At 51.5% G+C, this 109,117-nt stretch overlaps 5 protein-coding genes across 20 annotated transcripts; 2 read left to right on the plus strand and 3 right to left on the minus strand.

The window, feature by feature from the left end:
- Nucleotides 1–371: 371 nt before the first annotated feature.
- MXRA7 (matrix remodeling associated 7) lies at nt 372–28,582 on the minus strand. Of its 3 annotated transcripts, XM_045489740.1 has the most exons (5): nt 28,252–28,579; nt 11,671–11,734; nt 8,270–8,366; nt 7,198–7,278; nt 2,946–4,287 (listed from the first exon to the last, which is right to left on the minus strand). In XM_045489740.1, the coding sequence occupies exons 1-4, from the start codon at nt 28,534–28,536 to the stop codon at nt 7,245–7,247; spliced, it is 480 nt and encodes a 159-aa protein (XP_045345696.1). In that variant the 5' UTR covers nt 28,537–28,579; the 3' UTR covers nt 2,946–4,287; nt 7,198–7,244. The 3 variants fall into 3 exon arrangements, with proteins under 3 accessions (XP_045345695.1, XP_045345696.1, XP_045345697.1); XM_045489739.1 differs by lacking the exons at nt 2,946–4,287; nt 7,198–7,278 and adding an exon at nt 372–1,406 and having other exon boundaries at nt 28,252–28,578; XM_045489741.1 differs by lacking the exon at nt 7,198–7,278 and having other exon boundaries at nt 28,252–28,582.
- A 1,487-nt stretch (nt 28,583–30,069) lies between these two features.
- On the minus strand, nt 30,070–41,036 carry JMJD6 (jumonji domain containing 6, arginine demethylase and lysine hydroxylase). Of its 3 annotated transcripts, none has more exons than XM_045489731.1 (7): nt 40,702–41,032; nt 39,778–40,166; nt 38,790–39,076; nt 37,279–37,414; nt 35,780–35,918; nt 34,817–34,944; nt 30,070–33,534 (listed from the first exon to the last, which is right to left on the minus strand). In XM_045489731.1, exons 1-7 carry the CDS (start codon nt 40,828–40,830, stop codon nt 33,498–33,500), a joined length of 1,245 nt encoding a protein of 414 aa, XP_045345687.1. In that variant the 5' UTR covers nt 40,831–41,032; the 3' UTR covers nt 30,070–33,497. The 3 variants fall into 3 exon arrangements, 2 of the variants coding, with proteins under 2 accessions (XP_045345687.1, XP_045345688.1); XR_006715192.1 differs by lacking the exon at nt 30,070–33,534 and adding an exon at nt 36,688–36,781 and having other exon boundaries at nt 34,875–34,944; nt 40,702–41,036; XM_045489732.1 differs by lacking the exons at nt 30,070–33,534; nt 34,817–34,944 and adding an exon at nt 36,688–36,776 and having other exon boundaries at nt 35,812–35,918; nt 40,702–41,035.
- A 160-nt stretch (nt 41,037–41,196) lies between these two features.
- METTL23 (methyltransferase like 23) lies at nt 41,197–47,694 on the plus strand. Of its 2 annotated transcripts, XM_045489733.1 has the most exons (5): nt 41,197–41,610; nt 43,635–43,739; nt 45,001–45,238; nt 45,320–45,404; nt 45,665–47,694. In XM_045489733.1, the coding sequence occupies exons 2-5, from the start codon at nt 43,656–43,658 to the stop codon at nt 45,831–45,833; spliced, it is 576 nt and encodes a 191-aa protein (XP_045345689.1). In that variant the 5' UTR covers nt 41,197–41,610; nt 43,635–43,655; the 3' UTR covers nt 45,834–47,694. The 2 variants fall into 2 exon arrangements, with proteins under 2 accessions (XP_045345689.1, XP_045345690.1); XM_045489734.1 differs by lacking the exon at nt 41,197–41,610 and having other exon boundaries at nt 43,635–43,722.
- On the minus strand, nt 46,339–49,657 carry SRSF2 (serine and arginine rich splicing factor 2). Of its 9 annotated transcripts, XR_006715199.1 has the most exons (5): nt 49,012–49,638; nt 48,479–48,789; nt 48,091–48,194; nt 47,283–47,384; nt 46,339–46,777 (listed from the first exon to the last, which is right to left on the minus strand). XR_006715199.1 is itself a non-coding variant. In XM_045489736.1 (3 exons), exons 1-2 carry the CDS (start codon nt 49,371–49,373, stop codon nt 48,486–48,488), a joined length of 666 nt encoding a protein of 221 aa, XP_045345692.1. In that variant the 5' UTR covers nt 49,374–49,657; the 3' UTR covers nt 46,339–47,384; nt 48,479–48,485. The 9 variants fall into 9 exon arrangements, 3 of the variants coding, with proteins under 3 accessions (XP_045345692.1, XP_045345694.1, XP_045345691.1); XR_006715196.1 differs by having other exon boundaries at nt 46,339–47,384; XR_006715197.1 differs by having other exon boundaries at nt 48,091–48,789; nt 49,012–49,637.
- Nucleotides 49,658–49,826: 169 nt separating this feature from the next.
- MFSD11 (major facilitator superfamily domain containing 11) lies at nt 49,827–77,290 on the plus strand. 3 transcript variants are annotated; one of them, XM_045489729.1, is made up of 14 exons: nt 49,827–50,245; nt 50,529–50,699; nt 51,255–51,310; nt 52,835–52,942; nt 53,866–53,945; nt 54,064–54,160; nt 55,384–55,442; nt 55,930–56,074; nt 61,393–61,433; nt 69,128–69,193; nt 71,280–71,405; nt 74,491–74,665; nt 75,588–75,723; nt 76,662–77,290. In XM_045489729.1, the coding sequence occupies exons 2-14, from the start codon at nt 50,604–50,606 to the stop codon at nt 76,824–76,826; spliced, it is 1,350 nt and encodes a 449-aa protein (XP_045345685.1). In that variant the 5' UTR covers nt 49,827–50,245; nt 50,529–50,603; the 3' UTR covers nt 76,827–77,290. The 3 variants fall into 3 exon arrangements, with proteins under 3 accessions (XP_045345685.1, XP_045345684.1, XP_045345686.1); XM_045489728.1 differs by having other exon boundaries at nt 50,226–50,699; XM_045489730.1 differs by lacking the exons at nt 49,827–50,245; nt 51,255–51,310; nt 52,835–52,942 and having other exon boundaries at nt 50,252–50,699.
- Nucleotides 77,291–109,117: the final 31,827 nt, after the last annotated feature.

Below are 109,117 nucleotides of genomic sequence, written 5' to 3' on the forward strand. Positions count from 1 at the left end.
GGCAATGCGCATGGCAGGGCGGCCCTGGGAGAGGTGGCCCTGCCCGCCACACGATGGAAGGGGTCCCTGGGAGGTGACGAAGGGAACAAGGAAGTCTAACATCATAATTTTTTTTTTTAAAGCAGTGTCAAGATATATATACCTTTTTTTTGGTTTGTTTTTAAAGCACTGACATTTGGGTAGGACAGCAGAGAATAGACCCTTCTCCTGTGCAGATGGTCCACAAGGAAGCAAAAGGAATGGCAGGAGCAGACAGGGGAGGTGCCCGAGGAGAATTCCAGGAGCAAGAGGAGAGGACGGAGGGAGAGGAACTTACCCCCACCCCCGTAATCTCTAACGTGAGGTATGCAAAATGCCACCGCTGTTTTGAGTTCACTGTGTTGACGTAGCTTTATTTCAGCAAATACAAAATATTTCTAAGAACGTCATGGGCTCTCTCTGGGGCAGACCCTCTCCAGCTCGGTTGGCTAGGAATTTTCCGGCCTGTGGGGCGAACAGAAACAGGGCCCGTGCAGCAGGCAGGAGCCCCGCCGTGATCTGCGTCCTCGCAAGTTCGCGGACTCCCAGAGATTTACTGACCTCCTGACGTGTCCCGGACGCTGTCCCGTGAGGTCATTCTGGTGTTTTGCTGAAGGCTGTCTGGGGACCTGCTCTCTCCCTGCACACGTGCCTCGCTTCTCTGAAGGACTTTCGTCTCCTTAAAGGGAGGCCCGGTGTTGCATATGTGATTTCTTCTACCTCTAGTAGCTAGCGTGGCCCTGGGTGCATTATAAGCACTCAGATGAGCCTATATGTAAAGTAAGTCTCATGCGTCCGCGGGGGAAGCTCTCCGAGGGTCCCAACTCTGATAACACCGATCTGCTCCAGTGTGGAAGGTGAGGGTCGAGTTCGAGTTTTTGCTAAAAGGACACTCAGAGCCCCCCAACACGGCCCCCTGGGCACATGGGTGTGGGAAGGATTCAGGGGTGCTGTGGGAAGACGGGTAACAGGTCCTGCTGCCCGAGTGTCCAGTCTAACAACCCTGCGCTCTCATTCTGCCTCAGAAGGCTTTCTGGAAGCTTCTGTGACTGCACGGACGCAAGCCGTAGGGGAGCATTCTCTTAGCAAAAAAAAAAAAAAAAAAAAATGTCTGACTCCGAAGACAATAATCCCGATTGCTGGAAAACCATGCCTAAGTTTTGGGAACCGCATGGCCCGTGTGTAGCGCCTCTAGAGCTACAGACGCGAGAGCGAGCGAGCGAGCCTGCCGCAGCCGGCAAGTCGGGGACGGGGCCTCGCGGGCGGAGGCGGCCTACATGTCGTAGAGCCGGAGCTGCTCCTGCACATCGCCGTCTGTCATCTCCCCAAACGTCTCCTTGTTGTCCTTCATGAGCTTGAAGATGGCCTCCAGCTGCTCCTTCTGCACTCTGTGGGGAAGAGAGGGGACAGAGGAAGAAGGTGCTCGGGGGCCCAGCGCAGGGGGCCGCCCAGCGCGTCCGGGGCTGGGGCGCTCCCCTCTCGGCTGGTGCCGCGTCTGCTTTCCGGGACAGCAAGAAAGTTAAACCGAAGCCAGATCCACTCAAGGCACACGAGCTGGTTGGGCCGAACGGCCTCAGCCCAAAGGTTCTAAAAGCGGGTTCTAAGTCTGGGGTTTTCCCTGCAGGTCTGGGGACCCACGTGACCCTGAGCGTTCCTGCGCCCCTGTTTCCCCGTGGGTGCCTTCTGAGCTTAGATCTCGCGTGACCCGGGACGTAACGGGGAGAGGGCTGTTTCCGTTCCGTGGCCGGAGAACCCACGAGAAACCATGTTAGTGACAGCCTTTTAGGAGGATGAGGACGGAAACCGTTACCAGCTGGGAAGCAGGGAGCAAACGGAGGTGCGCATGGAGGCTTGACCAGGGGCAGGGTTGGTACGGGGTCTCGCTGCCCGGAGGAAGGGGCACCTCTTCCTACTTTTCACATATACCTTATGGCCAGCGGGCGCCCTGAACTGGCCTGCACACAGGCCTGTGAGTGAAGGGCTCTTATCTTTTTCTTTTTTTAAGTTCTTATTTATTTTGAGAGAGAGAGAGAGAGAATGAGCAGGGGAGGAGCAACGGGAGAGGGAGACAGAGAATCCCAAGCAGGCTCTGCACGGTCAGCATGGAGTCCGACGCCGGGCTCGAACTCGCGAAGCAGGAGATCATGACCTGAACTGAAATCAAGAGTCGGAAGCCCAGCCGACTGAGCCACCCGGGTGCCTCTCAAGGGCTGCTGTCTTGAAGAGGCTCAGCCACCCCATCTGACCAGCACAGGACAGCTCCCAGGGGCGCGAGTGTTGTGAAAGGCTGGGGTGAAATGGCAGCAGGAAACAGGGCTCGGGGCCAGTCTGGGGCCTGTTCCCGCTCCAGGCGCTGGCAGCGAGGCTGGTCCTGAGGTTTCCCTGCGGCCGGCTCCGCTTTAGACGCCGCACGGCAGGGCTTCGGCACGGCCTCCGGCCACCCAGCACCCATAGCGCTGCCCGGGGCGGGGTCCCACCGTCTGGTCTCGTCCCACCAGACTCCTTCGGCGGTGACCCCTTATCTCCCATCCAGCAGGAGGTTTCCTGGCTAGCGCAGCATCTAGAAGCTGAAATACTCAAGTCCCAACTCCCAGCCTCTCGTCGTCGCCCTGGGAACTGTGATTTCTACGGTCCGTTTTCCTGTCCTGCCATAGGTGTTCTGTACCCTACAGTCCGACAAAAGCACTGGGAATGGAAAGGGTGTGTGTTGGGCTCTCTGGACGGCATCACAATCCCCCCGCCCCGAGTGAACGCAAATTCTCAGGTATTTTCGCCGGCCGCGGCGCTCGGGCAGTTTTCGCAGACATAGGACTTGTGCTCTGCTAGAGGGTAACGGGCATCAGAATGAGAGCTCAAATTCTAATGGGTTCAAAGGACATGATTTCTTAAAAGCAAAGCGAAACTGAAAAAACACACGGTCACCGAGATCATCTACTCAAAGTTTATTGGGCTGAACAAAGGCTGAATACACAGATCCAAGCCATCAGGAGGACGTGAGGCTTGGGGCCCACGAGCCATGTTCAGAAAGATTCCAGACAACTAACTAGCTAGGTAGCTGACCCGGAGGGAGGCAGTCACCCGCTCACGGCGTCATTAAGATCCCAGTCTGGACAAGGCCGTCGTATTGCGTGTGTGGGGACCTGGGTGCTAACAAGACAGCATCTACCTGTCAGGTCTCGGGGTGTGGCTGGTGTTCTGTCCCGCGCTCCGTCCCTAAACCTAAGGTTCGAGGCCCAGACGAGAGGGTCACTGGGAATGCGACACGGCCTAGGGGTTGACATCCCGGCCTTCCGTCAGATGGCGATCGTTTTTCTAAAAAACTTACTGCTTAAAAAAATGTTGTAACCAACACATCTAAAAACTGCACATTAGTCTGGTATAGTATAAACGTCGTCCAATAGAAAATTCCAAGAAACGGATCTGGGACTGCTCTCATTCTCTCGCGAAATTCTAACTTATCTATGAAACCTTCTAGGAAAAAGGCATAGTCGAGAGATCTATTTCAAGCAAACTATTATTATTGCTTCTGCCAAAGCGAAGGTGGAGATTCGGCCGAGCTTGATAAGAGCGTCAGTGAAAAGGCTTCTTTTAGCAACAACAGGGCTGGATTCAAGCCTCCTCGAAATGAAGAGTCAGGGCAACCGCGAATCTCTAGCCGACGCTGGTTCCCTGCCACCCCGCCGTCGATATAGCGTCTCTCACCGCCCCCCCAACAACCGCGCCCGGAAGGGGGACGTGGGTCCCCAGGGAGAGGAAGACAAGACCACCCCTAAGCCAGCCACTGAGCGCCGGCGTCTCTCCCTCATTTGCCTGGCACGCCTCCAAGTCTTTCCCGGGTTAGGCGTCAGTGGAGGAAAAGGCAGGGGCTGGGGGGCTGGAATGCAGCCACATGGTTTTAAAATGACAAGGTGGCTGCCACTGGCCATATCACAGGTGTGAAGGGTGTGTGGAGAGCTGGGTTCAGTAATACGAAAAATCAAAGTCTACGAAACCCTTGCTTAACGGAGCCATCCGCGCCAACAGGGGGGAACGCATCTCCCCCGGGGGTGGGGGGCCAGGGCGCCCCCTGGCATCCTCCCTGCCGAGGGACGGGTCCTGACGGGTCCTGACGGAGGCTCTAGGTCCCAGCGGGTTTATGTAGGCAAGAGGCACCCGGGAGCCCGCGTGGCTCCGCTCTGGGGATTTCCATTCTAGCGCTCAAGCTTTTAAGATGTCAAAGGGAAAAAGCCTTTAGCAGGAGGCTAAGGATAACTTCATTATTCTTCGGTTCTGTAAAGAGAAATAGGGAGAAAAGATCATTTATTTTACTCCTTCCATCTTGCAAGTATCACGGGGCGGGGGTGGGGGCAGGGAGGAAAGGGGGGCATCGGGGACGACGGGGGAGGACGCTTGGAGTTGCAGAAGCCGGGCTGGACACTGGTTTCTCAGACACGGGGTAAGTTTGCTTCTCATCACCTGCAGCAAGACAGTCTGTCCCCCAGAGCGTGGCACCGTGGCAGCCCGCCGACCCCCATTCTGCGTCCGCGAGGCACTTAGGCAGAGGCGGCCCCCGCATCTAGGCAGTTGGGCAGGGCAGACGTCTGGACAGATACTGGGTGCTCCGGATCTTTGGCTATGTGCTTCCCTGGGGCCCTCCCGTCCCGCTCTTCCTATTCCCACTGGCTGGGTTTTGTCCCCGCCGGGGACACTGGCACCCTAGGATGTGTGCCCACCCCGTCTAAACAACACCCAGAAGCCCACAGACTTGATGAGGGAAGAGGGGACGATTTTGTCCCTCTGGCGCCCTCTTCTGGAGGTCAGCGTCGCTCATGTTTCTAGACCTTCACACGGGCAAATAAATCCTTCACGGACACACCAGGTTGCGGACGCGGGAATATCCCACAGCCTGGGTTCCTCCACCCGCTCTCGCCCTTCCCTGTTATGCTGAACAAAACACCTCCCACTAGAGTCGTGTCCACACCCAGAAAGGTCAGGACATTGCTGAGGACCTTCAGAATGGAGTGGGTGCTGGGGTCCCAGGTTCCCATCCATCAGAGCCACTTTCCTCTGGACCGGAAGGTGGGACGAACGGATGGCATACAAGGACAGGTGTGGCCAGGGGTGCTTTTTTTTTCTTTTTCCTGCCAAGCCTCCAGCTTCACTGGCTCTGGGAGCGGGGAGGAGCGGTCCGCAGCCTGCAAACCCGCCAGCCCAGCTACACCCTGAGGCTGGATGGGGCGCCTCCCAGAGGAGCTTCGGTGCTAACGCACAGTCCCCCAGCCCGGCATGGCAGTGCCGAGGATACCTGTGAGTAGGCCCCAGGGGACACCTCGGAGGAGGGGGTGCAGCCAGTGAGAAGCGGGCTCATTCTTAGGCAGCAGCTGTCTCTGGATTTGCAAACCTTACCATTTCCGACCCCTTGGGCAGAAGGAACCTGACCTGCGGGCGATTCTAAGGATGGGAAAGTCCGTTTAAAACACGCGGAAGAACAATCTGGGGTCTTGACTTTAGTCCTGCTTCCTAAAGGCCGTGTTCTGAAAACGTATAAAGTGAGGCTTTGGGGGATGCTCTTTAGTGGGACCACTAAAGATTTGGGCTCTGGATACGGCTCTGTTGGCTGAGGTGATAAATTTAACGTCGGGGACTTAACAGCATTTATTTGTTAACTAGCTTGCAACTCGACTGGGACCCGGAGTGCCAGGAAAGGAATTAGAAACAGGCAGAGTTTGGCCAGAAAGAATCTTGACAGGCAGAGAAGGGAGCAGACTTTTCGCTGGCCTGTGGTTTCAGTGGTTTGACAATAATATGCCTGTTCTTTTCCATACTGGGATTCCAGGGCCGTCTCCTAGACTCAGCTGGGACCAGAGCTACCTCGCACCCGTCGGCTCTCTCCCGGGCCACACGGAAACCACCGTGCTGTAGATGAAAAGACAAAGCCAAACCTGCCAGCCTCTGCAACCCCAAGCGTGGCCATGCAAGGAACAGAAGCAGCCGTTAAGAGGGGTGGCGCGTCAAGGGGCCCCATGCAGTGCCGCGCGCGCAGGGGCAGGAGGGAGCAGGCACAGGCAGGCTCGTCCAACAGCCGCGGGGAGCATGCTGGGGAAGAGCGGTAATGAAAATGAACATGAACTCCAGCTCCACCCTTCGAGGACGGTGTTTAGCCCCTCAAGTTGGGGCGCAGCGGTGATAACCACAGCCTACAGATGAGGAGAGATCGCCCCCTTCACCCCAAGAGCGACACCCGGGGCGCGGTCTCCACCGCACGGAATAGCCAGGTGTGAACTGGTATACGACAAGTCCCCAAAGACTCCGTGGCGAAAGACCCTCCTGTCTCAACATAACAGAGAAGGGACTTTCCCTCCCCATCGCCAAGGTCCCAGGTCGGAGCCCAGCGACAATGGCCGCCTGACCCCTGGCCCGAGGCCTGGCATCCATCCCCTAACTGGTCCTTCCTGTTCCAGCGGCTCCTCACGTCCTCTGAGCACTGGGAACCAGGACCTCCGCTCCATCCACGGGGACCTTCGAGAGCCCACAGGTGCATCCAGCCCTGCCTATCCTTAATCCCGGGGCTGCGAAATGTTTCTGTAAAGGGCCCGATACGGACTCTTTTGGGTTTTGTGGGCTTTCTCACTCCGGCCACAGCAGCGCAGAAGCCACCACAGGCCACAGGAAAACCAGAGTGGCCGTGTTCTGGTCACACTGAGCATAGTGACCAGGGCTGAAGTCGGCCACCCCTTCCTCTGAGCCGAAAAACCTGCCTGTCCCACAACGTGGGAGCCTGGGGTTTTTGCCACACGAGGTTTTATCAGCTGCATCACCTTCTTAGGGCAGGACCAAAGTGGCAGGGGGACAGCCAGCGGGTTTCCCCCGCAGCCTCCCTGGTCCCCAGGGGAATGACAGTTCTGCCCAGCCTCACAAGGGGGCGCTAGCTCCCCACCAGCTGGTCCATGAGGCCCACGGGGGACGCGTGTTCACTGGGCTCCCAGGACCCTGCAGCCCTGGGAGAGGGGCCTGGTCACCCAGCGACCCCCGTGCTGGCGAAGAACGAGGCGGCTGGGTGCTCGGTGCGCAGAATGAATTAATTGGTTATGAAGGCGGCGGGGGGGATGGGGGAGGTTTAGACCACGCCAGTCATGTTGGGGACACATTAACAGACAGGAAGGGGGAAGCACCAGTGGTCTAAGAAGTCCGTCTCCTTACCAAAAGGATTTGCAAGATTATGTGTGGCTCAGGACCTAAGGAACGTGCTACAGGGAAGTGAGGTCAGAAGTCAGCTCAATCCTGAAATATAAAGGCAGCAAACCGGGTCACACCCACAGGCAGTGTCAACAGCACGGAGGAGTGGGGGGGGGGGCTCCCCTGGAGGCCAGGTCCCCCTGTTCCGGGTCCTCCTCGCTCTGGGCCGACACCGCCACCCCTCCGCCCCCCGGGGAAGAGCCTTCCAGGCCGGCTTTGGAAGAAGCAGGGAACAGCCGCAGGAAGGGAAATGCGGGTTCTCGTGGACAGAGCGGCTTCTGACTTTTGAGGGACCCTGAGTGGTGTGGCCAGTGGCAATGAAAGGGTGGCTGAGTTATGCATTCTGGAAAAATAAACCCTCCTGTCCCCCGTGACCCGAGAACCGCAGCTTGTGCTAATGAGCGGGCGGGGCTCGGGGTCAGACCCCCGGTTCTCCCTTCCCCAGCTGTCCTGCTGTTTCCAGAGCGCTCCTTGGCACGCTGGCGGGACGGAGCGCAGAGGATGCGCGGAGGTTAGCCCACGGGTGTGCGGGGGGTGTGCGGCGGGGGTGGGGGGCGCCTGACTCTAAACCTGGGGCGCTACACGGCTGCCTCGGCCTCCGAGCTCCATGGAGCAGAACAGATACAGAAGGAAGGCGGCCGCTGGGCGAGGAGGGGCCGGAGGGGAGCGGCCAGAGAGATGAGCAGGAAGAATCGAGCTCTGTCCTGAAGTGACAGATTGGTTCTGTCATGAACTCTATCTGGTCCAGGCTCTTCCCCCTGCTTTTTCCCTCTGCAGCATGGCGGGGTGGGGCAGGGGAGGGGCTCAGCGGGTCCTCCCAAGCGCCCTGAGGGGACCGTCTCCAGGGGAGACGAGCCTGGCTGAGTGGAGGCAGGACAGACAGATAGGAAAGAAGCCCTGAAACGGAAACAAAACGGAGAATGGCAGGGGGTGGGGACAGGCAGCTGGCCCGAGGCTCGGCTCGCCTCCTTTCCTGGCCCCCGAGGGCAGGGGCCAGACAGCCCTGGCTGGTCGGAGGGGAAGGTGTGCGGCCTACCTCTGTTCTTCCTCCAGCTCCTCTTTGGTCATCATCTTCTTGTACTGGTTTCCCCGCAGCTTCCCGGGGCTGTATTTAAAGGAGAAGACCTCTCCCCCTGCAGGGAGGAGACGGGGAAGGGGGTAAGAGCTGGCGCGTGGGACTGGGGGGGGGGGGGCTGGGCGCCTCCCACAGACTCCGAGTCCCTCCCCCCCCCCCCGCGTCCACCCCGGTGACCACGCATGTGCTGCCCAGGCCTCCGAGAGGGCACCTGCGACTTTTCTGCTCGACTGGCAGGGCTCCCTCCCACACTCTTTCCATGAAATCCCACAGTGACTTAGGGACTCGAGAGGGGGATACAGAGACAAAAATGAGATAGTTGGAGAGAAATCAGTCCCCCTCCCCAAACGGTATGGCTCCATCCACCAAATGCTGGACCCCTCCCCCAAGGCAGGGTTGAGCCATCCACAGAGCTGTCTGGCAAAGGCTCCCGCCAAGCCGCTGCCTTCGAGGACACTCTACCGTCGTCATTGAAGCCGCTCCCCCCCGCCCCCCCATTACTGCTGTGTGAATTACATCAGACCCAGCAGGCTGGGCCAAGGTGCTGGGCTCCCTGCCTCTCCTCGGGTCCCAGGCCCGGAGGGTGGCACAGGAACCCCTGATCCTTCTGCCGAGGTCCTCCAGGCTCTGGGGCTTGGGGGAGGCCCGCCAGCTATCGGAAATCTGAAACAACGCATCCAGCTCACAGGAGTGATGTGGGATCTTTCACACCGTGTTGAATTTGGGCATCCAAACCGGTGCCTAGTCCTGAATAGGTGTACCGGGATTTGCCAGTCCCCGAGAGCAGACTCCTTAGCTGCCTTAGAACAAACAATCTCGAGGCCCGATGAGAGGGCACGCCAGAGGTCTGGACAGAGAAAGGCAGGAATGTGCGACAGGGAGTCAGGGCAGGTGCTGAGCAGAGACTGCCAGGACGGAAGAGAAAAGAGCTTCAGAGCGGAGCCCTGGGCTGGGTATTGGAGGGAGAGAGCCCCCCCGCCCTGGGAATCGATGGCCGTAAGTGGTCCTTCAACCCAGCAGGTGTAGGGCAGACGGCCTGGGGCCTGGGGCGCCCCAGGGGCTGTGGCCTTGTCTTAGGGAGAAGTTCCTACATTAGTACCAGGATTCATGGGCTCCTTATTCTTTCTGCAGACATGAAGTGAGCTCTCTGCTAGGTGCTGGGGGCTTAGCCGTGAATCAAACGGGCAGCAAGCCAAGATAAGTAAAATACAGCGTTTGACGCTGGTCATGAGGGCTCTGCAGAAAGAACAGGGGTGTGGGAGGCAGGGAGGGGGCTGCTTGGAAGTTTCACTGGAGATGGGGTGGGGGTGGCATCGGGAAGGGTTTTGCAGATGATAGTCGAAGGGAGCAAACCCTGTGCTGTCTGGCAGACAGATCCAGTAAAGCAGGGAGGCCAGCGGCACTGGGTGGCAGAGAGAGGGGCCAGGCCGCGTGGTCGGGGAGGGGGGGCTTGTTTCTTCCTCCGGGTGAGACAGGGCTTGGGGCAGAGACAGGGGAATCCGTTCCCATCCCCCCATCCCAATCCCCCACTGGAGACCCTGGTCCCCGCTGGCCGGCTCTTCTGGAACACAGCTCAGGCTGACAAACCAAGGGCTGGGTCCTTGGGGACCGCAGGATCAGGGGCTCCCGACAGCACCAGGTATGGCCTGCCTGCATCTGAGGATCTGGGTGCTTTGCTGAGTAATTCCGAGCCCCTGTCTGAGGGGCCTGGGTTCCTGGTTGCCAGGAAAGCCCTGAGAAGCCTGCCTTCGGGGCGGAATCACACAGAGCTGCGGTCTCAGACTGAGCTCACCGACCAACGCACCAACTGCCAACGAGGACGCTTTGGACCTCCAAGAGAGGCAACAAAGAAACCCAATTACCCTCAACGTCAAGGTCATTGTGTTGCTATGTTTTAGAAAAATAGCGATTTTAATTCTGCCAGCTGGGTGCTGCTCAAGGTTTCAATTTACGGGGCAGGTCTGATGATTTTATGTTTTCCGAGCCAGGCAGAACGAACGAACGAACGGCCGTCTGGAAAAGCTTTTCCCTTAATCACATCACACGTGGCGTACCGAGTGATCCGCGGCCGCGTCCAATCCAGCCAGACCAGGGGGTTTCAATGTGAGAGCCTCCCGGGGAGGAGGACTTCTCGCAGCCTTGTGTGACTGACTCACCAATTTGCTTAGGAAGGGCATCTTAGCGACACTAATCAATTAGCCTGGGAGCTGAGCTGCTCACTGCCGAGGGCCTGGGGGCCCACTCTTCTTTCCTCTGACAGCTGGGGCCATAGCCCTCCCCTCCCCTCCCCTGCCTTGTCAGAGCTGGCAGGTGGCGGCTGGGGGCTGGGGGCCGTCCAGGGGCAGCAGTCAGATAAGGAGGGAGGGCCCAGTGATGAGGCACACGGCTGGGGGTGGGGCTAGTGAGCCTCCCCTTGTCCTGGCCGACGGGCCTCCAGCGGCCTCGGCTCCTGCCCCTTTCTGTGTCCCCAAGTCACCAACGGGATCCCCACCTCTGGCATCCCTGCAGCCACCTGGGGCCACGAGGCAGGGACAGACCCCAGGGCCACAGTTCCCGTGCGTCTCTAACCCCCAGATGATGGAGAAGCTAGGAGAGCAGGGTCCCCCCCACCGGGCTCCCCAGCTGCCTGCCCCAGGGGAAGTATTGACAGAAGCTGCAGCAGCGGCCTGTGGGGCCTCAGCGGGGTGCCGGGGGCCCCCCAGCGCAGCCGCACCGCCAGCCCACACGCCCACACCAGCCGTGGTCACTGCATTCCTGCAACGCGTTCTTTCCACTGCCCCTGCCAGCAGTCGGCCAAAAGTCACAGCAACAGTCTTGCCTTTTGACCAATTGAGAACTACTTCGGACATACACGAATGCACGTCCTCCGTGTACTTGCCGTGTAGATGAACAAATGTTGACATGTTGCTGTTTTTTGTTTTCTTGGCTTTTGTTTTTAAGTTTATTTATTTTGAGAGGGCAGGAGGAGAGAGGAGAGAGAGAGAGAGAGAGAGAGAGAATCCCAAGCAGGCTCCGCACCAGCAGCTCAGAGCCTGACTCGGGTCTCGAACTCACAGACTGTGAGATCATGACCTGAGCCAAGATCAAGAGTCGGACGCTTCACCGACCGAGGGAGCCACTCAGGCGCCCCTGATTTTTTGTGTTTGTTTTTAAGAAATAAAACACGACAGACCCAGCGGAAACCCACACGGTGCTTGGTTCTGCCTCTGTCCGTCCAGGGCACTGGCCCCCGGGGGTGCCCAGGACAAGCCCACCGCCTTCCACCCGCTCGGGTTCGAGCTGGCCAGTTTCCTTAACGCGCCCGGACACGCCTGCTCCCTTCTCCTGGCCGGCCAGAGTCTGATGGCAGGGATCCCACTCACCATCTTCCTCCTCAGGCTCTGCTCGGGGTGGGTCCTCCTGGCCATCATGCTGCTGCTCCTCTTCCTGCAAGACAAAGAGAGAGTCAGCGCCCGGGGCCCGGAGCTCGACACGGTTTACTCGGATACCGCCACCCAGGCGTCCCCGACCCCTTGGTGAAAGCGACCTGACCCTGGCCCCCGGGCAGGAGGGATGCGCCACCGCGGTGGGGGCACTGGAGGCCGGTGACCGCCTTGGGGAGGTGGGGCAGCGGTGGGCAGAGCGTCAGGAGAGGAAGGGGCCGCCGAGGGCCAGCCTGAGCCCACACGGCACCGGTGCCTGTCTGTTGGGCATGGTCGGGAGGACCCTGGTGGGGGCCACGGTTAACCGGCAGGTGGAATCCGTATGATCCCCGAGCTAACGCTGTTTGGCCAAGACGATAAGGGCCGAGGTGCTGTGCTTTTGACCTTTGGACCTCAGTCTCTTTACCCTTTCCGGGTGGGTGCTGGCCAAAGCCTGTGGATGCCATCTTGGTAAGGGGACTGGGGACTCCCATCCCACACTCTGGGTGCGACTAAAGGCACCAGAGGAAAACTGGCGGGCCATCCGGGGCCGGGCCATCACAGAGAAGGTGCGTTCGCAGGCTCTGCCTCCCGGAACCTCATTCCTCCCGTTTCAGTGTCCATTTCCCCCACCTCCTGGAGGCCCGGCTCTCCCACGAATGGACTCAATAAACAGACGGCTGGAAGGAGCGTCCCGAGATGGCCTTCTTGGGAGGAAGGAGTGACTCCAGCCTACAGGAATGCTGGGGGGCACTGGGGACACGCGGCCCAAGGAGCTGTGATGGACAGCGGGCCGGCGGATCCGGGGACACCCCCGGTTTACAAGGGGGAGGCACACACGGAGTGAGCTCCCCGGGCGGCGAAGGCAGCACGCCCAGGCCTCTGGGACTCGGCGCCCGGGGGGTGCAGCCAGGGTGGCGGCCTCGGCAGGGGCAGGGAGGAGCGGCCGCAGAGCGGAGGAGCTCTGTCCCTCACGGCAGAGCGAGCGAAGCTGGGCTGCAATTCTGCACGAGCCCAACCGCGGGTCGTAAGTGGCAAACCCTGAAGGGCCTTGACTTTCTGTCGCTCACAAAAGGCAGCCAGGGGGAGCCGGGCGGGAGCCGGGAGCAGGGCTCTCCGTTCAGTTTCCATCCAGCTCAGCGTCAGATGTGAGCGATGTTGCCCAGAGCGCAGGTCAGTACGTGGCGCCTGGGTGTCCAGATGCCCCGAGAAGTTTGCCCAGCAAAGCATCTTTGTGGCTGTGGGGAGGGGGCGGGGGCAGGCCCCTTCGGGGGAGGCAGGGTAAGGAGACACCCCTGTGACCCAGCACACCCACTGCTAGGGACCTGCTCTGGACTGGAAAACCATCTGTCCGGGTTTTTCTACAGTGACTCTGATTTTGTGCCGCAGAAACCAATCCAAACTGGAAACCACTGAAATGTTCATCCTTAGAGTTCCATATATTTGGTTAACATGTTCACCAAAATATTAACAGGTTGAATATATCACAGCACACACACACACCATGCATCAGAGTGCATTAAAAAGGAGGCAGCCGAGGGCGCCTGGGTGGCCCAGTCTGTTGGGTGACCGACTCTTGATTTCAGCTCAGGTCATGATCTCACGGTTCATGAGTTTGAGCCCCGCGTCGGGCTCTGTGCCGACAGCTCAGAGCCTGGAGCCTGCTTCGGATTCTGTGTCTCCCTCTCTCTCTGCCCCTCCCCGGCTCATGCTCTGTCTCTCTCTCTCAAAAATAAATAAACATTAAAAAATTTTAACGAGGAGGCAGCCATACACACTGATGTGAAAAATGCATCAGGACAAATTTCCAACGGGAAAAAGCAAGAAGCAGCATAGTGTGAGAGGGGCCGTCTTCTGGGTGCAAATATAAAAATGGAAATGCACATACATGCTCATAATCACCGAGAAAAAGTTTTCTGGAAGGACACACGAGACACTGTTAGTGGCTACCTTTGGGGAGAGGGGCTGGGGGAGGCAGCCTTTTGTTTTTATCTTACACATTTCAGTATAATTTGGATTTTCTAATATGCATGGAGATGCATGGATTTCTCTCAATATATTTTAAAAATGCTACATTTTTAAATGCTACAGTTCAGTGGGTCTTTGAACTGTGAAATTGGTGATTTTTTAAATGTTTATTTTTGAGAAATAGAGAGAGAGAGAGCACAAGTAGGGGAGGGGCAGAGAGAGAGGGAGACACAGAATCCAAAGCAGGCTCCAGGCGCTGAGCTGTCAGCACAGAGCCCAACGCGGGGCTCGAACCCGTGAACCGTGAGATCATGTTCTGAGTTGAAGTCGGACGCCCCACCGACGAGCCACCCGGGCCGCCCCTTGACAGCTTTAACATGATTTTAAGGGGGGGGGGTCGACCAGCTCACCAAGGTGCCCGTGGGAGAGGACTCCTCTCCCTGCCTATCCATGCAGACTCTGGCACACAAAGAGTTAAAATGAAAACCTTAGCCTTCAAATGTCAGGAAGCTAAGTATAAAAGGAATTTAAATAAGTAAATATTCAACTATGTGTATTGTAGCTCTGTAGCATTCGCATTTAAGTTACTAAAACTTAAAACTGCACTAAGACTTTGGAGGTACCTCTGTAACCCAGAATTAAATTAAAGATAAATAGTGTTATGTGTGTGGTAGAGATAGATAGATAGATAGATGCCATTATAAAATTTCCTGTGTGGGTCTGTGGCTTTTAAAATCGATTTTTTAGGGGCGCCTGGGTGGCTCCGTTGGTGGCACGTCTGACTCTCGATTTCAGCTCAGGTTGTGATCTCACGGTTTGTGAGTTTGAGCCCCGCCTCAGGCTCTGCCCTGACAGCGTGGAACCTGCTTGGGATTCTCTCTCGGCCCCTCCCCTGCTCTCTCTCTCTCTTTCACAAAATAAACTAATAGATAAATAAAATAAAATAGATTTTTTTATTGCAGTCTTCATGAAGTCTGGAAAATAGTGCTGAATTGGCCACATGTTGTTTTCTGCCTGTGCAGAAATGCCCTTCCTTCAGAAGACGCCCCTCGAAGCCTCTGGGCCCTTCTCTCCTTGGGGAGAAGGGACGTCTGGTCCCAGAGCTGTGAGCCTGGGAATGTGTGTGTTGGGGGGGCGATCGGGGGGGGCGCCTGGCTGTGGCCACTCCACCCTGGCCTTCCCCTGTCCGTGAGAGACTCAACTCCCAGTTCTGCACAGGCTGACCAGCCAAGTTGCTGTCACCGACAGCCAGAGTCCTGACCCCTGTCATTGCCTCCTCACCCGCCACTTAGCAAGCCCAGAACACATCGATTTCTCTCGGGAGAGTGCTGCCTGCATCAGATGCCGGCAGGACGGCAGCTGGGGGATGGGTAGGATGCTGGAGTTTTCTACCTGTGCTTTGGGGAAGCACCCCAGGCCCACATGTTTATTTGGGCTTACTTAGTGGGCTTTTATTTTTTTTTATTTTTTTTATTTTTTATTTTTTTCAACGTTTATTTATTTTTGGGACAGAGAGAGACAGAGCATGAACGGGGGAGGGTCAGAGAGAGAGGGAGACACAGAATCGGAAACAGGCTCCAGGCTCCGAGCCATCAGCCCAGAGCCTGACGCGGGGCTCGAACTCACGGACTGCGAGATCGTGACCTGGCTGAAGTCGGACGCTTAACCGACTGCGCCACCCAGGCGCCCCAGTTAGTGGGCTTTTAGGTAACATCATGATAATGGAAAGGATTCCATTATTAAACAGAACGCTGTGTATTGCATTTTGGCCTTATTTTATAAAAAAAAAAAACGTGTACACAACAGAAAAACCCAAGTGCTGACACCGGTTATAAGATGGACAGGTCTCGTAAACAGTGCGATTGGGCCACAGATGGCCATCCTTCTGGACGGCGGTGGCCCTCCAGCCTCCGTCCAAGACTCTCTGCCTCAAGATGGTGAACTGTGGGGGCGCCTGGGTGGCCCAGTGGGTTAAGTGTCCGACTCTTGATTTTAGCTCAGGTCACAATCTCACAGCTTGTGGGTTCGAGCCCTCCACTGGGCTCTGTGCTGCCAGTGTGGAGCCTGCTTGGGGTTCTTTCTCTCCGTCTCTCCCTCTGCCCTCTCCCCCTGCTTGCACTCTCTCTCAAAATAAAGAAGCATTAAAAAAAAAAAAAAAAAAAAAGGCAGTGAACTGTAAACTATGTGTATGACAGTGAAGGAAAGCAGTAAGGTGGGACCGTGTACCAAATGCTAGAACAGGGGCGCCTGGGTGGCTCCGTCGGTTGAGCATCCGACTTCGGCTCAGGTCATGATCTCGCAGTTCGTGAGCTCGAGTCCCGCATCGGGCGGGACTGAGGGGCGCAGCGAGGCCCCAGAGGGGACGCCAGGTGGGGAGCCTCACGGCTTTTGCAGTGACTGGCTGGAGTCTGGTGTGACCGCAGGGGATCACGGGGGTCAGGAGGCAGGGCTCGGACCAGGAAGATCTTATAGGGAACAAGGCATTGAGGAGCTCCCAGCAGCTTTTAAATGGGGAGGAAGAGGAGGAGACCGGCATTTTTGGAGCTGGAAGTAGGAAGGCATGGTGAGGGCAGGATAGGAGGCAGGATGAACTTCCAGAAGGGGGGGGTCCAAGTGCAGGTGAGGGATGTAAGGCCTGATCTGGGAGGGTAAGGGACTCGGCCCTCAGCTCAGTGTTTGTCGAATGAATCAGCGAAGGCCTACCTGCATCTGGTTCGAGGCAATGCCCTGGGGGTCTCGAAGTCAGAACCCCACCCGTGGGTTTGCTCCCTGACACAGCTCGGCTAGGACCACGCCTGGGGCAGCATGACCCCGGCAGCTGCCCAGAGTGGGGACTGCCAGCCCACAAGAGCCCATCGCTGTGGATTTCTTCTATTTTTTTTTTTTAAGTGTTTATTTAATTTTGAAGGAGAGAGAGAGAGAGACAGAGTGTGAACGGGGGAGGGGCAGAGAGAGAGAAAGGGAGACACAGAATCCCAAGCGGGCTCCAGGCTCTGAGCCGTCAGCACAGAACCCGACGCGGGGCTTGGACCCGCCAACTGTGAGATCATGACCCGAGCCGATGTTGGACGCTCAACCGACGGAGCCACCCAGGCGCCCCCACTGATGTGGATTTCTTGTCACTGCCCTTGATCCCGAGAGTGACACATGGCACCTGTGTGTTGTAGACTGAATTATGTCCCTCCCCAAAGTCATAGGCTGACGTCCCAACTGCCAGTACATCAGACTGTGAGTACGTTTGCAGAGGGGGCCTTTAAAGAAGGAATTAAGTTAAAACAAGGCCGTGAGGGTGGGTCCTGCTCCAAGCTGACTGGTGTCCTTCTAAGAGCAAATGTATAAGAGGACACACAGGGAGATGCCAGGCTCGCGTGTGCTCGTGGAAAGGCCCCGGGAGGGTGCAGTGAGAAGGTGGCCCCTGCAAGCCGGGGAGAGAGGCCTCGGGAGAGACGGACCGTGCCCCCCGCCTGGATCTCACAGCTCTGGACAAAGTAAATGTCTGTGTCTCAAGCCGCCCTAGCAAGCCAGTGTAAATCAATTTTGTGAAAGCTGTGAGTCGGTGACACCCTCTGAGACAGACAGCTGGCGTCACCCTGGCTGGTCCCCAAAGCAGTCCCAGGCGGGGAACCCAACCCCATCACCTCCCTGACCAAGAGTCCCAGCATTTCGCTACTGGATAGAACCCGAGGGTTTTAACGCCACGTGGCCCCGGCCACTTTTCCTCCAGTGGAGGGCTGGGTGGGGGGACAGGCAAAGCACAGGGGCCAGGGTCTCCCAGAGGCCGAGGGGGGAGGCTTCTCGGAGCCAGTGCGAGCCTGCAGACAGCATGTTGTTGCCTTTTATGGCTGCCCTGGCTGATCCAGGCCTGATGCGCAGCGCGAGGCAGAGGATGGGGAGACGGAGACAGAGACAGAGACAGGGGTAAGGAAGAGACAGAGAGAGAGAGAAACATCTCTCTGCCTGAGCAGAAGGCTCGGCCCTGGGGTCCCGCACACAGGCTCTGCTGGGACCCTGTGAGTTGCCACCAAAGCCAACTGGGCTGTGACTGTGGCAGGGCCCCTGATTAATCTGGGAGTGATTTTAGAGGACCACGGCTCCGCCAGGCAGGGGGAGAGGGAGGGCTCACTTCCCTGGGGATGCCTGACCCTCCCTCCCCGGCAGCAGCCAACAGAGAGAGGGGCCTGCATGATTCCCCTGCACCTCTCTTCAGCCTGGGCAGCCCCACCCACCGCAGCGGCTGCAGGCTTCCCACGTGGGCACCGAGAACAACGGGCATCATGTGGACGCTGCCTCCCTCCCCCCCTCCCCGCCCCCCGCCCCAGCTCCACTGCAGGCAGGGGGGGGTGTAACGGTGCTCTCTCCCCTCCCAGAAAGATGCCATTAGGCAATCAGGCTGCTCATCTTTTGCATTCAGAGGGGAGCAGCTGCGGGCGCAGACCTGGCGCCAGCTCCTGGAGCGCCTGTGCTGGGAGGGGAGGGTGGGGCCGGCAGAGGTCATGGTCAAGGCGGCTCTCTCTCTCTCTCCCCCCACCTGAACGTCCAAACAGCTCAGCCACCGCACGCCCAAGTGACAGCTCCAGGCAGGGGACCCTGTATTTGTGGCTGGATAAGGCGCACCCCTGAGCCAAGGAACTTGTGTCTTCTTATCTCAAACTGGCCCTTCTCAGCCTTTCTCTGTGATCACGGCATCTTTGACACTTGGTCATGGCCCGGGAACGCTGATTCAAGCCTGCCGCTTCCTTTCTGCTTCCGCTTCTCAACCGCTGTCCCTGTCTCCCCGCCACGCCCCGTCCCTCCCCAAAAGTCCCTAAGATTCACCCTCATTCTCACGCTCCTACCAGTCGCTCGGTGCCTGAAACGGCACCGTTGTCCTTGACCTCACTCTCCCCTGACTCATCTGCTCTGAGAACACCTTAAAATGCCAGCTCGATCATGCTTTTTTCCCCACTAGAACCCTAAAATGACGGCTGCCGGGTTCAATTCAAATATCCCCAGGCCTGTGAAGTTCTTCTGCTTCCTGATTCAGGGGCTCAGTCTCTAAGGCTTCCCGGGAAGTGCTCTCCTCTCCCGCCCCCCGGGGGCTGCCATGGGAGGGCAGGCTGGAACTTAGGGTCCCCCTTGGAACCAAGGCCTCGGGTATGTGATCTCGGGCATTCACCTCGGGGTGCTCCTCCTTCCTTTGCGCGGGGTCCTTTGAGGTCACAGAATCCAGGGAGGATGGTCTTGAGCTCAGTTTTTATTTTGCCCTCAGTGGGCAGACCCCTGGAGCTTTGTGGTGGGTACTGAGGGGACTGCTGTGAGGAGGGGCAGGCGAATAGAGGGGCTGAGACCTCCACCCAGGGCAGATCTGCTTTTGCCTTATGCACTGGGCTTCCATTTAAGATTGAAGAAGAAAAAAGGTATCTAGCGCCTTAAAAAAAATTGTTTTTCATGTTTTATTATTTATTTTTGACACAGAGAGAGACCGAGCGTGAGCGGGGGAGGGGAAGAGAGAGAGGGAGACCCAGAATCCGAAGCAGGCTCCGGGCTCCGAGCTGTCAGCACAGAGCCCGACGCGGGGCTCGAACCCACAATCGTGACCTGAGCTGAAGTCGGACGCTTAACCGACTGAGCCACCCAGGCACCCCCTTAATTTTGTTTTAATGTTTATTTATATTTGAGAGAAAGAGACAGAGTGCCAGCGGGGGAGGGGCAGAGAGACAGAGACAGAATCTGAAGCAGGCTCCGGGCTCTGAGCTGTCAGGACGGAGCCCAACGCGGGGCTCGAACTCACCAGCTGTGAGATCATGACCTGAGCTGAAGTCGGCCGCTTAACCGACTTGAGCCCCCCAGGTGCCCTGCTAGTGCTTTTAAAAATGTGAGGAAGCCACTGTGGCTTTGACCTAATCCAAAACCCTATAGCTGATAAAACCTTTGATGAAAGTTCTCCAGTGTGTTTGAACACTTGTAGCCTCGGGGAGCTCACTACCTTACAGAGCCGTCTGCCTCTTTGGGGCATCCGGGGGCATGAAGAGAAATGGCCTCTGCCTGCTGCCCAGGCCAGTCCTAGGAGGCGGTGGCATCGCCTCCTGGCAGGGGCTGCCCCGTTCCTTCTCTTTGTTGTTCCTGCGGTTTATAAATTCCACAAGCATGTGGTGGGTGCTACTGTGCGCTGAGCCTGCTGTAGGAGCTGGGGGTGTGGCCGTGACCATGGCAGGCAGGGACCCTGTTCTCCGGAGCCGACATTCCACTTTGGCAGACATAAGGGATGACCTCAGACCCTGTGGAGTGCTGTGAAGAAAGCCCGATAGAATGGCGTGCTGGAGCAGGGGTGGGGGACTTCTATCCGCTAAGGTGCTCAGGCACCACACCCTTGAAAGGCAAGGGGGCGGGAGCAGTCATGCGAAGGTCTAGGCCAGGGAGGGTCCCGCCGGGCAGAGCCGAGAGCAAATCCCAGGGTCCGGATGGGGGGCAGGCCTGGTGTGTCTGAGAGCTGGGAAGGCAGCCGTGGCTGCAGAGAGGAGGCAGGGCGGGCCGCAGGGCCGAGGCAGGAGTTTGGAATGTATTCTGTGCCACCGCAGGGCTTAGAGCAGGAGAGCGTGAGGGGCCCGTTTCCAGGTTATAAAGATCGCGCTGGTTGTTGGGTGGAATGTGGGGGGCCGCCTGGAAGCAGGGGGAGCCGCTGAGAGGTTCCTGCACAGTCCAGAGGAGCCACGGACTGCCGGAGCAGCCTGGAGTGGAGAGGAGGGCCTGACGTCAGGAGGAGGTATCCCACAGGCAGAGGCGACAGGACTTGCTGATGGAGTGACTTCGGGCCGGAGGGCAAATGAGAAAACAAGGATGTTGTGTGGGCTTTTGGCCTGAGCAGCTTTGGGAGCCATGGAGGAATTCTGAGCGGGTGGTGAAGGACGCTGGGGCCGGGGAGGGGCCGAGGGCACCCCTCGGGCAACAGAAGTCAAGAGCAGTAGGGGCGCCTGGGTGGCTCGGTTGGTTAAGCATTCCACTTGGGCTCAGGTCACGATCTCACGCTTTGTGGGTTCGAGCCCCGCGTCGGGCTCTGTGCTGACGGCTTGCTCAGAGCCTGGAGCCTGCTTTGGATTTTGTTTCCCTTTCTCTCTGCCCCTGCCCTGCTCACACTCTGTCTCTCTCAAAAATAAATAAACATTAAAAAAAAAAAAAAGAAGAAGAAGTCAAGAGCGCTTAATAGACAGGGCCGTGTCGGGTGCTCACTGGACAACCACAGGCCAATGTTGAGGAGGCAGGAGATGGGGCTCAGGAAGAGGCTGGCGGGGGGGCAGTGGTCAGTGTGTTCCAGAGGCAGCAGCGGCGATCTGGGTCCGGAGGTGAGCCCTCCACTTGATATGGGCATGAGCTTGACCAGCGTGGACCAAGAACAAAGGAAGAATACTGGGTAAGATGCTGACTCAGGAAGCGGGGATGGGGGGAGACGGGGAGAGGAGGGGAGAGACAGACCCAGCGTTCACGTTCCCAGCACACAATACCCGGGGGCGTGGAGGAGCCAGGCTGCAGGGCCAAGTTCAGCCATCCAGACTAACAGGGCCATCCTGGACTCCGACCTCATATCCCAAATGAGGGCACATTCACAAGCCCTAAACACACTCTCTTGCTCAGATGGCCAAGCACGCCAGATCCAATCCTCTCAGATGAACGGCTTTTGGCATCGTTCCTACAAAGAGGATTTGGAGGACATCAAAAGCTTCATTAAAAAAAAAAAAAAAAAAAAAAAACCACCCAGAGGCACCAGCCAGCATTCTCCCCTTATCAGCAAGGATTAGATGGAATTCTAGTGTCTACATTGTGGGATAAATAGAGACGGTTATGCACAGCGAGAACTCGGGGACAGAATCAGAGCTGGGGGCACAGGATGAAATGAAACCACTGTGCAGGGGGACCGACCAGGCTGAAGAATCCTGACCACGACCAGCTTTAAGGATAATAACACAAGACAGGTGGCCGGTGTTTAAAATGTCTAAGGAGGCCTCTGCACCACAGGCAGAGAAACTGGTTTCAGGCTTCATGAAGAATAAAGATACAAATGGTTGGACCCCTGGAGCAGGGTTTACTGATCTGGACTGGAGGTGTTTGCTTGTCTTGGGATTGCTCTCAGATTCTGAGTCCTCAGCAAATAAGCATCGGGCCAGGAGAAACACTATTAATACCGAGGTCACAGAATTAGGTCCTTGCTGAGAACGTGCCCAGGGGTGTCTCAACCAGAGGTCACGTTGGCCAGACCAGTGTTAACAACGTGGAACTGTGTTACTTGCAAATAGCGCTCTAAGAGATATCAGAGGTTGTTTTCGTTCAAGCCTTTCAGTTTGGGGAAACCGAGGCCTAGAGGCACAGAGGTTAAAGGACATCCCCCCCCCCCAAGTCCTACCTACGGCTATTCAGAGGCAAAAATATTAGGTAAACAAGTACCGTGCATTGTCACGCTGGGTTTCCTTGGGACCATTTAATCTCATTTGTTATTCTTTAGCCACTGTGGCCAGGAGACGCGACTGATACTTCTCTCTTCCGGGTGGGAGGGGAGTGGCATCCTGCTGCAGCATCCCAGGCTTCCTTTTAGGTTCTGACCAAGCGGCAAGCAGAAAGAGTGTCAGCAAGGCGCTCTGTCTGTGCACAGCACGACCCTCGTAGGGGTTTCTGAACCCCATCGAAGTCCTGATTCATTCACCTGTCCCTAATGGTGGCAGACCAGGTGTGGTCGGACTCCGGCTGTTCCAGAAAGGCAGCTTTGTCTCTTAAGACATGTTCTTGGGGCGCCTGGGCGGCTCCGTCGGTTGAGTGTCCGCCTCTTGGATGCTTGATTTCGGCTCAGGTCATGATCCCAGGGTTGTGGGATTGAGCCTGGTGTCAGGTTCCATGCGGAGTGTGGAGCCTGCTTAAGATTCTTTCTCGGGGTACCCGAGTGGCTCGGCTGGCTAAGGGTCTGACTCTTGGGATTCTTGATCTTGGCTCAGGTCATGCTCTCTCGGTTCATGGGATCGAGCCCCACCTTGGGCTCTACGCTGACATCACAGAGCCTGCTTGGGATTCTCTCTCTCCCCCTCTCTCTGCCCCTCCCCCACTCGTTCTCCCTCTCTCTCAAAATAAATAACTAAACTAAAAAAAAATTTAGGGGCGCCTGGGTGGCTCAGTCCGCTAAGCACCCGACTTTGGCTCAGGTCATGATCTCGCCGTTCCCGAGTTCGAGCCCCACATCGGGCTCTGTGCTGACAGCTCGGAGCCTGGAGCCTGCTTTAGATTCTGCGTCTCCCTCTCTCTCTGCCCCTTCCCCGCTTGTGCTCTGTCTCAAAAATAAAAATAAACATTAAAAGAAAATAATAATGAAGGATCTTTCTCAAAAAAAAATTTTTTTTTTCAACGTTTATTTATTTTTGGGACAGAGAGAGACAGAGCATGAACAGGGGAGGGGCAGAGAGAGAGGGAGACACAGAATCGGAAACAGGCTCCAGGCTCCGAGCCATCAGCCCAGAGCCCGACGCGGGGCTCGAACTCACGGACCTCGAGATCGTGACCTGGCTGAAGTCGGACGCTTAACCGACTGCGCCACCCAGGCGCCCCTCAAAAAATTTTTTTAAAAAAAGATCCTCTCTCCTTCTGCCCTTCTCCTTCACTTGCAAGTGCACTCTCTCTCTCTCTCTCTTAAAAAAAAATATATATATATAGAGAGAGAGATTCTTCAAAAATTTGCCACCTCCCACTACGTAGAAAATTCTGACAGCTGAATTTTCTGTGTGCAAATAAGACTACCTCCGAAAGCTGGGGCGCCTGGGTGGCTCAGGCGGTTGAGCGTCTGACTTCGGCTCAGGTCACGATCTCACGGTCTGTGAGTTCGAGCCCCGCGTCGGGCTCTGGGCTGATGGCTTGGAGCCTGGAGCCTGCTTCCGATTCTGTGTCTCCCTCTCTCTCTGCCCCTCCCCTGTTCATGCTCTGTCTCTCTCTGTCTCAAAAACAAATAAAACATTAAAAAAAAAAAATTATAAAAAAAAGACTATCTCCGAAAGCAAGAACAAAGTTGAGCCATCGGGAAAGGCCCTGGACTTTTTTCTCACACGGAAGAAGACTTCTGAGCTGAAATGACTTTACAGAAGACACTGCCTTGCACTACCGAACCCTGGACTCTTGTCTGCAGCTCGGCCCGACCCCCCAGTTTGATGGTGTTTGGAAGTGGGGCCTGTGGGGGTCACCGGTGTTGGATGAGGTCCTGAGAGTGGGGCCTCCGTGATGGGATCATTGTCCTTATAAGACGAGGAAGAGACCAGAGAGCTCTCTCTCCACCACGTGAGGACACAGCAAGGAGGTGGTTGTCCACAACCAGGAAGTGGGCTCTTACCAGGAACTGAATCGGCCGGCACCTTGATCTTGGGTTCGCCAATTTCCAGAAGTGGGAGGAATAGATTCCTAGTGTATAAGTCACCCAGCCTATGGCATTTTGTTTTAGCAGCTCGAGCTAAGACAAGATTCCAAAGTGAGCAATTGACATATCTGTCTCGCCCTCCACTGGCTGGGTTCTGTGCCTTTGCTGAGAGAACAGAAAGTGGGGCCATGTCGGCATCACGAAGGTCAGGACGGATGGTGGGGGAGGGGATTCACATGCTCCTAAATCATTCTGTGGCCTCTGGTGGGTGGGGGGGGGGGGCGTGCAGGACACAGCTGTGGTGACAAGGATGGTGAGGGTAGGGGACACAGCATGGAGCTAACAGCAGGATAACATCAGAGGTGAACCAGGGGGGTGCCTGGGGGGCTCAGTCAGTTAAGCAGTTGACTCTTGATTTCGGCTCAGGTCGTGATCTCACGGTTCACGGGTTCAAGCCCTGCATTGGGCTCTGCGCTGGGGGTGCGGGGCCTGCTTGGGATTCTCTCTCCCTCTCGGCCCCTCCCTCTCTCGTGCTGTCTCTGTCTCTCTCAGAATAAATAAAACTTTAAAAAAAAGAAAACAAAAAAAAAGGAGGTGAACCCGGGCCCCGCTGCACAGTGGGGACAGCCAGGTAAGGCTGTGCAGCCCAGTCAGACCCACACCACCCGAGGGTCTGAAAAACCAAGCCCCGTCCTGAGAAATTCCCCACTGGGTTTCTTTTTTTTCCAACACTGTATTTTTTTGTGATTCAAGTATAATTAATATGCAGTGTCATAAAAGTTTCAGGTGCCCAATATAACGATTCAACAATTCTATAAGTTTCCCGGTGCTCATCAAGTCTCCAACACTGTATTTTGAGAAATTCCAAACATACAGAAAAATTGGAAGAATAAAACGATGAACAAGGTACTCACGTACCCTTCACCTAGATTCACCGATTATTAACATTTTGCTGTCTTTCCATTTTCTCTCCACGTACACACCCACCTTGCGTGTGTGTGTGTGTGTGTGTGTGTGTATAACGATTAGCATCATGATACGTTGACCCCTGAACGACACGGGTTTGAACTGTGTAAGTCCACTTATAGGCGGATTTTTTCAATAAATACAGTAAATGCAAAAAAAAAAAAAAAAAAAAAAAGAAGAAGAAAAAAGAATCACTCTATGTTATTCCTAAATGTTTAGGCATGCGTTTTTCTAAGGACAACAACATATTTCCACATAATCGCAACGCCAGCATCACGCAAGAAACTGTGGTGGATACAACAAAATAATCTAATAAACCATTCATTTGAAACATATCCCAGTTATCTCCAAGATGTTCTTTATGGCTCCCCACCCCCACCCCCATCCAGAACCCAATCAAGGATCAGGCATTCCGTTTGTCTGTCTTGTCTCTTTAGTCTTCAGTCTAGAAGAGTGTCCTTGCCTGTTCTGTGTTTGGTGATACCGTCCCCACTCGGTTGCTGAGCAGAGCTAGGACCCAAGCGCCAAGAAGTCTGAGTTCTGGCCCACACCTCACTCTAGTACCATCTGAGTGACCCCTGACTTTCACCTTGACCACTGTTTGGGAACCCTACGACGTAGTCTTGCTGGAATCCACGCCTCTGTTGGGTAAGAAGCCTGGTAATCCTAAAATTGCAACTTATACATCAGCACCAAAGAGCACTGTTTCCTGGCCTTAAAAGGGACCGGCTCTGGTTCGTGACATTGTTGGCCACCATTCTCTGTGAGGGTGTGGCATGCCTGTCACGCTTCCTCAGCTGCCCACCCCTACACTCGCCCCAAGGAAAATAACAGAGCTCTGCCCAATGCCCAGCCTCCCTGCCCTGGCCGGTTGCTCACCCCCCATTTCTTCAGTGGCTGCCCGGTGTCTCGGGCCATCATGCTACTTTGCTCCCCGCAACCGTGGGGACGCTTCCCAGTGAACCACAGCCACAGTGAAAGGCCGCTTCCCTGGGCTCTGGATCCTTCTCAATAATCAGCTTTGTGAGTCAAAGGAAGCAGCTGCCCTGAGCCTCCCAGGCCTGGCAGGGCAGAAGGACGACTGGACCAGAAGAACTGCCGTTAGTTAGCAAGGTGGCTGTATGCCCCCAGCCCCCATTTCCCCAGGGTCCTTCCACCCGCTCTCCCGGCTCGGCAATATGATAATGAGAAGTCTGTTTCCAGCCAATTTCTTAACAGCTTCTTCCAGGGGTAATCCCACCACTAAGAAGGCAGAGTAGTGGGGGACAGTGATAGGCGTCCCCCCCCGCCCCCAGCACCTGATCCCGGGGCCTGAGGCACGGCAATGATTTAGTGTTTGCCAGCTGGAGTTGATGGGGGCTGGGCAACTCGGCAACGGTTGGGGATCTGAACCTACAAGGGAAGGCAGGAGCTCCGAGTGAGGAGACTGACTTCAACATAACCCTCGCGTCGGGATGATCTCGGGACAGGGTGTCGCAGTGGGAGGACGGCCTCTCAGGGTCATCTGGCAACTGCCCCGCATGTGAACCCCTGTGATGAGCTTTGTCCTTCAAAGCACCCACTCCCCCCCCCACAGGACGAGCATTTTCCAGACAGAGGCAAATTGTGCTCTGGCTGCTACTGACCATGGGCACCGGGCCCATCCCACTAGATCTCGAATTGCTGAGGGCCCCCAGGCCTTGCAGAAAGCTCTCTCCTGGGTGCTGTAACCCAGAGGGTCAAGACATGACTGGATGCCACAATCAGGCGCTGCAAACTTCAGTCTAGAACTTGCTGCTGAGTGATAAAGGGCCACTGTGGGAGCAGGGCTTGCTGAGGGTAAGCGGCTGAGAATAGCCCATACGCCTCTCCCGTTCCCAGGAAGCCGTGAGCGCAGGCAGAATCCCAAATACGGGAGCAAACCTAACAAATCAGCACAGGTCCAAACCCTACCTGCCATGCTCATGGATGAGGTCAGCAAGAACAGCAGGGCCTCCATTAGAGCGGAGTCCCTGTCTTCCTTGGGCCGGATACAACAGCCCTGGGCAGGCTGGTTAGAATCCGCTCCAATGACACAATGAGTCACCCACTTTGTCAAACAAAGCGCCTGCCTGCTCAGAGGGGTCCGGCACACTTACTCAGCAAAGAGAAACCCCTGGCCCCAGCCTCACTGCCTTCTCCCCTCGAGGGTTCGTTCTCTCCAGTATAAACCACCGTGTCCAGCAGAATTCAGAATGGGCAGTCGACACACTGACAAGGCACTAAAGCGGCCTGGTCACGCTTTCTACTGCTCTGGCCATCCTCCCTTCCAAGAAGAGGAGCTGGGAAGTTAATTCTGATGTGGGCCCCGGGTGGGAGCCCACAGGGGCCCAGGGAGGAGGAAATCCTGGGAATGTGGGTTTTGTGCCTCGCCAGTAGGTTTCCAATGTAGAGACAAGCACTGGGAAAAGTGTATTTCTTGGTGGGTGAGAGCAGATCTCTCTGGGTATCCTGAAGCAAGGCGGCACCGGCAGGACAGGGCTGAAGGACCACAGGGAGTGAGGCGTGGGGCAGTCGCAGGAGGCTCAGCACAGGGGTGCTCAGCTGTGCTGTAGGGGGGCCTTATCTTGCCCTTCCATTCCATAAAGGCCAGGCTTATCTGCAACCCCCGGGGGAGATGTGCCAAAGCACGTGTGCAGTTTGAAAACGACAATAAAAATGACCGCAATTGTGCGGTGCCTTTCCCATCGGCCCCACCCTATGCGCTTCACCAGAGACATCACTGACTCTGGAGTCTGGATTTCAAATTGGCTTAAAAAAAAAAAAAAAAAAGCCAGCTTTCCTTCCCCCCCCCTCCAAGTATGACTATTTTTTTCTTTATCGAGACAACTCTCATTACTGCAGATCTTGAAATGTGCCACAAGCACGTGGATGTGGGAACCCGTGGGCCGGGGTGGGGGGGGGGGGGGGGGAGGGGGGAGGGGTGAGGTGCGGGGTGAGGGGTGGGTGTGACCCGCGCGGGGTGGGGCGGGAGCCGCGGCCGGCCGGCCGGGAAGAGAGGATCGCCAGCGGAGCACACAACTCCGACAGCCTCGTCGCTCGGCGACACTTCTGCGGGAGGAGGGCGAGTTTGCCGGCGGGGCCCTTCCTCCCTGCCGGCCGCGGGCTCTGCGCTCCCGGGGACGGCCCGGCCCGAGGCTGGGGACCCGATCCCCCGCCCCGCCCGAGCCGGGAGACGGAGGGGGCGGGGCCCCGGGGTGGGGAGGGGGCGCCCGGGAGGGCCGGGTCCGTACCTGCCTGGCCTCGGCGGCCTGCTCCTCCGCCTCCGCCTCCGCCTTCGCCTCCGCCGGCGCCGCCGCGCGCTCCCCCGGGCCCTCGAGCTCCCCCGGGTCCTCCGGCGCGGCCGCCGGCTCCGGGGCGCAGGGGCCGGGCGGCGCGGGGGTCCCGGGGGCCTCGACCGGGGGCGCGGGCTCCGGGCTCGCGGCCGCCCCGCGCCTCACCAGCAGCCAGGCGAGCAGCAGCGCCAGCGCCGTGGCCAGCGCGGGCAGCGCGGCCAGCAGTTCGGCCGGCGCCTCCATCGCGCCGCGGCCGCCGGAGTGCCAGCCCGCGGGGACCCCGAGGGAGCCGGCCGCGCCCCGCCCGCGCCCCGCCCCGGGGCGGAGCCCCCGCCGCGCCCCGCCTCCCCCCTCCCCCCCCCCCCTCCCCCGGGGGTGACTCCGATGCTGGGGGACCTGGGGCCTGACCCCTGGGGGCGGCGCTCCTGAGGCCGGACGAGTCCCAGCCCCGCCCCGGGCCCCTAAGCTTTGCGCTTAGATTTTTGTTTTGAAAACCGGCTTGCAACACTCATTCCACGGGCGCCCTCAGATTACCGTCGTTTTCGGCAGCATTTCCGCCCGGTACAGAAGGCCATCTCACAGCACTTTGGAACCGCCAGCGGAATGCCGAGGCCCGGTGAGGCCGGAAGGCTCGCCTAAACCGTGGCCCTGGACTGCCGGCAAGACGGTGCAAAGCGAAGGTCAACCCCGCTTTACTCCCGGCCACTCCCCGGACACGTCCACAGCGTTTTCAGAGGACACTGCCCGAGCCTGGCCGCTGGATGCCCCTTCTGGGCTGAGACCCAGCAGCCTTCCACACGAGCGTCCTTGTAACGTGGCTGCCCCCCAAAGGCTGTTTCTGGAACTCAGCTCCAGGTGCCTTGTGTCCACTCTGGTCCCCTACTGGCTTTTCCCCTTGGAGTAATTCTGGAAGGTTAGCGAAGGTGGAATGAAGGGAAGTGTACTGGTTTTGTTCCTCCAGATCCTTCCAGGGCTCTGTTGCTGAACAGTGTGTGTTTGAGAGGACTACGCTGTAACCCGAAACAGGATTTCTCCCCCGCTCCCAATAAACACAGGGCGGACGAAGCATGTCAGGTACCAGCTGAAAAAACGGGCGCTGGTTTTTGCTTCGGATACATTTACTGCTGTTTTGGAAAAATTACAGTGCCTGAGCTGACATCTGGTGTGAGCCAAGCAGCTAGAATGGAGTGTTTAAATTTTTTTAATGTTTATTTATTTTTGAGAGAGAGACAGAGTGTGAGCAGGGGAGGGGCAAAGAGAGAGGGAGATACAAAATCGGAAGTAGGCTCCCGGCTCTGGGCTGTCAGCACAGGGCCCGACGCGGGGCTCGAACCCACGGCTTGTGACATCATGACTTGAGCCGGGGTCCCTAACCAACCGAGCCACCCAGGCGCCCCTAGATGGAGCGCTGTTTAAATGGAAGATGCTAGAGTGTGCTCAGGCTTCCTCCTGGTCCAGTTATGACCAATGGGCAAAAGGCAAGCTTAATCCTGCCGCATCACATAATATGAGGGTACAAGCAAAAGGAATTTCAGTGGTGACCGATGAAAAACAGCCCGTAACTGCAAAATGTGGAGTGGGGCTTAGGTCTTAGCTACTGGCTTCTGACCACAAGGGGACTTATGGGCTAAGTGGGTCTTCTTCCTTGTCCCCTGTCCTCACTGTTTCAAAGTTGCTATGTAAGAGGGCCCGTTGTGCAAACTCGGTCACGTTCTGTATCAACTATCAGATGAATAACGGAAAGAAACAAGAACAGAACAATGCAAAAAACCCAACTCCAAATCAAGTTGCTTTATTTAAAATGATGAACAAGTTTCATCCAAGTGAAAGTTAAAAATACCAGTCAAATGGCAGAGCCACAGGCATTTGGTGGCGGAGCCCACGGCGAGATGAAAGCAGGCGTAGGAGGCTGCTGGGTGCGTGTGACAGCTGCAGGAGGCATGAGGACTCAACTCAGCACATGGTCCCCGGCCTTCCGCACTGTCCAGTCACCCTGGAGACAGCCGGCCGGGCCAGTGCTCAGGGGACACGAGGAGTGTCCCGTTTTTGAACTACCGATGACAGCCACCACCTGAGGGGCCGGGGCACGAGGTTTGTCTAGTTTGGCTGTACAGAATGTGACATCATTGGAACATTGTGGCAGAAGGCGGGGAGGGGAGTGTGAGGAGGAACCAGGCTCCGCGGGGAACCATCGACAGTACCAGCACACATGACAAACGACTTACTTGTGGAAACGCTACACAGGATTCGAGGAACCTACAGCTGTGCACTTACACGCCTACGTCCTTAGAAAGCACTTTTTACGACATTTACCGCAAAACTCCCGCTCTGTCCCACACGCTCATCTGAGGTCCTAAATCACATCCAGGCGGAACCTCTAATAAGTTCGTGAAGCAACTTATACCGGCAACTTTCTTGCTTACCCCCTTAGATATCTTTAGCTAATTTAGAAAGAGAAACCAAATACTAAGAACACGGCTATGATGTTAATTACGTTCTTTTATGAAGATCTCATCAACTTGTATTTTGTAAAGTCTGAACTTGCTCTTCTGGCCGCGGAAATGGATATGCTGGACTCTACCTACCCCGACCAGCGACCCTTGGGAACCACAGCACACTCACTGTCCCTTGGCTCCACGAGAGGAGGGACCTGGACTCGTCATTGCTTCACCTCCAGCACCTAGAACAGTGGCTGGCACTCGAATGCAGGCTGGGTGCTCGAACGACTAATCAATGGGCATCTGCGAGCCTGAGCCAAATGTGAACAACGTCCCTGCGTTTGGTGGCTCTCCCCTCAAAGGTGTCACCCTGAATATCCCAGCACCACTGATGACCCCAGAGGCCCCTGTGTGCGGCCCTGGATACTCAGGCTGATGGTAGAACCCTCACTCCCGAAGCCCCAGAGGCTCCCCCACCCCCCCCAGTGTCTTCAGCCACCTGCTCCAATCAGTTACCGGTCCAAGAGCCCTCGTTCCAGGACCCAGCACATTGGGTCTAGGGAAGGATCCCTAGAAAATAGTTTCACGCGGGATCCTTCTCTCACTACTGCTGATGGCACGCGGAGCAGCTCAGGCCACGAGGGCAGAAGGGTTGACGTCAGAACAGATGGCCCTGGTCCCCACTTTCTACCTTGTCCTGAGCACCCGGCCATCACTCCACTCCTTTCTCAGTTTCCGCACCCCATCCCTGCTTTCTTTCCATACTGGTGTGCTCGGCTGGCCCACGGTGACAGTAAAAGGGGAGGCGTGGGAGGTGCTGAATCCCGGCCTGGCTAAAACAAAGACTGCCCCATGGTCATTCGTGGGCCAGCGAGAGCCCAATGGCAGCACGTAATCTGTGTGAGCCAGATGCTTTCAGGTGAAGGGACTGCGAGCCTGCCAGATGAGCTGGATCCCTTATTTCTGAGTATTGTTTGTCAAACAGGAATCACCCATCGCTGGAGCCTCTGGGGGGGGGCGGGTGGGGAGGCTAATCTCTCCAATTTAAACTACCCTGTCGTCGCAGCCACTGCACGCCCCCTGGCGGCAAATAGCCTTTTGCTTTTGTTGGTTTTCCTTTAAACCGAGGCTTAGAGAGAAGTTGGTACGAATTTGAGAGGAAGGTGCGATCGCCCCGTAGCAATACTGGGGAGATGAAAAAATTATTTTGAAGATGGCAAGAAAATTTTAAAAAGGAGGAGGAACACCATTCAGGTATTAATACAAACAGGTTACAAGTTCCGTGTGTGACTTTACTCACACGCACACACACCCTGGAGCCCGGGGCCGCCTGAGCCCCGTGGCCGGGCGGGGGGAAAAGAGGGCGGGTGACGGGCGCCAGCGCTGAGGAAGGTGGCAGATGTTCTCCATCCCATCCGCCGCTTCTTTGGATTGGCATTTGAGGATGCAGAAAACACAAAATAGGGGCCCAACCTCCTAGAGTAAAGCCACTCGACCGACCTAGTGTCGAGAAATGATAACCACTCTGTTAAAAATGTAACCTCTGCACAGAAGAGACCTGGGGTTCCCCAGATTAACTCCAAGTGTCGGGAGGATCTGGGGGAGGCGGCACCACACGATTCCAGGATGCGTGCACACACCTCGCGGCTCGCCCGGGAGACTACGGTGAGAGCTCCTCTGCCCTCCGGCTGCTCGTGCCCTGGCCTGCGTGCCCACCCAGAAGACGGCACGTCCCTGCCAAGCCCCCTTTTACTTTTAAGTTTAGTTGAATTCAGGGACGGATTAAGGCAAGCAGGTAAGAATGAAGAGGGCAAGACGTGGAACCTGCTGGTCAATCCCCAAGCGTTCACGGCGGAGTTGTCTGGAAGCCCAGACGAGATCCCAAAGGCGAGAAGCACCGTATATGACCTCACTCCAGACGTGCAGCCCGAGGCGCCCACCTCGTGTCTGCCGGTCAAACGAATGGGGACACTCATCGCGACGTCTCTCGCGAAGCAGATCACGCGGCAGGAAAGACCAGGACACGTCTGTCAGGAGGCAGCCCCGTTCCTCATTCGCGTTCCGTGATGAGAATGCACTGAACACCTTTCCTGCTCTGTCCCCAACCCAAACCCCGATGCGGCGTCCTTCCCCCCAGGACACTCGGCACACACACACCGCCGGGACGCACGAGGCCCTCTGACGGCGGAGAGAAGGGAACGCGTCACAAGACAGTGCTCGCGGTGGTGAGCGGGGCCGCACGCGCCGGCTGGGTCACCGCCACGCGGCTTCGGACAAAGGGTGACACGGGGAGGTGGCGCACACGCGGCACTCCGTACGCGTAACCGGCTCGCACGCAAATCCGAGTCCGCTCGCCCCTCAGGGCCCGCTGGTGGGCAGCCAGCCGGCTCTTGGACGGCAGAGGTTCCGCACGAACGGTCGGTGAGGGGTCAGATGCAGCCGGCCGCTCCCGGGATGGCGGCCTTCCAGCCTCGGGGCGGAGCAGCGTGGTTCAGAGACAGCACAGGCCTTGTCACCCAGGGGCCCACGGGCCTGCAGCGTTTCGGGGTTTCACTGAGGGTCGTGAGCTTTTAAACTTCTTGGCCATCTATTCTTAGGAAGCAGTGAAAACAGCATTTGACCGAAGACAGAAGCTTGGACCAGAGAAGGATGATCCAAATTCAAAGAAGACAGAGGAGAAGGAGGGAGCAGAAGACGTGAAAACTGAGTCAGGTGGCCGCCAACCACGTACGCAGGAACCACCTCAGGGACAGTCTCTCTCTTTGCTCAGGGGTGAGCCCGGCCTCCACAAGTGTCCCTAATCCTGCCAAGGAAAGTACAACTGCCTGTAATCAGCACGTAGACGGCACAGCGGGTGCAAAGCTGGAAGGAAACGTTAAAGCCGAACCCCAGGACCCCACGTGGCATTAAGGGCAGGGCTGTCCCTACGACCTTCCCTTCCAAGTTACAAAGTCACGCATTGCGGGCAGGTAGGAGTGAGTCCGCGACAACACAGACGCCTTAAAAAGGCAAGAAGTGAAATCTAAGAGCGGCCTGAAGAGGGCGACTGGGTTGAGGAATGCACGTTCTAGCCCCACAAATTCAGGTGAACAGGACACCTGAACTTCTCGTGGGATTCCAGTGTGACTGCAGAGGACGAGGGAAACAGACAGAAAGGAACATGGGTCCTAAACTTTCCTAACACACCGAAGACAACACTCTGCTCAGAGATACAAAGGACGCGACAGGGACGTCGTCCGCGGTACTGCCGGGGCCTCAGACACTTAAAAAGTCGTGGGAGCTTCAGTATCTGACTACCTTCCCGAAACGTCTCCCCGTCTCCCCGTTGCAGACGCACTGCAACTCGCTCCGTGGCAAGGGGCTCTGGGATCCGGGCCCCGGGGCGCACGGCAGCCACCAACCCCCCTCCCCGTAAGCCCGTCATGTGCCCAGCACAGGGCCACTGCTGGCAGAAATGACCTTAGTGACTTTAAGCGTTCGCTTGTTGAGATCCACTCTGGTTCGAACGAGCGTGGGAGACGGGACGGAGACCTCACAAAACACCCGAGTTCTGCGCCGCCATCTCCCTCGGTGTGAGCGCTCAAAGGGATGACGGCAGTGGGGGACAACGCCAGGAGGCCACACCCCAGGCCCTCAGGAGGCACGGGGAACTTCTCCCGCGCTGCCGCCTGTACAGCCGTAACCATCGCCTCCCCACCGAGCGCGCACGCCAGCGGAGTCCCTGCTGTCCCCCAAGGCCGCAAGAATAACAAGCGGGGGTTTCTGGTATTCTCGAGGGGAAAAAATGGCAAGGATAGAAAACGGATTTAATTTTTATTAAATAACATTAAGGGTGTCCTTGGCACCGTCCACACAGATTCTTGCCTTTCCGCGTAAAAGAAGCCACGTTAATCTGCACCCGTAGCGGTGAAAAAAGCCACTGCAGCAAAGGCAGAGTGAACGGACTCGTATTCCGAGAGCGCCCTCATTCTCTGCCTTTGTCCGGCCCTCCCCTTGACCGCGGATCCAAAAGGCTGACCTCCCCAGGGCCCCGCCCCTCGTGTGGCCACGTCCCTCCTACGCAGACGGCGGCCGTGCGTGGTCACCTGGAGGAGCTGCGCTCTTTGCTCACACAGTCGTCCTGGGAGGTGGTGTCCCCATTTCCCATCATGCTGCACGTCCTCCGCTTCTTCCTGCGGTGCGTCGTCCCGTCCCCTTCAGACCCGGACTCACACTGGACACGGAAGGAGAAAAGCAGGAATTCGACCGGATGCAACCCGGTCTGTCAACAAACCTCCGCCCTCCAGAAACGGCACAAATGTCCGGGTTCTCCCAGAAGCGAAGCAGCTGCTTCTGCCGGCTCCGCAACACGGCCCCGCTACCCAGCCCCGGAAACACCGCAGCTGCCCCCAGACACCGGGGGGCCCGCCAGCGTTCTCTGATGGGGGGCTTACGGGTTTAGAATCAAGATGTGGCTCTAAGGACGGTCTACAGCCGGCGTTCTGACGCCGCATTATGCGATCCCGCTGCGCGGACACAGACCCCGAGGCGGGCGAGAGGGGACATAGGGCCTTGCACAGTCTCGCTCCCCCGCCCCCTGGGGAACACCAAATTGACGGATTCTGTGAAGCGGTAGGACGGCAATTTCACCCGCTGAGGGCACAGGTCCCTCTTCCCTGGTATCCCGTTAGCTTTTAACAAGCCGCTGAGCTTGCGCGGATCCCAGGCTCACGGGTTACATCCGCAGGGAAAATTCTCAGCACGGGCTTTGAGCTCGCGAGGCTCTGCGTCCGAACGCCCACGCTGCCGTTTGCTAGCTGTGTGACCCTGGGCCGCTCACTCAGCGAGATCCCCCAACACTCCTTTTGCCTCCCAAAGTTCTTGCGATGACCCCCCACGCACGCGCGAGGCTACAAACTGGGCGGAATTCACCACACAGCAGGGAGGGTGGCAGCCGGAGCTTTTGGCGGAATCCGCTCTCTCCCTCCAGGCCAGGAGGAGGGAAGGCTGCCGCTGAGTCCCCGTGCCAGTGACCTCCCGGGAGGCCTGGGGAGGGAGCAGGGCCTCACCTCCGAGTCCGAGTCGGACGAGCTGGAGCTGGAGGAACTGGAGGAGTCACTGGAGCTGTCGGATGCGATCCCTGTGGACTCCTGAAGGTCAACCGAGTCGGCCAGGACCGCCAACTCGGGGTGCTCTTGCTTCAAGATCCTGAGAGACAAGAAACATCGTTCCCAGCGCTGGGACCGGCGAGCACACCGAGCACATTTAACCCCGAACCCGGAGCTGAGGCCTGCCTCTCTCGGGAGCGCCCGGGAGTGCCGGACGGGGACGTGGTGAGGACACACGCACCCGCAGGCCGGGAGCAGAAGCCCCCGCGTGCCTGCCGCCCAGGCTCTCCGGAAAGGCGAACTGGCTGCTCGCGGCTCACTCTGACCTTCGCAAAGGAGCCGGCTGTAGTGCCAACGTGTGAGGCACAGTTGCCCTGAGTCAGGCTGCGCTTTCGTCCACCTGGGAGAAAAAGTCTCTCTTCCTTGTGTTTTTTTTTCTGTTTGTTTCCTCCTGAACCTTTCCTAGTGGATTTTCTAAACCCTTCCTTTCCACAACACAGCGTTCAGTGACTGCAGTCGGGCTCGGTTAAGTTCCCTTCGTAAGCGGAGAAACAATCAGATTTGTAAGAAATAAGAAACGTCAAGTAACAGAGAGGGTTCCCCTCGCTCGAAGATACACCTGAACTGGACTTTCAGAGGCGGGAACCCTCCCCTCAGGGACCTCATCTGGCGTCCGCACTAACCAGGGACAAAGCACCTGCTGTGCGGCTAAGGCCTTTAGAACGACCGAGTCACGGCACACAGCGGCCGGTGGGACAAAGTAAGTGGGCCGCAGGTGCCCGAGGGTCCGGGGAGAACAAAGCCACCACCCTTGCTGGCCCTCTCAGCAGGGAAGCTGAGCACTGACCAAGCCAGGATCCCTCTCTTACCCCGAGAGCTGGTCCCTCCAGGTCAGGGTTGGGACACAGTGGCACGGGGTGGCTGGGGGTGGCTTGCACTGCCGCTGCCCGTGCTGTATCTGTTCTGTGGATAAACAGAGGAGCTAAGTCTCCAGGGCAGTCACCTCGCTCACAAGAACTGAAGGTAGTAAGTTCAAAGGGGCATAATGCTTCTGAGTAAGAAAAAGAAAGAACCAAAATACAACCCAAACAACATGGCTTCCTTTGCTAAGTGCTAGCCTTTGGGGTGTTGGGGGGGGGGGGGTGGGGGTGGGGGCGGGGAGGACAAAAATCGAAAACAAAACAAAACAGAAAACAAAAGAAACACCCCAATCGTGGCCATGTTTTGACGGACTGACTTTGATCAAACATGCAGAGTCTTACCCTGTCGCCTCGAGGCTGGCAAGCGTCCTGAGAACTAGCCCTGACCTTGGACCCCCTGGCCTCTGCCCATGAGGTTTTGCAGCCCCAGCTCTCCCAGGCCTCAGACCAGCACACGTTACTGCAGCGGTGGACTTTTTTTTACTTCACCTCTGGGGTTGGAGTTGGAACAAGGCAAAAGGAGAAGGAAACGTCTCTCACCTATACCATTTCCGCGATAACTTGGGTCTTCCTCTTACCGTCTTGTGCCACACAACAGGGAAGTTGGTGCTGCTGGCAAAATTCTGGGTGATGGCAATGGTGGTGTCAAGGTTAAGGACAACGTGCCACCAGCCTCCTGAAATCCAACAAATGAGCAGTTAAACAGGGCTGCGTTCCGTACAAAATCACGGATGACAAAAACCCTGCCAACAGCGGGTTCCAATCTACGGGGAGGGACTCAGGGACAGAAGACCCCGAGTGGTAAATGCTTCTCCTGATCCAGGAATCACAACTAACCCATGTAAACTTCTCCTGGAGCACAGCTGTGACTGCTCATTTCCAGACTGTCCGTGGCTGCTCTCCTGCTCCAAGGGCAGAATTAAGCAGTTGGAATAAACACTGTCTGCCCCCCAACCCCCATGCTTAAAATATTTACTCTCTGCCCTTTGCAGAAAAAGCGTGTGGACCCCTGCTGATCCAAAACTGTGATCAAAACTATAAAAGCAGTAAGTTCTTCAGTTTCCATCCCAATACCTATTCAGACCTGCCTTAAATTTATTTTTTAATGTTTTTTTTTTTTTTTTGGCAGAGAGAGACAGAGCATGAGCGGGGGAGGGGCAGAGAGAGAGGGAGACACAGAATCCAAAGCAGGCTCCAGGCTCTGAGCTGTCAGCACAGAGCCCGACGCGGGGCTCCAACCCACGAACTGTGAGGTCATGACCTGAGCTGAAGTCGGACAATCAACCGACTGAACAACCCAGGCACCCCATAAGACCTATCTTAAATATTAAACACCCTTGCCCCCTCGACACTTAACCTATCATAACAAAGTGTCGTTTTTTTGTTTTTTTTCCAAAGTGTAGTTTTCAGGTATGGGACTTCCTGCCTCTTGGCCCCAAGTTCCTATTTCCTGACTCAACCCAGCCAATGCTACACTGTATTAAAAACCCAATTTGCAGGGGCGCCTGGGTGGCGCAGTCGGTTAAGCGTCCGACTTCAGCCAGGTCACGATCTCGCGGTCCGTGAGTTCGAGCCCCGCGTCAGGCTCTGGGCTGATGGCTCAGAGCCTGGAGCCTGTTTCCGATTCTGTGTCTCCCTCTCTCTCTGCCCCTCCCCCGTTCATACTCTGTCTCTCTCTGTCCCAAAAATAAATAAACGTTGAAAAAAAAAATTAAAAAAAAATAAAAATAAAAACCCAATTTGCAGAAATACACACAAGTCACCGCACATCCACAAAGACACTAGGTAACTACCAGGGACAGAGATGGGCACACTCTTTACATACAGGAAATTTCCCGACAGCCACTATAGATTCAGGTTACAAGAAATGTGGACAGCAGCCCCCTAAGCGCTTGATGGCACAGCGACAGACCTCACTGTCCGAGGCGGGCACCAGTCAATTCATTTAGAGTCAGCATGCAGGGGAATCTCTTTGACTCCTTCTGCATTTACTTCTGCTCCGAAATGACAAAACAAATCAAACAATGTGCTTTCTCTCAGTTCCTCTATACCTGGTACGAAGACAGTCTCTCCTGGTTTTTGTAAGATCTCCAGAGGTTTGAATTCAGGCGGCCAGGTGGGAAGCTGCGTCCGGGGATGGATGATACTAAACCAGGTAATAGCCTCGTCTTGCTGGTTCCCTCCTTCTTCCCGGGTCACCTTGATGAGTTCCCTGGGCGTGCTGGTAGGAAACAGGCACCAGCGCTTGTGGCCCTGAACTAAGGCGTTCCAGGCACTGGTTCCCAGAGGGTCGATGTGAATTCCGGTTCCAGAGCGTGGCGGCCCCATCACAAACCACCTGAGGGACAGAAACGTCCAAGATGTGAAGGATAAACTGACTCTGCGCACACATACTACAAAACAGTGAGTTCGTGGTCTCATAAAACACGTTACGTGGCCTCTATTTCAGAGATCACGCAGACCCTGCCACAAGGGAACGCTGAACGAATCGTGCCTGGAGTGCTCCATAAAAGAAAAAATAAAAATCACCGATGTGGCCTACTACTGGGCTTTAACTATTAAAACTTTCCTTGGGGCGCCTGGGTGGCTCAGTCGGTTAAGCATCCGACTTCGGCTCGGGTCACGATCTCGCGGTTCGTGGATTTAAGTCCCTGAACTGACAGTTCAGAGCCTGGAGACTGCAAGGGATTCTGTCTCCCCAGCTCTCTGCCCCTCCCCTGCTCACTCTCTGTCTCAGAAATAAAGAAACGTTAAAAAAAAAAAAAATTAGAAGCCACCCTTAAAGATCAGTAGTTCAACTCTGCTTGAATGTTCGAGTCACCTGGGGAGCCTTCTGAAATCTTGATGCCTAGGTGGCAACCCAAACCAATGAAACCCGTCTGTGGCGGCAGGGCCTGGTCAGGCAGCAGTAACCCCCTACGTTCCATGTGCAGCCAAGGAGAACCACTCAGTGTTCTGGAAAAAGGTTGGCTGACCGCGCTCAGGTGACACATCCTGTCGTACAGAAGAGCCTAAGGGCTTCACCCCCAAGTACTTTACCTGTAAGGGGGCCTGCGTTTCTCCCCGGCATACTGGAAAAGGTCATCAGTGAAAAACTTGGGCACCTTGTAGTCTTCCAGAAGTTTCCTTCTTTTGGGGTGTTCGCCATAGCTGCTGTCAAAGATGTAAAGGGGGCTGTCATCTCGAGTGCTCTCCATGTACTCGATGTAGTATTTCATCTTCATCTTCACTGAGTAACCGTCATTATCCTCACCGCACTTGAACTTCTGGTTCCGGTATTTCCTTTTGAGGCGCTCCAGGGTCCATTTCTCCTGAGCAGACCAGCCCTCTTGGGCATTGAGCAGAACCACGGGTTTGTAAGGTCTTTCGTAGCGCTCGACAAATTCTTCCACGGACAGCTGTAACGCGTCTGCCCTTTCCACGTTATCCTGGGGGAATCCGAAAAGACCCGTCCAGTTAGAAAAAGGCAAAAGCAACAAAACAAAAAAAGTCCAGTGGTAGAAGACGGCGTCCCCCAGGTCCAGTTAGCTATGACACACCTAAGGAGCCAGATTCTTGTTCCGGCTTATCTTGCGGGGGGTGGGACGCGGGGGAAGGGATAAGGACCTGCGTGCGGACTGACACGTCGCACCCAGCGCCGCCCCACCAGGGGAAGGGGGCTACGCATCTCCCACTCGTGGGCCTTGACAGCCAGGTCCCAGAGGGCGCCGCCGCCCAAAGGGGTCTAGGAGCGACAGCTCTCGTTGAGGGCGCCAAAGGCGTCAGCCTCCAGTTGCCCCGGGACAGGCGGCGGCCACGGCGCGGGCGGAAGGAGGTCGGCCCTGGAATCCGGCCCCCGACGACCCCGACCTCCGCGGGGTGCAGGTGAGCCCATCGGAACTCGGGGGAGACGCGCCCGGAGAGGTCCCCGGCCGCCCGGAGACGCCCGTGCCCGGCCCGCGACCCCGACCCCGGCCCGCTCACCGCCACGGCCGCCGGGTTCAGCGAGAAGCTCTCGTAGTAGTTGTGACGGGTCCAGTCCAGCGAGTCCTTGAGCTCCGGCCGCGCACTCCGCTTGGCCTCGCGGATCCGCTTCTTGCTCTTGTGGTTCATCTTGCGCGGGTCACCAGCTGCTCCCGCGACCACCTCGGCGCAGCTCGCTTTCTGCTTCCAACGCGCCCCCTCCCCGGCCCGGGCGGCGGCGACGGCGGCGGCGGCACCGAAACGCCCTTCGCTCTGGCCCGGCGCCTTTAAAGTCGCCTTCCAGAAGATTCACTGCGCAACCACCTCCCGGGCCTCGGGTTGGGCACGCGGCTGCCGTCTTCCCCGCCCCCGGGCCTCTCGCGGTGAGCCATTGGCTTGGGCGCCTCCGGGGTCCGCCCTCACACTCCCCGGCTCGCCGCCATGTTGGGAAGGTCAGGCCGATGGAGGCTCCTCCTCACTGCGGTCCCGCCTCTCCCGCGCCCGCTTCCGCTGTGTACGTCACTTCCGGAAGCGAGCGCTTACTCCGCCGCCCGTTTCCGGCGTGCGAGCGGCCGAGGCCACCTGTCTTTCCTGTCTTCTCTGCCAGGTCTTTGGTCTCTTGCCGCACGGCCACATCGTCCCCCGAGGGGTGTGTTCCCCGCCCTTGCTGTCCCGTTGCGGCGACCCGACAGGGCCCGCGAAGGGCCACGTGGCGCCGGTGAGGCGGCTCCAGCCGGCCCCGGGGTTCCCCGCGTGCGCAGCCTGGCAACCTGGCGCCCTCCGCTGCTCGCGGCCCGCCGGGGGGCCACCGACTCCCCCACGGGCGAGCGTGGCCTTCGAGGGCATGTGGTTCGGGCCCAGCGCTTTCGGTTCTCAGAGGAGCCGGGCCTGGGGGCTGAGGGGACGGTGCTGGAGGTCAGCGTCCCGCAGGTGCGTGCAGCGGCACCCGCCGGGGGGCGTCTCCGGCCCCTTGCGGTGGCGCCCGGGGCAGGAGCTGTTCTCAGCGGCCTGGGGGTGGCGGGCAGGGGGGGTGTTGGGAGGGGGTGGGGGACGGGATCTGGCGGCTACCCTGCCTGAGGAAGGGCCTCCGAGCGGGAAGGATCGCGGTGGGAAGCCCTCTGACAGTCTTGAAGTAAGAAACTTGGGGGTCCTGCCAGGAAGAGAGCCCTCCGCATCAAATATTTCCTGCCCGAAAAGTGACATTTTGGACACCGAACACTTCCTTTGACCTAGTAGAAGGGCTTCTTAATTCAGCTTTATCTAGGATCGGGAATTCTACCCTCACTATCCGAATAAAGTTCCGTGGGTTGGCACCCGTTCCTTCCGGTTTACAGCTGCCCCAAACTCTCAGTAATAATAGTAATACTTTATGCGTCCGGTTTTTCGAAGCATTTTGACGTGGCCGTGTTTAGATCTGAACAGCAGTGTGTGAGGTAGGTAATTAGCAAAACAATTCGAAGGGGCGTCCGACTCTTGATTTGGGCTCGGGTCGTCGTCTCAGCTCAGAGCCTGCTTGGGGTTCTCTCTCCCGCTCTCTTCTCCTCCCCCACTCACACTTGCGGTCTCTCTGTTTCAAAATAAATAAATATTTTAAAGATGATAAATGGCTAAGAGGAGGTAAAGTCTCGAGTGAAACCGTTTCTAATAGTTTTTAAATGCCTTCCCGTTGAAGTACCCACTTGATTTCTTCCCGCATTTAGGAGGTGAAGATACTCCGTGTGAGAAGAAAGACCTCTTTCCACCCAAATCGGCAAACTCAACTGCTGTGATCAGAAACCCTTTAATGTCTCTTGGGTGAAATCTACCAGGGCAGGCATTTTATTCACCATGCACGCCCTACACTTAAGAACCAGAACCAGTGCCTAGCATATTTTAGGCACTAAAATTTTGGAGAGTGAATTGAATGATTTGAGTTCAAACTTCCAGTTCCTTCACCTTTGGTACTTTGAAAACTTGAGCGCCCTTTCCAACCACTAGCAGCACCCTTTGCTCTAGAAAACAGACTTGCGGTTTTGCAGTCTTTTAATAACCGCTCACTGTGTGTGCTCGTTTTGTGCCTGGTGCTGTACTAAGTTTGCGTCGAATCTTCCACCATCACCCTATGGGATAGTGTTTTGCGGTGGCGGAAACTGAAGCACGGACAGGTTGAATGGCAGGTGAGGTCGCACAGGTAGTCAGTTACATATCTGGAGTTTGAACTCAGGCAGGCTCGTTCCAAAGGCGTGAGCCGTTTAATTTGCCTCTCTCGCAATTCTGTGTCTTTGCAAAGGCTCTGTATGCTGCCTGCCTTCCTAACTCCAGAACCGAGCTGCACTCAAACCTCTTCTGGAATGTCTCCCTAGCCTGTTTCCCAGGACCATACCAAATTGTGCCTGTGATTATAATCCTCGGATACATTCTTACTGCACTTACAGTAAAAGCTAAACTTCCTGTGGCCCAGAAGACCACACAGGTCTGGTCCCTGCCTTCCCTCTGACCTCTGCTTGTACTACCCCAACCCTGCCTCCAGCCCCCATGCGCTTGCTGTGGGTGCTGTCTGAACCGTTCTCCCTATCTAGGACAGCCACCGTGTGATCACTGTCCCCCCATTGTTCCCTGCCCCCACCACTCCCATCACCCGGTTTTGTTGTGTTAGCATCCACACCAGCCAAAAACATATTTGCTTACTTGTGGCTTGTCTCTTCCTAGTAGGGTATGTACATGTGTATTCCATGAGCTTTACATCCATAGCCCACTAAATCACTCCCAGTCCCTGAAATAAATGCTCGTTGAGTGAAGAGTGGCTATCCTGTGGTATTGCAGTTTCATATGCCCCATGGGATGTGAACTTTACAGCAGGGAATCACCGTTTTTGTAATAGATGCCAGTGTCAGGCACTCAGTAATGGCTATAAAAATAAATATTCCAACTTCCAGCAGATGAGTTATTTTTGGCTTACAAAAAATTCTTTTCAGGTCCTGCACCTCCAGTACGGAATGTATGTTTGGCCCTGTGCGGTGGTCCTGGCTCAGTACCTGTGGTTTCACAGAAGATCTCTGCTAGGCAAGGCTGTCTTAGAGGTACAAGTGCCCCTGAGGTTTCCAAGAATCCTATGTTCAGATCTAAGTCTATGTGCTGGTTACTGGCTTTTGTTTAATATTTTAAAATCGGAGGACTTGGCCCGCTTGTAAGTTCTATGAGCTAAGAACGCTTTTTACGTTTTAAGTTGTGTAAAAAAAGAACGTATACCCAGAGACCACAGGAGACCCACCAAGACTAAAATATTTATCATCTGGCCCGTTACAGTTTGCCGACCCTTACTCTAAGTGAAGCCCATTGATTAATTTCAGTTCTAGAATCTTGGTATGGAAGCAATCCCTAAGGCCCTCTTTCCAGGGTGTCCCAACTGGGTCATTTGGGGTCTACTGTGACATGTGCGGTTTCTCAAAAAACAGCCCTTTCCATTTTTGGAAATCTTGAGTGTCCTCTACTTTTCCTTATCACTCCACTTGAGACCACTGAGGGCTTAGAGAAAAAAACTTTTGTCAAGTTTGCAGACGGTACAATGCTTAAACCCTAAGGCTGAAGACAAATCCAAAACTTGTAACCCCTCTGAACTTTTGCAGAACCACGTAAGTGAATGGTGTGAAGGCACTTGGCATGCTGTGTCTGGCAATTTGTAGACATTCAGATTGAGAATCTCCCCCCCCCCCCCCCCCCCGTCCTTAAAACTGGAAAATGGGAAACTTGTGCTTCAACCAAATAGACACTAAAGGCATTCCTCAGTTATTCCTTAGTATGCCTAAGACTTCAGCACTTTGAAGTCCCAACTGGAAAATCCCCTTTGGTATGAACCCTGTTGAAGATCTGTCAGGCTAGAGCCACATAAAAGAGGTTACGATTGGTAGTAACAGCCAGAATGGCTGTATGCATGGAAGTCACCCATCAAGCTTCTGGAGACCCAGTGTCCCATATAATTAGGAGCTCTTTTATGGACTGTGAGAGAACTAAATGCTGCTAGTGTCCAAACTGCCTGGGGCATATTCAGCAATAAACTGCCAGAGATGCCCATGGGAATTTGGAAGCAATATTGTCAGTTGCAGAATTTAGGGCCCTGTATGGGACTTAACCTTTCAATCCAATTAAGAGACACCACTTGATTTCTACAAACCCAAAAACCTAAGCTTCACATACAAAGGCAATGTCTAGTTATGGCACACTGTGCATACATGAGCTCAAGAATATGCTTAACTCCCTGACCCTGTACTCAGGGCAACTAAAACCCCAAATTCCCTGCGATGCTAAGGAAAACTTTGAAATGCGATCTTTTATATTCATCAGATTGGGGCCGGAGTGAGCCTTCCAGGAATCGTGGCTGCAAAATGTGGCGCCGAGGTAATACTGTCCGACAGTTCAGAACTGCCTCACTGCCTCGAAATGTGCCGTCAGAGCCGGGAAATGAACAACCTGCCACAGGTGCGTGTTGTAGGACTCACGTGGGGCCACGTATGTCCGGATCTCCTGGCTCTGCCACCACAAGACATCATTCTTGCATCTGATGTGTTCTTTGAACCAGAAGGTAAACGTTTTTTTTGCTCTTCAATCATAAATTTGGCTGAAGGTGATTTAAGTTCTTTTAAGGAAAGTCCTTTCTTCCCAGACTTTGAAGACATCTTAACTACAGTATACTTTTTGATGCAAAAGAACCCCAAGGTCCAACTGTGGTCTACTTACCAGGTAAGAAGGTAAGCCTGCGTAATCCTGGTTTTACTCTAAATTGTACTCTAGGTTAAAGATTGAATTGGATTCCCCGTGCGGGTCACGATCTCCCGGGGCCCATGAGATCGAGCCCCACGTTCAGGTCCTGCTTGGATTCGCTCTCCCTCTGCCCCTCCTCCCCTGCTCATACTCTGTCTCAAACAAACAAAAACCTTTAAAAAATATACATATCTAAAGCAAAACAGGAAAAGCAGAATTTCAAAAAAACAATTTATTTCTTTTTCAGTGCTGACTGGTCACTTGAAGCTTTGCTCTACAAGTGGGATATGAAATGTGTCCACATTCCTCTGGAGTCTTTTGGTGCAAACAAGGAAGATATAGCAGAATCTGCCCTCCCAGGAAGACATACTGTTGAAATGCTGGTCATCTCCTTTGCAAAAAAGGACTGTCTCTGAATCATACCTACATACAGGCTGTTCTGGGGCAATGTCAACACTGATTTACAACCTATCGTGCCAATTAGAACTCAGACCATTTTAGCTTCTTGGGAGTGAGTACAAGCACTGGATTTGAAGATGGTCAGATCTGTCGGCCTTAAAAGATTGTGGTGGGTCACCTGGACAACACTCGTGGGTTACAAAGCCATGAAAACAAAAAATAAACACACCTGTAAGAAAAAGGACTTGGACTGTTCTTTAAAAATCCATAAAAATACGACATAAATTAGACTATGACAGAAGGGGGGTAACCCGCAACCTCCACAAAGTGCTACCTTAGAGCATGGATTTTAGGGGTAGTGGGTGCTGAAACGGGGTTTCCACTTTTTAACTTAGGGAAAAAAAGGTCAAGTACTAAACATTTCGCTTTCATACTATAACAGTCAGTAACAATTCACAAGATAATTGCACAGGTCTTTCAAATAAGCGGGAAAAAAAGACCAAGACATATTCTGAGAAAAGCTAACACCAAGAAAACGTTTTAATTAAACTACAGAAACAACGGTTATAGTACAGAATATTCATGAGCAAAAAGATACACCATGTCATAAGTACTTACAAAGTTACAGACCATTTGCTTCCTTAACATTTTCCGCATTTTAAGTTCATACATGAAGATGATCCGATTTACCATTTTGGGGGGAAGGGGAGAAAAAAAAAAGGTGTATTTATCATCAGCTAGATGTGCTCACTGTATGCTCCGTTATTTATATGCAAGGCCCGGGTGACTGGAAGTGCAGTTGTCAGGCATTTTAATAAACTGGACAGCCATTTGTTTCTGCACGACAAGGCATCTTTACACAGGAGCAACCGGGAGAAAACAGGAAACAGCCAAGCACTCTGCACTGCAACACGCCACCTTAACAGCTAACCAGCATTACTCAACTGCTACACAACTGCGCCTAGTGCACAAAAATACACAAGAGAAGAGATTAGAATTGTGTTTGGTAAACAATCCTTTCAAAAAATCAAGTCTTTTCACCTGAAAAGTCTTTACACAAATTTGGGTTCAGATCACCACTTAGATCTGAAGGTAAATAACATATACAAACAAACTGACACCAACTTTTGTAGCTTTTTAATTTTAAGGAATGAAGGCAATGTTGAGTCAATCTCTTGACAGCTTTAGGCTGTGCGTAATGGCTGCACACGTTTCCTTAAAAGTCAGGAGGCCACAAATTAGGTTACCAATCTGTTTAATTTCAAACAAAAAAAGTCAGCACTATATAAACAAAAAGGAAAATTTACCTCAAATATCCAAGCCAATAATGAAATCTGAAGTCGTTCACCTCACTAAATTACAAGAAATTTGAATAACAGCAACAAAATGGCACATAAAATGAAGTTTGCCACCTGAGGCAAAGCTTTAAAACAAGTAAAAAGTTAGACAAAATGTTACAAAATAACCTTTTCAATAGCCAGTTGCTTGTTCCAAGGACTCTTCGATGGACTGAGTATGTGGTCCTTTTCCCCCAAGTCTTCCTTTAGTTATGTTGCTCGCCGACACATCTAGGTTTGAAAAGAAAAAAGTTCAGTTTACCTTCCATCGCTATGAAGTTACCCAAAGTGCACATGGTTTCAGTTTCAGGCATGTACTGACTAAGGCTCTGGTGAAACAAGTAGGTTACGGAAAGGTTCCACCCAGCCATTATCAGTTTTTTTTAAAGAAAGGCCCAATTGGGAAATTTTCACAAAGACTAACCATCCGCTTTTACAAATTTGTGTTTATGCAATCTTGGCCAAATAACCAAGGTGAAAAATAAGGGAGGGAAAAAGAAAAAGGAGGGGGAAGGGGGAAAAAAAAAGGAAGAGAGAGGGGGAGGGGAAAAAAAAAAAAAAAAAAAAAAAAAAAAAAAAAAAAAAAGGACCGTATCCAAACCAAAACTTGAAATCAGACAGTCTATTTTACGATAAACGTTTAGCTTTCAAATGAAACGTTTGGCAATTGAGAATAAAGGCTTTAAATATCGCGAGCTACTTAGGGCCCTTTCCTTTTAAAAAATAGGACCAAACAATTTAAGAGTTAAAGACACACTATCCTTTCCCCACCCAGTGCGATACCTGTAAACTTTTTTGGGGTTCCAAAAGTTCATTGCTCCGCTTTGCAATTCGTTTGCCACATCCGTTAGAATACGAAGTCCCAGTCAGTACAACAATAGTTGAACTGATTGTTTTCTCTAAGAGGATAGTGCATCTTTAACATTTAAAGACAAACCTGCTCCAATACACGCCCACAGAAACTGGTCCCTGGAGGATCAGCCAAATCAGTTAAAATCTGCAATACTGGCCAATATTCTTTTATCAAACAGGAGACCGCAGCTTTAAAGGGGGAAAATGCAGACGTTGGATAAAAACAGCAAGAAATAGTCATTTTCATTAATAGGTCTCAAACAGTTCACGAAACAGCCATTATTATCTAAGCTTCACGCACATCCTCTCTGCAGACCCCTCTCTTCAGAATTACTCCCAAAGCCGAGTTAGCTCACAGCCGCGCTCCCGACGTCGGGAGTCGCTTTGCTACCAACACGGATCATAAACGGCTACCGCAAACCCCATCTCTGCGCTCGGGTGGTGCGTGCGCCTCGGACGCCCACGGACATTACCATTTGCTTAAGAGGACACCGCTCCTTCCTCCTCGGGAGACTTGGGGGGGCTCTTGGAGCGCGACCTGGACTTGGACTCCCTCTTGGACACGGGCGGAGGACTCCGGGACCGGGACCGGGAGCGGGAGCGCGAACGGGACCTGGACACCGACGACGACTTGGACTTGGATCTTCGCGCCGACCTGGACTTGGAGGTGGACCGCGACCTCGAGCGGGTGCGGGACCGGGACTTGGAGCGGCTGTAGCGGGAGCGACTGCGGGACCGGGAGCGACTCCGACTCCGGGAGCGGCTGCGGCGGCGCCGCCGAGGGCTGCGGGCGGGCGGGCGGGCGGGCGGGGCGTCAGGGCGGCCGGCGGGGCCTCGGGCCGCGCGCCCCGCCCGCCCCGGCCGCCATTACCGCGCCGCCCGCCCGCCCGGACGCCATTTCCCCGCCGCGGCCGCCCGCGCGCCCGCCCGCCCGCCGCCACGTGTCCCGCGGACCTTTGTGACCCCGCCCGCCGCCGCCGCCCCCCCCCTCCCCCGGCCCGCTCACCTGCGGCTCCGGCGCCCGTAGCCGCCGCCCCCGTACCGGCGGGGCGGCGGGCCCCGGCGGCTGTGGTGCGAGTCCGGGGGGCGGCCGTAGCGCGCCATCTGCACCCGCAGCTCGCGGCCGTCCAGCACGGCCCCGTCCATGGCGTCCATGGCGTCCTCGGCGTCGCGCTTGTCGTGGAAGCGGACGAAGGCGAAGCCGCGGGACTCCTTGGTGTAGCGGTCCCGCGGGATGTACACGTCGCCCACGCGCCCGTACTTCTCGAACACGCGCCTCAGGGTGTCGGGCGACGTGCGGTAGGTCAGGTTGTCCACCTTGAGGGAGGTCATGCCCTCCACATCGGGAGGCGGGCGACCGTAACTCATGGCCCTGGAGAGTCGGCCGGGGGCCGCGACTGCGCGCCGACAAACGAACGGGCCCGCGCGCGCGGCGGAGACGGCGGTTTCCTCGGACTAGCCCGGCTCGACGCCGCGCCGCGCCTCTGGCAGTCGGCTCCCGCGTGGAGACGCTGGGAGAGGCCGGACGGGGCGACGCGAGCGAGACACCCACGGAGCCGACTCCACCAGAGAAACAACTGGGCGGGCAATCGGCCCCAGCGCCCGTTTATAGCCCTCCTCACAAAATGGCGCCCGCGCCACCCGGAAATGAATCCCCTGATTGGCTCGCCCCGCCCCGCCCCGCCGCGCCGCGGCCACGCGCCCCGCCCCTGTCCGGCGCGCCTGCGCAGAGCCCGGCGGGCGGGCCGAAAAGCGCGGAGTCACTGTTGCTGGGAGGGGGGAGCGGAATTGGCGAGCGGTTGGAAAGCCCGCGAAACGCTCTTTCCGGCAGCGAGGCCGGACGGGCGCTCTCCCGCAGCTGGGGCAGGAAGCGCTCCCGTTCTAGGCTCCGCCTCCTTTTCATGCCCGTATCCGAGCTCCGCGCAGCTTTTCTGCTCCGGCCCCCGCGGAACGTTCTCGCCTCTCTCGGAGAGGGGGGACTCTCCCCCCGCCCCCGTTTGCCCCGCTGTCTCCAGCCTTCTCAGACCCGGCCCCGTCGCCCCCCGGGCTCCCTCCCACAGTTCCCGACTCCTCCGCCGGGTTCCGCTTTGTAGCCCCTCCTCCGCTGGGGCGCGCGGACTCGGCCCCGCTCCCTTCCCGGCGCGCCCTACCCGTCTCGGGCCGCGCAGGACTACATTTCCCAGCGGGCCGAGCGGCCGGCGCCGAGGCTGCGGTCAGGTGACCGGGTCGCGTGGCCCGAGGTGAGTCAGGGCCGGGCGGGCGGGGCCGCGCCGGCCGCTGCACCTCGGCCGTGGCCCTCTAATCCCCCTCGCGGGCCCCTCAACCTGGAGCAGCGACGTTGTTGGCACTTCTCCGAGTGTTGGGCTCGTCCATACTCGGATCGGACTCTAGGAATGTCCTGATTGCCCGTGGGGACAACTTCACCCTCGGCCGGGGATTCTGATCCGAGAACTGAAGTTGACAGCTCGGCAGCCTTGCTCCTGGATCCGTCCGCTCTTCTCACCGCCTCATTTCCTTCCCCAGGATCGTCATTGGGTTCGCCCCGAGGAGAGCCGACCGCCCTGGGCCGCTGCTGACCTCTGGCAGAGTTGAGCCAAAATGTCCCCGGAATCCAAAAAGCTTTTCAACATTATTATTTTAGGAATTGCCTTTATGTTTATGTTCACCGCCTTTCAAACTTGTGGAAATGTGGCGGTGAGTCGGCATCTGTTCTCCCTCTTTTGAAGTGCCCACCATAAACGCGTTCCAAAGATGATGATAAATGTTAATTACATCGGACAGCGCGCTTAAACGGCACCTTTTATTTTTCTGCCCTACCCTTCCTCGTTTTTATGCTTAAGTTTAATTTGATGTGTCAGACATTTCTTGCTAATAATAGGGTATCGGGACGGGGTGTTAAACAGTATGGTCTTCCTCTGATCTGACTTGGGGTCTGTGTGTGTTGACCTGTTATTTCTTGTCTGTATTAAGGTTTGCATTAGTACTGGGAGAATACTTGGTACTACTACCGGTACTAGTACTAAGGCATAGTTACAGCTGCTCTTTGCCCCCTTCCCTGTCATCGGTTTGCCTTTTCCTGTTTTGCAGTCCTTCTCATCTCTCATAGTTGACTTTCAGTATTCAGGCATGGTGCATCCCGAATTTTATTTTACTGAGTACTTCGTTCTCAGTTCTTGGACACAAACTTTGGTGGGGATGGGGAGGGAGACTGCAAAGTGTTTTCATTGATTAGCTTTATCTTCCACACAGCAAACTGTCATCAGGAGCTTAAATAGCACAGATTTTCACGGCAGTGGATATACCAGGTACTGTACCGTGCGATCGGCTATATTTTATATACTACGGCAGTTACCTGAATCTTAGAATCTCCTGCAGTAACGTTGTGATTGAATTGGTAGTGATTGCTTTTTCTCTGCCCCTGGGCTGTTTGGGAGAACATAATAGGATAAAGGTGACGAGTCTAGGTTTCATGTAGAATTTCATACTAGGTCTGAGATCCTGGTTTCATGACTTAATCACTGCCTTATGTTAGGCAAGTTACTTCTGTCTGTGAGCCCAATCTCCTTGCTCAGATGACGCGTGTAAAGCTCTTGGCACAGTGCCTGGCACTTAATAAACACTCAAGTATTGTCGTTAATTATGTCTTCTCAATCCTAAACGGAGGATGTTTTATACGACTCTTGAAACATTTGGTCCTCCTGTTTTTGTAATTTCATAATGATTAACGTGCTGCCATCAGGAGCTTTTAAATTTCTGTTCAGGTGTTTAGTCCCGATTTTACAAAAAAATGAAAAGACCTTCATTGTGATCCAAGCGGGGAATGTAACGCATACGTGGATATAACCGCATACGGGTTTCTTAATTTCTCTGTAATTAACTCTAAGGTGATGACCAACACCCCCTTCCCCCATAACTCTTATTATTTGGTTCTTTATTGTCTATCCTAAACGGATCTTCTGTATGATATTTGAGACTAAAGCAATGTTAATGTCCATTTTTCTCAGTGGTTAATAATACCCTAGTTTTTTTTGTAGCGCTCTGTCTTCGTGTACATTCCAAAGAACGCTTGCTGTTTGAGGTTCATGGAAGCCAAAGAGTAATTTACTTTGGGTTTATGAATAGAGGCTAGTAAATGAGTTGAGGACCCTCAAAATGGTTTCAGTCGTACTTTGCTGCAAGACACACGTACTAGGGCCGGGTCTCCGGTAGCTGAATGATGTTCAAGTGAGGCCATTAGATTGAGTTAAATAAGTTCCAGTTTAAGCAAACGATAACTCGGTGCTTGTTATTTATATAACAGCGAAATTTTATGCTGTTGCCAGAAGTTGTAAGCTAAGTGTGTAGAGCAGACTGTTGACTAGGGCTTCTGGACTGAGCTTACCAGGGATGGCGTCTTGGCTCCAACCATTCACCAGCTATCCAGCTGGACTTTTGGCAAGTAACTTAACCCCCTTGTGTTACGGTCTTCTTTTCTGTAAAATGAGGGTAATAATAATACTGTCCTCACAGAGCTGTCAGGTTTAGTAAAGAAAACATGGAAAACACTTGGCATGCTGCTAGCTTTTATTAGAATTTACCAGGGCATTAAAAACTACTGTCCAGGGCAAGCTGATCCCAAGAGAAATTTGATGAGACTCCCAAGATTTTGCATAAGTGAAAACTGTATTATGAGATGCAGCTTAATGAGAGAATTATTATTAACTCTAAAGAAATGAATGCTTATGTCAAAAAAAAAAAAACCCATACACTTTAAGTAGATTTGAAAAAGTGCATTTTTGAGACAGCGATTCAAGGGTTTTGTTTTTTCCTTTTATGTGTTATGTGCACAGCATGGCAATTATTTATGGAGTGTTCTCAGCTTCAAATTTGATTACACCATCAGTGGTTGCCATTGTAGGACCTCAGCTCTCTATGTTTGCAAGTGGTTTATTTTACAGGTGAGTAGTATGATTTTCTTTCATATCACCCAAACACCTTCAGCACCTTTCAAACACGTAGGAAATATTTGACAAGAATGTGCCGAATTGGGGGCGCCCGACTGGCTCAGTCGGTGGACGTGCAACTCTTGATCTCGGGCTTGTGAGTTCAGGCCCCGCTCTGGGTGTAGAGATTACTTAAATTAAAAAAAAAGATCTTAAAAAAAAAAAAAAAAGAATCTGCCCACTTGGATTACATAGAATACAGGCAGTATTTTAGGGATTTGGTTCTCTCCTTGATGCCCTGGGATACCATGTTGTTTAAATGTCCTGGGACATGTGCATATTTCCTTTTGTTTTACTATTAATAAAAATAGTATCCAAAAATCTCTTTCTGTGAAAGAGATCTCGTTCAAATGAAAGAACTAAGCTTTTTTTCTGGGTTGTAGAACTACAGTCCCAGCATGCGCTAAGCAATTGGCAGAGGCCGATTGCAAACCTTCGTTCAAGTGTCTGATCTTACAAACTTGAAACAGTAAATTAAGAATGAGTAGGTCACGGGGCGCCTGGGTGGCTCAGTTGGTTGTGTCTGATTTCGGCTTGGGTCATGATCTCACGGTTTGTGGGTTCTAGCCCCACATCGGGCTCTGTGCTGACAGCTCAGAGCCTGGAGCCTGCTTCAGAGTCTGTGCCTCCCTCTCTCTCTCTGCCCTTCCCCTGTTCACATTCTGTCTCTTTCTCTCTCAAAAATTAAAAGACAAAAAAAAAAAAAAAAAAGTGAGTAGGTCACGTTTGTCCCTTTTTTCCCAACACTGGAGAAGTCCTTTACAGGTTGAATTAAAAGAGAGAGAGAGAGAATCCTCAAAATTGATTCCTAGAAGGCATAATTGGCATTCTATTTGAGGTATTGTTTGACTGTAATACATTGACCTGTTATATTTTAGCATGTACATTGCCGTTTTTATCCAGCCTTTCCCATGGTCCTTCTACACAGCCTCTGTCTTCATTGGGATTGCAGCTGCTGGTAAGCATCTTGATGCTTATTTTCTCTGTCTTCTGGAATTTATCTAAGAGTATCATGTGTTTAGTATGTAAAGCTAAGTGATTACATTCTCTTGATAACCTTTTGGTTTGAATTTTAGTGCTTTGGACGGCACAAGGAAATTGCCTGACAATAAATTCAGATGAGCACACTATTGGGAGAAACAGTGGAATTTTCTGGGCACTCTTACAATCTAGGTAATAATCCTTCTGGAGCTTAATCTTTCCTTTAATTATTTTGCCACACCATTTTTTAGATCTTTGTTGTATTGAAAATTCAGATCTTCCGTGTTACATGACTTGAGTTTGTAGCTGCATATGATTCAAATTTAAAATTTTACGGAATTACATAAAACGCATGGACCTACCTCATTGTAATTCATGATGAGTAAATAGAAAATAATACTAACCATAACGTATTTAGCGCCTGCTATATTTCAGGCAGGGACTGTTGGCTTCATGACTAAATTTCAGTAATCTTTACCACCTCATGACACTAGAAAGTATTATGTCTGTTCTACAGATGAGAAAACAGAGGCTTAAAAGTGCAGTAACTGATCTGATTTAAGCCATCCTTATCTGGATGCCAAAGACCATGGCCTTCCCACTGAGCTACACCTGATAGCTATTAACAAGTATGTTAAAATTCAAAAGTGAAGGGCGCCTGGCTGGCTCAGTCAGCAGAGCATGCAACTCTTGATCTCAGGGTTGTGAGTTCAAGTCCCACGTTGGGTGTAGAGTTACTGAAAAATAAATACGTTTTATTTAAAAAACTTCAAAAGTGAGTCCAATTATATCAACACTGAGCAACATACAGCATGTTATATATTTCCTAAGTAGAAAGCAAAAACAGTCATTTTATCATGGAATCTGTCCTGAGGATTTACCCTCATGGCTATCACCCAAAATTGGGGTGTTGGTAAGGTTTCACGAAATGCAGATGTTTAGTGTAAGGGGGGTGTATGTTAAGAAACCGGAGTGTAAGCGAAAGGTTCTTTTCCGGGAAAGTATGTTAAGTAAAGCATCTGATTAGATGCAGGTGACTAAATCTTGGATTTTTTTTTTTTTTTTTTTTTGGAGCTTCTTTAAAATACAGGATTTGAGAAGTAGCATAAGCCTGCTTCCACATAGTCCTTTCCAGAGTGCCAATAAATCACATGTTTCAGAGCGAGTCAAGTCTTTGTAGGGTGGTTCTGAATCAGGTTACTGTCACGTGGGAGGAGACTGAATTCCATCTGGGTCAGTGACAGTTTTCAGAAAAGGGTCAAGGTGGCGTCGATAATGATCCAGGCAGGTAGCTACTTTTAAAATTATATATGTCCCCCCCCTCCTCTTTTTAACAAATAATGGAAACATTGCTTTAAAAACTGTAAATATGGAAATAAGTCCTCAACATCTTCTTCTCCCTTTTCTTCCCCCAGCTTGTTCTTTGGAAATCTCTACATATATTTTGCTTGGCAAGGGAAAACTCAAATATCAGGTTTGTTTATTCACTTTGCTTTATTCAGACATGTTCGAAGGATGATAGATCCACAAAGTATCCATTTTCATATCGTGGCAGTGAACCATGCTGCCTGAAGTCCTCTCAGATTTTACCTGTTAGTAACTTTTTTTCCTTGTATTAAGCCAGGATTTTAGTGCGTGGCCTGTGCCTCAAGCAGCATCTCAAGGTACAGAAGGTTATGCTGTGTATGACCATAATGTTAGACTTTTGTACGCTTCCTTGGCTACAGAGTATGATTAAGATTCTTGTGCCGTTTTTCTTTTGGCTTATTGGTATTCCTTTAACTGAAAGACAAAGGTGGAGGTATTCTATTTAGTTCTTTATTTGAGATTTTCACTAACGCGGTAAAGTAAACATTTAACGAGGAAATGTTTGGATGGTCATAAACAGCTTCTGAACGCAATGTGGACTCTGAAGTTGTGCGCGGTTGGTGCTATCTGCTTTCTTCTTTTTTTTTCTCCAGAGAGTGACCGAAGGACAGTGTTTATTGCCCTGACAGTGATTAGCCTGGTGGGGACAGTTCTTTTCTTCCTCATTCGGCAACCAGAGTCTGAAAATGTCCTGGGAGAAGATGAGTCTTCTGATGACCAGGACCTGGAAGTCAACGAGTAAGAAGTTGGCATGTTCCTTTCTATCTAGAAAAAAACAAAAACGTGTGTACGTATACATGTATATATAAATGTTTATTTTTTTAATTTTTTTTTTTTAGCATTTATTCATTTTTGAGAGACAGAGCACAAGCGGGGGAGGGGCAGAGAGAGAGAGAGAGAGAGACACATAATCCGAAGCAGGCTCCAGGCTCCGAGCTGTCAGCACAGAGCCCGACATGGGGCTCAAACTCACAAACCGCGAGATCATGACCTGAGCCGAAGTCGGACGCTTAACTGACTGAGCCACCCAGGCACCCCTATTAATGTTTATTTTTTTTTTTTATTTTTTTTTTTTCAACGTTTATTTATTTTTGGGACAGAGAGAGACAGAGCATGAACGGGGGAGGGGCAGAGAGAGAGGGAGACACAGAATCGGAAACAGGCTCCAGGCTCCGAGCCATCAGCCCAGAGCCCGACGTGGGGCTCGAACTCACAGACCGCGAGATCGTGACCTGGCTGAAGTCGGACACTTAACCGACTGCGCCACCCAGGCGCCCCTATTAATGTTTATTTTTAAGAGAGAGAGAGAGACAGAGCGCAAGCAGGGAAGGGGCAGAGAGAGAAGGAGACACAGAATCCAAAGCAGGCCCCTGGCTCCAAGCTGTCAGCACAGAGCCCGACGTGGGGTTCAAACTCACAAACTGTGAGATCATGACCTGGGCCGAAGTCGGACACTTAACCAACTGAGCCACCCAGGCGCCCCAATATTTATTTATTTTTGAGAGAGACAGAGAGAGAGACAGAGCGTGAGCAGGGGAGTAGCAGAGTGAGAGGGAGACACAGAATCTGAAGCAGGCTCCAGGCTCCGAGCTGTCAGCACAGAGCCCTACATGGGGCTCGAACTCACAAACCGTGAGATCGTGACCTGAGCCAAAGTCAGGCACTTAACTGACTGAGCCGCCCAGGTGCCCCAAAAATATATTTTGAGTAGAGCTAGTTTTGGGATTAGTCACCTTTTCATAGTCCTAACTGATAATCCAACATTGGGCAGACATGAGGAAAAAGTTTTATTTGTATTTGTATTTATTTATTTTTTTAAGTAGGCTCCATGCCCAATGTGGGGCTCAAACTCATGACCCTGAGATCCTGAGATCAAGAGTTGCAGGCTGTACTGACTGAGCCAGCCAGGTGCCCTGAGGAAAGAGTTTTAAAGCCAAGAGAATGAAGATAAAGGGTAGCTCTGGGGAGGAGGAAGGGAAGAGGAGAAGGAAGGGAGAGGCAGAAGAGGGAGGGGGAGAGCCTACAGGGGATTGGAGCCCGATCCCAGGTTGCGGCTGACAAGTTATATGACCCTGGACAGTAGCAGTAATCCCCTTAGTTCCTCTGGGTCTGTTTCCTCCTTCAGTTCAGCCGGTGTCCCGTGTGTTTTAATGTGCAAAGATAACAGCCTTATCAAGTTACATTGGAGACAGTTTTTGCCCTCAGTTACGGTTTGCGTGGTCCAACCCCTAAAATTCCCCCATTCCTGTGGCACATGTGAGTGGCAGGGCCATCAACAGTTGGTCACACCCAGTCTCTTACGTGAGGTGCCTGGTTTTGTGCTAACCCATACAGGTAGGTGTTCTTCCCCAGGGTGGTCCCAGTGGGGAAACAAGTAAATGGCCTTGTGTTTTTCTACAAACTGTAAATTAACTTGAGCATATTTCAGTTATAAGTAAAACTAAAACATCACAGACAGTCTCTCTGCAGGTACCATCCAGGTTGGAGGAGAAGGAAATGAGAAATCTTTGCCAGGCTCGTTTTGCTTTGTGTGTGAGTCAGTAAATTGTGAAGATTGCCTTATCGCTCTTCCTGTATTGTTAGAACGTTTGCACGGGGCGTTCTGTGCTGCCTTGTTAATCCCCCAAAGGCCTAAACCTCTCCAGTCATCGGTTCATTAAGCACTCAAAATTTCACTGTTTGTTTAAAGCAAAAGAGAGGCGTGACCTTGGTTTGAACACGTGTATTTATGCGTGTGTATGTGTATATATGTACGTATACATGTAACGTGTACGTATAACGTAAACTGTATATGTACATACCAAGCATAGACTGATAGATGTTGGAGATTCTATGAACGTGAACACCACAGATTCAGTGAAAATTGAACACCTGTTCTTTTAGCAAATGTCAGCTGTGTGTGCTGTGCAGACAAAAAGAATCCCCTCCCTTTTTCTAGGGAACTTCCCCGATGGAGGATCGTGTAACTGATAAGGCACAGTACTGAGGAGTGCCGATCAGCCTTTTTAGCATTTTCTCTTCCTGAAGCGTCTCCCCAACTTGAAGCTTCCTTGTCTCTAGTCTATAAACAGCACGGACTCTCTGCCAGCCCCCCTCTCAACCTGAGGGATACCGCAGCGAACAAGACCGAGAAGTCCCTGGTCTGGAGGGACTTCATTTTAGAGGGGGTGTAGACTCCATGTGTGTAAAACCGCAAAGGAAATGCTAAGGAGGCAGTGAAAGGGGGATTGGGGGGTGGGGAGCTGGGTGGCTCCCTGCGGCCTGACCGGGGAGGAGGGACGATCAGCTGATGGCCACTGATTGCCAAGACCAGGTGGTAGACAGGGGTGTGGTGGGTGCCAGGGCTGCAGGGAGGCCCGTGGGAGTCAGCCCGGGGAGGGAGTAGAGGTAGGAGTGTCTGCGGCAGGCAGGGATTCCGTTCTGGGAAGCTGCGACAGGAGTGCGGGTTCTTTTCTGGGTGCGATTGGAAGCCACTGAAGGAGGGGCGCCTGGGGGGCTCCATCGGTTAAGTGTCTGACTTCGGCTCAGGTCATGATCTCGAGGTTCACAACCAATGTTAGAACGTTTTTATCACCCTCCTCCCAGAGAATCCTGTAGCTCTTAGCAATCCAGGATGAGAAAATAGAAATCTAAGACAGAGCAGGCTACAGAAGCATGGGCTTGAGGTGGGGGGGCGGGGATGCCTCGCAAATCTAGGATATAGTAGTTACGTGTATGTAATTGATACGACATACACGTAAAATTGTAGGTGGAGTTGCCAGAGAAGGCTGAGAAGGTAACATTTAAGACGTAGGGACGAAAAACCATTTTCCCTCCACTCTTTCGTGTTCTTAGCTGAGACCCCTGTAATAAAAGATGAACGAGGGGAAAAAAGCAATCAGAAACTTATTCACACGTATGGTTCGTGTATACATGAAGAAACCCCAGGGGAAAATGAGTGATTTCCCAGGATGGCTCAGAATTTAGGCATTAAATACCCGTCTAAATCGGGAAAGGGGAGGAGGATAGAGGTGTCTTAGGGGAGAGTAAATGATTTCTCGGAAGGATGAGTGGACCCTCGCAAGAATAGATGGGAGACATAGTTTGTGACAGGCTGTCCATGTCTGGTCTCCCCTCTGGTGACAAGAGTCCATCTTCCCTATGTGATGAAACTTCCGGAGGTGATTTATAACATTTGGGTTCCTTCTAGAGGATCTGTCTTTAGGCAGATGAGGGAAGTTCCAAGAAAGCCTGACCCCCCCATGTGCTGTTTTTCTCGTGCCTACCGCTCGACATAATCAGTGTACCAAAGCGGCATGTTTTGGGGTGACCCGTTCTGCTACTCTTCAAAGTCAGGACCTTAAAGAGGTAGGCTGGGCATGAGAAGGGAAGGTGTTGAAGGGTTTGAGAGGGGTTAGCAGTGATCGTACTCTGCCCGCTCCGTTCCTTGCAGGACCTGGGGTTCGTCTTATTTCAGAATTCTACTAGAAATGGCTTCCTTTAATAGGTCATTGATTTGCACCCGAGTGCTGGCTGGCTCGCTTGTATTGTAACAGGCTAGAGAGTATATAAATCAGTTCCTACTTATTTGGGTACTGAAATGTAAAATACTAAAATCCTACATCCGAGCCTATCCATCTACGAGCATCCTATCAGTTATTTGGAATCTGAAGAGTATTTGCCTCCAGGCAAGGCACGCGTTTTTATGGTGAAAAAGGTTTTCCTGTCCGTTAGAACAGACTACCTTTTTTGTGTCAGTATTCGTTTCTAGAAGTCAACTGGATCTCCATGAGGTTTCTTCTTTTTTTTTTTTTTTTTGTAAGTAATGTTATTTAAAGGGGTGCCTGGTGGCTCAGTCGGTTAAGTGGCCGACTTTGGCTCAGGTCATGGTCTCACGGCTCGTGGGTTTGAGCCCTACATCGGGCTCTGCACTGACAGTGTGGAGCAGCCTGCTTGGGATTCTCGCTCTGTCCCTCTCTCTCTGCCCCTCCTCTGCTCGCACTTTCTCTCAAAATGAATAAATTAAAACTTTAAAAATATATTATTATTTAAAGGTGCCAGAGAAGTATGGGGCACCTGGGCAACTCAGTTAAGCGTCTGACTTCGGCTCAGGTCGTGATCTCATGGCTCCTGAGTTGGAACGCCGTGTTGAGCTCTGTGCTGACAGCTCGGAGCCTGGAGCCTGCTTCGGATTCTGTTGTCTCCTTCTCTCTCTGCCCCTCCCCCACTTGTGCTCTGTCTCTATCAAAAATAAACAAACGTAAAAAAAAAAAAAAAATTAAAGTAGTCAGAGTGGGGGCACCCGGGTGGCTCAGTCGGTTAAGCTTCCGACTTTGGACGCTTCAGGTCATGATCTCATGGTTTCTGGGTTCAAGCCCCATGTTGGGCCCTGTGCTGACAGCTCTGAGCCTGGAACCTGCTTCGGATTCTGTGTCTCCCTCTCTCTCTGCTCCTCCCCTGCTTGTGCTCTTTCTCTCCTTCCCTGTCCCCCTCTCTCTCTCTCTCAAAAATAAACATTAAAAAAATAACAAAGAGTGGAGGAAAATTGAATTTTTACTAGTTGTTTTTACAGTATGAAAATAGGGTGGGGGTGGGGCGCCTGGGTGGCGCAGTCGGTTAGGCGTCCGACTTCAGCCAGGTCACGATCTCGCGGTCCGTGAGTTCGAGCCCCGCGTCGGGCTCTGGGCTGATGGCTCAGAGCCTGGAGCCTGTTTCCGATTCTGTGTCTCCCTCTCTCTCTGCCCCTCCCCCGTTCATGCTCTGTCTCTCTCTGTCCCAAAAATAAATAAACGTTGAAAATAGGGTGGGGAGACTTCTGTCCCGCCTGAAGTATCCTTTCTGAACAGGACGTGTGTGGATGTGAGCCACAAATTTAGCATGAGAGAATCGGGTTTGGACGCTCTCCCCTCGTCCTCTGCAGCGAGGACAGGGTCCCATATTGTGCGGCAACGGAAATATCTGCCAGACCTCGGAGAGGACGGTGTTGTGACAAACGTCGGTGAAAACGCGATCGCTGTTTTGTTCCCGTTACATCTTTCAGGGGAAATCACTTTGATCTCTTGTTTTTATGTTTTCAGGTCTGCCCAGAACACCATGGCAAAGGCAGTAGACGCGTTTAGTAAGTATTAGAAAACACTGGGTCTGAAATGCCAGAGCTGTTCGGGGACAACTGCGACATTTGCCTTCCCCCCTCCCCCCTGCTAACTTTGGACTGACGATCCCCCAGTGTTTCCGTGTCTCCAGGTATGCCGCCCCGGAGCGTGCTAGTCTTCTCAGCCAGTGCCTCTGGAACAGGATGGGGGGGGGGGGGGGCGGGGTGGACGGGGCCCTGCAGGGGTGGCATGGGGAGGGCCAGAGAGCTCGGGGGCCGGAGCTCCACGCCAGGAGGCGAGGACGCACGGGCCGTCCCCTCAACCGAGTCTGTCGGCGCGGTCGTGCTCCTCCGCGGAGGGCTCTTCCCGGCCAGGCCTCCCTCCGTGTTCACGTCGTGTCCTTCCTCACGACGGTTCTGTATCATACAGCGCATGCCTGTCATTCTCTCCATTTGATGGAAGAGGAAACCGAGGCTCAGAGAAATGATTTACCCCAGGTCAAGTAGCTAGGACGTGGCCGAGCTGGGATCGGAGCCCAGAGGGCGTGACCGGCAAAGCCAGTGATTCCCATAACGGTCATCTTGTGCCTCCTTCAGAAAGCGGCAGACGCGGCTTCCGATTCTGATAAGGCCTGATGCGGGCCAGTCCTTTGCTTCTGCCCGGAGCCCTCGCAGCCTCTTTGTCTCCCAAGGAGAGTCTGACGCCGTCTAGAAGGGAGCAGCCTTTGGGGGCCACGTTGTTTCAGTGAGGACCCTGGGCCTTTGGCTCTTCTGTGCTTGTGGCCAGCCGACAGGTTGCCTCGGGCCAGGGTGCAAATTCTTGGTCGAATCGGCCATGGCCTAAGTCAGATGACCGAAAGCACCCAGCTTTTAGCCAGCAATTCCTGTAGTCTCCTTTTCTAGGAAGGGCTTGTGGGGTGTGGTATTCTGAGCTTTGAATGTATGGCATATTATCGTTAAGGCTGTTTAATCAGGCTTTTATTGTACGTATTTCTTACATTTCGGGAATGCGTTCGTAATTACAACTCGGGCTACCCATTATAATTAGAAAGGATGTAGCCTGCCTGTCCCCCAGCAGGATGGGAGGTCACTGCAGTCAGAGGTCTGGCTCTCAGCTTTGCAGACCTAGAAACTTGTCTGTCACGAGCGCCACCATTGATCAGAGCGGCCGGAGGGGAAAGGACTCAAGCTAAACCCACAGAAGTCGCAACTGAACCATTGATGATGGCATTTAATATGTTTTAGCGAGCCCCCTCATAGATACTCCCTTCTTGTGATCCGGGGCCCAGAAAGCCCCCTATGGCTAACTTGGCGAGCCACGGAGTCGAGGGAAAGGGGCTTGCCTGGGTGATCTTCAGGCTTATGGGATGTTCCGTCCAGCCTTGGGCGAGGCTCGATGCAGCCCCCCTCTCCCTGGCTGCCTGTTGACACCAGATTCAAGATGTCTCTCCCGGATGTACAGACTTTGCCTCAGCCTGTTTGTAAAATGAGGCGCTCACGCGATTAGGACCACACGGTTTCGTCATGGAACTAGTTGGTTCCATGGAACCTGAGCAGGGTTCAGGACTGATGGGATGTTGTGCCGTCTAGTTTGGGGAGAAAGGAGGGGCAGCCAGAAAGGTGCTACAGGGCAGGCGGTTTGAGGAGCCGGTTCCTGGGCCGTGGGGAGCAGCGGGAGGCAACGAGGTGGCGCGGGAGCCAGAGAGCACAGAAAGAAGAAGAGTGTCCAAGCTTTAAGTCATCTGTCATCCGTTGTTTACTCATCAGATGCCTTCAGTTGATGCTGTGATGAATGGGGGGCAGAAACGGTTTCTGTTCATCTAAAAAGCACTTCGTTCCTCAGCTGGACGTGTATGTTTAATGGGATTCTGGAACACTTCATTGAAATTTTTAAAAATTTATTTCTTGGTCTTGAGAAAACAATCCTGAAGTCCCTCTGGAAGCAAAAATGTCTGAGAATAGCCAAGAGAATTTTTGAAAAGGATTTAACGGGCGCCTGGGTGAGCGTCCCAACTCTTGCTTTGGGCTCAGGCCATGATCCCAGGGTTGGTGGGATCGAGCCCCGCGTTGGGCTCTGTGCTGAGCGTGGAGCCTGTTAAAGATTCTCTCTCTCTCTCTCTCTCTCTCTCTCTCTGTCTCTCTCTCTGTCTCTCTCTGTCTCTCTCTCCCTCCTCCTTCCTCTCCCCTCTTCCCCACTCATGCTTGCTCGCTCTTTCTAAAAGTAAAAAAAAAATTAAAAAGGACTTTCCCTAATAAATGTTAAAATCTGTGAATTCATTTGAAAACTTTGGAGTAAAAGGAGCAGTAGAACTAAAGTCTAGAATGAGGCCCATGTCCACAATACAATAAATACAATAAAAGAAACTCTTAAGCGAAGTTAGGGAGCAGACAGTGTAGAAAAATATAGACTCAAACTTTATATATCCTAACGTTCCAGGTGGATTCGATGTAAAAATGAAACTACAAAAGTAATTGAAGAGACTAACTGGGTAGAGCAATGCCTTTTTTTTTTTTTTTAAATTTTTTTTTTCTTTCAATGTTTATTTATTTTTGGGACAGAGAGAGACAGAGTATGAACAGGGGAGGGTCAGAGAGAGAGGGAGACACAGAATCGGAAACAGGCTCCAGGCTCTGAGCCATCAACCCAGAGCCTGACGCGGGGCTCGAACTCACGGACCGCGAGATCGTGACCTGGCTGAAGTCGGACGCTTAACCGACTGCGCCACCCAGGCGCCCCGAGCAATGCCTTTTAAACAGGTCATTCAGACAATAAGGGAAAAGAATGCCCTTTTAAAGTTGCTTAAAGTGTAAAACTTCAGTGTATCAGAACAACCTAACGGAGTTAAAATGGCAGGGAAAATATTTGTTTAAGTATAAGAAATGCAAATTTAAAAGTGTTCCATCAAAAAAGAAAGTTTTCCATCAAATTTCAAAAGATAAAAATAATAATCGTCTGTATTATGGATGGTGAGTACTTAACACGCATAAGACCATGCTGCTGATGGGAATACACATTCGTATTATTTTCTTTAAATTTTTTTTTCTTTAACATTTATTTATTATCGAGAGACAGAGAGACACAGAGCATGAGCAGGGGACGGGTAGAGAGAGGGGGAGACAATCCGAAGCAGGCTTCAGGCTCCGAGCTCACAGCACAGAGCCCGACGCAGGGCTCAAAGTCATGACCTGAGCTGAAGTCGGTTGCTTAACCAACTGAGCCACCCAGGCGCCCCCGTTCGTATTATTTTCTGCAGAGCAATTTGAAGCCTCAGAAATGTTTGTACCTTTACCCCAGCAATTCCACGAATAAGATTATCCTCAGGAAATAACTAAGCATTTTTGTCAAGATTTAATTACTAAGATATATGTAAGTGATTTAAATGTTCAACTACAAGGCGTCATTTTGTACATCTATATGACGGATTATCCTAGCCATAAAAATGATCTTGATGCATGTTAGGAAATATTTGCTCTCTTATGTGAAAACAAACTTAGAAATAGTGTATGTGTGTGTGTGTGTATATATATATATATATATATATATATATATATATATACACACTACATACTATATACATATACTATATATATTTATATACAGTAAAATTTGTGTTTTTTTTAACTTTTTTTTTAAGCTTTATTTAGTTTTAAGAGAGAGCCAGCATGAGTGGGGGAGGAGCAGAGAGAGGGAGACACAGCATCCGAAGCAGGCTCCAGGCTCTGAACTGTCAGCACAGAGCCCGACGCGGGGCTCGAACTCACAAACCGTGAGATCATGACCTGAGCCAAAGTCGGACGCTCAACCGACTGAGCCACCCAGGCGCCCCGTAAAATTTGTTTTTATTAAAAAAAACTTTTAAGTCCGGACGGAGACCCATTGTTTAGATTGTGGGGTTTTTTCCTTAATAGAATAGCTTTATTGAGCTATAATTCACACACTATATGATCGGCCACTTAAAGGGTACAATTCAGTCCTATTTAGTATCTTTCTAGAGTTGTGCACCTCTAACCACAGACGGTTATAGAACCTGTCCACCCCAGAAGGAATTTCTGTACCCATTAGCAGTCACTTCCTTTTCCTCCCCACTCCCCCCATCCCTTACCCTAGGCATCCATTAATCCACTTTCCATCTCGAGCTTCGCCTCTCCTGGACATTCCGTTGTACAAATAGAACCATGCTGTGTGCGCTCTTTCGTGACCTGGCTCTCAGCGTCATGGTGTCGAGGCTCGCCCGTGTTCTAGCGCGTTATAAACAACGGGCTGTTTGTACTTCGTAGGCGGCACGAGTCACGCTGCTGTGAACATTCGTGTCCAGGTTCTCGCATGGACGTTCATCTGCACATCTCCGTGCACGCACTTGGTAGGAGTTGGGTTGCTCGCTCCCGTGGTCGCTGTGTTCAGCCTTCTGAGGAACCAGCAGATGTTTTCTCTCGCGGCTGCACCATTTTACGTTCCCACCGGCAGTGTCTGAGGCTTCTGGTTTCTGCACGTCCTTGAGTTACTATCTTTCTGTTGACAGCTGTCCAAGTGGGTGCGAAGTGTCATCTTGTGGGTTTGATTTGCATTTCCCTAGTGGCTAAGGACGTGGAGCATATTTTCACATGCTTGCGGGTCATTTGCATCACGTCTCTGGAGAACCGTCTACTCGGGTCCTTTTCCCAGCTTTTAATTGGAGTGTCATTTTATAATTGTTGAGTTGTAAGAACTCTTTATATATTCCGTATAAAAAATCTCATATATATGTGATTTGCCAGTATTTTCTCCCATTCCTTCGATTGATTTTTCGTTTTCTGATGGTGTCTCTTAAACCACAAGAGCCCTACATTTTTGACGTAGGCTGACTTATCTGTGTTACCTTTTGCGTGTGTCTTTGGTGTCCTCAGAAGGTTTTGCCTGACCCCTGGGTCACAAAGATTTGCTCCTGTGTTTTCTTCTAAGGGTTTTATACTTGTAGCTCTTACTTGTAGCTCAGAAGGTCCATTCTGAGTTCATTGTCGGGTGTGTTGTGAGGGATGAGTCCAACTTCATTCTGCATGGGACCACGTGGTTGTCCTGCTGAAAAGACGGTTCTTCCGCATTGAATCGTATCGGCGCCCTTGTTGAAAACCCATTGACTGGGGCGCCTGGGTGGCTCAGTCGGTTAAGCGTCTGACTTCAGCTCAGGTCACGATCTCGCGGTCCGTGAGTTCGAGCCCCGCGTCGGGCTCTGGGCTGATGATGGCCCAGAGCCTGGAGCCTGCTTCCGATTTGTGTCTCCCTCTCTCTCTGACCCTCCCCCGTTCATGCTCTGCCTCTCTCTGTCTCAAAAAAATAAATAAATAAATAAATAAATAAACGTTAAAAAAAAAAAAAAAGAAAACCCATTGACTGTATACGGCAGAGTTTATTTCTAGACATACGTGTCTGATCTGACGCCAGTAATCCACTGATTACTGTCAAGCTTTGAAGTTGGGAAGCGTGAGCCCTCCAGCTTTGTTCCGTTTCAAGATGGTGTTGGCTGTTGTGAGCCCCTGGAATTGCCATGTGAATTTTAGGATCGGTGTGTCTATTTCTGTAGATAGATGATGTGTTGTTGTTGTTATTGTTCGTAGACTTCATTTTTCAGAGCCGTTTTAGGTTCACAGCAAAACTGAGGAAAGTTCCCATAGCCCACCCCCCTCCCCCCGTCTTGTGCGCAGCCTCCCCCACCCGAGTGGCGTAGTTGATGAACCTGCGATCACACGCAGTCATCCTCCTGAATCCACAGCTCACACGGGGGCGTGCTTCTGGAAGTTGTACCTCTTACGGGTTGGGACAAATGCGTAATGACACGTAGCTGCTGTTATAGTATTATTCTGGATTATGTTTTAAAATTGCTTTTTGTTAAATCTTCCGATCTTTCAGAAACGAACGTGCTTGGCCAACATAATTATTTTTTATTAAAAATGATTGTTTTGGGGCACCTGGGTGGCTCAGTCGATGAAGCGTCGAGCTCCCTGTTGTGGCTCAGGTCATGATCCCACAGTTTGTGAATTCAAGCCCCATGTCAGGTCCTGTGCTGACAGCGTGGAGCCTGCTTGGGATTCTCTCTCTCCCCCCCTCTCTCTGCCCCTCCCCTGCTCACGCTGTCTCTGTCTCTCTCAAAATAGATGAATAAACTTAGAAAAAAATAATTGTTTTAGGGGTACCTGGGAGGCTCAGTAGGTTAAGTGTCTGACTTCAGCTCAGGTCATGATCTCACAGTTCGTGGGGTCGAGCCCCACGTCGGGCTCTGTGCTGACAGCCAGGAGCCTGGAGCCCGCTTCGGATTCTGTGTCTCCCTCTCTCTCTGCCCCTCCCCCGCTCACTCTCTGTCTCTTTCTCTCAAAAAATGAAAAACATTAAAAAAAAGGAAAACAACTGTTTTAAACGTCATACTGATGGTGTGGTTTTCCTGGAAATACATGCAAGTGGTGAAATGTCTCACTGTATTAGTCTCACCATATTTTAGTGAAATTAGAGAACGGTATCCTCTTCTGCAGGTGGTGACATTCGGGACCGTGCGTACGTGTCTTGTGTCACGTTTGTAGTCAGCTGTCGAGCGAGAACTAAAATCTGGATTGACTGTTCGTTGAAGACTCTAGGTCATTGGCCTTAAATTATGAAATGGGAGCAGGTTCAAAAATACGGCTAAAATACAGTTTGTGTGGGGCACCGGGGTGGGTGGCTCAGTCACTTCAGGGTCTGGCTCTTGGTGTTGTCTCAGGTCATGATCTCACGGTTCGTGAGTTTGAGCCCTGCGTTGGGCTCCGTGCTGGCAGTGTGGAGCCTGCTTGGGATTCTCTGTCTGTCTCTGTGCCCCTCCCCTGCTTGGTCGTTTTCTCTCTCTGTCTCTCTCGCTCTCTCCCTCTCTGTCAATAAATAAATTAAAAAAAAATACACAGTTTGTAGACATGCATTTTCCATTGCAGATTTCAACTGCGTTGAACAGCATAAAGACAGACATTAAAGTGGTCGTAAACAAACACGAAGAACTAAAGTTTCAGTCCTCAGATCTAGAGAACTGAGAATCACAGGAAATGGTGTCGCAGCCTCTGTCTGCTCAGAAAGCGCCCTCCCTGATCTAGTCCAGTCTTCAAGCCGCTCTGCGATAATTCCTCGGGTACATTAGCGCTTTGCCAGCCGTGGACTCAGCCTAACCTTCAGTCAAGTCCGTTGAAATAAGTCTCGTTTTGTTTGATTCTATTTGTTTTCTCCGTTTCGTGTTGTTTTTTGAAATCCGAGCTGGAGAGTGTTGGGGGGGAAAACACAACTCTAGAATGTATTTACGCAGCTGAAATGAACATTTTATTTAGAGGGCAGATGTAGTTCATCCCTTAAGCATCTGAATCATTAACCTCTGTCCCACTTTTTTTTTTTAGTGTTTATCTTTGAGAGAGAGAGAGAGACAGAGACAGAGACAGAGAGAGTGCGAGCGGGGGAGGGTCAGAGAGAGAGGGAGACACAGAATCTGAAGCAGGCTCCAGGCTCTGAGCTGTCAGCACAGAGCCCGAGACGGGGCTCGAACCCGCAAATGGTGAGATCAGACCTGAGCCAAAGTCGGATGCTTAATCGACTGAGCCACCCAGGCACCCCTGTCCCACTGTTTTTTGTCTCCTGGCATTATCGGTGAGGGGTGTTTGGGTTGAGTAAATGGTTTAGAATTTTTGTTTGAGTAAGTGAAATCTGGTTAAGTACTCCTAAATTGTTTTCTTTCTTACAGGAAAGTCTCTTAAGTTGTGTGTCACCAGGGAGATGCTCCTTCTTAGTATTACAACTGCTTATACAGGTAATGGGCTTCATGACGGGGTTTGGGTTTTCTGTTGCGGCATAATGCCAGTGAGGACCGAAAACAACCACTGTGTTATTCATTCTCACAGTTCTGTGCACTGACAGGGCTCAGCTGAATAGTTCTACTGATGGTCTTTTGTTTTTTAATGTTTTTATTAAAAAATAATTTTTTTTTTAACGTTTATTTATTTTTTGAGACAGAGAGAGACAGAGCATGAACAGGGGAGGGGCAGAGAGAGAGGGAGACACAGAATCGGAATCAGGCTCCAGGCTCTGAGCTGTCAGCCCAGAGCCCGAGGCGGGGCTCGAACTCACGGACCGCGAGATCGTGACCTGGCTGAAGTCGGACGCTTAACCGACTGCGCCACCCAGGCGCCCCAAATGTTTTAATTTTGAGAGAGCGAGAGAGAGGAAGGGAGACACAGAATCTGAAGCAGGCTCCAGGCTCTGAGCTATTAGCACAGAGCCCAACGCAGGGCTTGAACTCATGAACAGAACCGCGAGATCGTGACCTGAGCTGAAGTCGGACGCTTAACTGACTGAGCCACCCAGGCACCCCAGGACCAGGCTTTTCTTTTTTTTTTTTTTTTTTTTTAATTTTTTTTTTTTTTTTTTCAACGTTTATTTATTTTTGGGACAGAGAGAGACAGAGCATGAACGGGGGAGGGGCAGAGAGAGAGGGAGACACAGAATCGGAAACAGGCTCCAGGCTCTGAGCCATCAGCCCAGAGCCCGACGCGGGGCTCGAACTCACGGACCGCGAGATCGTGACCTGGCTGAAGTCGGACGCTTCACCGACTGTGCCACCCAGGCGCCCCAAATGTTTTAATTTTGAGAGAGCGAGAGAGAGGAAGGGAGACACAGAATCTGAAGCAGGCTCCAGGCTCTGAGCTATTAGCACAGAGCCCAACGCAGGGCTTGAACTCATGAACAGAACCGCGAGATCGTGACCTGAGCTGAAGTCGGACGCTTAACTGACTGAGCCACCCAGGCACCCCAGGACCAGGCTTTTCTTTTTTTTTTTTTTTTTTTTAAATTTTTTTTTTTTTTTTTTTCAACGTTTATTTATTTTTGGGACAGAGAGAGACAGAGCATGAACGGGGGAGGGGCAGAGAGAGAGGGAGACACAGAATCGGAAACAGGCTCCAGGCTCTGAGCCATCAGCCCAGAGCCCGACGCGGGGCTCGAACTCACGGACCGCGAGATCGTGACCTGGCTGAAGTCGGACGCTTAACCGACTGCGCCACCCAGGCGCCCCAAGACCAGGCTTTTCTTAATGCTTCGGCCTGGCACGAGCCCAGTGCCCCTTTCACTGCATCTCATTGGTGAAAGCATATCACAGGGTCAGCCCAAATTCAGTGTGGGAGAATTCTACACAGGGGTTGAAAACCGGTTCATCCCAACCAGTGATTTTAGGGCAAAATGGAGCACTCCGGAAAATAATCATGGGTAAATCCTTGTAACTTTGTATAGATTCCGTATACTTTCTAATGAAATGGAACGAGCTCTGTGGCTTAACCCTGAGAGTAGATGGAGCGCTCTGAGGTCTTAAGAATGAGGAAATCGGTTTCCTTTTAAAAAAATGCCATTAGGGGCGCTTAGGTGGCTCCGTCGGTTGAGCATCTGACTTCGGTTCAGGTCGTGGTCTTGAAGTTCATGGGTCTAAGCTCTGCCTCAGACTTGCCGCTCTCAGCACAGAGCCTGCTTTGGATCTTCTGTCTCCCTCTCTCTCTCTCTCCCCCTCCCCCCACTCGCTCGCTCTCTCAAACATAAAACATTAAAAAAAAATTTTTTTTTGGAAGGGCTGTCGTGTTTTTAAAAAAAAAAAAAAGATGCTGCAATGTGCCAGTGATTACTTTTGCCTTTATATGCATTGTACGTATAAACATCTTTTTCGGAGAAATAGAATAAATATTAAACATCTAATTCCGTTGCATCAGCTCTGTGGCATCTACGGGGGAGTCACCCGTCCCCCGAGGGAACTTTATCGTATACGTATATAGCTCAAATACCACCAGCCGCGGAGAAAACCAGGAAACGGAGGTTGTGGATGTGTAACTAAATCTGATTTTTTTCCTCCAAAGGTCTGGAATTGACTTTCTTCTCTGGTGTCTACGGAACGTGTATTGGTGCTGTAAATAAATTTGGGACAGAAGAGAAAAGCCTCATTGGACTTTCTGGCATTTTCATTGGCATTGGAGAAATTTTAGGTTGGTTTAAAACTGGGGGTTTTCGCATTAAACCCGTTGGTCGTAGTCACCAGAGATACTGTAAGTGTATTTCATTCACTTCCTTGTCTTCGTGTTTTAGTTTCCTTGCTTAGTTCTACTCACATCGGTATGTCCTTGTTTTTTTATTATCATTGTTCTAAAACGAGGCAGTTGCCATGTGATTCACAGAACCGTAAATAGGAAAACACATGCAGTCTCTCCCAGCTTCTTCTCTTAAGACACTTCGGGAAAATGTCTCGGAATCCCTGACTTTCTTGTCCTTCTGAATCTGACACCAGCTGGATGTCCGGCAAGATCATTCACTTCTAACTCTTAAGTACTAGAGTTTGCGTCCGACTCCCCAGGTCTGAGGGCTCGGTCCCACAAAGACGCCCTCACTTCAGACGCCACTTGTAAGTCCCAGATCCCCAGGCTACCTACCTGCACTTCTGTCTGACTTGGCTATGAGTTGGGAGGTTCCCATGAGCCCCCAGGAAAATGATGTACTTACTGTGAAAGCTTTTTATAAAGGATACAAATGAACAGCCAGATGAGGAGGCACATGGGGCAAAGTCCAGGAGGGTCCCGAGCGTGGGAACCTCGGTCGCCATGGAGTCAGGGTACATTACCCTCTCAGTACGTGGATGCGTCCACTACCCAACCAGGCTAGCTTTCCCAAACCTGTCGTTGAGGGGTTTTTATGACTTCATCAGCGAGGCAGGGTTGATGATATCATTGGCCGATGGCTATCGAACTGGATCTCCAACCCCCCTCACCTGCCCTGAGCTGGGGGGCTGGCCCTGAAAATTCCAACCCTCAGATCAAGTCTTGGTCCTTCTGGCAACCAGCGGGCATCCTGAAGCCGGCTAGCTACACCACCCCTAAACCCCCTGAAGAACCAACTCATTCGCATAAGCTCTGGTCCGGTCAGAAGGGAGGTACGAGGGAGCGCAAACGAAAAACATGCCTGACACCGAGGAAAGCCACAGGGTTCTAGGAGCTCTGTGCCAGGAAGCGGGGAGGAAGGGGGAACAAGGCAAAGACCAGTGTGTGTTTTTACTGGGCCACACTAGGGATTCCTCTTTTTATATATATTTTCAAATTCCAGTTAGTTAACATCCAGTGTCATACTCGTTTCAGGAGTACAGTGTAGGGGCTGAACACTTCCCTTCAGCTCCCTGGTGCCCGTCACAAGTGCGGCTACTCCGTATCGGGCAAAGGTCGTTTGAGACCTTCACCTGTGTCTCAGACATTGTCACGTACGAGGAACTTCCCAGATTCATCAGATAACTGTGCATCTGCTGTACGAATAAAAGACTTCCTGTCCACGTGAAACTTAGGGCCTTGGGGAAAGACACAGACCATAAAAAAACACAGGACCCTTCGAATGGCCAACGGGGATCACGCTATGGAGAGAGCAGACTTGAGTGTTTTTTTGTTTCCTGCTTTGCTGCCCACACCTAGAACAGTACCAGGTATTTAGATGTATTTGAACGTGTGGAATACAGTTCTATGGATTGTTCTCATGTTTCTGCTCATCCTAGTATCTGTGACGGTTCTGGGGTGGTTTTTTTGGTTTTTTGGTTTTGTTTTGTTTTTTACACAACTTTCTTGAGATATAACTCACATGCCATATATGTCCCCCACTTAAGGCATCCAGGGCAGTATTTTCTAGTATGTTCACAGGGGTGTACAGACATCACTACCCTCTAACTTTAGAACATTTTTATTGCCCTTCTCCAGGCAACCACTAATCCCCTTTCTCTATGCATTTGCTTATTCGGGACACTTCATGGAAATGGAATCATAAAACGTATGGTGTTTTGGGTCTGGCTTCTTTCATTTCACAGAACGTTTCCAAGGTTCTTCCATATTCTAGCACATATCGGTATTCCATCCTTTTTTTCTCACTAGATAATACTTCATTGCATAGATAGATCACATTTTACTTATCCATTCATCGTTCGATGGACATCTGGGTTTCCACATTTTTGGCCGTTCTAAATAATACCGCCGTGAACATGTATGTATACTTTTTGCGTGAACATAACGCTTTCAATTCTCTGGGGTATGTAACTAGGACTGGAATTGCTGGGTCGTATAACAACGCCACGTCTGACTGCTTTTTCTCCTCATGATGGGTCCTATTTTCATGCCTCTTTGCTTGGGAACGGTGGGGACACCAGACTCTGTGAACTTAACCTTGTGGGGTGCTGCCTGTTTTTTTATTCTCGTGAATATTCTCGAGCTTTGTTCTTGGCTACAGTTCGTTTACTTGGAAAGAGTATGACTTTTTCAGGGCTTGCTTTTAAGGTTTGTTGGACAGGACCAGAGCAGGGCTCAGACGAGGGCTAATTATTCCTCGCTCCTGAGGGAAGACCTTTCTGTGCACACCCAGTGCCTGTGAGTCCTAAGATTTCCCGTCTGGCTGGGGGGACGAGGCACTATTCCTGGCCCAGGGCGGGGCGCTAATACATCTAACCCTCCTGGATGGTTCTCTTGCGGGCCTCTGCTAATTTACTCACATTACGTGCTGATCGGCACTTAGGGAAGACTCAGGGGGGACCCTCTGTGGGTCTCTGGAGTTGTCCCTCTGGGCAGCTTTCCCTAATGATAGCCTGTTCTGGAGCTCCATTGCCACCCATGTATCCCCAGACCCTGAGCTCTGGTCTCCTCCTCTCGGGGAGGCTGTGGGATCCACCTGCCTTCCCCACCCCTCCCTGCAGCCCAGCTTAAACCTCTCTCTCGACCAGCCGGTGGGCAGTAGCCGGGTTCACCTCCTTTGCTTCCTCCCCCATCTCAGAGGTCACTGCCCCTTCGTCACCTCATAGCTTGTGTCTTCAGGATTATTACTTCGGATTTTTTTAGGCAGGTGTTAAATCTACTCCCTGTTACCTCACTGACCTAGAAGTCGGTCCTGACGTTTAAAATTTCTTCTGTTTCAACGGTTATTTTTTATTTTTAGTATCCGCGCTTTCTTTACCCCTTCATTAACGGGGCTGTTGGTTTATCGGTTGATTTTTTTCAAAGAATCAAAATTTTGACTTACTAAATTTTTCTGTCCTCTACGTCATTGGCTCCGTAGGTGGAAGCCTCTTTGGCCTGCTGAGCAAGAGTAATCGCTTTGGTAGAAATCCAGTTGTGTTGTTGGGCATCCTGGTGCATTTTATAGCTTTTTATTTGATATTTCTCAACATGCCTGGGGACGCCCCTATTGCTCCTGTGGAAGGAACGGATAGTACTGCTTACATCAGATCCAGGTATGGTGACTGTCATTTGATTTTATTTCTTAATGTTTGTTTATTTCTGAGAGAGAGAGAGAGAGACAGAGGGCAAGTGGGGGAGGGGCAGAGAGAGAGAGGGAGACAGAGAAGTCGAGGCAGGCTCCGGGCTCTGAGCCCTCAGCACAGAGCCCGACGAGGGGCTTGAACTCACGAACGGCGAGATCATGACCTGAGCCAAAGTCAGCCGCTGAACCAGCTGAGCCACCCAGGCACGCAATGACTGTCGTTTTTCTGGTAATTCAAGGAAGGGTGGCAGGTCACGGGTGGCTAGATATTTACAAAATGGAGAAGTTAATCATGATCTGAAAATCTGTTATCTTTATAAGGTGACCTGTCAAATGTTGAACCAGAATTAGTTTAAATAGGAGCTCATAGGAAGCATCCTAAGTTCTTTTTGAAATGGTCGGTTTTAACCTTCCAACGCACCTAAATGTTTTTCTTGATCTGTGAAAGAGCCTATAAGTACCTGATGTGATTTTATGTGTCTGCTTTCTGAGTGGTGCAGAGTGGTGAGGAGAAGGGTAATCGGCCAGCCGGGTGGGCCGTCCGGTCCGTGCATAGCTGGTTTTGTCCGTTTTGAGGCTCTTACTGTATTGCCATCAACTCCGATTCATTGTAGACGTAGACTTTTGGGTCCAGATCCACCATCCGAGGCCAGCCCTGCCCAAACACAGTGTTTGCTCCCAAAGAGTTCATTGACCAGCGTTTGCCAGACCCTGAAGTTGAGCGTGTCTGAGCATAAATTCTTACTTTGGGGACCATGGTATTTACTTCTTGTCCCATAGTGCGTAAAACTTGAAAGTGAGATGCTCTCGTGGGGCAGTGGCTTTTGCACTTGAAATGGCTCCAGCAAGTGTGGTCAGAACGCTCATTCTGAATCCATTTTCCTTTCATGCAGCAAAGAGGTCGCCATCTTCTGCAGTTTCCTGTTGGGTCTTGGGGACAGCTGCTTCAATACCCAGCTGCTCAGCATCTTAGGGTTTCTCTACTCGGAAGACAGCGCTCCAGCCTTCGCGATCTTCAAGTTTGTTCAGGTAATCTCTTCTCCACACTGGCCTTGAGTGGACTCCCCTTTTTTGTTTAGTGCTTCCAACCTTGTTTTTTTAATGGTTCTTAAATGACAATCAGGGACAGCCTGTCAGGTATTTCTGATTGGAATTAGGAGGCAGAGAGGAGTGTGATTTAAGAGATTTTACACTCTGGTCTTTAAAGTTTTGTTTGCTTGTTTGTTTGATTTTGAGAGCAAGAGAGAGAGCATGAGCAGGGGAGTGGCAGAGAGAGAGGGAGGAAGACACAGAATCCAAAACAGGCCCCAGGCTCTGAGCTGTCTGCAGAGCCCGACGCAGGGTTCGAACTCACAGACTGTGAGATCATGACCTGAGCCAAACTCGAACGCTTAACTGACTGAGCCACCCAGGTGCCCCATTTTACGCTCTGGTCTTACTGCTCAGGTGAGAGGCTTCCTGCCTTAGATACCCGAATTCCTTTGTAATATAGACAAGCATATTTCTGCTGCATATGTACATTATTTTATTACTCAGTTTCTCACAAGATACTTTTTTTTTTTTTTTTTTTTTTTTGAGAGAGAGGGGGGCAGAGGGAGAGAAAGAAAATCTTAGGCAGGCTCCACACTCAGCGCAAAGCCTGACCCAGGGCTTGATCTCACGGCCCTGGTGTCATGACCTGAGCCAAAATCAAGAGTCAGACACTTAACCGACGGAGCCACCCAGGCGCCTCCCAAAACACTACGTTAAATGACAGGTTGCAGCCTACTTGGTTGGTAGCAGCTCTCAGCGGGAGTATGTGGTGTGTGTTTGCGAGCTAGTGACGGATGAAGTCCTATCTGGATGCAGGAAGGGCAGGTGCGCCGCCGGTCACAGAAAGAAAGCCAGGGGGGCGGAGGGTGGTGGGCTTCTTGTGGCGCCGTGGGGCCATCTGTGTGCATTTTCTGACTCGTCTTGTTCTGTCTCAGTCCATTTGCGCAGCTGTGGCATTTTTCTACAGTAACTACCTTCTCCTTCACTGGCAACTCCTGGTCATGGTGATATTTGGGTTTTTTGGAACTATCTCGTTCTTCTCCGTGGAGTGGGATGCCGCTGCCATTGTAGCCCGGGGCTCTGACTACCGAAGTATCTGATCCGGGGCCCCTCCGGGCGGCACAGCCAGACGACGGCCCGGCTGACGTAGCCACCTGTCGTCGCCGCCGAGTATTGGACGGTATTCAGTACGGAAAATCAAGGAATGAAGACTGCTCGATCTGCCAGGGTTGGTATTCAAGTTTACAGAGATCAGCTATTTAAAGCAAGCAGAACGAGGGGGACTCGTTCTGTTCATTATAATTGTTCAAAGATGTTGTTTTTCCATTCATCTGTCTCAAGTTCCTTATGATCATGTTAGAGAATGTAAATGTTTTCTTCTCCCTCCTGTTCTCTTTGAGAGATCCTGCCCCGATTCAGGATACGAGGCCATATGTCATATGAAGATCCTTGCTGGGTATGGAGTATGTGCTACTATGTAATAATAGGAGCGTATGCTCACCCCACATGTGCGTCTGGGAATGACATTTAAATAAATCGTGAGATGCTGGCGTGGGATCTTTGACAAGATTTGCACTTTCTTCCTCCCTAAATGTTTTGTTTTGGTAAGTTGTCCTACCTTGTCATTCATAGCAAGGACTGGCTAGTTATTATAAAATGAGGTGAGAATCATCGAAAGTCTTAAAAATGAATCTAACGTGTAAATGAGCAAAAATGCATTGAAAACACACACACACATTTACCAGAGGAGGATTTTGGCTAGTATTGTCCTAGAAGATGCAATGCAAAAAAAAAAAAAAAAAAAAAAAAGCGACAGCAGTTCTGTGGTAGCAGGGCTCCCGTCACAGAGAGCAGACACCACGACTAACGCCGTATGGCTATTTGGGGAGACGCTTAAATGGAAACGTTAACTTTCCTCCATGAGAGATTGCTTGTGGCTTCTTTCTAATCGACATATAATTCAGAAACCATGGAATTCACCATTTGAAAGTGTAGTTTCGTGGGTTGTTTTTTTTTTTTTTTTTTTAAGTCTATTCACAAAGTTGTACAGCTATCACCACGATCTAATTCTAGAACGTTCTCATCACCCCAAAAAGAAACCCCACGCCTTTTCGCAGTCATTTCCCATTGCCTGGGTTAGCACTAGCAAACCTTCCTGTGCTTTCCGTCTCTCTAGATTTGCCCGTTTGGACGTTTCTTATGAACGGGAGAGCTCACTTTTAACTGTGATGGTTTACTGTACAAATGAAGTTTTACGGCAAGGTCCATTCAGCCAAGAGGACAGATGATTCCTTGTTTCCTCTTGTTTTTTAAAAACCTGCTAGAAATTTAGAGATGTTTATAGTTGGCATACAAACCCGAAGAAATTCGATGGAGTATGATTTTCAGACTGCAGGGAGTCAGAAACCCTTGGAGTTAGCCAGAATCCTTAGAGAAATTTAATTCATGTGGAGCACTGCGCTCCTTTGTTCCTGGTTGTATAAAGTTTTGGTTTTCTTTCTCCAGGTTGAGATAAATTCCATGGTTCGTTGATGCTACATAAATAGTGTGTAAGTGCTATTTCAGAATTAATACAAATGATTTTGCGGTCTCCTTACGCACATGACCGCTGACCCAGGTGTATGAGTTTTCTATCGTGGTGTAACAAATGACCCAAAAACTTGGCCACTTAAAACCACGCACGCTCACCATCTCACGGTTTCCGTGGGTCAGGAATCTGCGTGGCTAGGCTGGGTCCTGGGCTCAGGGTCTGTCACGGGGCTGGGTTGGGCTCAGCTGGGGAAGGACCCTCTTCTCAGCTCACTGTTGCGGTTGTTGGCAAGAGTCCGCGCCTCGCAGGCCGCTGGATAAGGGTCTTCATTTCTCACTGGCTGTTGGTCGAAGGCCACCCCTCTTGTTCCTCGTTTAGGGCGCTGTCTTCATCAAAGAAAGCAAACGAGAAAAGCCAGGGAATGCTAGCGAGACAGAAGTCAGTCTTTTGTAACTGCATCTCTCAAGAGACAGTTCTGCCCCTTCTGCTCTCTTTGTTAGCCACAAGTCACCAGCTCTGGAGGGGAGTATTACTCAGGGAGGGAGTACCACGAGTCAGGGACCCCCCGGGACCATCGCCATCGTCCAAGGCTGCTTATCGCACCCGGCTTAGACTCTCACAGTTAAGCTCACACTGGGCCCTGCGTTCCCACATCCCTTGCCCCATTTGTTCCTAATGGGTCTGCACGATGAGGCCGGCGGAGGTTAAGTAGCTTCTGTGAGCGACACAGACTGCCCTCATCCAAGAAAGCCGTTATGTCTCATCCCCACTAGGAGGATTCCTGGGAACTCAAGAAGGAAATGAAATGGAGGGAGGTGCGTGGCCAGGAACGTTGACTTCTGGGCTGGGTCCCATGGATCTGTGTGGTAGTACCTGCTTGAAATGCTGTCCTCACATTCAGTTTCCCGGGGTTTGGCTTTTACTCAGTTTCTTCTTCTTTTTTTTTTATGTTTATACATAGTGTCGATCTTGGTGGTCTCTCTAGACGATGGGTAACATGAAGCTCCTCTTTTAAATTTTTTTCACTATTTGAGCTAAAAAGGAAATGTGAATGAAATAAAGAATTTAACTTTTATACGTGTCCCATATAGTCTGGTAAATAACTTTATCTTCATATCTGTGGGCAGAAAAAATCTTAGCTCGGTTTCTCCTGGCGGGGTGTGTGCGCGTAAATTTGGATGTGCTGGTGTTTTATCGAACATTTCATACGATGTATATTGAAATTGGGTCAGACCTTGAGCAACCTTTCTTGAATCACAGATGTCTTCGCCCTTAGTATGAAGAACTCCCCCTCCTCCTCCCTCCTCAGAGTTGTCCCCTACCCAAATGCTTGAGAACCTTTGGTGGGAATATAAAATGGTGCAGCCTCTGTGGACTAGTGGTTCCAGAAGAAACTAAAACTAGAATTACCATATGACCCAGCAATTCTGTTTCTGGGTACGTACCCCAAACCACTGAAAGCAGGAACTAGGAACTTGAAGAGACACTTGTACCACGTTCATAGCAGCATTATTTACAGTGGCCAAGAGGTGGAAACAACCCACGCGTCCATCGACAGATAAGTGAATAAACAAAACTGATGTGCCCACGTGGTGGGGTATTATTCAGATATTAGAGGGTGAGAAGTATCGGCCCCTGCAGCACGGATGAGCCTGGAGAACAGAATGTTAGGTGAAATGTGTGTGTCACCCAAGGACAAATACCGTGCAATGTCACGTATGGGAAATCCCTACAACAGTCAAATTCATAGAGACCGAAAATCAAAGAGTTGTTGCCAGGGCCTAGGCGGGTGAAGGAATGGGGAGCTGTGTTTAATGGTGATAGAAAACAAGAGGCCCAAAATGGCGTCCCGTGAACCAAGTCTGGACTTACTACCTAACCCCCTTCCCCACAAGTGCTGTCTTAGCCGTCAGTAAGGAATTTTCTGAGCAGCATCAGTGAGGTCATCTGTCACGCGGGCCTCTTCCAAACCCCGGAAGGGAGATAGGGTGAGACCGCTTGCCCTTCCAGCTAAAGAAGGTGATCTTGCCTGAAACAATCCTTTTCTTTTGCTAACAACTTTCTTGCCCCACCCTCCCTCTCATAAAAACCTTTTCTGTTTGTACAATCCTCTGCCTGCTGGACGGGATCCTGCCTGGTTTGTGAATCTCTTGATAAAGCCAAGTAGATCTTCAAATGTACTCAGTCAAGAATTTTGCTTTTTGACAACGGGTGTAGAGTGTCACTTGGGGAAGATAAAGAGTCCTGTGGATGGACACTGCTGGTTGCACATGAATGCACTTAATGCTACTTGATGAGGCAGCGTGAGGCAGCCTGAGGGCAAAATATTCCTCGGGCACTTCTGGCTGCCCAAGGACAAAGGGAAGGACAGAGAAAGGGTTAAACTGGTAAGAGTCTCCACCAATTTCCCGGAAAAAGGCAATCCCATCAATAGCCTGATCTCTAGTAATCTGTAGATTCTTGATTTTGGCTCGGGTCATGATCTCCTGGTTTGTGAATTTGAGCCCCACGAATGGTGGGGATTTTCTCTTCCCTGCTCTTTCTCTCTCAAAATAAATACAATTTTTCACGTTTATTTATTTTTGAGAGATAGATTATTTTTGGTAGAGATTATTTTTGAGAGAGAGACAGAGCACAAACAGGGGAGGGACAGAGAGAGAGAGGGAGACACAGAATCGGAAGCAGGCCCCAGGCTCCGAGCTATCAGCACGGAGCCTGACACGGGGCTCGAACCCATGAACCGCAAGATCATGACCCAAGCCGAAGTCGGATGCTTAACCAACTGAGCCACCCAGGCGCCCCTTTTAAAAAATAATAAAAAACTAGGGGGAGCTACCGAAGTGTGTTTCACGGAACCCCAGGACCACCCCTAAGCTGGAAGATTTACTAGAAAGAATCATGGGATTTAGCTTACCAGCATCCCATGGCTAAGGTTTATCATGGTGGCATGGTAAGGATAGATCACAGGGACAAAGCCCCAGGCAGAGTCTGGAGCAATCCAGGCACAGGCTTCCTTCTGCTTTCCCTCCCCTTGTAGCTGGGGCTCTGGGGGTCCCAAACAGACCAGGCTTGGTCACTTGCTGCTGACAAAATCCAGAGCCAGAGAAATGAGTTGTGGGGAAACAAGGAATTTATTTCAGTGAGGCCAGCACGGCAGGAAGATAGCATCTCTTAAGACAGTGTCTCCAAAGTGCTGAACACTCTTCCAGGTTTGTATAAGGAAAATGTGGAACAGAGGTCAGTGGGTACGTGCAGGTTGGCAGCGAAGGTCAGGTTGATCATTGCGGCTAATCACATGGGGTCTTGCTGGCTTAGGGCCGTCCTCATGCTTGAGGGGCTAGCTTTCTGTTTCCACCTGGGATGCTTTGCCTGCAGGACCTTTTGCCTGAGTAGGAGAATACACTAGAAAGGAGATCTTAATTAGAAAGTACGCCTGAAGTCAGGATGGAGGTGGTTGACTTCCTCTTTCACCCTGAGGGGTCACTCAGACCTCACACTTCCCCAGCGTGGAAAATGTGGTAGCCCATGTGCAAAGTTTCTGCCCAGGGAAGGCCGCTAGAGACACAGCACCCAAGGTTTTGACTGGGCACCGGTCACACAGGCTCTCTCTGCCTGGCTCGTATGGAGATCCCAGACCCCCGGAGAGAAAACTGGCATTCATTTAATAGCATAAGCCACGTTGTTTGCCCCAACAGTCCAGATACACTGAGCCACCCTTACCATTAACTGTTGGCTAGAAATGCTCTGAGAGCCCGCATGCCAGTCAAGGACCAAATCTGTCCAATAGCCTTTCAAAGATGGTGGTCTCAGGCCCGCTGTGTTAATCCTGTAGGGCAAGCCCAAGGCAGTGTGAAGTAGGGTCTTAGAAATCAGGTTGGACGGGGTACCTGGGTGGCCCAGTTCATTGAGCATCTGACTCTTGGGGCCAGCTCAGGTCTTGATCTCACGGTTCATGGGCCCCGTGTTGGGCTCTGCACTGACAGTTGTGGAGCCTGCTTAGGATTCTCTCTCTCCCTCCCTCCCTCCCTCCCTCGTGTGCTGTCTGTCTCAAAAATAAATAAAGTTCTAAAAAAAATACAAGGTTGGAATCGTTCTTCATCACCGATGATCTAGAAAAGCCTACAGAGGGAAAGGTCTTGAGATGAACTAGCCCCGGGCTTAACGTCAGACATTTCTTTGGGGGCCACGATACTCAGAACTATTGTGCCTTGCTTGTACTTGAGAACTGTATCTATGCCTGACTCTAAAAGGGGGGCATCTCCAATTTCCCCCATTCTGAGATTTCCCTGGAGGGCTTTGTTCCAGGTGACCTTAGAATTGTCCTCAAGGATGTTTTATTTTTTACGCTTTTTTTTTTTTTAAGCAGACTCCAGCCTGGGGCTTGAACTCACAATCCCGAGATCAAGAGCCGCATACTCTACTGACTGAGCCAGCCACGTGCCCCTGAGACACTGATTTTGTAACTGAAAAAAAATATTCTTTGTCATATGGCATAAGTGTCCATTTGCCTTACTTTTGGTCTTCCAAGAAAATGGATGTCTTGGGCAAAGTGGCTCAAATTCCAGCCAAATAGTGGGACAGATGTAATGCCAAAGAGGTAATTAGGTTTGAAAAGCTAATGTCTCATTAAAATATAGCTTTGTCCAAGGGCGCCTGGGTGGCGCAGTCGGTTAAGCCTCCGACTTCAGCCAGGTCACGATCTCGCGGTCCGTGAGTTCGAGCCCCGCGTCGGGCTCTGGGCTGATGGCTCAGGGCCTGGAGCCTGTTTCCGATTCTGTGTCTCCCTCTCTCTCTGCCCCTCCCCCGTTCATGCTCTGTCTCTCTCTGTCCCAAAAGTGAATAAACGTTGAAAAAAAATATATATATATAGCTTTGTCTGGCTTGTTTGGTTGGGTTCTTTTGGTTTAGTTCGGAGCAAGGAAAATACAGACAACGCCTCTCTACAACTCCTATTCCTTAAGAAGAGAATTGTCTATATTAAGAAATATGGAAACACATTCCAAGGAAATACTCTGACTCTTAAAGTTTTGTGTGTTTTCTTTTTTGTTCGTTTCTTTAAACAGAACTAAATTACTTTATTGAATTAAAAAAATAGACTTATTTTTACGTATTCAAAAAATATACTTTTTTTTTTTAAGTATATTTATCTTGAGAGAGAGAGAGAGAGAGGGCAGAGAGAGGGAGAGAGAGAATTCCAAGCAGGCTCTGCACTGTCAGCACAGAGCCCAACTCGAGCCTCACAGGTCAGTTCGTGACCTGAGCCAAAACCAAGAGTCCGATGCTTAACCGACTGAGCCACCCAGGTGCCCCTAAAAAAAAAATAGACTTTAACTGTTAGCGCAGTTTGCGTTCTGGAGCAAAATTGACAGGAAGGTACAGAGATTTCCCAGACACCCCACCCCCACTCCTGCGTAGTCTTTCCCACTATGAACATTCCCCCCTGGGAGCGGTACGTTACAAATGATCCATGAGCCACCAGTGACACGTCATCACCCAGAGTCTGTTGTTTACATCAGGGTTCACTTTGGTGCACGTTCTGTGGATTTGGACGAACGTATAACATGGATCCACCGGCATAGTGTCACGGAGTAGTTTCACTGCCCTAAAAACCCACCGTGTTCCTCCTGTTCATCCTGCCCTGCCCGCCAACCACTGATCTTTTTCACATTTCCATAGTTCTGCCTTTTCCAGAATCTCATACAGTCTGGAATCATGCAGTCTGTAGCCTTTTCATTATTGGCGTCTTTGGTTTAGTGAGATGCGCTGAAAGTCTCTCCATGTCTTTTCATGGCTTGATAGCTCACTTCTTCTTAGCGCTGAATAATATTCCCTTGTCGAGATTGTTAAAAACAAGACCAGGCTAGGCCCCAAATGAATTCGCTTATGCTAAGTCCCAAGTCCCCTTCACCATTACTGGGTCAGCTTTCCCGGAAATGGAATCTGAAGCTAGCTGATCAGGAATTGCCTGATGGACCCCTTCCATCCCCTAAAGGAAAATAACCTTGCAATAACCAACCCGATTTTTTTTTTTTTTTTTTTTTTTTGCCTGGTGTAAGTCCCTTGTTCCTGCTTCCTTCTGTCTATAAGTCTTTCATTTTGTACGGCTCCTCAGTGTTCCTTTTTATCTGTTAGATTGGATGCTGCTGGGTTCAAACAGATTTTTGTTGAACTCTTCACAAGTTTAATATATCTCTGTGTATCTTTCAACAGGGTGTACACGCCTTATCCATTTCAGTTAATTCTAGGTTTTGACAATGAGGAATAAAGCTTCTGTAAATATCTTTGTACCGGTTTTTGTATGGACATAAGTCTCCAACCCTTTGGTGAACACCAACAAGCAAAATTGCTAGATTGCACAGTAGAGGGTATGTTAGTTTTGTAAGAAAGTGACAAACTGTCTTCCAAAGTGGCCGCACCATTTTGCATTCCCCCCCCAGCAATGAAGGAAAGTTCCTGTTGCTCTAACATCCTCACCAGCATTGGATGTTGTCGGTATTGTGGGTTTTGGCCATTTTATTAGGCGTGTACCAATATCTCGTTGCTTTAATTTACATTTCCCCGATGACATGGTATGTGGAGCACCCATCTGTCCCCTTCTTTGGTGAAGTGTCTGTTAAGGTCTTTGTTTTTTGTATATTTTGAATACCGTCCTTTATCAGATGTATCTTTTGCAAATATTTTCTCCCAATGTCTGTGGCTTATCTTATGATTCTCTTGAGTGTGATTTCTTCTTGTTGATTCATGATATATTATATTAAAAAAATTTTTTTATTACATTTATTTTTGAGAGAGAGAGAGAGAGAGAGAGAGCACAAGTGGGGGAGGGGCAGAGAGAGAAGGAGACACAGAATCCGAAGCAGGCTCCAGGCTCCGAGCTGTCAGCATGGAGGCCAGTGCGGGGCTGGAACTCACAAACCAGGAGATCATGACCTGAGGCAAAATCAGACGCTCAACCGACTGAGCCACCCAGGCGCCTCTGATATATTACCTTTTAATACCAAGAAGTATGTTTCTGTTAATTTGGTAGGCCAAGAAACTATGATGGTTCACAGTCCTTTCAAACTTTGATTTTCAATTTTGTATACAAATAGTCTGAATAATCTGTGAGCATTAGTGCTCATCTGGTTGTGGCTGCTGATTTCTGAGCTGCTGTTAAATCTGGAAGGTTTGATGTTTTTATCAGGAGTAGTTCTGCCCTAATCCTGTGTGAACTGAGATGGATAATTTAAAGAAAAAAACTGATTGCCGTTTTAGAGACATCAAATCCAAAAGAGACTCATTTGGGATTTTTTTTTTTTTTTAACTGTATTTCAATTCATAGGTCCTTTTATTTTCTTCCTTAAAATGTTGTCAGATATTCTCAATTCTTCTATCTTCTTTGTTTATATTCTAAGCTTGTTTGACTTTTTTTTTTTTCTTTCTATTTTACATTTTAAAAGGGATCTTTTGGGATAATTGTCACATGAACTGAAAGCAAAGTCTTTTGATGACTCATCTTGTAGACACTGTGAGAGCATATTGAGAAAAAAGCAGATGATTTTTTCTCTGCTTCTTTTATGTTGTTACAACCATTCAAATAACAGAAGACTACAGCAAATGTTGTCAGCTGGCATGTTGGGTAAGTAGTCTGTCGAACTGATGTGACTCTCGGAGGGAGCCATGCGAGGGCATCTGGGCTCACTCTCCTCCTGAAGGTGGCTGGACCCAAAGCTACGCTCTGTGTGTTCTTTTTTTTTTTTTTTAAGTATTTAATGTTTGTTTATTTTCGAGAGAGAGACAAAGTGCAAGCGGGGGAGGGGCACACAGAGAGAGGGAGACACAGAATCCGAAGCAGGCCCCAGGCTCTGAGCTGTCAGCACAGAACCCGACACGGGGCTCAAACCCACCAACCGTGAGATCATGACCTGAGCTGAGTCGGACCTCCAACCGACTGAGCCACCCAGGCGCCCCTACACGGTGTGTGTTCTGTTCTGTGGGTAATGATTTGTTTTGCATCCAGAACTTGCTTTAGACTTAAGGTCATCGTGGGGCATCCCCGTTGGCATTTGCCAGTGGCGAAAGAATTCCCCCAAGGCAGAACAAAAGAGATAGAAGTTTATTGAATACACTGCAAGGGAGTGGCAGGCAAGACAGCAGATTCTGTCTGCTATGAGGTGGTGGTGAGGGGCTATAGTTACAGGGCAGAGTGAGGGAGTAAGGTAGGGGGCAGGGTGGGGGGAAATGTACGGAATTTCCCCTTTTTTGGTGATCTTAGGCACTGTGCTTGGTTGTAAATAGCCCAGTGGTCAGTTACAGCCTATGGCTTAATGAGCCTTTTTGCATCAGCTCCGTTGTCACTGTGGGGCCTTTTGCCTCAGGGTTTCAGGGCTCAAGCCTGTTGCCTAAAAGTGGCCTCTACAGTCATCACCTTAGCACCAACAAACCCTCTGACATAGGCACCATTTTGGCCTGTCTTGTGACTTTGCAGGATAGGGTACACTGTGTTTGGTATGCAGTCGGTTTCCTTTCCAGAGAGCTCAGCCTTGTCATTGAATCTCTTTCTGGATCAGCGTCATCATTAAAAGTGAAAGTGTAAATAGTGACAGGTAAATAGGCCAATGCAGGGCATGACTATTTGCGTCTGTTCATGTCAAATCCGGATATGCACACAGTGCCATCATGCCCTCCAAGGCTGGATTTCCCAAGACTAATTTTGTTTACAGACTTCACTATTATATACTGAGCCCTTAACAATACCGGGCACATTGGGGCGCCTGGGTGGCGCAGTCGGTTAAGCGTCCAACTTCAGCCAGGTCACGATCTCGCGGTCCGGGAGTTCGAGCCCCGCGTCGGGCTCTGGGCTGATGGCTCAGAACCTGGAGCCTGTTTCCGATTCTGTGTCTCCCTCTCTCTCTGCCCCTACCCCGTTCATGCTCTGTCTCTCTCTGTCCCAAAAATAAATAAACGTTGAAAAAAAAAAAAATTAAAAAAAAAAAAAAAAAAAAAAAAACAATACCGGGCACAGGTGTCAGAACTTGGCCCCATCCTGAGGCTATCTAGGGGTCCCATCTCACTGATCCTCACTACCATAAACTCAGGGGTGCTCACAGGGGCTCCTATGAATAACAAAAGACACTCCTACCACTCAGAAAATCCCAGGATGGCTTTTAGGAGCTCTGTGCCACAACCGGGGACAAAGGCCAAATATATTTCTTTTTTTTTTTTTTTTTTTTTTTTAATTTTTTTTTCAACGTTTATTTATTTTTGGGACAGAGAGAGAGCATGAACGGGGGAGGGGCAGAGAGAGAGGGAGACACAGAATTGGAAACAGGCTCCAGGCTCTGAGCCATCGCCCAGAGCCCGACGCGGGGCTCGAACTCACGGACCGCGAGATCGTGACCTGGCTGAAGTCGGACGCTTAACCGACTGCGCCACCCAGGCGCCCCAATATATTTCTTATTATATTGCAACTAGTATAGATCTGAGCTATAAGGTGACTCTTGGTAAGTAATTAGCAATCGAATAGCTATTTCTCTAGTATGATTTTGAAAATCCGGAAATGTAATACATTCAGGGGGCAGCCCTGGAATCATAAGGTGCAGACATGGAAGGACCCTCAGAGAACATTTAAAACTTAGGACACAGTTATGGGAAAGTCTTCATAATTCCCAGTGATAGCACAGAACCACACCTCTGTGTCCTAAATCTTGGTGCAAACTGATCCCCATCACAACCCTGCCCATAGCTTAAAAGTCACCTAAATCTGTTGGGGCGCAGGACCCCAGTCCATTTTCTTGTTCTGATCAGATGCAACCTTTCACATTGCCTGGCCCATGATTTCTCTTGCCTGCCTTCCTGTTCCGGCCACTCCTCAGCCTTAAGTTTTATTGTTCTCTCTTTTTTGCCAAATTTCTGGCTAAAAGGATTTTCTTGGAGTTAAAGGACTGAAGCCGGGTCCTTAAAGGAGGTAAAAAGTCCAAAAGCTTGCTTAGGTGTCCAAGGAGAAACTGCTAATCCTGCAACAGAGAAGGAAGAATTAATTACCTTGATAATGGTCACCTATGAAATCCTCTCTAAACGGCCTCCTCCTCCATATTGCGGTCTCTGGGTGGCTGGGCCATTCATCTGCGGGTAGTGGCCGGCTCACAAAGGATTGTTGCTGCTATCGTTAGCCTTGAAAATAAATAAAATTGGTCATTTTACCAGCAAAAGAGGGATTTATTTGGGAAGAGCAAAGAACTGCCCTCCAGGACACCCAAGCTATGGCAGAACCACAGGCAAATGCACAGAACAAAGCAGAGGAGACTCTTTTATAGAGGAAAGGGGCATGCTGGGAAGGCTGTTGTAAACAGAAAGTCCATTGGAGTAAACTGGGAGTTGGAAGTATGGTGGCTTCTCATTGGCTGGACTGTGTCTATCTCTCATTGGCTGGGTTGTTGCTGGGAGGAGAGGAAACCTTCCTTCCAAGTAGTAGCTAACGTTAGTGCAGACTTGCACGGTCCATCTCTTCCCCTTCATCTGCCATGGACAACCCAACTCTGTTTTAGTGAGGTTTTCCTTTATAAATTTTCACACTATTAGTGTGTGTGTGTGTGTGAGCGAGCTCTATATCTAACGTGGGGCTTGAACTCACAACCCCAAGAGCAAGAGTGGCATGCTTTACTGACTGAGCCATCAGGCACCCAATCTTTTTTTTTTTTTTAAGAAAGAAAATTACACACATAGTAACCTGTTTGAAAAAGCCCCTTAGTTGTACATCATTATTTGACCCCTCAGGTGAAATGGACATTATTTGTGTGCTATACGCTGCACAGCCGTCTATAAAGTTTTCTTGTTGCCACAGAGCTGATCAGCTGCAGTGAAGTAACCTGAAATATGTTCTATCTTCCAGTGGAGCAGGTATGCATGCTTGGAATATTCTGTATTTGTACCTTTATAGATACCATACCCCTCCCAGGTGTATGATAGGGTGATGGATGGAGTGGCCAAGGGCAAGACTCCCCAAGATAGGCACTTTGGCATGATTATTTTGAGTTAAAAGCAATCAAAACCCAGCAGATTCAGGAAAAGCTCTCTACCTCCCCCTCAGCTGCCTAAATTCACATTAGAATTTAGAGAATTCTTTAGAAATCTAGAATCTAGAATCTCTTTAGAAAGAGAGCTATTAATAGAGATTCCTCTTTACCTAAGAAATTTATCTGTATAACAGGGCAATCTTTGTTTTCCAAATACCTCTATAGTATAACTCCCCTTTGTATCCCCAGGCCTTATCCCTCTCCTTAGCTCGTAGAAGCCTCATGTTGCCTGACGGCCTTTGGAATCTCCTGTCTGTGTGGATTCCCCACGTGTACCAAACTAGATTTGATTTTCTCCTGTTAATCTGTCTTGTGTCAATTTGATTTTCAGTCTAGCCAGAAGGACCTTGAAGGGCAGACAAATTTCCTCCTCCCCAACATGGGCATGGTCAGGTTCTGCAGAGATAATTGTGGGTTTACATTTAGTAGTAAGCAAGAGTAAATGAGTAAATATGGCAACTTCCAACATGAAATACATTGCATATTAATGAAAGTTAACCTTAGAAGGAGAAGGAGAATTTGACCCCTCAGGTGAAATGGACAGACTCCTAGAAAGACACCGTAACTGACTGAAGAAGAATTAGGAAATCTGAAAAGACCTATAACAAATAAAGAAACTTAATTAATAATTAAAAATCTTCCCACAAAGAAATCCCCAGGCCCAGATGGCCTCATTTGTGAATTTTATCAGATATTTAAAGAATAAATAATGCCTACTCTTCACTGATTATTTCAGAAAATAGAGGGGGAGCGGAATCCTACTGGTTCCATGAGGCCAGTATGTCCCTGACACCAAAGCCAAAGACATCACAAGAAAAACTACCATCAAATATTCCTCATGAACATAGAGGCCAAAATATTAACAAACTGAATCCAGATAAAACAAATCTATAAGAAAGATAAATCCCACTGGGATTTATCCCAGGAATGCCAAGATTAGTTTCACATCCAAAAATCAAAATAATGGTGTCATTTTCCAGCACCGATAATTTTCCAACATCAGCTGGGTGTCGCAGACAAGTCATTTCAGTTCTGACACGAACTACCCAGAGTGAGTACAGACCCCATAACTTGATGGCTCAGCCCCAGGCAGCCCCCACTTCAGATCCCAGCCGCCAGTCTTGGCTGTCCCCAAGGCTCCCACCCTTCTGCCTGGCTGAGCACCAATTCAGGGATGCCTACGACCCTTCCCTCAGAGTTGAGAATTCACAAAATCAGGGAAGCATATACTTAATGTCACAGTTTTATTTTATAGGCTCCAACTCGGCAACAAATGGAAGAAATGAACAAGGGTGAGGTGGGGTGGGAGGGTTCGGGGTTAATACGGCCTCAGGCTCCTCTCCCCACGCCTTGTAGGTGGAGGAGGCAGAACGGAAGTTCCAATCGTCTAACCGTGTAGTTGGTTCTTCTGGCAAGGAGCCCCCTGTCCTGAGGCTGGGAGGGCCCACCCCGAGTCACCTCATTAGCATAAACTCAGGCTTGATCCCAAGAGGCCCATTACGATAACGAAAGACATTCCTAGCACTCGGGAAATCCCAAGGGTTTTAGGAGCTCTGTGTCAGGAATGAGGGACAAAAACCAAATATAGATATATTTGTATAAATATGCATATTAAATATAAATATGTATTTGTATAAATATATACTTGTGTAAATATATATGAATATAAATATATTCATATAAATATATTTGCATGAATATATATTTGTATTAATATATGTTTATATATTTGTATTAATATATATTAATGTATATATTAAAGATGTCATTTTTAAAGTAATCCCTAAACCCAGTGTGGGGCTCGAACTCACAACCCCAAGATCAAAAGTCATAAGCTTCATTGAGCCAGCGAGGCACCTCCCCCAAGTATATATTTTTTATTCCACCACAGTAATACACCATATAAATAAAATAAAGGACAGAAACCGCATGATCATTCACATTGCAGAAAAAGCACTTGACAAATTCCAACGCCATGATCAAAAACAAAAACTAAGCAGGTTTCATTAAAGTAGGAACAGAGAGTTTCTTCAGCCTAATAGAGGCATCTATGCAAAAACCCACAGCTAACATCATGCTTAACGTTCTTTTTCTAAGGTCAGGATCAGGGTAAAATGTACATTTTTGCCATTTGTGCAATAAGGCCAAAAAAAAAAAAAAAAAGACATCCAGATTATCAGAGAAAACTCAATCACAGGTAACATAATCTTAAATTTTTTTTTAATGTTTCATTTATTCTTAGAGCACGAGTGGGGGAGGAGCAGAGCGAGAGAGGGACACAATCCGAAGCAGGCTCCAGGCTCTGAGCTGTCAGCACAGAGCCTGACGTGGGGCTCGAACTCACAAGCCGTGAGATCGTGATCTGAGCCGAAGTCGGACGCTTTACCGACTGAGCCACCCAGGCGCCCCAGGTAACATAATCTTCTATGTAAATAATCCCAAGAACACACGCAGACACACATAAACCTACTAGCTACTAAAACTAATGAATTTAGCAAGGTCAGGATACAAGATCACTATACAGAAACCAATTGTACCTCTGTATAGTAATACTGGGCAATCTACAAGTGAAGCTAATACAATTTCATTCACCATAGCATCGGAAGGAATAAAATCCTTAGTAATGAATGTGACAAAAAATAGAATTCTTATTTGCTGAAAACTACAAAGCATTGTTGAGAGAAATTAAAACTATAGGGGCGCCTGGGTGGCTCAGTCGGTTAAGCGTCCGACTTCGGCTCAGGTCATGATCTCACGGTCCGTGGGTTCGAGCCCCGCGTCGGGCTCTGTGCTGACAGCTCAGAGCCTGGAGCCTGTTTCAGACTCTGTGTCTCCTCCTCTCTGTGACCCTCCCCCGTTCATGCTCTGTCTCTGTCTCAAAAATAAATAAACGTTAAAAAAATTTTTTTTAATATATATATAAATAAACGGAGCAAATTTCCATATTCATGGGTTGGAAAACAGTATTGTCAAGAAGGCAGTTGTTGCCACATCGATCTGTAAATTCAATGCAATCACTCTTAAAATCCCAGCTGGGTATTTTTTTTTTTTTTTTTTTTTTTTTTTTTTTTTTTTTAGGAAATCAACAAGTTGACTTCAAGATTTGTAGGGGAATACAAAGAACCATTGGCAAAACAATTTTAAAAAAGAAGAACAAATTTGAAAGTGCTTTTGCTTTTTTATTTCAGACTTACTGTGAAGAAACTATTATCTAGACAATACAGTGCTGGATTAAGGATAGATCAATGGGAGATAATCGAGAGTCCAGAAATCCTTACGTTTACGGTCAATTGACAAAGGTACCACGACAATTCAAGTGGGAAAAGATAGCCTTTCGCACAAGTGGTGATGGGACGGTTGGAGAGCCGCGTGCAAAGGAGATGAACTTAGGGGGCACCTGCGTGGCTCAGTCGGTTGAGGGTCTGACACTTGATTTCAGCTCAGGTCCCGATCCCAGAGTCATGGGATTGAGCCCTGGTGGGGCTCCGTGCCGAGCATGGACCCTGCTCAAGACTCTCTCTCTCCTTCTGCCTCCTCTCCCCTGTTTGTGCTTTCTCTCTCTCTCAAAAATAAAAAATGAAAAGAAAAAAAAAGATGAACTTAGATATTTGAGCTACTTTCATGATGGCCTCTGGTAGATCGTTCTACACAAATACTCATGTGTCTTTTTTGTTAGCATATTTATGGAAAATGGAATTCAGGACACCAAGGAAAGATCTATTCCCTAGAGCACAGTGAGGGGTGGATGAACACCACATTTATTGATGGAATTCGTGCTGGGCCATTAAGTATTTATCTATGAACACACAGGTGACTTGCTTTCAAGATATTGGGCCTCTCCAGCCTTTGTTCATATCTTCGGGTTAGTTTTCTTTTCTTTGTAAATGTTTATAGATATTTTTTCGGGGGGTGTAGGGGCAGAGAGAGAGGGAGAGACAGAATCCCAAGCAGGCTGCATCCTCAATGCGCAGCCCAGCGTGGGGCTGGATCCCATGAACCGTGAGATCGTGACCTGAGCCGAAATCAAGAGTCAGACGCTTGACTGACTGAGCCCCTCAGGCGCCCCCGTTTTCTTTCCTTTGGCCCGTCTAAACCCAGACCTGTCAACACGCATCGAGTCCTGACCCAAACCAAAAGTAGCCTGGGGAAAATTCGGACATCGGCTCTGCCTCGTGCGGATATTGGTGATGAAGGGACAGTGAGGCATCACTCCCTTTATAGCATGGGCACCTTTATAGCTAACAACCTTTGCCTGGGTGTCCACTCAGCTGTGGGACTACTAGACGTTGAGTCCGGAGCATATGACATTTCTCTTCTTTGATCCAGTCCAAGGGAATTTAGTTTCTCAGCCCCTCAGAGAAGCTTGTGGAAACATTGCCTTACCAGGATGTGGGGAGTCTGGGCCTGGTTTTATGGAAGGTCCGGTAGAGCTGGGGATTGATACTAATCATCACATGAGGAGAGTGGGTCGGGAAGACTTCCGAAGCAATTTAGGAAGGAGTCAACTGGGTCACCTTCCCAGGTGCCTCTGAAATGAAGCTTGGGGCTGAGGCCCTGAGCAGGTGCAGGGGTTCTGAGGGCTCGCCGTTTGCTGACTCAGTCTCCGCTTCGTCTCCCAAATTACGCGCTTTTTTTTTTTTTTTTTTTTTTTTTTTTTTACCACTTGTCTCTCTGTGTTATTGGCAACTGCAAGCTATCCACAGTAAAGCCAATTTAAACCCAGTCAAGCCTGCAAGTATTAACACTCGGTCTCGAAAATAGGAAAAATGGCAAAGGCTGCTGAAGAAAGCTCTCATTGCGCTCTTTGCCAGTGTCGCCGGTGGGGGGTGGGGGGGGGTGGGTGAAGGATGACAAATGACCTCGGGGGTGGCGGGGGTGGGTGTGTGTGTGGTGGTTGGTGGGGGAGGGTGCTGCAGAGGAGATTTCATTTCCGGCAAGGAAAAAAAAACCAAAAAACCCGAGATTAAAAAGATTTCAAGGAAAAAAATTAAAAAAAAAAAAAAAAAAAGGGGGGCGCCTGGGTGGCGCAGTCGGTTAAGCGTCCGACTTCAGCCAGGTCACGATCTCGCGGTCCGTGAGTTCGAGCCCCGCGTCGGGCTCTGGGCTGATGGCTCAGAGCCTGGAGCCTGTTTCCGATTCTGTGTCTCCCTCTCTCTCTGCCCCTCCCCCGTTCATGCTCTGTCTCTCTCTGTCCCAAAAATAAATAAACGTTGAAAAAAAAAAAATGAAAAAAAAAAAAAAAAGATTTCAAGGTAACAAAGTACCTTCCCGTGTCCGCCCCAGGGAAGTAAAGCAGCAGTGACAGGTGTCGGGAGGAAAATGAGAGGGCGCAGCAGGGTCTGTGCAGCCTGGGGGGGCCTCAGGGCCCCGGGGCGTTTGTGAGGTGCCAGTCACGGAAATGGCAGTGTGCCTTCCGGGTCAGGGAGTGCTGGGAGCCGGCCCGGGCTGTCCTTGTCCCCGTGTCTTCAGCCTCCTGGCGGATCTGAGTTCACACGTCTCCCATCCCACTCACCCAGAGCCGTGTGAAGCACCTTTCCCTCTCGTGGCCCAGAGACCTGCTCTCGAACGTCTCCTTTTCTGGATTTCTAGAACACGGTTCCTCAGCCCTGGCCCCTTGGACATCTGGGCTGGATCGTTCTGGGTTCTGGGGTCATTCGGTACAGGACGTGGGACATCCCTGGCCTCCACCCGCTGGGTGCCAGCAGCACCGCCCCCCTCTCCCCCAAAGTGTGACATCCCAAAATACGTCCAGACATTGCCAAATGTCCCCTGTGTGGCAAAGTGGTCCCTTCCCCTTTGCACTAACACCTCTGTTCTACGAGGTGGCAAAAATTGGCCGAGGCTGAATGCATTTTGGTGTTGAAAGGGGCTGCCTTGCTGAGAAGGGGCCAAGTTAATCTCGTTGAGTAAAATCCTCTCCATATAATCTGTCACTTAAGGGTTTGGTGGCTGTGGCACACAGAATAACGGCCATCCAAAGACGTCCACGGGCTGAAGCCCCAGAATCTGTGAAGACTTCAGTCCACGCTGCAAAAGAGATCCCGCAGCTGGGATGAAGTTAAGGATATTGAGATCAGAAGATTGTCCCGGGGGATGCGGATGGGCCCCGTGTAATCCCAGGGTCCTTGTAAGAGGGAGGCAGGAGGCTCAGAGACAGGAAAGGAGAAGGGTGTCAGAAACAGAGGTGAGGGAGGGGGAGAGAAGGGGGTGGAGAAGGGGAGAGGGTAAGATTCTGCACTGCTCATCCTAAACATTCAAGAAGGGGGCCGTGAGCCACACAACAGCTCTAGAAGCTGGAAAAGGCAAGGAAACAGACCCTCTCTGCAGAGCCTCCGGAAGGAACCACAGCCCGGCGCACACCTTGATGTTAACCCAGTGAGACCCATTTCGGACCTCTGACCACCAGAGCTCTAAGAGAATAGATTCGTGTCCTTTGAAGCCACTGTGTTCGTGGCGATTTGATACAGCGGCCCTAGAAATGAATGCAGTGGGTGTCCCTCCCTTGTGGTCCTGCTGGGCCATAGCTTCTGAGGGCGGAAGCACACCCTGGCTTTCTGCACTGGTGTTTGTTTGCTGGTGGGCTTACTTCCATCCTGACAGCAGCAGCTTTCCAGAAACTCTTTCCCGGCGGGGCCCGCCTAAAGCTGTGGCCTGGCTTTTGACGTAAATGCTACCCCCTTGGCTGGCACGATTGCGGTGTGGAAGTCAGGCTGCCGAATTCTGCAAGCCTCGCCTGGGTCCTACGACTCCGCCCTGTGCCCTCGTCCCCTCCCCCGTGCCTTGGCCACAAGTATCCAGCAGCCAGAATCTCTCCTGGAGCCCCTTGGACTTTGCTTCCGGAGAATCAGCACTCCGGGATCTCAAACGCAGGTTGGGTGGGTGTAATTGTGGGGTCCTTCCCCTCTCTAGCGTGGGGGTCAGACTGTGCGAAGACTTACCGATGTCATAAATTCATTAAGCTTTACTTTGAAATTAAAAAAAAAAATAGTTTGGGGCGCCTGGGTGGCGCAGTCGGTTAAGCGTCCGACTTCAGCCCGGGTCACGATCTCGCGGTCCATGAGTTCGAGCCCCGTGTCGGGCTCTGGGCTGATGGCTCAGAGCCTGGAGCCTGTTTCCGATTCTGTGTCTCCCTCTCTCTCTGCCCCTCCCCCGTTCATGCTCTGTCTCTCTCTGTCCCAAAAATAAATAAACCTTGAAAAAAAAATTAAAAAAAAAAAAGTTTGATAGACTTCAACTTTTAGAGCAATTTTAGGTTGACAGCAAACTGGAGTGGAAATACTAGAGAGTTCTTTTATATCCCTTGCCCCCCTCCCCCACCTTCCTCGCTATCGACATCCCCACCAGAGGGTGCATTTGTTACAGTCGATGAGCCCGCACTGACACATCCTCACTGCCCGAAGCCTACAGTTGATATTAGGGCTCGCTCGGCGCTGCAGAATCCAACGGCGCGTATCCATCACTGGGTATCACCCAGTTCCTTCTTGGGGCAGACCGTAGACCTGACCTGTTACACGTCAGGATCAGTTTGCTCAGTAGATATTTGGTGTCATGGAGCCTCCCCGGCACCTGCAACTTGGGGGCGTTAGCTATTAAATGTATATTTTTTGTTATAAGGAGGAACAGTAGAGAGAGTGCAACCAGGTCAGTGGAAAATCCAACTTTACGAAAATATGTTTAAGGCATGTTCACTTATTGGGATGAATTCAGCAAATGCCAAGCAGCTGCCATACACTTTCCTTCCTTCCTTCCTTCCTTCCTTCCTTCCTTCCTCCCTTTCTTCCCCTTCCTTCCTTCCTTCCTTCCTCTCTCCCCCTTCCTTCCTCCCTTTCTTCCCCTTCCTTCCTTCCTTCCTTCCTTCCTTCCTTCCTTCCTCTCTCCCCCTTCCTTCCTTCCTTCCTTCCCTCCTTTTTTCTCTTTCTTTCTCTTCTTTCTTTCTTCTTTTCCTTTCTTTCTTTCTTTCTTTCTTTCTTTCTTTCTTTCTTTCTCTTTCTTCTTTCTTTCTTTCATTTATTTTTGGGGGGGGTGGTGCAGAGAGAGAGGGAGAGAGAGAATCCCCAGTGGGCTCCACATTATCAGCGCAGAGCCCAACGAGGGGCTTGATCTCATGAACTGGGAGATCATGACCTGAGCCAAAAGCAAGAGTCAGTCAGCCACTCAACCAACTGAGCCACCCAGGTGCCCCGCAGCTGCCATACGTTAGGGAGGAAAGGTCGCAGAGCTCTGCCGTCCCAGAGCTTTAGGGAGCTTGGCGAATGTCAGACACAAATGAGGTCTGCTCAACTGGAGTAAGGAGGTATGTGCCTGCATCGCCCACCAGGGCTTAGGAGAGGATAGAGGTGGGGTGCAGGTCCTACCTAGCACAAGGCCAGGCAAAGCTCCAGAGGCCGGAGCGTGGGCCGGGGGCTCCCTCCCCATGTCCCTTCTTTCCTCCTGGGATTGTTGCTTAGCCTTATGGGCCCATGAGAAACCTGGGCTCTGGTCCGGCCCGGGGACCTGGAAGCAGGTCACGGGGCTCTCCGAGACCAAATCGCTTCATCTGAAAACGCGGTGTGAACGTGAAGGCGTGGAGGGCTTCCGTGAGCCAGGACGGACTCTGATTGGACGCCAGTGGAGGGCCCTCTGGCCCAGGTCCGCCTCTGTTTCCATGGCCCTGGTTACCTAACACCACCGGCCCTCAGGAGGTAGCTTCAGATTAATTCCCAAGGTTGGGGCAAAGTTTCAGCCAAGGCCCCCTGCCCTCAAATCCCGCGCCATGTCCAAAACGAAAAAGTGTGGTTGGCCCTGCTCTCTTTCCAGCCAGGGGGTCCGTAGGGATGACTGTGCCGGTTTGCAGGCTTGCAGGAAAGAAATCTGCGGGTGCAGACATGGGGCGCCTGCCCTTTGATGCCCCGGGCCGGACATCTCGCTCTTGGCGTGGGCTTCTGCGTGCCCGGAGGTCGGTGCCCTCTTCCGTGTGGCTAACGCTGGGGGCCGGGGTGGAAGGGGAGGGGAGCAGACACAGGAGGTGCCCATGCACTGGCAACTTCCGCTCGGCTCTCCCCTCCGTGAAGCCTCCCCTGTGTGGTTCTGTCTCCCTCTGCACCATCTCCCCCGGGTCGGTGCCGGGGCATCCGTCGTTAGCCTGTGGCTCGTGGCCGTTTTCTGACCTTCCTGTTTAAATCCCCGAGTTCCCAGATTGTGCCCAGCTTTCATCCCCTCCTCGAAAGGCACAGATAACTCAATTTGGGGGAAACTGAAAATCTTAACAGGTATCACTCTTTCGAAAGCGGTCTTGCCTGAGAACATAGTTAATGCGCCAGCGCCGGGCAGGGTGACTCATTTCATTCTTGTTGCCCTTGGCCTAAGAAGAAAACCCGAACAGAAAAGCTGGACAGTAACGTTTGAAGCCAATATATAAACTCATTTAAAAAATTTTTTTTTTCAACGTTTATTTATTTTTGGGACAGAGAGAGACAGAGCATGAACGGGGGAGGGGCAGAGAGAGAGGGAGACACAGAATCGGAAACAGGCTCCAGGCTCTGAGCCATCAGCCCAGAGCCTGACGTGGGGCTCGAACTCACGGACCGCGAGATCGTGACCTGGCTGAAGTCGGACGCTTAACCGACTGCGCCACCCAGGCGCCCCTAAACTCATTTTAAACCAAGGGCCTGTTTTTGTCCCCCAGCTCTAGAGATCCTAGAAAGTACAGAACAAGAATGTGTGTATCTTGCTTCAGAATGTTTAACATTGCTTCTCATTGCCACGGTGGGGGCTAGAGCGCTAAATGTGGGCTCAAGGAGAGGCCCTAATCCACTGTCACCTTCTTTATGGCAGAGCACTCACACCCAAGGAGAAATTCAGAGTCTTTTTCTAGCCCCCTGTGCTCTCTGAGGTGCTCTGGGCTTTCTTATGTGAACACAGCATGGGGAGCCCTTAGGCTGGCCCCAGGGGTCGTTTGTCCCTCCCCGACATCCATCGTGGTGACACCAACCCTCAACACTTGCCAGAAGAAAGACTCGGCTGCCGTCCACCTTGAGCTGCCCTTACTGGGAATTAGGTGACTTGCCCGGGGCCTTTTTTTCAGAATGAGCCAGTTATCCTTTTTTGCTTTAGCTAAAAAATTTTTTTTGTTTGAGGTTTATTCATTTTTCAGAGACAGAGCGTGGGTGGGGGAGGGGCAGAGAGAGAAGGAGACACAGAATCCGAAGCAGGCTCCAGGCTCTGAGCTGTCAGCACAGAGCCCAACGTGGGGCTCGAACTCACGGACCACGAGATCATGCCCTGAGCCGAAGTCGGATGCTTAACTGACTGAGCCACCCAGGTGCCCCCAATTTTTTTTTTTTAATTTTTTTTTTCAATGTTTATTTATTTTTGGGACAGAGAGAGACAGAGCATGAATGGGGGAGGGGCAGAGAGAGAGGGAGACACAGAATCGGAAACAGGCTCCAGGTTCTGAGCCATCAGCCCAGAGCCTGACGCGGGGCTCGAACTCCCGGACCGCGAGATCGTGACCTGGCTGAAGTCGGACGCTTAACCGACTGCGCCACCCAGGCGCCCCCCCCCCAATTTTTTTTTTAATGTTTATTTGTTTTTGAGAGACAGAGATGGAGTGGGAGAGGGGCAGAGAGAGAGAGGGAGACCCAGAATCCGAAGCAGGCTCCAGGTTCCTAGCTGTCAGCACAAAGTCCCACGCGGGGGTCGAACCCAAGAACCGTGAGATCGTGACCTGAGCCGAAGTCGGACGCCCAACTGATTGAGCCGCCGGGCGCCCCGAGCCAGTTACCCTTCTGTAGTGGGTTGAATAGTGTCCCCCACCCAAGATACTCTGTATCTTAGCCCCTGATAGCTGTGAATGTGACCTTACATGGACTGTCCTGGTAGATATAACTGAGGATCTCAGGATGAAGTCCCCTTGGATTTAGAGCCCCAAATCCAATGGCTGGTTCCTTCTAAGAGAAAGGAAGGGGAGTCCGAGACCCAGAGACCCAGAGGGGAAGGCATGTGAAGACAGAGGCAGGACCAGGAGTGATGTGTCTACAAGCCACGGGACGCCAAGGATGGCCCACATTCCCCAGGATCCAGCAGAGAGGCCTGGAACAGGTTCTCCCTCGGAGCTTGCAAAGAAACCGGGCCTGGTGACACTTTGATCTCAGACTTCTGGCCTCCAGAACCATGTGAGAACACATTTCTGTTTTAAGCCCCCTGGTATAAGGCATTTTGTTACCCTAAATGTAACATAAATGGCGAGATTGTTACACCTCCCCCTCCCCAACCCCAAACCCTTACAGTGGGGCCTGCCCACGGGCTTTGCTCCGGGGCCCAGGGGGTGCCTTTCTCCCCTTCACTGGGGTGGGTCTATGTTGTTTCCTCCTACCTGGTCCTCGGTTCTCTGAGATTTATTTATTTGGAGAGAGAGAGAGAGAGCAAGCAAGGGGGGGAGGGGTAGAGAGAGAGGGAGAGAGAAAGAATCCCAAGCAGGCTCTGTGCTGTCAGCCCGATGTGGGGCTCCAACTCACAAACCCTGAGATCATGACCTGAGCCGAAACCAAGAGTCAGGACGCTTAACCCACTGAGCCGCCCAGGCGCCGGGAGACTTGACTTTATCTTTGATAACTTCTCAGCTTTCGCTAATTGCTTGGTCCCGGACTGTTAGGGAGAGAGGCTGGGAGCTCCTAATTCCCCCCGTGGGAGAAGATGGCCAGTGCAGTTTCATCGCAAGAGGGTGCTGCCCGCGGTCCTCTGGCAGCACCCCAGAGGGTGAGCCCCTCTCGGGAGGAGACACTTCCCTGCCTCTTCTGCTCTGACCTGGGGCTGATCTCTGAGCCAACCGGAATCCCTTCTTCTCTGAGATGCCTCCTCCGGGTGGAAAATGACAGGCCTGCATGGAGGAGATTGAAAAGGCCCAGGTGCGGGTCTTGGGAGGCTTACCACCCTCCCCCTGGTCTCCCAAGTTTCCCCGGGGAGCTCCCCGTGGGAAGGGTGAAGGCGTCTGGAAGTATCTTTCTTCCCCGTCACTCCCTGAACAAAATCAAGTGTCGGTGCTTGTGGGGGAGGGGCATAAGGGGCCCTGACCTGGCACTGACCTTTGTTACCCCAGATTCTAAGATTCACCCTCCCTGTGGATATGGTCTCTCTCTAACTTCTCGCTTTGTAGGACTGGGATTGGTTTTATTAAGGGGGAGGGCAGGTTGGGGACCTGCAGGCTGCGGTGGGGCATCCGGAAGGAAGGAAGGAAGGTCAAATCGATCGCTGTCTGGGAGTCAGTCGTGGGGAGGGTCTTGCTGGCTCAGGCTAGTCCTTATGCTTGGGGTGGGTAGTTGTTTTTGTTTTTTTTTTAAGTTTATTTATTTTGAGAGCAGGAGAGAGAGAATCCCAAGCAGGCTCTGTGCCATCAGCACAGAGCCCGATGTAGAGGCTCGAACTCACGAACCGTGAGATCATGACCTGAGCTGAAACCAAGAGTCCTAACCGACGGAGCCACGCAGGCGCCCCTCGGGGTGGGTAGTTTCTGTTCCCACGTGGGACGCTTTGCCGGCAGGGTCTTTTGCCTGAGTAAGACATTTTGCCTGAGCTAGAAAGGAGGACTTAATGACAAAGTACAGACTGAGGTCAGAGCGGAGGGTTTGAAGCCCCCGTTCACCACCACGCGGTTGAGGGGACTCGGACAGGCAAACCTGGCTTCAGACTCTTAAGGGAGCATAAGGCAGGCTGACACCCCACAAACTACCCCCTCCCCTGAGGTGGCATGTGTGTGACAGTCCTCAGGCACTCCTGGCGCCCAAGCACAAAGGGAAGGGAGAGACGACCAGTGGGTAACCGGTAGAGGCCACAGTCCTGCGGGGCCAGGAGTCTCTGTCAGTTTACAAATAAGTTCCTAGTAAATTACAAGAAAAAAGATAATCGTATCAATAGCCTAATCTCCAGGAACTCCCTGTGGTTTTAATGACAATGCTTTGCCAGAGGGAAGAACTTGACCTTAGTTGGGCCTCTGGTAATCTGTGAACCTTCTTTAGCATATGGAAATCCCTTTAAGAAACTTCCTCTTGACAGAACCTCCCCCAACTCCGCAGTCTATAAGCAGCCACTCTGCCCAAGGCCCGTGCAGCTCTCCCTGCCCCCGGGGGGCTGTCCCCCTGCTTTAATAAAATCACCTTTTTTTTGCACCAAAGATATCTCAAGAATTCTTTCTTGGCCCTCAGCTCCGCCCCCCCCCCCCCCCAAAGACCTCAACACAATCATACTCTGCCACTTGCTAGATGTCATCCTGGGCAAGCGGGTTAACGTCTTGGGGCCTCAGTTTTATCTGCAACACTGGAGAATGGTCCCTCCACAATGGCATTGTGCCCCATTGCTCGGTGAGGCTGAAATGAGGCGTGAGGCCACCTTGCGCGAAATGTCACGTTCACCTTGCTCTCCCAGGTGAGGGAGCACGTTGACAAATACACACCGAGGTTGAAATGCGGCTGATCTTTCCTGACGGTGGGTTTTGCCACTGGATCACGAGATGGGTCAGGATGGGAAAGGTGGTGGGGTCACCCTTGGCCAGGGCCCCCAAGCTCTGGATCCAGCAGATGAAGACAGGGGTTTTCTGTCCCTATTCTGCCTCATTTTCTGATGCTGGGGACAGCTGACCTCTCACCCAGCATCCTTTAGAGGAATATTCAAACCCTGTGGCCTTCATGAGCTGTCAGCACAGAGCCCGACAGCCGTGAACCTGGGGCTCGAACCCATGAACGTGCAAGATCATGACCTGAGCTGAAACCAAAGGTCAGACGCTTAACTGACTGAGCCACTCAGGTGCCCTCGGACATTTATGTATTTCTTGTCTTTTCTTTATTTATTGAAAACATTGTTTTTGGGGCGCCTGGGTGGCTCAGTCGGTTAAGCGTCCGACTTCAGCTCAGGTCACGATCTCGCGGTCCGTGAGTTCGAGCCCCGCGTCGGGCTCTGGGCTGATGGCTCAGAGCCTGGAGCCTGTTTCCGATTCTGTGTCTCCCTCTCTCTCTGCCCCTCCCCCGTTCACGCTCTGTCTCTCTCTGTCCCAAAAATAAATAAAACGTTAAAAAAAATTAAAAAAAAACACACAAAACATTGTTTTAATGTTTATTTATTTTTGAGAGAGAGAGACAGAGCATGAGTGTGGGAGGGGACAGAGAGAGAGAGGGAGACACAGAATCTGAAACAGGCTCGGGGCTCTGAGCTGTCAGCACAGAGCGTGATGTGGGGCTGGAACCCACAAACTGCAAGATTATGACCTGAGCTGAAGTCAGATGCTCAACCGACTGAGCCACCTAGGCCCCCCCGGGACGTGTATATTTTAAGTGAGTTGTTTGATGAATTCTTCCACCATATTTTCACCCAGTAGCATTCAGAGAAAGGGACAGGTTGGGGAGTTTTCTGGAGAGGAAGTTGGAAGGGTCTAGGGTACAATGCTGTCTACGCTCTGGGGCTGGGCTTCTCTGGGGGGAAGAGAAGCCCCCCTGACGGGGCTGCTGGTCTGAGTCGATTTCAGGGCAGATCTGCCCTTGATACTGTTTGAATATATTGTATCTTAATTTGAGCATTGGTACTTTTAGGATAAAAAAAACCAAAACCCTCGATTAAAACATTTTTATTTAAAAAGTCAAATTATTGCACAACATTGAGAGCGTACTAAATGTCTCTGGATGGAACACTTTAAACTGTTAATGCTGTGTGAACTTCATCTCAACGAAAACATTTTTTTTTTTTTTAAACATGCGGGGATGTTATTATCGACTAAAGAAGATTAACGAGTAATCCAGTGAAACTCATAAGCCTACAATAGACACCGGTTTGAAACTAAGTAGTTATAACAGAGGTTCTTGGGAAATTTTGAACATGCAGCTACGGACTAGGTATTAGCTGCGCAGGTAGATCGTTAGACGACGTTATGAAATTACCGTTAGCTTTCTAATGTATGATTACGGTTTTTGGATTGTATACAAAATTCCTTATAATTGATTACATACATGAAATGAGTATACCGTATATGAGATTGTCCTTATGCTTTGAAGAGTTGTGCTGACATAGTTAGGGGTGAACCGTCCTAACGTTCACCATAGACCCCGAAACTGCGCAGCAAAAACACATGAGAAAAATAAAGCACATGGGGCAAAGTGCCAGAAAAAAAGTCAAATCATTCTTTTGGTCACTTCCCCCGAACATCCTTGATGGTCTGTAGCCTGCCCTCCGTGCGTGTGCGCACATGACACGCGCGCGGACACACGCGAAGACGCATGGACGAGGGCACGGGCGCAAACGTACGCACGGGAACGCATGCACGTGAACGCACGCACGCACACACGCACGGGGCACACACTAGCGCGTGGATGCGGATACACGCACGCACGCACGCGTACCCCTGCCAGTTTCCGCAGTTCCCTCGCTATGGCCCCTGGATGGTTGAGCGTGGCTACACCTCGTCCCGCAATAGAGCTGTTTGGCTCACGCCCCATCTGAATCGTACGCAGCCTCTCCGGCCTTCCCCTGCCGTGTCTCCAGCTGGGTTCCCGTCGGTACCCCGCAGCATTGTCTCCGACCTCCTGGCATCCCCTCCAAGGGGGTCCCCCTCTCCTCTTGGTTCCCGAGCTCAGGGCCAGCCTGCCTTCCCTTCGTGGGCTCCTTTGCCTCCGTGCTGGCCAGCGGAGGTGGGGCCCTTCTCCAGGCCTTGGGATGGCCATCCGTCCATCCGTTCCCGGCCTCTCACACGGCTGAGCATGGGGGGGGGGGGGCGCATTAGTGTCCTGGGGCTACAGTAACAAAGTACCCCAAACTGCGTGGCCTAAAGCAACGGGAGTTTATTCTCTCACAGTTCTGGAAGGCAGACATCAAAATAAGCATGCCAGACCCTCCACCCCAAGACTCCGGGGGAAGATCTTTTCCTGTCTCTTCCAGCCTCTGGGGGCTCTAGGTGGTCCTTGGCTTCCCGCCGAGCCCCTCCAGGCTGTTTCCATCTTCACGGGGCCTCTCCTCCTTCCCAAATCTCCCTCTGCCTTTCTCTTACAAGGACACTTTTTGGATGCAAGCCCAACTGGGTAGTTTAGGATTACCTCTAGACCCTTGCTTAATGATATCCGCGAAGAATCTTTAGCCAAATAAGGACACACGCACAGGTTCCGGAGGGTGGACACATTTGGGGGAGGTGACCATTGGGAGAGTGAGCGTGCACTGGCGAACAGCCTCTGCCGTTTCTGAGCTGTCCTTCCCTCTGTTGATCTGAAACCCTGTCACAGAGCTTTCTGGGTGTCATCTGTAGCCGGCTGGATGTGGAGGGCAGCAAGAGGCCAAGGAAGGAGGCGGGCCACTCCAGGTTGGCAGGTGGCAGTGTTAATAAGCAAAGGGAACTTTGTAAGAGGTTGTCTTGGGCGGCAAGATGAATGGGTCCCTGTACCCACCTGCCACATGTTAAAAGTTTATAAAGAGGGGTCGCCCCGGTGGCTCAGTCGGTTGAGCGTCTGACTTTGGCTCAGGTCGTGATGTCACGGTTCATGAGTTCGAGCCCTGCAACTGGTTCCGTGCTGTCGGCGCAGGGCCTGCTCCAGATCCTCTGTCTCCCTCTCTCTGCCCCTCCTCTGCTCTCTCTTTCTCTCTCTCTCTCACAAAAATCAACGTTAACAAAATTTACCCCCCCAAAAAGTTTATAAGGAGGCCTTAGCTGGGTTCAGTCATAGGTGGTCTGCTGGTGTTCCCAACACCACATCATGATGTCAAGACTGTCCTTGGAGCGGCCCCCGGGAGCCACCAAGGCGAGCGGAACCCGCATTCTGAGGACGGGAGTCGGGGTGAGGAGCCTCTGAGTGCCTGGGTTCAGCTCAAGGGTTAATCGGCAGTCACATTTCTTTGATGACCTTCCCCGGCTCCTTCCTGGGCCTCCCTAAAAGGTGGCCCGTCCTTCCAACTGCCTGGCATCCTCTCTCATATCTGCAGTGGCAAACAGACCTGCGTGGGTCTGGACTGTTACCCCTCACTGGCTGCCTAATGACACTGAGCGAGACATCTCTGGGCTTTGCAGGTTTAGCTGCCGCATGATCACAGACGGGCCGGGGGGGGGGGGGTGGGGGTTGGCGAGGGATGAAGCCCAGTGTTCCCGAAGCCCCCGGATCCGCAGCTTAGGGCGGCCTCGTCCGTTCGGTGTGGCTGAGGGCTTCTTCCTGTGAAGTCTCTATTTGCAACCCCGGCATGGAGCGCTGGGTAATGAGCCTCAGCACCTGCTGTTTCCTGGCCGGGGAGAATGTGCATGTCTGCTGATGAAATTCTGTGTGGATTAATTAAAATGGGAGAAAGCATTTCTCCTGAATTATTTACCCGCTTCCAGGGGAGCAAACCTTCATTGCGGCATCTTATTATTGACGTCCTGGAACCTCTCTTTTGGGGATGCTGCTCCAAGCCTGGGGTTTGGGGTCGGGCAGTGGGGGGGGGGGGGGGGAAGGAGCTGGTCTCTTCCGTGGCTTTGAACGGCTTCGTCTCAGGAGGCCTCAGGATAGTCGTTTGTAGCATCAGAGGGGTGCTTAATCCTTAAAGCTAGAAGGGAGATGCCCCCCCATGAGGCGGGTGGCAGGGGAACTCTGTAGAAAGTCCCTCCCACAGAGCCTCGTCTCCCTTTCTCTCCTCCCCCCGCCCTCCAGCACCGCCCCTGAGAGGGCCCACCTCTTCCAGGGAGGCCCCGGGAGGGTCAGCTGTCACCCCAGCCCTGCCCCGGGACGGAAGCGACTCACCCGTGCCCAGCACAGGTCTGGGCGCAGGTGTGGGTCCCCAGGGGCTTCTGGGCAGCGAGTGCTGGGTGCTCTGGGGGGTGTGGTGTGCTTCTCAGCTGTCTGGCTATGGAGGGTCAGCGCGAGGTTCCTGACTGTCATCTGTGTGCACGTTTGCAAAGCGCTTCTGTGCTGTGGATGTGGGAACAGTGGCACCAGGCCACACGAGCCCCTTGCCGGCGATGCCACCTATCCTCAGTCACCCTCGGCGCTGAGAAGGGCCAAGGACGCTGCTCTGAATCTTTAGGTTGGCCCTTCAGTCCCGAAACGGATTCTTTTTTTTTTTTTTTAATGTTCATTTATTTTGAGAGAGGCAGACAGAGCGTGAGCGGGGGAGGGGCAGAGAGAGCGGGAGACCCAGAATCCGAAGCCGGCTCCAGGCTCCGAGCTGTCAGCACAGAGCCCGACGCGGGGCTCGAACCCACGAACGGCGAGCTCAGGACCTGAGCTGAAGGCAAGAGTCGCACGCTTAACCGCCTGAGCCACCCAGGTGCCCCTGGAAAAGTTTTAACGTTGCGACCACAACAATAAAACCATTAACCCTGAAGATTTGATGTAGACATCTGTACTCATGTGTGGGGGTGTTTTTTTGGCGGGGGGGAGGTGTATGTTTTGCTTGCAACTTGGTACTTGTCCGTATATCACGTGCGTATGTCTGTGTATTAGTTAGCTGTTGCTGTATAACAGCTTATTCCAAAACGTGGAGGTTTTAAACAATGAACACCATCGTGCAGCTTCTTTGGGTCAGGAGCCTGGCTGGGCACAGCATAGCTGCGTGCCTCTGTCTCAACGCTTCTCATGAAGCCCGCGGTCAAGGGTGTTGGCCGGGGCTGGATTCTCACCAGACAGTAGACTGGGGCCCATCCAAGCTCACTCACAAGGTTGTCTGTAAGATTCGGCTCCTCCCCGGAACCGGTCAGAAGCTGCCCTCCGTTTTCTGACCCATGGGCCTTTTCATAGAGCAGCTCACCACATGGCAGCTGGCTTCCCTCAGAGAGCAAGAAAGGATCAGTCAAGACAGAAGCCGCAGATTTTTTTGTAGCCTGATCTTGGAAGGGACGTCCTACCACTTTTGTCTATTCCATTGGCGAGAAAGGGATCACCCGGGGCAGCCTATGCTCAAGCAAAGGAGATTCCACAGGGGTCCAGATGTGAGGGTCGTTGGGGGGGCATCCTGGAACCCTCCTACCAGTCTTCAGCGTCCATAGGAGTGTAACATGCGTTGGGGGGGAGTGTGAGCTGGGTTTTGCAGGAGCTATTAACACGCACACGTTTACAGATCAGGAAATTCTCTTTCTGGCTATCTGGCAGGGATAGGCCTCTGCAGTTCATTAATTTATCTGACTTTATCAAATTTCACACTTTGCAAACAACTTGCCTCTGCCTCTGATAGAGCATCCAGCTTAAATCCACAAATTACAGCTATACATAACAGCAGGTAATAGCAGATATATGAAAATGCCAGCTATAAAATATCGGCACGAAAAGATGCCTTGCCAGTGGCTGTGGTTTGCAGATGGGGGTTCTGCCTGAGAGGTAAGCTGAGTGAGACTAGCCTCCAGGGCAGGGGCCAGCCCTGCCTCAATGCATCCTCACGAACACGCTTACCCCAGTGGAATCAAGGTCCTCAGACATAGCGTGCTGTCCACTTCCGCTGCGGGTGACAATGACGTGGCCTCAGCTCCGGCTGAGGGGGACATTCTCACTGAACGGGCCACGCCGGTTCCTTAGGCCACTGGGCAGAGTACTGAGGGAGAGTGAGCAGGAATCGGGCCAGTGTCTTCCCTTTCCTGAACAGGTACGTGTTTTAAAGCAACTCGGAATCCAGGGAATCCACAGGGCATGCTAAATTCAATTTAACTAAAGGGGACCCCCAAGAACGACCACTTCTGGTCAGGACCATTGGCCAGACTCTACTTCTGGAATAATCTATTGCTCCTTGGGGGAGCCCCACTCAACCAGAGGAAGTCTCTGGTTCTTCTGGGAGGGTGATGTGGTAGAAAGTACCTGGTTTCGGGATAGGACAGACCCTTTAGGATCCCGGCTTCATGGCTTCC

This window comes from Leopardus geoffroyi, chromosome E1 (genome assembly GCF_018350155.1).
Source record: "Leopardus geoffroyi isolate Oge1 chromosome E1, O.geoffroyi_Oge1_pat1.0, whole genome shotgun sequence".
NCBI classification, from domain to species: Eukaryota; Metazoa; Chordata; class Mammalia; order Carnivora; family Felidae; genus Leopardus; species Leopardus geoffroyi.

Bases quoted from the DNA above. Each gene is read 5' to 3' on its own strand.
- MXRA7 (XM_045489739.1), bottom strand. From the start codon at position 28,536: ATGGAGGCGCCGGCCGAACTGCTGGCCGCGCTGCCCGCGCTGGCCACG. The intron at 11,735-28,251 runs GTACGGACCCGG...TTTGTCTTGCAG, and splicing joins AGGCCGCCGAGGCCAGGCAG to GAAGAGGAGCAGCAGCATGA. The intron at 8,367-11,670 runs GTGAGTGGGATC...TCCTCCCTGCAG, and splicing joins AGAGCCTGAGGAGGAAGATG to GGGGAGAGGTCTTCTCCTTT.
- MFSD11 (XM_045489729.1), top strand. From the start codon at position 50,604: ATGTCCCCGGAATCCAAAAAGCTTTTCAACATTATTATTTTAGGAATT. The intron at 54,161-55,383 runs GTAATAATCCTT...TTCTTCCCCCAG, and splicing joins TGGGCACTCTTACAATCTAG to CTTGTTCTTTGGAAATCTCT. The intron at 56,075-61,392 runs GTAAGAAGTTGG...TTATGTTTTCAG, and splicing joins CAGGACCTGGAAGTCAACGA to GTCTGCCCAGAACACCATGG.
- SRSF2 (XM_045489736.1), bottom strand. From the start codon at position 49,373: ATGAGTTACGGTCGCCCGCCTCCCGATGTGGAGGGCATGACCTCCCTC. The intron at 48,790-49,011 runs GTGAGCGGGCCG...GCCCGCCCGCAG, and splicing joins TACGGGCGCCGGAGCCGCAG to CCCTCGGCGGCGCCGCCGCA.
- METTL23 (XM_045489733.1), top strand. From the start codon at position 43,656: ATGTATGTTTGGCCCTGTGCGGTGGTCCTGGCTCAGTACCTGTGGTTT. The intron at 43,740-45,000 runs GTACAAGTGCCC...TATATTCATCAG, and splicing joins TAGGCAAGGCTGTCTTAGAG to ATTGGGGCCGGAGTGAGCCT. The intron at 45,239-45,319 runs GTAAACGTTTTT...CTTTCTTCCCAG, and splicing joins TGTGTTCTTTGAACCAGAAG to ACTTTGAAGACATCTTAACT.
- JMJD6 (XM_045489731.1), bottom strand. From the start codon at position 40,830: ATGAACCACAAGAGCAAGAAGCGGATCCGCGAGGCCAAGCGGAGTGCG. The intron at 39,077-39,777 runs GTAAAGTACTTG...TCTGTCCCTCAG, and splicing joins AAACGCAGGCCCCCTTACAG to GTGGTTTGTGATGGGGCCGC. The intron at 33,535-34,816 runs GTGACCACGCAC...TTTCCTTGGCAG, and splicing joins AAAGAGCGCAGCTCCTCCAG to GATTAGGGACACTTGTGGAG.